The 119,708-nt window shown below is 41.7% G+C and overlaps 6 protein-coding genes across 8 annotated transcripts; 5 read left to right on the top strand and 1 right to left on the bottom strand.

Annotated features, from left to right (window-relative positions):
- Positions 1 to 9,523: 9,523 nt before the first annotated feature.
- Positions 9,524 to 35,094, top strand: TMPRSS7 (transmembrane serine protease 7). The gene is made up of 18 exons (XM_081908604.1): positions 9,524 to 9,693; positions 11,196 to 11,397; positions 12,658 to 12,788; positions 15,198 to 15,265; positions 15,564 to 15,757; positions 17,795 to 17,833; positions 20,769 to 20,997; positions 21,550 to 21,680; positions 23,540 to 23,652; positions 25,400 to 25,506; positions 27,095 to 27,231; positions 28,595 to 28,702; positions 28,796 to 28,906; positions 29,789 to 29,905; positions 31,647 to 31,824; positions 32,602 to 32,870; positions 33,922 to 34,058; positions 34,922 to 35,094. Exons 1-18 carry the CDS (start codon positions 9,643 to 9,645, stop codon positions 35,090 to 35,092), a joined length of 2,493 nt encoding a protein of 830 aa, XP_081764730.1. The 5' UTR covers positions 9,524 to 9,642; the 3' UTR covers positions 35,093 to 35,094.
- LOC309368472 (uncharacterized protein) lies at positions 18,499 to 86,147 on the bottom strand. Its single transcript, XM_081908602.1, has 6 exons — positions 85,212 to 86,147; positions 84,752 to 84,848; positions 83,533 to 83,582; positions 82,761 to 82,795; positions 79,695 to 81,076; positions 18,499 to 18,810 (listed from the first exon to the last, which is right to left on the bottom strand). The coding sequence occupies exons 2-5, from the start codon at positions 84,775 to 84,777 to the stop codon at positions 80,876 to 80,878; spliced, it is 312 nt and encodes a 103-aa protein (XP_081764728.1). The 5' UTR covers positions 84,778 to 84,848; positions 85,212 to 86,147; the 3' UTR covers positions 18,499 to 18,810; positions 79,695 to 80,875.
- On the top strand, positions 40,358 to 62,192 carry LOC309368407 (suppressor of tumorigenicity 14 protein-like). Its single transcript, XM_081908422.1, has 18 exons — positions 40,358 to 40,558; positions 40,704 to 40,872; positions 41,790 to 41,914; positions 42,966 to 43,033; positions 44,102 to 44,298; positions 44,388 to 44,426; positions 46,736 to 46,952; positions 48,096 to 48,238; positions 49,142 to 49,239; positions 50,933 to 51,045; positions 52,238 to 52,371; positions 53,791 to 53,895; positions 54,491 to 54,604; positions 55,981 to 56,100; positions 57,884 to 58,067; positions 59,153 to 59,427; positions 59,926 to 60,062; positions 60,988 to 62,192. The coding sequence occupies exons 1-18, from the start codon at positions 40,478 to 40,480 to the stop codon at positions 61,144 to 61,146; spliced, it is 2,478 nt and encodes an 825-aa protein (XP_081764548.1). The 5' UTR covers positions 40,358 to 40,477; the 3' UTR covers positions 61,147 to 62,192.
- LOC309368455 (TPA-induced transmembrane protein) lies at positions 64,248 to 75,918 on the top strand. Of its 3 annotated transcripts, XM_081908571.1 has the most exons (7): positions 64,248 to 64,451; positions 67,302 to 67,567; positions 69,143 to 69,266; positions 70,904 to 71,061; positions 72,980 to 73,050; positions 74,449 to 74,648; positions 75,714 to 75,918. In XM_081908571.1, the coding sequence occupies exons 2-7, from the start codon at positions 67,481 to 67,483 to the stop codon at positions 75,731 to 75,733; spliced, it is 660 nt and encodes a 219-aa protein (XP_081764697.1). In that variant the 5' UTR covers positions 64,248 to 64,451; positions 67,302 to 67,480; the 3' UTR covers positions 75,734 to 75,918. The 3 variants fall into 3 exon arrangements, with proteins under 3 accessions (XP_081764697.1, XP_081764698.1, XP_081764696.1); XM_081908572.1 differs by lacking the exon at positions 64,248 to 64,451 and having other exon boundaries at positions 66,514 to 67,567; positions 70,907 to 71,061; XM_081908570.1 differs by lacking the exon at positions 64,248 to 64,451 and having other exon boundaries at positions 66,520 to 67,567.
- Positions 86,148 to 87,230: 1,083 nt separating the features above from the next.
- Positions 87,231 to 92,635, top strand: LOC309368441 (OX-2 membrane glycoprotein-like). The gene is made up of 5 exons (XM_081908548.1): positions 87,231 to 87,331; positions 88,300 to 88,635; positions 88,971 to 89,288; positions 90,680 to 90,831; positions 91,800 to 92,635. The coding sequence occupies exons 1-5, from the start codon at positions 87,280 to 87,282 to the stop codon at positions 91,902 to 91,904; spliced, it is 963 nt and encodes a 320-aa protein (XP_081764674.1). The 5' UTR covers positions 87,231 to 87,279; the 3' UTR covers positions 91,905 to 92,635.
- Positions 92,636 to 100,353: 7,718 nt separating this feature from the next.
- CD200 (CD200 molecule) lies at positions 100,354 to 115,846 on the top strand. The gene is made up of 6 exons (XM_081908568.1): positions 100,354 to 100,480; positions 106,396 to 106,477; positions 107,464 to 107,790; positions 109,264 to 109,527; positions 110,358 to 110,459; positions 115,719 to 115,846. The coding sequence occupies exons 1-5, from the start codon at positions 100,469 to 100,471 to the stop codon at positions 110,450 to 110,452; spliced, it is 780 nt and encodes a 259-aa protein (XP_081764694.1). The 5' UTR covers positions 100,354 to 100,468; the 3' UTR covers positions 110,453 to 110,459; positions 115,719 to 115,846.
- The last annotated feature ends 3,862 nt before the right edge of the window (positions 115,847 to 119,708 follow it).

Below are 119,708 nucleotides of genomic sequence, written 5' to 3'. Positions count from 1 at the left end.
CCAATCTACCTCAAGAAGAGTCTCCATGAGTCAGCTCTGTGTCTGTAAGGGAGATCTTTCAGAACCTGTAAGAACAGCCATTCCACTGGCCAGTTTTGAATGGAAAAGTGACCCTCCCATCCTTCCAGGTGACTGGAAAATTAACATTTCCAGCTTCGTGTGTATTTCACCCACACCCAGACGATAGTTGTCCAGGGCTGCAACCTCAGGTCTCTGTCAATGCATCATCTGTGACCTTAAATAATGTTATTAAATAGAGACTTACTGCTGTGTTGGAGCAGCAGGAATAAATATGGCTAGAGTTGTGATGAATTTAGTACTGCATACTGTGCTGTGACCTTTAGTTTTAATGAGATTTCTCTGGAATGGCCCCCATGATAGAAATTTTCTCTTGCTGCCCTGATAATGGATCAATCCTAGCAGAAAATGATTCATGGCAGCAGATAGACAATGCTTTGGAGTTGCGGCCTGTAACTGTATAGTCTGGAGCACAGGCAGATCTTCTGCTCAGAAGAAGAATCAACAAAATATAATCCTTTAATTGTCTAGTGCCTTAATATTTGCTGATATGGTCAACAACCAAAGGGAAGTCAGGAAAAAGAAAGGAAAATATATACAGTATTTGCTTTGGGACATCTTCATTCTCTTCTGTTTTGTCTTATTTAGTAAGCATGTAAACAATAACCCATTTAAAATGTGTACCATTCAAAATCTCAGATACAACGTAATCTGTGGACCTATTGCAGCCAACCTTTTAATAGCTGTGCATGCAGTGAATTCTTATACTTTGGTTTGTATAAACAAGCACTGCTGAATCAGGATAGGCTGAATGAGAGCTTGCTCATACAAATCAACGTTTAGTGATTTATGATTTAGTTGATTATATAAATGACTCTGAGATTTTCCCAGATATTTGCCTTGTCGCTGCGTGTGCAGTTGAGACAGCTAGACAAAGACATTTTTTGCTATTGATAATGTTCATTCAATAAATCATGCATATCATAGGAGGATTGGATTGTAAGTAGGGGGAAATATACAAGTCACACGGCTTCACACATGATAGGGAAATGGCAATATATTTATAATCTTTGGGGCTTATTATGTCTATGGAACTGTAAGCTATTAACTGGTTAACATTTCCCATTTGGAGGACAGTTTCTAAAAGCCACATGTCCATGTCCCTAAGCTATCTCTTGCTAAAGTGCTTGTTCAATAATGTGTGAAATGCAATGAAGTGTGATGGGTTTGCACATGACTGCTTGGTTTCTGTTGATGGGTAAAGGAAAATATAAAGGTGCAAACAGAGGCCTGAAATGCTAATTTAGTTTGGTTATCAGTCCGGTGCTTTTAGAAGTGACTAAACTATTGCTTTAGGTAGAATTCTTATAATTCCTAAGCTATACTATAGGTCTTGGCTAGTGAGCAATCCACTAGGATTTCATTTTTTGAAGACCATTTCTCAGTCTTGAGCAGCAGCAATCTGAAGGAGCCAACCTGAATCTTAGTAGTTTCTGGGTGCACCAATCTATTCAATATTATTATTGCCTAGCTTTTAAGACTGGCGGTATGAAGGATGGGATGTGCTGTGGAGAGAGGCGATTCCTTCCCATTTATTCTTCCTCCCATTGCTGCAGTCCTGTTCCTTCACCATCCAACTTGTCTTGTCTCCTGCCAGGGATGCCACATAATCTCCCTGTGCTTTGGTTCCTTCCCTTTCAGTTCCTTAGGTTGTATAGTGTGGTTTGTTGTCTGCTGCAGTACTGACGCTGGTGTGTAGGTCAGCCAAAGATTAGAAGGAAAGAGATGTTAGTCAACACAGTTCAGGTGACCTAAACTGTCCATCACAGCATCATCTCCACAACAGGGGCACTCTGGTCTGTGGTGGCTACTGTTTTTTATGCAAGGGCCACGTTTGCCCTTAATGAACCTTCTGGGGGCCACTCCACACAATAGTGTGCACATACCAGTGATGGCTGGTGTCCACTGAGACTGGTAGGGTGAAAGGTTGGGAGACTGACAGCAGATGGAGTCAGAACCAATGACAGGAGGAGACAACAAATTCTAATTTTGCCCCCATCCTCCTCCCTGCTGGCTTCTACGTGAGCAACAATGCAGGACTAAGGAGGAGGAAGCCATGTGACTCCTGCAGTGTGGGTCTGGCTGAAGCTGGTGGGGCAGAGCCCCATTTGCTCCTATGAAACACTGCTTGTCATGATAAATATAGTTTAGTATGAAAGGATTAGCATAATGTGTAAACTGATGGCATCCCATTCCTTGCAGATGCGAGAATTATAAGGTATGGGTTAAACAACAAAGGGGCAAAAATGCAGTTTTGTCTGCTGCTGCTGCTAATTGTGATAACGGTGATGGTTTTAAGAATTAGAGTGAAAGAGTAAAATGTTGCGAGGTTCCAGATGGTTTGTGAAAAGGCTGAATAATTGCTAGTATAATCACTCATTCATGTAAGTGGGATTCTCAAAAGATGGCAAGAATCTGGAGTGGCTGCCATGATAGTTGGAACAGAAGTCGCTTTCTAAACTGCAACATTCAACCAGAATGCTTTTTGAGCTATAGCGGGAAGACTGCCCTAAATGTTTGATGGACAGTGAATCTGATCCCTGTGAAATGCTGAGCTGTCCAATTTCTCACAAGGAATGGGTCGAGAATTCGGTTAAGCATCTGCATGCCTGGAAAAGAATCAGCTGCTCAATTTCTGCTCGTCATGCAGCTGTTGAAAGGCACAGGAGCCTTGCCAGAATAAAAAGGATGGAAATGTTCCCTAACTCTATAGAGCAAGAGAACAGCATCCCAGCAAAAGAAGAAATTTCCAGTGTGAAGATTACATATCTTGAATTAGAGCCTTTAAATATCGCACAAGGCAGTTACCAGTGGAGGTTTAGAATCAGAGTTTTCCTTCTGTTAGATGGACTACCTTCCCAGGTTCATGAGCCCCATCTGCCCCTCACTTCCCTCTGCAGCACATGCAGAAACTGGCTTCTTGACCATTGAACCCACTATTGGTGTCATCTCCTCCATTTACCAGAATCTGTCTTTACATGCAGGGGAAGTCCCTAAGTCATTAAGGTTTTGAGACCCATTGACTACCCTCACTTAGTTTCGCCGGCCTGTTGAAGATGTTTCCACGGTGTGGCCACTGCTGCTGCTGCTACTGTTGTTATAATAATAATAATAATAATAATAATAATAATAATAATAATATGCCATGCAGGGGGAGGAGAGGAAATTTGAGTCCTGTTGCATGACTCTGTTGGTACATCATTGGATACACAGCCCCTTTTAAATTGCTTTTGTAGTCAATTTCATAGCACAATTTCCCCCTGCCCTACAAGACAATGCTGTAAATCAATAAACTAACATATTCCGAACTATTTACAGTATACTGTTTGTTTTTGCTGCTCCCCCTTTTTACGCACAGGGTCCCTTTTGCAGACAACCATTCAACAGTTTACCTTGGCACACAACTACAAGAGCAATGTCTTAAAGGGATTCTTGTTCACATGATATGTGTATTATGTGCTAAGCATGAATTCTGACAGAGAGCTCAGAAGAAAGAATGCTGTCTGGCTGCCATTGTCAGTATTGCAAGGCCACTGCTATAAGTGCCACATGTGCCTCTCACTCACAATAGGCTGTGCTTTGAGAGCAGCAACTGGGTAATGTGAGCAGTCCCTTAAGAATTTGAATCTACGATTTTCTGTACCTTGAATTCCTGCCGGAATAGGGTTGATGCAGGCAAACTGGATCCACAGACATAGATAAAGGTAGCATTTCACAAAGCAATGAGAGATTGCTGGCTTCAGTTGAATAAAAGCAGCTTTAGGGATTCATATGGCAAAGAATTGTGATACTCCCTGATGCCTGACCTTCTGCAACTGTGTCTAGAGAGATGGACCTAGTTTACAAATTTGGCAAATCACTTACACGACTTTAAGTTGATTTTACGCTTATGACATATATCTAGATGAACTTGCCATTCAATAATGGAATTGACACAAGATAATATCACCAAGGCAACTATCGGTAAACAAACAATAAACGTCCATAAAAAATGGCAGAAGTAGTTTCTGTCCCAAATAGGTTTTATCTTAAACAATAGCAAGCACTGTAAATAAAGAGTTCACTTTTAATATACCAGTGGTTCAGTGCTCATTCTGGTAAACTGATGTTTCATTGCTAAAGAGCTTAGTCATCAATAGTAGTACATAATAAACAAGAGAAGACAGTATGTAAACGACTTAAAGCAGGGGTATATCTGACCCCATCTGCCTGTTTTCCATCAGGAGGAACACAGAAAAAGGACAATGTTCTTCAGTTTTTTGAGCTTTACAAATGACATGATGGGTCACCACCACACACTTGACCTCCAGTCAGTCATGTTGCTGTTGCTTGCCAGGAGGCAGGGGGCACTGGGGAGGTTGTTGTGATGCAAATACGCCAGCAGAAGTGTTGGATAGGCTCTGCCAGTGCATTTGCACTGCACTGAAGTTGCTGCCACCTCCCCCTCTACTTCCCAGTATGCATAGGAGCCGCCTCCTAGGGTTTGAGGAGTCTTCAGCCCCCAAAAGAATATTTGAGGAGGCTGAGGGCCCAAAAGTTGATGGGAATTGCCATTCAAGTGGTGTGCTTGCACCACATCATGTGATCGATTATGCAGGGTGGGGCTTACCTGTTCCCCTGCCCCCGATATTTTATTTAAGTTGGCACCCCTGCCAGTAAGTAGTAGGAAAACGCCCAACTGGAGGTCACATGTCTACCACTGGTATGGCACATTACACAGAGGCCATTTTAAAGTAGCATCTGATACCACATGGCCAGATTGTTTGCATGATTGTGGCTCATCCTGCTGACTGGATGATAGTCACCCTGCCATCTCAGACCTTTCATGCTGGGCGTTTGCAATCCAGTTTTGTTAGATGACTCTGGGTTTTAGAATTATGAGAGAGGGAAAGAAATATCTCTGCATCTCCTTTCTCCAAGCCAAGCATAATTTTTGCACCACCATACAGCCCCTGGGAATTACAGGTGACTTTTGGGCCATTATTCCAAGGAAGTGAACCCAACATTTTAAGCCCAATTTCAGATCTATGTCGCTTTAGAGTCCACTAATTCCAAGCACAAGGATCTTTTTACTATTTAAAGTTTTATCCCTAGCCCTAGTTACTTGTGGGGAAAGCCCCATTGAATTCAGTAGGACTTCAATCTGTATCTGTATCTCTTTCCTGCAGAATGGGACTGTCACAAGTGGTACAAAATAATCAAACCCATTTTCTGTAGAGTGTACAAGAACCTCCAGGGGAAAAGACCACCCCTTTTTATGGCAAAAAAAATTTTTTAGACAAATAAAGTGCTTGTCAGAGACAATGATGTCAATATATATTTTTAGCACAATTAAATTTAATATTATACTCCCTTTCCATCTTCTTGATTTCATTTTTTTAAATCTTTCTCGCTGAAGGGAAAAGCAGGATATTCCTTAAGTAAATCTCAATATATATGGAATACCTGTTTCCAGCAAAGTATAAGAGTGGTTTTTGATTTGTTTTGTTTTCTATGCTGGCAAAAAGGTGCTTTTCAAGATGTCATAGGCTACATAATTTTAATGGAAGTGAAATGTTTGGGCTTACTTCTACATCTAAAAATAAGCTATTGAGCTGATGACTAAGCTTCCTTCCTCATTTAAGAGCTCTCTTTAAATACAATAATGGTTCAGTCACCTGGGATACATATTCCTAATTTTGGAGGAAATTATTGATTGAATGAAACTGAAGGCAGTGTCCTTGTCTGTCTTCTTTGCAATACGAACTATGGAGAACAAAAAGTCATCTGGCACCTCAAAGACTAACAAACCTGTTATGGGGCAAGCTTTCATGGACTGCAGCCCACTTCACCAGATGCATGATGTCATCCTAAATTGGCAAGCACCTATCCATAGGGGGTGGAAATGCAGAGGAGTGAGGTCAGGGGGCATGAAGGGCAAAAACATAATAATAATAATAATAATAATAATAATAATAATAATAATAATAATTTATTATTTGTACCCCGCCCATCTGGCTGGGTCTCCCCAGCCACTCTGGGCGGCTTCCAACAAAGATGAAAGATACACTAAAATGCCACATATTAAAAACTTCCCTGAACTTCAGATGTCTTCTGAATGTCAGGTAGATGTTTATCGCTTTGACATCTGATGGGAGAGCGTTCCACAGGGCGCCACTACTGAGAAGGCCCTCTGCCTTGGTTCCCTGTAACTTGGCCTCTCGCAGTGAGGGAACCGCCAGAAGGCCCTCAGAGCTGGACCTCAGTGTCAGGGCAGAACGATGGGGGAGGAGACGCTCCTTCAGATATACTGGACCGAGAAGAGTACAGCAGTTAGCAGGAAACAGACTAGTGACAGTGGAAAATACAGCATTGGTAATAACACAAACATTTTGGCACTGGTAAGCCAATTAGCACCAGTTGATGAAAAAATACATTCACACTTCCACCGCTAACAGTTTCAAAGTTGACAGGAACAGCATCTTCCAACCATCAACTGCCTGTTCTCAGCATCTGTTACTCCAAGATAAACCGTTCAAGAGACTGTTGATATATCACATCAATGGAAAGAGAAGCTGATGAGACTTTCTTTTGGTCACTTGGATAAAAGGGTAATGAAGCAAAAATGTTAGCCAATAGGAATTGATGCCTCTTCTGTGTCCTTAAAATGTCACAGGGAGCTGAATGGATGATTAGCTATAATATGTGCTCTGTTACCCTTTCAATATCCATGGCCTATCATAGAGAAGAAATATGCTAACTTCATCTACATAAATTCATTTCAATTTGCTGGATTACACTTGTTACAACTGCGTTATAAGCCAGACATTTTATTCTCTGTTGATGACAGTTATAGATTGGGTCTGGAAACACTATGAAACTTTTTTTTTAAGAAACCACCCCACCTGTCTTTAATTTTCACAAGTCAAATGTTGAAATTCAGCAGAAATCGATGGATTTCAATTACAAGCTGGATATTAATCAACAAAAGAATCTACTGCCAGCCATAAGAGTCAAAGATCTGAGCTGCCCATGTGTTTGACTGTGAGGAATGTCCCTCAAGAAAAGAACTGAAATCTAGTTGTATGTGGTAGTGGTAAGGGACCATTTCCCCATGATGTTGGATTTCTTTAATATTGTGCTGGTCCTTCTACAATGCAGGATGGTCTTGTTGGATATGAAGGCAGTACAAAGAAACAGCTGGGCTGAATTATCTTTGCAGCTGGTGTGACAGACAAGAGCCACAGTGTCCTCTAGTGGTTGTGAGTTCCAATTAACACAGGAGACTGACTTCTACCAGGCCAGCCCATTGGTCAGCCACATATTAGCTACTCTGACCAGCTGCAAGGCTGCCTGGGAGAGGTCATTCTACCTGCAGAACATGTACTCTACTGCTGAGCTCTCTGCTACCTTTCCCAGCATCTCACAGGAGAGTTTACAAAGATGGTTGAACATTCAGGAATAGTTCCTTATCTGTTTTTGGAAAGGGCTAGGGGTAATGACAAGAGTTTTCTTGGGTTTGCTTTAACTGTACAACACTGAATTTGTGCTGTTTGTGAGCAGCAGTTCACTCTGTGTGACATATTAGGGCATGCCATTTTAGGGGGTGAAACGTAGTTTTTGCCATTTACTTCAGTGAGGAGTTTTTAAAACATGTTTTTTGGTGTGAGGAATTCAAATATGCTATAAGTTTTGTGGTCAGATAACACTCAGCTTGGTCAAGGTTTGATGAAGGAGCACATAAACTGCTTTCAGAAACCCAAGAAATTTAATTTCATCTTCTGAAAATGTCAGGGAATGCTAAATAATAGTAATAAGAAATAAGAAATAATATTGACATATACAGTGGTACCTCGCAAGACGAATGCCTCGCAAGACGAAAAACGCACAAGACGAAAGGGTTTTTCGTTTTTTGCGTTGCTTCGCAAGACGATTTTCCCTATGGGCTTGCTTCGCAAGACGAAAACGTCTTGCGAGTTTGCTTCCTTTTTCTTAAAGCCGTTAATACCCAGCGAATCCGCGCTCCGCAAGACGAAAAAATCGCAAGACGACACAACTCGCGGAACGAATTAATTTCGTCTTGCGAGGCACCACTGTAATATAACTGCAAGTGCTAGGCAATCATTTTTAATGATTTCTATGAAATTTTACGTATGCTTTACTTACCAAGCAAAGCTAAATTATATTAATTTAACCAGAATAACTTTTGAATTCCCAAGTCACGTTACAACTTTTTAGCACCGCTCATTTTTTAAATTTGAAGGTCGAAAAATTCAGTCAAAATGCCCTAATGTTATATGCAGGAGATGTGGTAGGGCTGAGTCTCAGCTTCATGCATGCCTCTGACCTGGGTTGTATACCACACAACCAGCTCATCTGTTATCATTTATTTTCTTTATACAAGTTACATACCAGTTATTATAAAAAAGCTCCCTCTGCTATCCTCATGTGACCCCCTGCACCTCAACCCCATCTGCCTTAGAGAAATAGATTTGAATGGTGACATAGGCTCACACCTGATTATATTGCAATGTTCTACCACGGTTTACTGTTATATTCAAACAGGACTGCTAAACTACTTAACGTCTGCAGCATAGTTATACTCTTAGATTAATTTGCAAACCTGAATGTTCTGTTTAATTGAAAGAAGCAAGGGATAAATCACTAAGAGGAGGCAAAGGGTATCAAAAGGCCACATCCATCTAGGTTCAGAATTAGGTTAGTGCAAAAAAGATCTTATGCAACCGAAATGCAGAACTCTGCTGTTCTAGTGATGCCCAGCTGCAATGCCAGCATCGCCATGTGCAGTGCATGGGAACCAACTCCCTGGACCCCACAAAGTTGATGGGCATTCCCATTCAAAGGATGTGTGTGCACTGTGTCATGTGATCAGTTATGTGGGGCAGGGCTTTCCTGGGCCCCCACAATACTTTATTCAAGTTGGCATGCTTGGCGCAGTACTGGATTTCCCAGTAAGCAGACGAAGCACTTCCTTAGGGCACCTACAAAGTGGGGGCACCAAAAAAGGAGATTTTTAAAAATAGAATTTAACATCTGATATTTCAAAAACAACAACATTGAAGTAGTCATCAAAAACAGAACTTTGTGAGACTTCGTTACACCCCATTCCTTCTTCTTTCCCTGCTGTTCTGTTTTAATTACTTTTAATTACTTATCCTTACCTAAACCAGCAGGCACCCTGAGAGGCGCTGCCATTGAAAGGTGTCTAAGCCTTGCTGCTAACAATGTTAAAGTATACATAATGTACAAATACAATATTTTTTAATGTACTATAGTAGTAGGAAGATAATTTGAGCAGCCAAATTTGGAGTCCAGTGCTGCTTGATAATGTTTTGTTTCTTTTGAAATGTTCACAGCAGCGGCAGAAAAGGGCAGATGAAATTACCAATGGAAATTCTTCGATGTAAATTGATGCCACCCCAGGAAAGTCTGCTTTGACGGTGTTACCAGTTCTTCTTCAAGCATAGTTTCTAACAGTCCTTGGCAGTAGATACCTGCAGCTCTCAGTGTGCGAGTTCAGTTTATTTGCTTGCTTGCTTGCTTGCAAAGAATCAGCCTTCTGCAATGGATGAGCAAGGCAGTGACAGACCTGCTAATCCTGAAGATGAATTAAGTGTAAGTAAGTAAACTTTAAATGCACTGCAATGTTGTGCCTGGTTGAAATAACAATGTGTTCTGTTTATCATATACTTGCTGAGCCCATGAATTATGAAAGTGATATCTGGGAACTAACTGGCGCTGTCAATGCTGTAGCTGATTTTAACTGGGTTTTTTGGTGAAATATGATGTGCATTTATTTACATGCAGTTGATAGGGCACGAGATCAGCCCTTGAGAGCTGATGGCAAGAGATTTGCATCAGGAGGCGGAGTGAAGTTCTGTTAAAACGTATTTCATTCCTGGGTGCAATTTTTGAAAAACAAATCAATTAATTATACAGCATATCTAAATATAGTTCGCATTCAGCTAGTTGGCATAGTAACTGTTATCCTGGACTGCTGACAGGTGGTTAAAAGAAAGAGGAGGACTTAAATAATTCAGTGTTCTGTGATACTTAAATTGCTTTATTAATGGGAATGAATTCTACAATGCATAATCAGAGCTGGCACAAGCGAGGAGGCGGGGAGACACATTGTTCTTTAACCGATTAAAGGAATAATTTGAGATACTTAAATTGTAGCAGTCAACTATGAAATTTGCTGCTCTGGATGAAGTAACAGTGCTGAAAATGCACTGTTCTGCTGTTGGTGTCTGACCAAATAGTATGATGGAAGGAAAAGCAAGAAGTTCAAAAGCGTTCATAGTCCCTGTGAAATATTTAAAGGGAGAAAGGGTTGACCAGGAAAAATGTGAAACCCTGTTAATATGATTTGATTTATATCCTGCCCTTCTCCACAAAGAAGCACAGGGCACTTTGGATATGGGAGATGGCCCTTTTTGAACTGAGTGTTTCAATAGCAAAAGGTACTTCTTTGACGGCTACTGATAGCTGGAAAATTAAACAGCAATGACAATTTTCTGGTGGCTGCTATGTACTGACTCCACCTCACCTGCTTGGGCTGGAGAGAAACGTTTTGTGCTGTAACCAGAAAAGTAAAGGGAGGGGGAAGCAGATGTGGCATTATTTGCACGGATTTATAAAATTATTATTATTAGTAGTAGTATTTACAAATTGTAAGTAGCAACCTTAGTGCCGCATATGTAGGGTGCTTCAAGCCTATCACTTCACCAGATTCCAGATTGTCACCTCTGCTGATCGTGTTGAAATTCTTTGCTGCTGGTATGTTATTTTATATAGTGCATCAAGGACACTAGTAAAATAATAAACAGACCATGAGAAACAGTTTTAGGAGTGTATGGTGGTCCTAACTGAAAATAAGACTCATTGAGATTTACATTTGTGTAAGCATACCAGGATTGTGTGGGATATCACAACTGCAGTGGCATTTTGATGAAGCAATAGAGCACTGAAGAGTCACTCATGACCACACCAACAGCAGAAATGGCAGGCAAGGCATGCCGTTCAAGTGTGAAATGAATATGTTTGCCTTTGGGAAATGCTGAATTGAGAGATACTGGACATTTATCTATGTGATTCTTTCCCCCTCTTTGATTAAGGTATCAAATGTATCAGTACAAATGGCAGATTCAGAAGAAAAGTGGGAAAGAATTGCAAGGAAACTCAATAGGTCAGCAAAATCAAAGAGAAAAGCCAAAATAAACAAGTCTCTCTGGAATTTTCAAAATAAAATCATCCTGTTTACAGTGGCCCTCTTCATTGTAGGTGTTATAACTTGGACGTTATTGTGGCTCTTTATTGGTGAGTTTCTGTATCTCCATTGTAGGCAATGCTTTATGAGGCCTTTCCCCCTATTTACATTTAAAGAACACTCATAGAGGTATAAACAGTGCTCTAGAAAATCGTTTTCTATTATGTTGCTTTTTATTGGCTCTAGAAAAAGTTTTTCTATTTACAATGGAGGCTGTTTTTCTACTTCAGAAGATTTGTATGTTGGAATGTCAGTTAAAAGAGAATCCTAGCAGCATTTTGGAAAACCTGTTCCTCAGAGCCCAAAATTTAACTAGATACAGTGGTACCTCGGGTTAAGTACTTAATTCGTTCTGGAGGTCCGTACTTAACCTGAAACTGTTCTTAACCTGAAGCACCACTTTAGCTAATGGGGCCTCCTGCTGCCGCCACGCCGCTGCTGCACAATTTCTGTTCTCATCCTGAAGCAAGGTTCTTAACCCGAGGTAATATTTCTGAGTTAGCTGAGTCTGTAACCTGAAGTGTATGTAACCTGAAGCGTATGTAACCCGAGGTACCACTGTATAGGAGAGTAGTCTGGATGAGAATTTGTTTCTATAGGGTGTGCACCCACAGCTCAAAAGTGAGAGGAAGGTCTCCATTAGCTATTCTTCTTCTTAATGAATTGTCCTCCACCATAACCAACCAAAACCCAAGTTTGTGTGTGTGCTTTATGTGATTTTCTATAAATGCATTTCTTCCTTGTTTTGCTTCATGATTGAGACTGGGCTATTGCATTATTCTTCTGTCTCTATAGTGAAAAACTTTTTAAAGGGCAAAATGCTAATATATTATTATGTAGTGAAATTCCAACATACTAAGGAAAACCTGGTTATCATGTGGGGGTCTATTGGCTAGTGTCTGTGACCTTGACAAGATACTTTTCCCAAAGCAGTTTACTCGTTTTTAAAATAAGTCTTCATTATATGTAAGGATGGACAGACACATGAATAGATATATGCTGCTTTAATATTTTTAAAGTAGTACTTTCTCCACTGTGTGCTATCTGGTTGGTGTTGACCCATATCAGAACCTTCTTGGTAGCAGTTCTCCATTTGTGAGATGCCTTCCCTGGTGAGGTGTATCTGTCTCCCTCATTATTAACATTAAGGAAAGTTTGAAAAACATTCATCCAAATATTTGATGGCTGAAAGATACTATTCCTGGCAACCTTGACATTATTATTATTAGCTATTAGGATACGTTACTATTTTAAACTTTTAAAAATGCATTGTTTTGATATTTTATTGTGTTCTTTTTATTGTTTTACAGTTCAGGCAGAAAACAAAGATGCACTGTATTTTGTTGGATTATTTCGTGTTGCCAACATTGAGTTTCTCCCAGAGTATCGGCAGAAGGAATCCAGGGAGTTTCTCTCTGTTGCACAGAATGTGCAGCATGTGGTAAGGAAAAAACGCCAACCCTTGCGTTCCACATTATCACCAAAGCATATGCAATAATCAGCTGGTTGTGTGGACCCAGCAAGCCTTGCCTTTTGTAGTGTGTCAATAAAGGGAGGTAACACATTCTGGAATTTTCTCTCCGTGTCGTATTTGTAGTACCATAGAAAGATTACTGCTGGATCAGGATGAAGGCTCATCTAGTCCAGCAACCTCTTCTTACAGTGGCCTGCAACAGAACTCTCCCGGCTGGCGTTTCCTAGCAACTGGTATTCAGAGTAATACTGTCTCTGGCTGTGGAGGTAGAACATAGTCATCATGGCTTGTAGACACTGTTTGCCTTATCCTCCATGGATTTGTCTAATCCTCTTTTATAGCCAAGTTGATGGCCATCACTACAATGCCACAATGTCATGTAGTCTTCCCAGGGAAAACAGAGAGAGAGGGGGGGAGGGAGGGAATAATAGAATCATAGAAGTGAAGAGTGGACCCCGAGGGTCACCAATCCAACCCCTTGCTATGCAGGAAGCTCAACTAAAGAATCCAGGACAGATGGCCCTCCAACCTCTGCTTTAAAACCTCCGTGGAAGGAGACTCTAAAAAGTTTCGAGTGAATCCATTCCACTGTCAAACAGATCTTACCACCAGAAAGATCTTCCTCATGTTGAGTCAGAATCTCCTTTCTTGTAACTTGAATCCATTGGTTTGGATCTTCATCTCCAGAGCAGGAGATAACAAGCTTCTTCCATCCTCCATGTGACAGTCCTTTAGATATTTGAAGACGGCTATCCTCTCTCCTCTCAGTCTCTTAGCCAGGCTAAACGTACCCAGCTCCCTCAACCATTCCTCATAAGGCTTGGTTTCCAAACCTTTGATTGTCTTAGTCACCCTCCTCTGTGCATGTCAAGGATTGTCAATAGCCTTCTTAAACTGTGGTACTCTGAACTGGACACTACTCCAGGTGTGGTTGACCAACACACACATGCAGAGAATGAATCCCCCTTATACTGAGTCAGTCCATTGGTCCATCCAGCTCAGTATTGTCTACACAGATTAGTGGCAGCTGTCCAGGATTTCAGGCAGGAGTCTCTGCTAACCCTCCCTGGAGATGCCAAGGATTGAACTTCGGACCTTCTGCATGCAAAGCAGATGCCCAACCACTGAGCTGCAGTCCTAATGTGGCTTCTTGAAGGAGTACACAGCTTTCAAAAAACTAAATTCAATAGAAAGAGGGAAGTGGAAGGGCACTGCTGATGGGTGGGGGTTCAATAATGAGTGCTTGAAATGGTGCAAAGGAGAGCAAAGGCATGAGTCTCAGTCTTTAATGAATATCCTTAAAATATAAGATGTGTCTGTGTGCATGAGTTATGCTGCACAGTCACTATCCAGTAGGTCCCATGCAACTTATACAGCCACATCCCCAAAATAAATGGGTCTTGGTGGGCTGGATGGCTCAAAATTAACTGACCAAACTTTCAGCACTGTTTGCTGGTCTTCATTGTATTTCCCCTTTCTCTTAACTCACTGTCTCTGTTATTTACTGATTATTCACTGTGCACTGGAAAACCAGCCAAGAGCTGGAAGAAAAACATGATTCCCAGGGAAGCACCAATTCCCAAGGATTCCTTATGCTTTATATTGAAAATGCACCTGTTTACATAGGCATTCCCTCAATCCCTCAATCTGAGTCTTCTGATTTACTGTAATCATGGTGCTTTCTTGATAGAATTGTTTTACTGCATATTTTATAGATGTGCATATTTTAATTTTTAATGAGATTGATTTATTGCATAGTTTAAATATGGATGCTTATATTTTAATGTTTGCATGACTGGGTGGGATTTTTGTGTGCAATCTTGCTTAGAAGTCTATATTGGCATTAATATGAGTAATTCAGTCAACAACTTAAATAACTTGTCATAAAGGTACCATAAATCTCCAGTACTCCCTCCTTCAAAGCTGAGAATGATATCCTTGTTATAAACAAACAGGGCTGCTGAATCTGCTGTACTGCATATCAGGCAACTCTCAGGGTGCTTCCAGACTTTTGCTATTTTGGGGCAGGATTCAATCACATACAGACAAATTCAAGTTGCACAATTAAAGTTGATTTGAAGGGCTTGCATGACCTATTTCCTTCACCTAAAGATCAACTCTTTTGTGATAAGAAAAGGAATGGGGGAATGTACCAGAAACTGTGGGGGTAACACCTCCTTGACACAGCATTGTCTAACCTCCCCACAAAGAAATCAGAATAAATGCTCATTAAACAGTCAACATTGTCTAATTGCCCTGCAAAGAAATCAGGATGAATACTCAATAAACCAGTGATCTGGAAGTGCCCTCAGCAAGATTAATTTTAATTTAGTCTGTGTGGGATTGCCCAACCATTCTGTGCATCTTCTCTTTCAGATGAACTTGGTATATACCAAATCTGCTTTCTCCAAATTCTATAAGCAATCCATTGTCTCAGATGTCAGGTGGGACATATTTTCCATTTCATTTGTGGCTGGGGGTCTTAGCGAGAAATAATGTCGTGTTGCAGCATTTACTATCCATGTACTGTCTCTTGTTGCAAACCAAAAGCCTCATCATATGTGACCAAATCCAAACACAGAAAGCACTCCCATGTCCCATAAAATATCTTACATTTTAAAAATGTTGGTATATTAAAAAACAACAACAGCAACAACAACAATGATGAGAAAAGCTATAGATTTTCAAGCACCTGAGTCTCAGAAACACTGTGATGTAATTTGCTTTTTCATTTGATTTCAGTAACAACAACAATGGGGGTCTTCTTGTCCATTTCTGGATTGTGTTTGTGGTGCCACAGGCTAAAGGCCAAGTGTTTTGTGAAGATTGTGTAGCTGCTATTTTAAAGGACTCAATTCAGACAAGCATCATCAATCGAACCTCAGTAGGGAGTCTTCAAGGCCTTGCTGTCGATATGGACTCCATTGTGCTTAGCGGTTGGTATCCCTTGGCAGTTGCTATTTTTCCTCTGAAGAAAGTGAACCTTCTGACACAATTAATAGCTTGCTGTACTGAAAAAAACTAGAATCCATAACTTTTGCCTCTGAAATAATCACCTCATGGAACTGGAAAAGCAGAATTGCTATGTGGAGATCTGAACTGGGCCTAATGGTGCTAATCCAATTTTCGCTCAACAGGGTGATGGTGATAATTGGATTTATGTCCCTTTGTGTTTATCATCAGTTGATGCCATGTGTCATTGGAACGTCTTCCCTCTTGATAACTTTCTTATAGAATTCAATCCATTCATATAGGAATATGCTCACTTGTCTGCTTTGATACCTTATATATGGTGTCAGAGCTAGCCCTACATTAAGTAGAGTGAGGTGTCTACTTCAGACAGCTAGTTTTTGATAGGGTTGTGCACAGCACCCCTGCCTGGCCTAATTTGGGCCTCCAGGATCAACCCAAACCAGGGAAACCTGCCCTGCCCTGGATTCAGCCCCAAATAAATTAAAATACCCTCATTAAACATACAGCCAGGAGAAGCACTGGGGAAGGAGATGCTGTATTTCCACCTACAAGAGCATGGGGGTTCCCAACTGCAGGGTGCTGCTTTGCAAGTGGCTCTGCTAAGGGGAAGGAGCTTGTGAAGAAGCACCCTGAACCCCACAGGCTGGAATCCTCCACTCAACAGACTGGAGAATTAATGTATTATTTTTATCACCATGGAGAGGTGAGAGACACTCCTGGAATTTTCAAGCTCAGGTGGTTGGCCTTGGGACTGTTACCTTACCTTGCGATGTGGGGGTGGGTGAGTGCTTTAAGCCAGTGTTTTTCAACCACTGTTCCATGGCACATTGTGTGCCGCGAGATGTTGCCTGGTGTGCCGTGGGAAAAATTGAAAAATTCAAAAGATTTAAAAATAAAGTATTTTATAATTTTTCATATTTCTGTTTACTGACTATTTCATAATAAAGTAATTATAAAATACTTTCTTTGTGTTTATTTGATTCCTATTCAAGAGGATTACTTTATATATAGTCAATATAGGCAGAGTTAAATTTTTTAACATTTTCTAATGGTGGTGTGCCTCGTGATTTTTTTTCATGAAACAAGTGTGCCTTTGCCCAAAAAAGTTGAAAAACACTGCTTTAAGCAATAAGAAATGTTTTCGGCCAACCCTATATGGAGTTCCAGAGTGAAACCAGCTGTCAGGATCCCATATCCCTCTTCCTGCAAGTTCATTGCAATGCATGTTAAGTCTTTTAGTCTGAATAAAATCCTGGGAAACATCCTTTCGTGTTGGCTTCACAAATTCACACAAATTATTGTCATATCAATAGGTCACTATTCTCAATTTCCAAATTAACACTGCAATGCAGTGCAGTCTCATATTGTGTGGTGGTTACATTCCAGAGATGGCACTTAGATGCAAAAATGAGTATACTTCAACAAGCCCTTTGGAGCTACTCAGTGTGAGCATCCTTACCTTTCCAGAGCTGTACACCATGTGGGCCTTGCCTGTCCCCCCAAGCAAGGCAGAGAGCTTTTACCAGGCTCTGGGATGCTCTCACAATATCTCGTGGGACTGTTCAAGCTCCAGCAAGATATCACAAGTGCATCCCAGAGCACAGTAAGTCTGAGAGCTTAAATGCTCTGAGGAATAGTTCAGTCAGTAGAGCATGGGACTCTAAACCCATGAGGCTTGTGGATTGAAGCCTCATATTGAGTGAAAGATTCCTGCGTTGCAGGGATTTGGACTCGATGATCCTTCTGATCCCCTCCAACAATGCTTCTATGATTCTTTCTGCACTGAGAAAACCCTGCACAGAAAGAACATTTAAGCTTTCTGCCTTCTCTGCATGTCATTTGTGTGATTACTACTGGCCAGACTCCAGCCACTTCATGTTGAAATCGCACATGTTAAATGCATATCTGTTGTGATCATACTGTATTACATTCATATGTTGCCTGCTGGTCTGTTTGTTTAAATATGTGCAGAATCATTTGTATTTTCTCCTCCCATGCAGTTGGGCTTCGATCAGATTACTCTTCAACAACAGGAACAGGTACATGACTGAGTTTTTTTAAAACACATTTTTTCCATTTAACACATTTCAAAATGGCAAACGTATATTATGTGGTGAAAATTGAATCCTGCCCGTATCTGTATCACCTTCTACAATGTAAGCTTTGTACAAGGCTAAACATTGGATCTGTTGGGTAATTTAGCATTTAGATCATGCTTTTGAGTGTTCAAAGATGTCATTCTTACAACAACCAGGGAGGGAAATTAGTATTGGGAAATGCTCCCTGTTTCTCTGGGAGATAATGAGTTTCAGAAGGAGACACTACCACGGTTTGGGCTTCTTTAGAGGAGGAGTTGGCGATATTTCAAAAATATTTTGCTTGCAACTGTAGAAGTAGAGAATCAGTAGGGACAATCAGTGTGTACACTGATACCAGACAGCAGAAGTGCAGCCCTCACATCAGATCTCCCAAGACCCCAAGATGCTCCTGATTTCATAGCTAGAGATCAGGGGGAAATTCACCTTCAAACCATTATGCAAACCTAAGCACAATTATTATTCAAAATTCACATTGCACATCTTTGATGTGGTTCTTCAAGCAAATAATGTTTACAGAAATGTGTTTATTAACAGGAAGTATAGATAAAAATGCATATATTCATGAGAATATACCGTATTTTTCACCCCATAGGGCGCACCGGCCCATAGGGCGCACCTAGTTTTTTTGGGGGGAGAGATAAAGAAAAAAAATTATCCCCCCCCAGGCATGGGGCTGGGGTGGGGGAAGCCCGAGCTTCCCCCGACCCCAGCCCCCAGAACAGGCTGCTATCTGCAAGCCTAGGGAGCCCGGCGGGAAGTCGCGCCGGGCTCCCAAGGCTTGCGGAGAGCTGCCCAAAGCCCGGGGTGCGCTCCGCTGTGCTCCCCAGGTTTCGGGCTGCAGGCTGCTGTCTGCAAGCCTTGGGAGCCGGGCGGGAACTCCCGTGGGCTCCCAAGGCTTGTGGCTAGCTTCCTGAAGCCTGGAGAGCGAGAGGGGTCAGTGAGCACCGACCCTTCTCGCTCTCCAGGCTTCAGCGAAAGCCTGCACTTGCCCCACAGGACGCACACACATTTCCCGTTCATTTTTGGAGGGGGAAAAGTGCGTCCTATAGGGCGAAAAATACAGTAGATAATATGCATTATATCAGGACAATTGCTTGCAAAAAGGGAGACATCTGCACTAAAATGCTGCCACATTTTAATGAGAGGTGTGTTTTTTTAAAAAAAAGTAAATTGATGCCGAAATATGGAGAATTAAACTTAAGACTGGAAAAATGAGAAACTGAAATCGATAGATTTGGCCATTCCTGCTAGCAACTGCTTCTTCTAGGTCTGCATCTTTCAATCTGATAATGGCTTTTATTCCTCTTCTCACCCACTCTCCCACACATACATTCATACCACATATCTCTCTTTCTGTCTTTCCCTCTCCTCCTGTCTCATTATTTCCAGATGACCTGTTTACTGAATATTCATTCTGATTGTCTGCACAACTTTGTGGGAATGCCAGCTCTTTACTGAGTGCTCGTTCTGGTTTGTCGGGAGCACAGCAGACCCACATGTGAGGCAAGGTGAAGCAACTGCTTTGGGTGGCAGGATCCTCAGGTGACAAATTTTTTTGGTCTGGCCCTATCTAATACTCTCTCACACACACCAGTGTGATATAGTGGTTAAGAGTGGTAGACTTGTAATCTGGTGAACTGGGTTTGCGTCTCTGCTCCTCCATATGCAGCTGCTGGGTGACCTTGGGCCAGTCACACTTCTTTGAAGTCTCTCAGCCTCACTCACCTCACAGAGTGTTGGTTGTGGGGGAGGAAGGGAAAGAAGAATGTTAGCCGCTTTGAGAGTCCTTCGGATAGTGATAAAGCAGGATATCAAATCCAAACTAATCCTCCTCTTCCTCCTCCTCCTCCTCCTCCTCCTCCTCCTCCTCCTCCTCCTCCTCCTCCTCCTCTTCTTCTTCTTCTCCTTCTCCTTCTCTCTCTCTCTCTCTCTCTCTCTCTCTCTCTCTCTCTCTCTCTCTCTCTCTCTCTCTCTCTCTCTCTTTCACACAAACACACACACAGCTCCTTTGGTGTCTTCCCCTCCAATGTATCTCCTAACTATTGAAGTAAGAGGCAGCTGCCAACCTGGTTTGCTTTTTGGAATGGGGAGATAGGGAATATATTATCCTTTGCCTCAGGCAGCAAAATGTCTGTGGGAAGGTTATATGATGTCACATCAAGCAATTATTATCTTACACTTTTCAGCACATTTTTTCCTGTCACTTTTCAAAAGTCCATTTTTTAGAAAAGTGGCTGCAGCAGCATTAGGTGGGGTGAAGCCATTGCCTCAGGTGACTGACACCTCACCTGCCCTGCAACCTCTGCCACCAATGTCTGGCGATATCTCTCTGAAATCACATGAAACTTGGTTTTAACATCTGCTTTTATTGGCATTTTTAATCTATATGATGTATTGTTTTTTGCAAACTGCTTAGATTCAGCGGCATTTTAATCCAGTTAATGTTTGTTTGTTTTTTAATACAGTGGTACCTTGGTTCCTGAATGGCCTAGTTAACAAACAAATTGGCTCCTGAATGCTGCAAACCCAGTTTTGCAAACATTTTTTGGAAGCGAATGTCTGTTTCTGCTGTCGGCATTGTTTCCTGAGCCAATCAGCCAATCAGAAGCCATGCCTTGGTTTTTGAACGTTTTGGAAGTCGAACAGACTTCCAGAATGGATTGAGTTCGAGAACCAAGTACCACTGTACATAAATACATTGGGGGGGGGGTTAATAGAAAATTAAATGGGCAAATCTGATTGTAAATGTCAGTTGGATCAATTGATATTTTATCAGTGACATGTGAAAAATATTATCTTGTCTCTCTGTAAAGCTTATGCATTGTCTTTTACCAAACATTGTAATCTCCATGATACTAATCAACATTTACTGTAGGTTCAAGTTGCATATATGATCTGCATGCAGACCGGCTGCACCAGCACTTTCCATTGGACATTTCAACAGCATCTGGAAGGATGATCTGCTATTTCAAACTGATTGCATTGGTCGGCTACTTAATCCGCCTCTCCGTAGCATCCATTCAGATTGAAGCAGACAATTGCATCACTGATTCGCTGACCATTTATGACTCCCTGATGCCAATCAAAAGTAAGATACTGTATCGGTAGGTATGCCTTTTCAGTACAATTTCTTTGGTTTCTGCAAGCAGAAAAGAAGTTCATTTTTAAAAAAACAAAACAAAACAAAAAACGTGTATATTAAATTTGTCCATTGGCAGCCACTGTAGATTCCTTAACAAGGTATTGCTTGCTAGCTGTATGTTGCTCTTAACAGCAGTTTGCAGACCAAACTTTATGGGAAGACCCACAAAAGGGTGTATTGCAATAATCCCCCCTCAATGTTATTAGTCCACCTGTGAGTCATTTGGAAGGAAGGGCAGGATAGATTGGGGCAGGAGTCCCAAAGGCATGTGGTTGGCAAACATCTTGTCCATATTATTGAATTGCATTAACTGATTGAAGCAGATGTGGCTTTGAACACCCCTATAGGATCTGCTGTGACAACAGTATCAAAGTCTAACATGAGTTTACCATCACAGTTATTGTGGCGTCCTTAAACTATTGGCTAGCCTAAGGGCCAAATCTAGTAATGAGGCTAATGATGCATTGTAATTCCCATACTTTCTACACATGAAGAAAAATCAATTTATTTTCAGAATTTGTGAACCAACCAGTTCATTCCTGTCTTTCGTTTCTACAAATAATTTGATGCTGGTTACTCTGAAGTCCACGCAAGTGAAGAAAGTGAAGGAATTTCATGGGTACTTTGAGGTCATCCCACAAGAAAGTAAGTGTTCTCATTTGTCAAATGTGGACACTCCAGTTGTAGACTCCTCATTAGTTAAGTTTTCCCCCTTACCATCCAAAACAGTATACATCCTACATCAGATATGTGAGACATACCTGTCTGAATTTATGTTTTCTGTCACCTTTATAGCATTTCTCTCTTTCATCTTTTCCATGACCTGCCTAACTTCAGCTCTTTTTACAACCAGTTGTTTGTTTGCTTGCTTCTCAATGCTTTCAGTCTCCAGGGCTGACCCAGCTGTATAAGTAATTCAAGTAATTGCATGGAAGGGCAGTTTATTCAGGTGCCATTGCAACAGCATGTAATCTAAGAACTGCACCTCAGCATCTTCTGTGACCCTGCAAGGGATTCTGGGGTCTCAAATCATGCAGTGCACCTCTGCAGCATGGAAAATGCCTTGCTGCCCCAACCATTTGCAGATACCACAACGTGAAACATCAGTTGCATTTTCATTATAGAAATAACCAGTATCCCTTTTACTCCATTATGCCAGCAGATGGAGTAGTTGTCAAATACATATATGGCATGAGATTGTTGTTAGTTTCTCTGTAACAAAGGAATATAGGAGGCTGCCTTGAATGAAGTCAAACCTCTGATTCATCTAGTTCAGTATTGTCTTCACTGACTGACAGTGGCTCTCCAGGGTTTCAGACAGGGGACCTTCCTAGCCCTACCACAAACTGAATCTGGGATCTTCTGCATGTGAAGCAGGGGCTCTGAGTGATGGCCCTTCCCAAACAATTAGGGGCATTTCAAAATAACAAAGGTCATTATGTCACTGGAACCAGGTATATGCTTCCCCATTATGGGTCCTTGTGGTCCATTTCACCCTTTTTTCTTTATCTGTCACATCTTTTCCAATAGGGACAGTTGTTGGGTCAGTGGGAAAAACACTGTGAGACTTAGTTAACCACCCACCCAGTTGCCCAATGACCACCTTAACCAAGCTGTTGGAGGTGGTCTCCATGATTATACTTCTGCATGACTTCAATATTCATGCCAAGGCTGCTATCTTTAGTTCAGCTTGGGACTTCATAGCTTCTATGACAATCAGGGGGCAGAACAACACACAAGGCAGGGCATGCACTAGACTTAGTCTTCACTTCAGGGCAAGTGCTGGAGTAGATGTTGGAGGGATGGAATTGATCTTTTTGTCATGATTAGATCACTAGTAAAGTTTGGGCTTGCAGCATCAGTATGGCCCCATAGGGGTGAAGGACCAATTCAGATGGTCTCAGAGACTTACAGAATCTGATCTGGGGGATTTTCCAGTAGCCATATCTGGTTATTCTTTTGAGGGCCTAACTTCGCTGTGGAATACTGAGATGGGGAAGGACAATTAACACTAAATCCACAGAGTGCCCCGTCTGACACTGCAAAGCTTGCTGTGTTCCTTGGTTTCCCCCAGAACTACAAGCAATGAAGCAGGCAGATGATGGCCAGAGCAGAAGTGGTGCAACTTCTGGTGTGAAGCCAACCACACAGCGGTTAGGAAGCACAACCACATGCACCATGAAGCGAAGCGACAATGGTAGCAAAAAAGACCTACGTCTCCATCATGTCCTCAAGTAGTCCTCCATGTGATGAAAAAGCTGATGTTGCTTGCCCTGGTTAATTTTTATGCACCTTGTTTTGTGTCTGCTGTTTACTATGTTTTGCCTTGTCTTCATTGTTCACCACCCTGAAACATATATAAAAAGGCAGGACAGAAATCCTAAAACAAACAAAGTATTACTTAAAAAGAAGAAAGCCGTACTGGAAGGAATGACTTCTTCTTTTGGCTGATTCTTGGTTTCCAGATTGTGCAATAATATGGAAATGCATCTTTCTTTTCTCAGAATGCGGCAAAGCTATACTGGCTTTGGGTAGTCCTCGATTTGAAGGGAGAATCATGAGTCCTTATTACCCAAGTTACTACCCTCCAAAATGCATTTGTACATGGAGTTTCCAGGTAATTTTGAAACCCCATTGTGCAGGTGTTTCACAACTGCCCTTTGGTGTGTTTCGTGTCAGTTGGAAACAGGGCTCTCTGTCTGTCAGTCTCTCTTTGCAAGATTCTGAGCCCTTTGATCTCAGCACAAAGCTTGGATCTCTCTCTCTCTCTTTGTGGGTCAAGTAGCTGTAGTGGGAGATGAAAGGTTCCCTTGTGAGGGGATGGAAAGCTGCACTTCCTCTTGGCCACTGCCAGTCTGACCTCTTTCCCAAGGCTCTGAGGAGCTGGCATCCGAGCTGTGGCAAGTGCTGTTGCTCCCTGTAGCCTGGCACAGGGAAAACAAAAAGTGCTACTGCTGTGATGAGGACCCTGTGGTCAGTTTTGAACCAGCCGCATGTTAGTGCTTAAACTTGGGTGTCACTGCTCAGATCTGGAAGCCCTTTTTCACAGCTGTATCAGACCTTGATGTGGCTACTCAGTGGGGGGAATGAAGTTACAGGGAACCAGGCAGAGGGCCTTCTCGGTAGTGGTGCCCACCCTGTGGAACGCCCTCCCATCAGATGTCAAAGAAATAAACAACTATCTGATGTTTAGAAGGCATCTGAAGGCAGCCCTGTTTAAGGAAGTTCAACGAAAAAAGTAGAAGACCCAGTGGATCAGTTCATTCTCTAATCAATTTATGCATAAGGTCCATATATGTGAAAGTGTCTATTCCACCTGTCTGTTCATAAAGTCCAACAGTCCACACAAAAGCTTGTTACAGTTCCACAGAATCCTTTCACAGAGTCTAAGACAAGGATTTCCAGAATATTAGCCAGGACAGTGTATCTCATAGCATAGTAGTACTGATATCATATATGAGTTTGTACTACTGATGAAGCCCAGGACAGCAAAACAAGGCATAAATTGATTAGAGAATGAACTGATCCACTGGGTCTTCCACTTTTTTCATTGAACTTTATGAGCTACTTCTGTTGAAATCTACAATTCAATACAATGAATAGTATATCTTATTTTTTCAAACGTACAGCCGGTTACGTCTTGTGTGTTTATTGTACGTGTGATGTCATGATGTCAGAGGAGCTGGGGTGAAGCCTAGCACAGCAGCAGTGCATTAGCAGCACAGCTTCAATGGTCATGGTTTCTCCTGCTCCTGCTGTCACCATCAGCCTGGAGCTGCTTCCAAACTCCTTCCCATCCACGGCAGCAGAAGCAGGAGGAGGAGCCAGAGCATTGAGGCTGCCCCATGCGCGGCTCTGTGCTCAGCCTCATTGGGAGGCCTTTTGGAGGGCTCGGTCCCCTCCCCCAAAACATTTCAGGGCCCAAAAGGGCTCAGCCCCCAGGAGACAGTTCCCCCTGTGGAGGTAGAACATTATTCCCCATGAACTTGTTTAATTTTATTTTAAAGCCATCCAAGTTGGGAGCCGATCATACATATTGAGGGAGAAAATTCCTTAGTAGACATTCGGTGCCTAGTTTGTCAGAGCCTCCACCCAAAGCATACTGCAGTAATAGCCGGGTGATTTTTGTCGAGGTAGCAAACGTTAGCTCACATTTAACCTACTGCAGAATGTGGCTCTCATCAGATGTGTTTCCATTTTATATTGTAACTGGTATCTGCATGAATCTTGATGAGCTCTGGGACAAGTGAAACCCTTGCATGTATCTTATAGTAGGAGTAGGAGTAGTAGGAGTAATATCAAGCTGAATTGTCCACAGTTGTTAAAAATATTTTTAAAATGTATCCCTTATTTCCTTAAAACAGACTCCCCTGAAAAATCTTGGCATAGCTCTGAAATTTCATAATTATACTATCAGTGAAAAAAGCATTAAAGGCTGTGAGCACGGATGGTGGAAAATTAACGAACACATGTAAGTATATGAATATGGGCTATATATTCTCGAGGAGGTAGGCAGCAGATTGAGGAAGTTGTCATAGCAAGTAGTCATGTGATCATTACATCATCCTGATGGCCTTTATTTTAATGTGCATGGCAAGATACAAACTGTTCTCATTTGCTTCATGTTCATTCTTCAGCATCGTTTGGATACGAGGTATCCTGTCTGGCTGGTGACAATTGTAGAATGGGGAAGGCTTTCGAGGCGAAGGCAGTAGCTGATGGTATAGTGAGACAGCAGTGCTTACCTGACCTGACCTCCCAGCAGTGGAGTCGTTGCTGCTTACTGGGAGGGAGAGTGGGAGAATTAAATGGTGGAGAGGCTGGAGCTAAGCGAATACACCAGCAGGAGCTCTGTATTGACTTAGCTGATGTGTTTGCTCAGCTTGGGCCTCCCCAACACCTTGCCCCTCCTACTCTCTCTTGGCTTCCGGTAAGTTGAAGCTACTCTACTGCCATGAGGTAACATAGATGATGACGCCCTGCCACACTGCCTGCTACTGGCCCAAGGGCCACATTTCTTTCTGGGTAACATTCTGAGGGCCACATGCCACAGAGGCAAAAGTTGGAAGGATATCATTCTCCATTCCAGTTGACATTAAGCCCAGATATTTATAGGGACAAATACAAAACATGCTGGGGTGTGTGTGACTGCATAGAAATGTATAGCAGCACCCTAAATTGTTCGACCTCAGAAACTTGTGAACATAGGAAACATCCCTAATGATGTTATTTGTCCATTGGCCCAGTACTGTCTACTCTGAGTGATAGCAACTTTCCAGGCCAGGTGTGTGGAGAGAGATGCTTTCCATTATCTACTGCCTGGCTTAACTGTGGAGACAATTAGAAATTTAACCTGCAACTTTTTGAATGCAAAGCATATCCGTCACTGTCACTGAGCCAATTCCCTACCCTAAGCATACAACAAACATACAACTTCATATTAAAATATTGAGATCACATAAGAAAGCTTTACAGAGAAGGCAGCAACCTATGAACCACTTTGTTTTGTCGTGTAAAAAATGGTATCGTCTGAACAAATAGATTGATTAGGATGGAAGGGTTATGTTTCACAAACAATGGCCCAAACGATATTCTCCAAATGCCAATTTTAGTTGTGTCATTGCCACGATGTCCACTGAAAGAGGCTATCAGATACACCAGTGGAAAGGCAATGGGCAGAACAATTATTTCCACATGTACAAATTTCCTTTGGGTGAAATTCAATGTAGTACTCAACCAGCACAAGCATTTTTGCTACATTGACAGAACAGCCTCTCCTCTCCTTCCTCTATGTGCTGTTCTGGCAGTTCTCTTGACCCACCAGAGTGGATTTGGGGGAAGTCATAGGGGTGCACATAGAGGGAGGAGAGGGTGGGAAAGCCCAGTTGTGCTAGCAGGAGTTGAACCCTACTCTTATTCATTTGTACCAGGTGATGATTTTAGAATGCAGTTGTTAAAAACGTTGAGGAATTCAAATATACTACAACTAGGACTGTTCTTGTCTTTTAGTGATGAAAGATGTTCCATGCCCCATAAGTTAACATACATTCATCCCACAGGTATTGCGGTTATTACATTGATCATCAAACAATATTCCGAGTTGCAAGCTTTGCAGTTAATGTTGAGTTTCAATGTAGTTCCAAAATTTCAGAGCAGCCACTGCTTGTAGAATATGGAAGCTACAATATCAGCCAACGTAAGACTGATTTTAACTTTCCTTTATAGCTTTTGGAACACCACCTGATTGCATCTTTACTAAAAATACTGGAAGCCATCTTTGGCATGCAGGATAATGCTCAGTTTTTGCATGTGAAGGTTTCCCCCCCGTTTTCTACTTTCTATCCAACAGTTATAATCCACATTTCAGCTATATAAGCTTGATGTGACATGGTTTTAAGAACATGTGCATAAGATGGCAGCCGCTCCTATTATTTTTTTTAAAAGCATGACTTGCTAATGCATGCTAAGCAACATGACTTGCTAAATATGCTGAAATATGCAATTGTAATAGATCAGACTTCCCAAACCTGGTGCCTTCCAGATGTTTTGGACCACAACTTCAATCATCCCCAATCTACAGAGTTCACCTGGCTGGGATTGATGAAAGTTGCAGTCCAAAATATATGCAGATCACCAGATTAGGGAAAGCTGAAATACGTAGATCACACCTATAAATGATTTGGCATCTCAGCTATTGAGTTAACCCTTCCTAGTAGAGCATGGCATGAGACTGAGATGTGTCCTTGTATGCTATCTTTCTTGGACTATATGTCTCAGCTTTGACCAGTATCTTCTTTTCCTGATAAATTGGTAGTTTTAAATTTTATCTCAGGTTTATGAGTAACTCACGAATTAACATTTCATTGAGTTTTATTAAAAAAGCAGTACCTGCCAAGTAGCATTCCTGCCCCTTTGTAATAAATAAGAGTGATGCAAAAGCACCTATGAAGCACATTTCATTTTGGGAGAACCAACTGTGTCATTAACTGGTGTTTTGCCATTCATTTCTCCAACTTTTCTTCTTCTTTTTACAATTTCCCATCATTATAAGAAAAGGCATTGCATTTGAAAAATATCAGATAGTGAAATATTTAATGAAATATTCATGACTGCAGTGCAGAATTTGTGTTGCTCTTACCTTACTTTGGAGGTGTCCAATCACTCAACAGATCATCTCACCAGAGGTCTGCACTCTGTGGCCTTCCCAGGTCCCCGTGGTTTGGTTAAAGCCCAGGGGAAGACATCATAAAGTAATTCATTCCAAGAGATTTTAAAGATCGTGAAGTTCAGGCAGCCAGGAATGCAGCAGAGTTACTGGGCAAATGTTTAGGGGAAAGAGACATGCACACATACCACACTTGGACACCTCACAATGCTCAGGTAGGCTCAAAGCCACCACACCTACAAACATTCCACAGAAATTCTCAAGTGCCCTGAGCATATGGCAGGAAAAGAAAACTTTTGAGATAGTTGAGTGGAGGCTTCAGCACAGTATGAGTGTAAGAACCAAAATTACTTTGAAAGCTAGAGGTCCTAACTGTTTCCCCTCTTGCCTTCAGCTTGTCCACTTGGAACTTTTGAATGCCATACAGGCTTATGTGTTCAACAAACTCGGCGCTGTGATGGGATCAATGACTGCTTTGATGAAAGCGATGAGCTCTTTTGTGGTTAAGTATCCGTAGCAGATGAGCCCTGAAATATTATGACCACTCTTTAAAGTTACCTTTCTTAGTGACTTGCTGCCTTTCTTCTCATTTTAGGTGTTCCCAAACAAAACTGTAACACCAGTTTCCTAACACAGCACCATTCCCTTTTCTGTGATGGAATAAATGACTGTGAAGATGGTCAAGACGAACGACACTGCACTGAAAGTGAGTCCCACCCCATAAAAGTTGTTAAGTGCAACAGTTTCACCTCACAAATTGCTCATTCTAGTTATTGAAGTGATCCACAATACTTTGGGCTTGATACCAATTCAAGACCATTATTTTTAGCTCTGATTTTTTCTAATCAGGAGTGGAGAAAGATCTGTTGAACGGACTGCTTTCCGTTCATGCAACCATTGGATACAGCCCTTTGCCTCTGGCTTAAAAAGACACACCAAGTACTGGTGTCAAAAGTGAGCTGGTAGCACCTCGTCTGGATGTGAGCCTTTTGTGAAACCGAACGTCGGAAGATTCAGGGCAGATGAAAAGAAGTCCTTCTTCACAGAGCACAATTAAAATCAAGAATTCACTACCACAAAATGAAGTAATGGCCATCGGCATGGATGGCTTTAAAAAAAGGATTGAACAAATTTATGAATGATAAGGCTATCAAAGTCTACTAGCCTTGAGGGCTATGTTCTACCTCCACAGCTGAAGGCAATAGGCCTCTGCATATCAGTTTCTGGGGAACACAAGAGAACACAAGGAGAAGGCTATTGAGCATCAATAATGCCCTACTAGTGAGATTCTGATATGCATCTGTGACAATTCCCCTCACATACCTACAATTCTCAGAGTTCCCAGTTTGTGCTCCAGGCCCAACCATCCCTGGGACATGTCTCTTGGAAGTTTGCTCAGGCAGGTGTGCTCAGGCAGAACAGGGATTGACCATTAAACATTTTTGAGAATTGTAGCTCAGTGAGGGGAATTGGGGTCTCATAACAACTCTCAACACACTTAACAAACTACAGTTCCAAATTTTCAGTGTCTGAGCCAGCGCTGAATCATACTGCTGAAGCATGTATTTTGTCACTGGTTCTTTTTCAGGCATTCCATGTACCAACAATACATTTAAGTGCAGCAATAATATTTGCTTCAGGAAGCAGAATGCAAGATGTGACGGGATTGTAGACTGCCTCGATCGAAGTGATGAAAACAATTGCAGTAAGTCTGTTCAAGGCTGAAATCCTTAAAAAATGCTTACTAGGACAGCCCTTCCTAATCTGGCATCCTCCAGATGCTGTAGGACTACAGATCCCAACAGTCTATAGCATAGTCAGTGATGATGGGAGTTACAGTCCAAAATAACTGTAGACGACCTGTTTGTAGAAAGCTGTGCTGCAGTATTATGGTGCATCAAGTACTTCATTGCATTCAATGGTCTTCTGCTGCACTCCACCTCCAATCTGTTTCAGATTTTGAGGGTGGATGGGACAGGAGAGGGAGAGGAGGTTCCATTGCATGCATGGAAGTCCCTTGCACAGGGGTGTAATGTGGGTTGCCTGTGCCCGGGGTGGGGCACGTGTTGTGCCATCCTGTTGGACTGGGCAGCGTTCAGTCCCTTCACCAGCCAGAGCCTAATCAAGGGAGTCTCTCCTTGCAAACTAGCCCCAGCCTGGGAGCAGAGATAAGGCAGAGAATCTCGAAACATTGTTTCATTGATTCAGGTTGACTAGCTATCAGTTGCTGGGTAATATTCTGAGAATATTTTAAAAGGATCACAGGTGGCTTCAATAACAATGTGGGCAGAAATTCTAGTCAAAGCTGATGGGAACATGACTCATAAGAAACACTCAGCTGGGATGTTCACATCTGAATGAGGAAGTCACATCTCCATTTAAAAACAGAAACAAAAACAGCTTTCCGGTTCACGTGAATTATTGGCTTCATTTTTCAAAGCTGCACATGCTTCTCCCAGCCCATGCACACTGCTCTGTACAACACAGTAGGTATTCATTAGCATATTTTAGTCCATAGATACTGAAAGATACTTTATGCCAGGTCAAACTGCTCATTTAGCTCATGATAGTCAACTCTGCCAGTGGTTTTCGAGGGTCTGAGGCAGAGGTCTTTCACATCCTTTGCTTCCAGATGCTTTTATTTAGAGATGTCAGGGACTGAACCTAGGAAGCAAACTGAAGATATGGGCACTCTTCTTCCAGCTGAATGTAAATAGTTTATGGTGCTTGATCCACCACAGAAAATTCCTAGGCCTAATTTACAGCTGCATGAATTGATCTGCAAATCCTCAATCCCTATAGAAGATCTTAACTCAGCATAGAATCAAAGATAACGACATCTACCATTTGCATTAATTACCAGTGGTCTCTGTAAGGCAATCAAAGTGTCACGGGGTCTCTGCCCATCTAAGCCATGAAGCTTCTCTTGCAGGAAACAGGACTTTGCTTATCTCAGTTCTTCCCCATCCCCCACAATGTGATAAAGGCCAATGAATGGTGTGCTACATGGATTCCCATCCCTAACTAGGTTCTCATTGCACCAGCCACAGGTTTGCATAACAAATTCAGAGGATATTGTGTTGGTCTCTATACAGACAGTGGGACTTCCAACTTTTTTCCTAATGGCAATTGTACACAGTGTTTGAAACTTGGGGAGAGTTTTTTAAAAGTTGTGTGCCCCCATGCAAAGGCCTTATGTAAAACAAAAACATAAGTCAGAAACCTTCCTGTGCATAAATAAACCCTTAATTTGCACCTGAATCAAGACCACTGTCATGTATTTCCTGGCACTCCAAATAGGCAGACCTCAGTTTGCACATGAACTAGTTATATTTAGAGTGCTCAAGTTCAAAAAGACTAGTTAACAGATCATCCAGTTGGAAAACAGTATTCCGCCATGGTTGCTACTGCAAGGGAAATGTTCAACTGTTAACCCTCTTCCAAAGGCTGTGGCAGCACTAAATACCGCAACATGCCCCACCGGATTGTGGGAGGGCTGGATGCCCACGAAGGTGAATGGCCGTGGCAAGTCAGCCTCCATTTTGCTGGAGTTGCTTACTGTGGAGCCTCTGTGATATCAAAGGAGTGGCTTCTCTCTGCTGCCCATTGTTTTCAAGGGAACAGGTGAGTAATTAGAAATCCCTTCATCCATAGCTTCTCCTTTCTCATAACTCCAAAGTAGTGGCATGTATGGGATAGACATGGAGCACAATGCGCTCCTTCTTCTCCTGTTAATTTGTAACAGTCAACCATGCACTGCAATTATGAAATTTCCAATATGCAGCTTGAAAAATAGCCTGGTGTCCCTTTGCATAGGCGAAGGGTCAGTGCACAAGGCTGGCTAGTGCTTGGCTTTTCCAATATTCACCCATTTCCATCTGTCCATGGCAGATCCCTGCTCAGAGCCCACTTTGTGCTCAAGGCCCAACTACCCCGGTACGTGTCTCAGGCAGGTGTGGTCCTTGGCTGAACAAAATTCCCCACTCCCATCTTAGTCCCACATTCTTATTTTAGATTCCTCAGTTGCACACCCTCCAGCATTCCCCTGAAGAAAATGGGGGCACAAGGGCGTGGTACCAAAAGACGCACATCTTTTGGTGCTGTGCCCTTGCCTAAGTCAGGTGACTCACACAACAGTGTGGCACCACTGTCAGTTCATCCCTGGGACATTCTGGGCAGCAGTGACCAGTCAGTAGACATGGGGGACTAGTCTAGTCCCTAAATTTTCCCCTGGCATCTCCTTACCAAAGCCCAGAGCTTCTGTCTGGCTTAGGGAAAGAGACGTGATGCTCTAATGGTTCACAATTGTGTGTGTGTGTGTGTGTGTGTACTCCAGAGTTTTCATACCTTGTTCTAGAAGTCTGGTTACTGATGCTTGCATGATGATCTGCTTTCCTTAAGGTTATCTGATCCTAGAATCTGGACAGCTCATTTGGGAATGCACACTCAAGGAAAAGCCAAATTTGTCTCTACTGTGAGAAGGATTATTGTGCACGAGTACTACAACAGCAGGAATTATGACTACGACATTGCCCTGCTCCAATTAAGCACACCGTGGCTGGACACAATGAGGTGGCTAATTCAGCCAATCTGCCTGCCTCCCATCACACACAGAGTTCACACTGGGGAGAAGTGCTGGGTAACAGGATGGGGGCAAAAGCAAGAAACAGGTGAGCTTCCTGCTCCTTTTTGCCAACATGCCGGGAATTGCAATGAGAGATTAGCACAGATTAGCAATGTTTAGCACAGAGTTTGTATCTGTAACACCAATGTAACACAGAGTTTGTATCTGTAACACCAATGCATAATCATATTTTCTCGAAACAGATAATGGATTAGGTGACAAAGCAGAAGCAAAGGGAGTCCATGTGGTGTCGTGGTTACAAGTGCCAGACTCGGACCTTGGAGACCAGGGTTCAAATCCACACTCAGTCATGAAACTCACGGGGCAGCCAGTGCCTAGAGCCACAGCCACAGGGTTTTTGTGGGGATTAAATGAGGAGGGGTGAGAACCATATATGCCACCTTGAGCATCTTGGAGAGAAAAATGGGACATAAATGCAAAAAAATAAATAAAAAGTGAGTTGTTTTGCTCATTTTAAGCAGCATCTGAACTCTGACAACCAAGGTAGAACTTTTTGAAGGAAGCATCAGCATTGTGCCATCCATGCCAGGGATGAGGAGGAGCCTATAACCCTTGGACTCCAACTCCCATCAGTCCCAGCCAGCATGGGCAAGGGTCAGGGATGATGGGAGTTGTAGTCTAGCAATACCTGGAAAGCCACACATTCCCTGTCACTGACATGCTTTCTGTAATGTTTCTACTGGTGATGGTGGATCATGAGGGCACCAACGTAAAAGGAAGCCCTTTTTGTCAACCTGCAATATGAGGACAGTAATATTCACTTACCTCACAGGATTATTGTAAAGATCATTGAAACAACAAGTGCTGATTTGATCCCTCTAAACTCATAAATAATAACAGTAACAACAATAAGAGCTAGGACAGAAGCCAACATCTCCTTTCCTTGGAAGAGAACCCCATTTCAGTATAACTTACTTTCTATACATAGGATATATAAATAAAGACGTTGCTGGTTTTCTTAGATTTGATAAGAGCCAGGTTTAGTGTAGTTGCTATAAGGGTTGCTATCTGGATCTGGAGTGAGAGATCAGGTTCTTGAGAATTATCATCTTGCCTAAATTATTAAACTTTTCCAGATGATGAAACCTCGGCAGTTTTGCAAAAAGCAGAGGTAGAGATTGTTGATCAAACACTGTGTCATTCAACGTATGGGCTTATTACAGCCCGCATGCTGTGTGCTGGGATGCTGTCTGGGAAAAGGGATAGCTGCAAAGTAAGTGCCTTGCTCCCTCACATACTTGCCCCACTTATACTTGCTCACCACCGCTGTTTACTATTCCTCATCCTGACTTTTGACTGCATTCCAGTTCAGGTCTGTGCTAGGAAACCTAATGACACTGGTCTCAACTGGATCTTATATACCAGAGGTCAGCAAACTTTTTCAGCAGGGGGCTGGTCCACTGTCCCTCAGACCTTGTGGGGGGCCAGACTATATATACGGTATTTTTTTGGGGGGGGGGGAATGAACAAATTCCTATGCCCCACAAATAACCCAGAGATGCATTTTAATTAAAAGCACACATTCTACTCATGTAAAAACACGCTGATTCCCAGATCATCCACGGGCCAGATTTAAAAGGTGATTGGGCTGGATCCGGCCCTCGTGCCTTAGTTTGTTTACCCATGTTATATACCCTCCCCTGACAGGTTGCGCTCCTGCAACCTGAGACTTCTCCTGCATGGAAGGCGCCACTGCTCTTCCCAATTCATACATCTCCTGGTTCTGGTAGACAGGGGGGTAGGGTGGGAGAAGGTAGTGTCTCTACTGACCCATCTATTGGTTGAACAGCCTTTTCCTCTTCTGCCACATCTGGTGCACCTTCCTCTATCTCAGACTGTCTTGACTCTCCCCGCCACCTTGGCTCCTACCTTGTGGGTGGCGTTAATCCCCATCAATCACTGGCCTCCACCCCTGGGTCATTGCCCATGCCTTCGCCACATACTCTTCAGAGCCCTGGCTGTCCCTGACACCTGGGAACAGCTTTTATCCACATTGGTAGATAATTGATGCTATCAACAGAAATGATCTAAAACGGCAAAATGTGTTGACTTTTGAAAACAATGTCTTTTTTTTAGGGAGATTCTGGAGGACCCCTATCATGTCGAAGCAAAAGTGATGGAAAGTGGTTCTTGATGGGAATCGTTAGCTGGGGCTATGGCTGTGGAAGACCCAATTTCCCCGGAGTATACACAAGGGTGTCAAATTTTGCTACATGGATACACAAATATGTGCCTTCAGTTTTTTAATTTAGCGGCAATTACACTTGAAACAGAGTCAGCTCTGAAATGTCCTCATTAAAACCACATTTACTAAATGATTAGTGGTGTTTTCAGTTTGTCATTGTGTCTGCTACACCCATGGCCTCGGAATGAATGGCATGACCACATGCTCAGTAAGTAGAATTGTACAGAGGTCTTGAAAAGTCTAGGTTCCTACCTTTCTCACTCTCAAGTGATGCCACAAAAACTTATTTTTTTGTATATTTTTAATGATTATTTGCATCAAATGTAGGGGGAAAGATATTTTATAAGACTACAACACTAGGCATGTGTCAAGATATTGTCAGCGGCTCCCGGCTGGCTGCCCAAGAAAGTATAAAGACAAGGAAAAATTTCTTACCATCCTTTTTATTTCAATATTTACAGAGAGAGGCTTTAGAACCCAGCCTCTTGGATAATGGCATTGTCCTGAGCAGTGGCGTAGCGTGGGGGGTGCCAGGGGTGCCGGCCGCACCGGGAGCAACATCTGGGGGGGCGCGAGTCCAGAGGGAAGGGACAAGTTCCTTCCTCCGCCGGGCTCCCCGCCGCCGCCGCTGCTGCGCTCCACTCACTGCTCGCAGGAGGAGCAGCCGCTGCAGCAGCGCCTCCGCCGCCTGGCCGGGCACGGGCAGCCTCCGCACCCCGCCGCCGCCGCCATCCCCTTGGCCCAGCCACAGGCGGCGGCTGCTTCTGCCGACTGGGAGGGAGGAGAGCTCCGAGGGGCCTCGCCGTGCCCTGCGCTCCCCAAAACCCTCCGAGAGGAAGCCGGCGGGCGGGCGAGGGTCTCCCGGCGGAAGGGGGCGCCGCTGGCTCCGGCTCTCAGCGCAGGTCTCAGCCGCGGGGGGGGGGGCGAGGACGGAGCGCGGCTGGAAGCCCCCGGACCCGGCCGGGAGGAGGAGAGGCGCTCGCCAAGCCCGGATCTGGAGCGCCTCGGAGCGCGGACTCCACCTACAGCCCAAGGAGAGGAGGGGGCGGGGAGGCGCCCGAGGGGAGGGGGCTTCGGCTGCCTCGGCTCGCGGGGGCTCCGCAAATAATAAATTTAATAAATTCCTGCTGAGCCTTAAGGGGGGGTCCTTGGCTCCTTCACTCGCCCCCAGCCCCAGTGGCGTAGCGTGGGGGGGTGCAGGAGGGCCGGCTGCAACATCTGGGGGGGGGCGCGCTCGCACTCGAGTGCTAAAATCCACGGGTTAGGGGGCGCAAATTACTTGCCTTGCCCCGGGTGCTGACAACCCACGCTACGCCACTGGTCCTGAGTGAATCTCCACCCCCGTCTCTTCCACTCCCTCATTTGTCACTTCTACGGGTGCTGCTACATGCCCTCTGTCTCTGAGCTCTTTGCTCTCCTACTTTTAAGGCTTGCTGGGTTCTGGGAGATGGAGGGATGCTTTCTAATGACGCCGTGTCAGCCAGCTGCTGCTCTGGCTCTGCCTGCTTCTCCTCTCCTATTATTTCTCAACTTTTCCCCTCATCTGCCTCTGAGCTGTGACCTCCCGCAAACCACTGTTGTAAATCTATACTGTCTTCCTCTTCCTCCTCTCTGGAAGGGTCAGGATGGGGAGGCGGTCTCCACCATTCCTCCTCTGCCCAGTCCCTGGCAGCATGACACAGTTTGCCTGCGACTATTATATTTCCAGCATTCAACCACAGGGGCTGTAAAATATGGGGAGGGAGATATCATCTTTGAATATTGCTTGAGGAAGGCAATGCTGATGGGGGGGGGGAATACTCTATGGGGGGAAATTTAGGTATCCCTTTCCCCTAAACCACCTCCTCTTCACACTGCCATCTGGTTTCATTTCAGCTAGGAGATAAATCACTGGGTTCTCAAATTGCATGTAGCTGGGTTATTCCCCCAGACAAAACTTGAAAGTGGAACCTTATTCAGGGATGCAACATGGAAAAGGACATAACTCATTTCAAAGCGCCTTAGGACAAACCAGTTGTGTTTCTTATAGCTTATACTTCTTGTTGACATCCATCTGTCTCAGGAGACAATGAAGGAGTGCCTTCAGAGATGAAGTCAAACTGCTGGAGAGTTACAGTGCCTGCTGTGGCTGAAGAAACATACAGGAGAGACATGTTTTATTGCAGATGAAGGTGTCCAGTTTTGCTGCTACAGGTGTACCATGGTGTTTCATCTTTAAGAGCTCCACCCATCAGTCATTTCTCCTCTGGCCACTGCTGCAGATACAAGACCTGACTGCCTATTTCCAGTTTTTACTAGGGGTGGGAAACTTCAAGCCCATGGAAATAATTCAGCTCTCCAAGCTTCTCCATCTGGCTCTCAGGACTTGCTCCAGGCCACACTTCTCCCCAGCGACACACCTCACCTGACCTGCTTCACAACCTCCCCAGGTGTTTTTACCAGGCTGGAATTTGTCCTTGAACTCTGATCATGCTTCTGGTTTGCCTGGACAGAGGATAGAGATGGTTATGTGTAGAAACTAGCTTACTATACAAAGTTTGTTGTTTAGTCGTTTAGTCGTGTCCGACTCTTCGTGACCCCATGGACCAGAGCACACCAGGCACTCCTGTCTTCCACTGCCTCCTGCAGTTTAGTCAAACTCATGCTGGTAGCTTCAAGAACACTGTCCAACCATCTCGTCCTCTGTCGCCCCCTTCTCCTTGTGCCATCAATCTTTCCCAACGTCAGGGTCTTTTCCAGGGAGTCTTCTCTTCTCATGAGGTGGCCAAAGTATTGGATCAGCTTCAGGATCTGTCCTTCCAGTGAGCACTCAGGGCTGATTTCCTTCAGAATGGATAGGTTTGATCTTCTTACAAAGTTAGAATTTTCAATTCTTGCTTCCCTCCCTGGTTTATACACCCGCATGAATGCAACTTCAATGGATGACTTGCAGATGTGAAAGATTACTCACAAGTTGAAACACATCGTCTGATCTCACCTCAAGTGCAATACTCTTCAGTGGAAAGGTCTGCCAGATTCAGGTGCCAGTGTCATAGTGCTGAGAAAGCAAATAATAGTTCATACATAAGTGCAAGTCTAAAATACCGTAATGAATGCTCTGCAAGGGCTAGACGTCAGTGGCAATTTAGAACATGCTCATCTCATGATATGATTGGAGGCCAGATATGTTCTCTAGGACTTCTTTCCCCCTCATGTCACTATTCTGAGGGTTTATCCACACCTCTACTTGCCCAGACCACATTCCCCATGGAAAACCTGCTGTTTATCTCTTAATTGGAGCGAACATCAATCAGGTTTTCTCTGGACTGATGTTCAGTATGATTTAGCACTGAAGAGTGGATTTTCTGAGGGAAAGTGTTGAGGCAAAGGCAAAACAGCCCAGATCCGTGCCTAGAAAGCATGGGGCAAGTGGGAAACAGTACGGACATGTGCTTTCTAGGCATAGGACAAGCAGAAGTGTGGATGAGCTGCAGTTCGGGATAAATGAAGTATCACTTCTGCAGAAAGTGACCTCAGCTCAGAGGGCTGCCAGGATTTGCAGACAACAAAGAGCTGCTGGGAAAGAAGAAAATAGAAGCATGCTTGGGGGAATACCAAGTTCTACAGAAATACACAAAAAAGGAAAAAAAAACATAAAACATCAGCCAGCAAAAATCAAACAAATGGCCCAGCAATAACGGAGCATATTCAATAGCCACATAATGTAGATTGTTAGTTGGAAAAGAAAGTGGGGAGATGGGAAGTAGAGTACTCTGCTTGAAAAGAATTACTGGCTGGAGAAGGCACCGACATTTTGTTGCAGGTCCCACTTGCTGGCGTTTCATTTATGCCATTTTTTGGACTAGTTACAGTCTTGTGTTAATAGAATCTGAGCCATCCTGAGTCTCTAAAATAGGGCAGAGAAGAAGTATGACCACATGGATCCTAATACAGTGGTACCTCGGGTTACATACGCTTCAGGTTACATACTCCGGTAACCCAGAAATAGTACCTCGGGTTAAGAACTTTGCTTCAGGATGAGAACAGAAATTGTGCTCTGGCGGCGCGGCGGCAGCATGAGGCCCCATCAGCTAAAATGGTGCTTCAGATTAAGAACAGTTTCAGGTTAAGAACGGACCTCTGGAATGAATTGTTCTTAACCCAAGGTACCACTTTATGTGGTTGTTTTACACATTTATGAACCACATTCCCGCTACAGCAGGACACAAGACAAAGTACACCTATTACTCTGGTGTAAAGTAAAATGAGTTAACTTGGGCTGCGCACATACATCATATATTTACAGCACATGACTTCCCCCAAAGAATCTTGGGAGCTGTAGTTTGCGATGGTTGCTGGGAACTGTAGCTGTGTGAGGGGTAGACTACAAATCCCAAGAGAAGCAATATGCTTTAAACATGTTTCAAATTTATGGTGTGTATTATTACCCTTCACTACCTTCAGGGGGAATGCCCTACTATTAAACCGTCAAGAGAGGAACCGCTTTACTACCTCTCCTGCTTGAAAGTCCACAACACAGCACAGTGAAGAATACCAACAAATGCCAGTAAAATGTTGCGATTCTGATCTCATCATACCATCAAAGCATGCTAGCATGCCAAAGATGCACAGGGCAACTATGCTATAGATTAGATAACCTTGGGTTTTAGTATGTTCATAATAGGCTTTTATTTTAACTAAATTGTTGATAGATTTTCTTTTTCTATTTGGGGTGGGGCGAGGTTAAGAATAGCATCATTCCAGAAGCAGATTTTTTTATTTTTTTAAAAAAACCCTATATCATTTAAATACCCCTCCCCCCAGTGTCCTGTAAACAAAGAAGCCAAGAAGTTCTACTCAAAAGGGTAAAGTGTGTGCAAGGTTTTCAGACTTTTAAATACGTCCCTCAACCGTAACCATGCTGTAACAAAATACCCTCTGTGTTCTTAATTACTGTTCTCGGTTCACTTGGTTTTGTTGCAAGGATGTAAGCATTTTAAAAGGGTCAGTAAGTTCCTTTGATTTCACTCAGGCTATTTCAGTCATTGTCCGAGTTGCTCATTACAGCTGATATTCTTTCCCCTCCCTTTGTTTTAAGAAATGTTGGTGCGCATGCTGTAAAGCGCTGCTATCAAAGTTTTTGCATGAATAGCATTGGGGTTTGTCTCATTTGTCCATTTTCAAAGGAGATGCTATCTCACCCGAGATTCCTTTTGTGTAAACCTGATCTCATCTGCCCCGTTTGGAAAAGAAAGAGTTACAGTCAGGGTGGCTTATTTTCCTTCCCACCTACTACCTGAACCACAGGTGCTTAGCCGGGAGGCTGTTTAGTCATATAGCAAAGGAGAACCAAGGACAACAATAAGAGGGAAAGGCATTGTTTCCCCTGAGGTTCAAAATACAAAAGCCCTAGTTGCTTCTAGGATTTTGATATGTAGAACGGCAGAACAAACCAGGGAAGCATCATCATGAGGTCTTTCCCATCCAGGCGCCTCTCTGTTATATACAGCATACCTACTCCTTGCAACTCACAGTTTCTCTCTGGACTGGTAAGAAATTGCAATTCGGTTTCCTAACACGCTTGCAAATTGCTCATGAATAATGCAACGATTAATTCGCTTGTCAGCTGAGCAAAGGCAGAATCATTTTCCTCGATTTGCTTTCCGATTTCTTCCTTCCTTCCTTCTTGAACAGGGTCTGCCTTTTCATCACAGCCAGGCTTCACAAGAAGATATTGCGAGTCGAAAGCATTCTTTTGGCCAAAAAGTGCATTTTCATTTCTGGAAAAAATGTCTTTTACAAACGTTACCTGTGATTTCCTTGACTGTCACTGTGATTCTGCTGGTGCTGTACTATATGTTATGTAAGTGTCAATATTGCAAGCTTTTAATTTCTATAAGCATGTAAAGGTTGACTTCATTGCTTTTCAAGCAGGTTAATGTCAAAACTATTTTTAATGGGTTTTTATTTAGTTCCAGGTTGCCAATGATGTATCGTGTTTATGACAAATATTCATAACCAACTAGTTTTGGCACACTATGAGAATCTTGTGTTTTTTGTCTTTTTGTCCTAAACTCATTAGATAGTGGTCCCAATACAACAAAAAGGAATCTATGAGTTGAAATTATTATTATTATTATTATTATTATTATTATTATTATTATTATTATTATTATTTGTAGCCCCCTCCATCTGACTGGATTGTCCCAGCCACTCTGGGTGGCTTTTCTTTAACAAATCTGCTTTCCACTAATGCAAAAAGTTGATGCATTGGAGGAACACTCTGTACTCAGGATCTATGGTTTGCAAATATTGCTAATTCTACACTATCTGCAAAGCCAAATCATTTAAAAGTGTTGCCCCTTGGGTATAAATTTAGCTTGAACCTTTTAAAAAAATGGTTAGAAAACATACAGATAAAAATCAATAACATTTCAAAGTTAAGCATTTGCATAGTGTGTGTAAGAAAGTCCTACATACACCTTCTTGATCATTTGAGAATATTATGAGCAGGCACTGACAAAAGTCAGAGTCATCCAATAGTTGTGTCTTCAATTGAATCCAGTGAAAGTGGATTTCCATTTGAATACGGAAGATCATCAGATAGTATTTTTTGAATAAAATTTTGTAGTTGACTTTGATTTGATGTTGTGTATTAAAAGGAAGGGTCTTACTATTAATACAGAAGTTATGCCTTTTTAAGCAACCTCCCACCCCCCCACCCGCAGCACGAACTAACCTGTTTTTGTTTTGTTAATATTTCCCCTCCCTTCTTTTCAGCTCCTGCATTCTCTTTCATCTACATTGGTGGAAGTCTAGAAATTCCTAACTTGACCTACACAAGTGACCTAATGCACCCCAAATCGCATACGTTTATATTGCAAGCTGAAGCTGTCCAGAATTGTGTGAGTTTGCTTATGGAAAATATAAAGGACTACATTTTGGTTCAAATTTCATTTGATAGGTTTTGTACTTGGGATATGCTGCTGATGAAACTAGACCTGCTGAGGCACGGTTAAGGGACATGCACCTATCTTTTTTTGAGTTGCCTTAAAGAGAGGATTGTGGTGGCTTGATCAAAATTGAAGACCATTACCAATGTCAGTCTTCCCACTGAGCATGCCGAGACAACCTGGTACGGGCAGCACTTTTCACACCCACCCAAAAAGTGGTCAATTTGTATTTTTGCTGTTGAACAAGGGTGCCACTTTGACGTTATGCTTCAGGAACTGAACTATCTTAAGCTTTCTAGAATTAGAAAAACACACTCTCTGGTCCATTTCCTGTAAGCAGAGTTGTGTCTTCTTTGGCTTTGCACAGTAGATATTTCATATATATCCTCTGCCTACTCAGAAATAGTCCCCACTGAGTTAAATACAACTTAGCCCCTAGTAAGCTTGTATATGATTGCCACCTTAGTGCATTTCTTTGTGGAGATTTTTGGACAATTAGTTTATATTTAAAGCAAACCCCTTTTCAAATTCCCTCTTCCAGCACAACAATACTTGCTTTCTTGCACTTCTCTCCCAAGTTTACTCTATTTGCGAGATCAATACACTTTTCTAGCTCCGTGCTAACAGAAGGCTTGAAAATACAAAGCATCTCTCTGTTAGCCTGCATTTCCCAACTGAATTCACCAGGTACCTCAAAGCTGCTTTGTGCATGGGTTGCATGAGTGGCCCATGACCTGATTAGAAGCCAGAAATGACAGAGATCTTAAATAGTCTAAATCAATACTGATTGTTGTCATTCAATAACTACTATTTCATGAAGAATCAGTATCATGCTGCCTTGTAAAAAATGAATCGACCAGTGCTGTCTACCTACTTATTTGTGCTAGACATAAAACAATGGCAAGAAAATGTTTTTGTTACTTGGAACACTTTTTAAAAACTGTATATTTTACAGACTTTTTCTTGTTCTTTATATGTAGTTTTCTAATCATTTAACTCTCAGTTTCCAGAATTGTATGGATCTTCCGCCTTAGGGAATTATTATTTGACATCTGTTATTACTGCTTTTAGGTAAGTACCAGAATTTCAAAAACCCCTTTTCAGACTGTAGGCATTTGTTGTCTTTTCTATTCATGTTTTCAAGAATCAGAAGATAATAATATTAAGTAGAGGATCTCATTAGCCATTTAGTCTTATTCCAGTTCAGATTAGAGTTTGGCTGGAATTCTAAATAAACTTCCCATTCCATCTCAGATGAATCATGAGCCTTTTTGAACTAGTCTAAGCAGGGGAAGTGAATGTGAAGGTCAGTGGATGGTTAGCACTGGTCTAAGACTATTTGCTGCCCAAGTCAAAGAACATATACAAAAGCAATGAAACTTAGTTCATTGCAGCTCATTTCTGCCATTGCTGCATACACAATATACCTTTTAAACACATTCAAAAGACATTTCCCACCTCAATATGAGCATTATGCCTCATGAGATGAATGAGGCTGAGAGACAGTGACTTGGGCTGGGTACACATTACCAGCTTAAAGTGAAGCTAGGTTGCTCTTTTTCTCTGTTTGGATCAAAGCTGATTTTGTTTGTTTGTTTGTTTGTTTGAGGTGGAAGATGGATATCAGAGAATAGTATTTCATAGGAAATTGCAGGATACCGAAGGATTGTGGCTAAAATGGTGTTTATACAGCTTCCCAAACCAATGGTGGGAGCACACTAGATGCAGAATAGACAGGAACTGGTCTACAGTCATGTATAATGCCACATAAATATTGTGCAACTGAGGTTAAATGTGAACCAAGGACTTCCCAGTTCACCAGCTCCTTGCAGATGTGCATAGCCACATTGTTAGTGGTTGCATTTCACCCTTAGTTTATGGTGAAGTGCAGGATCTGAATAGTAAACAACCATCTTCACGTGAGCAGGAATCTCCCTAGGGAGGGAAAAAAAAAGACGTCTCTGTGAGCACGGATTGATTGGTGCTTGTAGTTTGAATGTGTGACCCCATTTAACTCACAAACATTTCCCTATGTGCTGCAAATCTGCCCTGATACCCTTGAGCACAGGCAGAGAGGAACAAGACACCCCTCTCCAAGCCGATGCTCTTCTTCAATCTTATTTTGTCATCTTCCCCCAGTGAAGGAAAGAGTGGCCTTCGAGCTTATTACTGGAGTACATTTTGGGCCCCTCAAGATATGGTTCTTTCTATTCAAAATCTGTCTTCGACGAAGCAAAAGCAAATACTCAGTAAACGGGCGCCTGCAACTGAAAACAGCACGGCTGAAGTATATTCTTTGGAGGAGGATTTTGATGTTATTACCATGGAGCTCTTTGGTAACATTATTTTTTATATTCTTTAGAAGTTCCAATAATTCATAGGAATGCATATGTCACGAATTTTGAGGATTCTTCATCATTTTTAGTTTCAGATTCTATGGACTATGATGTGACATGGAAAGCAGGTAAGAGCTATGTTTGTCCCCATGTTGCTCTAGCACAACTTTCTTTTGTTTCATCAGTGCTTGCTCTTAAGTTGAACCTAAAGGATTCAGTGAATAAGAGGAACATCTCCAGCTGAAGAGTCATGGAAATGAACAGGGTTGCTCAAGGCCACCTTTGCACTCCTATGCAACTCATTTTCATTCCAAGGCTGCTTCTGCAGAAAAAAAGTATTGCACTCTGAGTCAGTTGCAACTATTGTCTGCAAAGATGGACAGACCTATTCGTTTCAGCTCTCCACATTTCTGCAGCAATCTGCCACTTTAAAAAATCTTTGCGAAATCTTCATGAAAATTCACCAGCCCTTTAGCATGACATGAATTTATCCTAATAAACACATTTTTGCATCCAGTGTTGACTAATATACATATTTATGCAAGCAATTTTCCCTTACAAAACCCTTTTTTGTATGTTATGTTCACTAATAAAGATATTTTGCATAGATGCTCCCCTAACAGATGCCAGAGAGAGAGAGAGAGAGTTCAGATGGAAAACTGGACTGCAAAATTTTGAAAAGTGAGAATGTTGAAGGATAGTTGTGTTTTGGTTCACCCTGAGGTTTGAGAAATGCAAATTATGTAGTTCCTTGTTAAAATGCAAACAAAATCAAATTTCTTCTGCATCCCTATTTTCAGCTTATAAAAATGAATCCAGACTATTTAAGCATTTCCAAAGGGCCTTCTCCTAATCTTCTAAATCTGGGACTGTAATCCATTCAAAGTTTCTCAGTAGATGGTGTTATAACATTGGCAAACTGAAGTCTGTGTATGGATCCCTATGTTGCCAAAATAGCACTATCCATGCATAAGAGGGAGGGATAATAATCATACAACAGGCGGAGAAGGGACATAAGGAGAACTGAACCCCAAAATGAGCACTGAGCTGATTGACAGTTATGTGTACTTGTGACTGAAAACTGAGGAAAAGGGGGAATGGAATGGACTATCTTAGAAGAGGACATGGCTGGCTGGAGAGCTCCACACCGCAGCATTTTTCTTACAGGCCCCACTTATGCATAATTGGCCAATTTAAATCAATGTTGCACTCTCAAAATGTGAGGTATGTGGAGTTATTTGCTTATTTTATAAAGGCTGTATAAGAACTTGCTAGAGACATGTGGAAGAGAGTGGTGGTGGCGGCAGCAGCTGGCCAGCTCCTGTATCTTGAAGTAGTAAACAGAGCACACACAGGCTTTGTCCACAGCTTTAGGTGAACAAGCAGATGGGGAAAATGAGGGCAGCAAGACCAGTACTGTTCCCTCCCTCCATGTATTGCTACGCCCACAGATGTCATCTGAGTAGGATCTCTGGAAGGGGCCAGAAGCCTTGATCTCTGCTCCAGCCCTTCACCAAAAATAAGAACAAAAATCTCCCTCTCTTTGGGGAATTGCTTCTGTGCCTTGAAGCATGCTGCTCAAAGATTATGGCATGATAACAGCAGATCAGTTCTGAGCTGTTTTGTCCCTACAATATGACTGTAATTAATGGGATGATATGTGAGAAGAACCGTAATTGTTTAGTCCTGCTGGCTGGGCCACAATATGGTCTTAACCTCTGGATAAAGTAAAAAGAAGAAGACCGATATGCTGACATGGTTTATGGATCTGAGAAATTTTGAGCTGGCTTGACTTAGTGGACTAACAATTAAACTGTTCGCCTCAACAGCTGTGGACAAGTCAGTCATGATTCCTCATCCGCACAATGGGTATGGTGAAGCTCACAATGATCTTTTTAATGCCGGAAGAGTTAGATATTATACAAATGATGTTTGCTGCATTTACCTTAAGGATACAGCTGTAGTCGAGAGTAAGCCCCATAGACCTCAGTAAGATTTCTAAACAATTGTGCTTAAGATAGTGCTGTAAGAAAGAGGAATTGTCTTCAACTGTGTGCTCTACTTAAGCTGATGTGTTTCCCCTGCTTTTTCCAATAGTTGATGCACTTAGAGCTGCTTTGCATTCAATTATCTGGTGAAAGGTGCTGGCTTGGTACAGAGAAATTCAAGTCTTCTAGCCACTAATCAGGTGCCCAGTGTAGATCCTTTTTCATCTCCTTTGTGCCTCCGCCTTGTCCCAAAGGAGGACAACTTCATGGGGTGAGAGCATAGCACAGAGTTGTCTCATAATGTATTCAGTTCTTGTCTGATGTGATGGACAAGCCTGCCTTTTGTGGCGTAGACAACTGGTTCCTGGGATCTGGGCCGACAGGGTCTGGATTCATTTCTCTGCTTTTCTGCTTTTCAGCCACTGATCTATTTTGGTTTTGTCTACCAGTGGCCTTTGACCTCTATGCAAAGCCTGGTAATAATAGGACCTTAACACTGATGAATCCTAAGAGACCTTTTTATCAGTGGAGGCTGCGAGTTCCATCGGACCACGTTGTGAGACTAGTGGTTGTTCCCTTGCATAGTGTGACTCCTGGGAGCTGTGCATCTCACAGGCTATCCGCATATGACTTCCTTCTCCCTCTGCAAAACAAGATCATTACAAGGTAAGAGCATTTTAAAAGTTTGCTCCATGCTGGAGATCTAATGAGGTTGAGGGTACGTTTTATCATATGTGGTGGACTTGTAAAAGAGTATTGGGAAATGATATATAATGAACTGGGGGGAAATGTTTAAAAGCACCTTTCAAAAAACAAAAACAAAACAGAGTCCTTTTTGTTGGGGATAAATTCCCAGGTGTCAAAAAAGACTATTTATGTATGCTAGCCTCAAAATGGAAAATGAGTGAGGTCCCAACCAAAGAAGAATGCCAATTTAAACTGATGGAATACGCATAGCTTGCAGTTTTAACATATAGAGAACAAGAAGAATGTATGTTTAAAGAAGACTGGAAAATGTTTACAGTATACATGGATGAAAACTGTGTTCATTTAAAAATGCTGGTGGCTTTAAGATAAATCCAACAGTGTAAATAAGTTTTGATGGATGTAGCAATGGATTACAGAATGGTTTAGTTTATGTAAAATATGCAGGGATGTAAGCTATGTGAAGAGACACGGGTGGCGCTGTGGGTTAAACCACAGAGCCTAGGAGTTGCTGATCAGAAGGTCGCAGTTCGAATCCCCGCAATGGGGTGAGCTCCTGTTGCTCGGTCCCTTCTCCTGCCAACCTAGCAGTTCGAAAGCACGTCAACGTGCAAGTAGATAAATAGGTACCGCTCCGGTGGGAAGGTAAACGGCGTTTCTGTGTGCTGCTCTGGTTCGCCAGAAGCGGCTTAGTCATGCGGGCCACATGACCCAAAAGCTGTACGCCGGCTCCCTCAGCCAATAAAGCGAGATGAGCACCGCAACCCCAGAGTCGGCCCCTTTACCTTAGAGGTATGCGAAATGAACCGTGGAAAAAGAAGGGAAGTCATTGGTTTAAGGTTGTTTAAATGAATATTTTGAAATGTAAATTAGAAAATGTAATAAAAATTATATAAATAAAAATTAAAAGTTTGCTCCATAGACACAAAGCAGTGCTCTCTCTCTCTCTCTCTCTCTCTCTCTCTCTCTCTCTCTCTCTCTCTCTCTCTCATTACATGGGATAGAGCACCCTGTGTCCCAAGGCCCCTTGGGTGGTACGTATAGTAGTGGAAGAGACTTTCTGCTCTCCAAATCAGCTTTGTAATCTGCCTGGATGTATTTCAGATGGTGTGGGTCGTCCGGGGCCTGGACGTCCCCAGTTATACGTTTAACTTCATCGAGTAATGTCATGTTGGTCACATTCTCATTGGACCGAAGAAAAGAGAGCAATATATTGAATGCATATTTTCAAGCAGTTCCTAAAATTGGTATGTAGTTGCCAGACGCCAAGCATTGTTTGTGAACAACCTTTGATGGCTCACATGTAGTTGTGTTATATTTGAAATATTTATGTGGCTTTAAAATGGGGAATAAGACATGGATTCAAGGATTATTTTGACCTGACTCTATAATAATATTAGGGTTCTCTAAGACTGACATGGGTTGCATGAAACAATCCACTTTTTGGCTGTATTGAATGACTCGTGATTCAAGTGACTTGGGACAGTAGCTCTCTCAAGTTCACAATGGCATTTAGAAGAGTGAGCCAAGTGATGAAAGATGCTTTGGGGGGAATACTAATTCTGTCACCCTTCTTATTACAAAGGTATACAAATCTGTTGCAAATTTTTCTCAAAGTGGATGGTGGCAAACTGAGTTCCCTCCGCATATCATCACTGTGAAAGCATATTCTCTGAGCAGCAAAACAACCAGCTTCTGAAAGTCAGTGAAGGGGGTTCCAAATGTCACTTGTTGTATGATGCATAGGGGGAAATAAGTGAATCATCGTACTTTGTATGTGTTTTCCCTTGCACAATGAGAAAGGAAGAACCCCTTTGGCCCAGCAGAGTAGAGAGAGTTATTTCTATGCCATTCTTTCTTTCCTGAGGGAAAAGCCAGATGATCTATTAGCTCCACAACTGTGCACTTAGATGCAGGTTTTTAAAATCAGGTTGCCCACGCAGAACACCTGATCTATATTTGGTGGTGGTGGTGAATTTAATACTACCCACCTATAGTAATTCTTTTTTGCTCCACCACCTCGTACCAGCTACTTGCATATGAAAAAAACAACCTCCCATTCACTTGAAGAAGAGCTTTTCCCATGCTTTCCATAACAAGAGATGAGCAGTTCTTCAGAATAATAATGTTTTGTTTTATTTTCTCCTTAGTATGTGGTGGTCGATACATCTCTTGGAATGGGACTGTAATTTCTCCATACTACCCAAGTTACTATCCACCGAATATTGACTGCCACTGGATTATTAGAGTATGTACTCTTAGAAGTAACAGGGAACTTTTTAATGAAAATCTTTTAAAAACTTTATTCCCCCCCCCCAAAAATAAGCTCTTCTAAAACAAGGAGACCAGAAAAACAGAAGGAAATAATTTTAAATGAAATGACAGATCTTACATACATGTGATTATCGTTTGTGTGGTGAGGAGAAATAGGCATTATATCAGCCTAATATGGATTTTGGATTGTTATAACATTGTGTCCTAATCTTCCTTGAAGAGACTAGGGTAGCATTCACGATCCTACTGCACTCTCTATTGTAGTCAACTCACATCTTGCACACGTGTAACGTATGCGATCACAGCTTTACGCTCTTGGAAGCTGGCCAGCTGCAACTGGACAAATGAAACACACGCAAGGTGGAGAGCTTAAAAGTTCTCAGAGTTTCTTACCAGGCTCAGGGAAGGTCTCACACAGGCTCTGGAGGCCCTTGTGGGATCTCTCTGGGCCATCTGAGATATCACTACATTTTGCGAAGCCCCACAGAGCCCATGTAAGATTTCCCCAGAGCCTGGTAAGCAAGGCAGAGTGCTTAAAAGTACCATATTGGCCTGAATATAAGCCTCACTTTTCCCTTCCCCCAAATTCCGACCATGAAAAATTAAAGTGTGGCTTATATTCGTGATCTTACAGTATGCAGTCAGGAGCGCGGCAAAGCGGCGCCCACCCCACATGTAGTCCCCCATCCTCTCCCCCAAGGCCGGGAAGGGAGAGAACGAGGGAGGGGAAAGGCCGCCAGCAATACAGTGCAGTTCTCACCTCCCTGCCCAGTATGCCCAGGAGCAGCGAGGAATGGAGCAGCTTATATTCGGGTATTTTTTCTTTCCCCCCTCCAATTTTAAAGGTGTGGCTTATATTTGGGTGCGGCTTATATTCAGGCCAATATGGTACTTTTTACAGTGGGAAAACTGGGGCACATAAACACCTTGCAATCTCATGCTCATTGGAAGAAGGGGGTTTGTTTCCCTTATCATCCAGCCTATGTTCAGTTGGGGGGGAGGATGTCGGAATCTCTGCTACGACCAAGCTACTCCTCTGGTTGAGCCCTCTGGAATCTCCTCCGATGATGATTAATGACCTGAGCCTTTGATAAGGCTCCAGGCACGTTCCCCATTCACCAGAGTATCCAAAACAGCAGAAGGGATGAGAAATATGAGCTACATTGCTAGGCTTTATTTCTCACTACGCAGACAGAAAAGAAATATACATGCTCTCTCTGTGAAAGCAGAGAGCAACTGAAGAACAAAGGAACAAGAAACCGGTAACATCACATCCGTCTCCCAACAGAAACCAACAGGGGAGAGGGTATGTTCCAGGTATGTGTGTAATGGATCCCATTCTATAATCTACGGTAGAGAACCTGTGGTCCCCTGGATGTTGGTAGACTCCAATTTCCATCAGTCCCAGCCAACTTGAGCAGTGCTTAGGAATTATGGGAACTGTAGTCCAACAATATCTGGATGGCCACACAAGTTTCCCATACCTTCTATGCCCACTTCCCTGGGTGTACCACTGAACTTGGTAGGACTTACATCTCAGTAGACCAGACAGGATCGCACTGTTCATGTGTTTAGGACCAAGAGGCAGGTTGTTTTTAAGTATTAAAAGTACAATAAATGTTCTTCCCCGTGCTTTTTATTTTTTTAAATGCTTTTTTATATCTTAGGCACCACTGCCTGGCTATAGATTGCTGCTAAAAATTCTTGTAATACAAGTTCAGGAACCATCCCTTGGATCCAATAGATGTGATAAAGATTGGTTGGAAATTGATGGAATTAGGTGAGCTACAACCTTTTCTGCTACTTTTCTTGAAACAACTCTGTTGACATCCATAGGTGAAGAGTCGTTTCTGGTTATAGATAATTAAAAAAGGAAAGGGTCGTAAGTAAAATTAGAATAATAAAATTTGAAAAACTGACCACATTTTGCCACAATGTAGGGTTGCCATATTTTTAAGAGCAAAAAAGAGGACGCTATGATGACTAAATACCCCTACTATATGTAGGTTATAGAAGCTGTGATATATTGCTGAGGGGGGCAGGAGAAGAGAAGACCATTCATTATGTCTATGTCACATCCAGCAAGTATAGCCGGAGACATTTTGGCAAATTAAAAAAATCTACCCAGACAGAAATTATGCCCCTGAAAAAGAGGATGTGTATTGGAAAATGAGGACACATGGCAACCCTACCACAATAGGACCAAATTTCAACTGACTCTGAGTGGTTTAACAGACACCCCCTCTTACTTCTGAAAAATGGAGCTCTGTGAGGAGAACAGGGGTCCCCTAACAACTCTCAGCACCCTTAACAAAGTACAGTTCCTAAAATACTTTGGGGGAAGCCATGAATGATAAAAGTGGCATGATACTGCTTTAAATGTATAGCACAGATGAGTCCTTAATCTGGACTGGAATTCTGAAAAATGAGAACTGTCACACAATCTTGAGTCATGAGAAGTTGTCAAAACGACAAGTTATGATGAATGCAATTAAAGAGGAGCAGTCCTGTGCTGCCTGTGATGGAAGCTGAGAGACCATAGGATGCTATGGACATCCCTTTCCACAGAAAGCTCCACTGCTATTACTCTTCCACTGTCAGTGAGCTGAAGGCAGCAGGAAGAAAAAGGGACGCCTTGGGTCCAAAGACCTCCTGGTTTCTCCATCACCTTCTCACTGCCTCGCCAATCCAAGGAAAGAACTGTGCCAGCCTTGGAGATGGGGTATTTATTTTCCCTTCCATTGACCCTACTTCTACACCGTCCACTATAGAATCTCTCCACCACCATCTTATGGTTGCTCCGCTTGGTTGCAATCCTATACTTACTGACCTGGGAGTCCCATCGAATTCCATGAGGCTTACATCTGAGTAAGCATGCACTGTAGAATCGCACTGTAAATACACTCTTTGATTAGTTCTATTATAGTGATGTATTATATATCTGTAATTTTGTTGTGTTTTATTCATATCAGATATTGTAAACCTATTGGGGAAGGCAGCAGGGTCAAGGAATATGGCTATTCAGTGGCCATCCATTTCCATTCAGATGAACTGGTCACACACAGGGGTTTTTATATTGAATTCAGAGCTTTCAGCCACACAGACCGTAAGTGGACACAGATGTACGAAGTATTAATAGCATTATCATGGTCATTTACTGATTGAGTATGAACACATTTCTTCTAGCTTGTCCCAAATGTGCCTCCTTCACACCTATGTCTATCCCTATTATGAAGCAGGAGGAGTCAGCAGATCTGAGGCTACAATTGAAAGTTCAACAAATGTTTGATTTTTTGGTTTGCTAGAAAAATGCTTACCCCTAATGATTGGTATACATGTGGGTTGAGGGCTTGTGAATAAACAAATAGTCAAGGTCATCCAATGAGCTTCATGGCTGCATGAGGGTTTGAACTCCGGTCACCCAGGTCCTACAGGTCCAACACCCTAACCACTATACCACACTGGATCTCAATGGGTTGGTATCTCTGTGGGTAATGGAGGACTGTTTGGTTGCCTGTAGAAAGACATGGGCAGTGTGATGAATGACTTAAAAATGGCTGTTATCAACAAGATACTATTCCATTCCCAACCATTCCCTCTCTCCTAGTGGCAGACCAAAAGTCTGTATTGGGTTACTAACCTGTTTGAAAATATAGTGTAGTCATTAGTCATCCATCCCATATAAGAAATTGCACTGAAACTGTCTCCAATGACTGTTATGTTCCTTGTGCTGACTCATACCCTTCAGGGAAGGATAAATAATAAATGCTTGGCCAGCCATACCAATAAGTTCAGTGGAGTGCTCCTCATTCACCAACAAAGGTGTCTAAACTAGGGACCTCACCAGCATTCATAACCTTTCTGTGACTCCATGTCAGTGGTCATGCCACCAAACATTGTCTAGCTGGTACATATTTTAGGTGCAGAGACAAAGGTGGGACACTCTGTAGCTAAAATCATTGCTGTCTTCTGCTTTGGTTAAGAGATGGATGGTGTCAGAGTAGTCTCACTTGGAGATATGGGATTCCTACCTGGATCTATCAATGTGTATGCCCTGTATCTAGTTGCAGCAGTGGAAATGGGATTCATGAAATCTGTCACCATCCCTGACCATTGGTGATGTTAGCTGGGCTTATGGGAACTGTAGTTCAGCAACAGGCACCACACGATCCCTTGTCTCAGGTTCTGAGATACTGTAAGATCACAGTTACCTTGTTAGTGCTTATATGCTTCTGGTAGAGTGCTGCTATTGGCTGCAAAATTAGCCAGAACCTCTAGCCTCTGCTGAGTCTATAGGAGCATGCTGGGAAGAGATGGGGAAAGTCTAAGGGGTATGTCCATTGCCATTTGACTTTGGTCCTCTGGTACAAGGTTAAAGCTATTCTAATATGTTTTCCCCTGTCACCAAAGCGGGTTTGGGACAAATCTTATCCTACTCAGCTGTCATAACAGTACAGAATTTTACTCTGTGACTCAGTGTCATTATGCTTATCTATGGTAGTCTGATATTTTTCAATTCTTTCAGCTTGTCCTAGGCAATTTAAATGTTCCGACAAAACATGTGTCTCTTTAAACAGTAGATGTGATGGGTGGAAAGACTGCGCCGATGGAAGTGATGAGGTAAACTGTGGTGAGTTCATCGTGAGCTAATTAGAATATTGTAAATATAGCTTGGTAAGGTATTGGCTGGAAAGAAAATAGCTTGCAGGGTTGATTGGTTGGTTGGTTTTAAACAATCAAACAGTTTAAAAATTTTATTACATAAATAAAAAAAATCAGAGCCATTAAGCATATAGAGCTTCAATATCATTACAGGTCATCAGACCCTTCCCTAACCCATTCGTTTATTAAAAATACCTTTCATTTTGTGAAGTGTTTTAACAGCTCAGTCAAGAATTGAGATTCGTTTCATATAAAGAACTTTGAATAGCAAACTAAGCAGTGGTGATGCTAAAGAAAGTAAATTTTCCTGGTCTACTGCATGAGAAGACCATGTTTTATTGGGACATATTCTTATTTCATATTGGTTTAATAGTACTTCCTAGTTCTCAGTCCAGGATTTGGACTTGTTTCAGGTGGGACTAGGTCTCTCTAACTGAATTCTAAGGTTGTCAACAATTCCCAGTGTCTATCTTAAAAGAAGCAACGGCAGTGGATATGTGCTTTCTGGGGACATCTGCTGTTGAATGAAACACCACAGTCTTGATGATAAAATTCTTCCCTAGGTTGCAATCCCGTGAAGTCTAATTGTGGTAATGGGAAGTGTAAACACCATTCCAGGCCTTGTAAAGGAGATGGCAGCTGTGAAAGTGAGAGTGATGAGGAGGAAGACAATTGCGGTAAGAACAACATAAACAAATTTTAGACTGGGAATTACGAAAATGCCAGCAACGTAGGGCGTTCTTGCATCATTTTCTCATGGTTATGTTGATATGCCCCATGCTCTTATTTGTTGCAGGAACAGTTGGCAGGGAGGGATGCTGCCACCCATCTGGTCTACCATCAGTGGTATCACTAGTGTTTATGGGAGAAAGAGGGGGAGGAGCAAAGCAGGGGTGAGGCACACTAGCAGAGCTAATCCAGTGCTCTCACTGGTGCATCTGCACAATGTTGACCTCTCTGCTGCTGCATCCCTCCCTCTCTCAGTAAGCACTAAGAATGCCACTGATGGGATGCCAGGTGCAGTGCACTGCCCCTTCCTGACAGCTCTTTCTGATTTATCTTATGCTTGCTTAATGCAATATGTCTAAAACATACATTATATTTGTTCCCACCACACAGGAAAAAACCCCATTTGTGTGCTTTTTCTGAAGACTAATATTCATACTTTTAAAATTATTAAATGCATGGGTACCCAAAGATGTTGCAAGGATGTTTTTTAACAGTCTGTTTTTTAAATCTCCACAATAAGACATTTTGTCCAGGATAAGCACAAAACATCTTTTAGACATGGCAGTGAAAGCAATGAAATAGTGACTGCCTGAGAGTAGTAGCTCAAGAATACTGAAGAACGTGTTCTGCAAATGGGGAAAAGTTTAAACATTGTGAACTGTTGTTTTACTTAATCAAAAAGTTTACGTAAGGGCAAACAATTGCCAAGCAGAAAATTCTTGCCGAAACCTTTTTTAAAAGAAAACTAGCTCCCCTGTGCACTTTAGCCACACAAACAGACTGTGCGCACACAGAAGTGTGCGTTGTTTACTGGGCACAAGGTTTCAGAATCAGATCTGAATATCTTTACATTAAACAGCTTTTCCAGTGGCAAAATGGAACTTTTGGCATGTGGAAGTCAAGGATAGAAAACAGATGTTCTTAGACTGCAACTTCAGACAACCTCAGACAGCATGGCCAATGCTAATAGATAATGGAAGTTGAAGTTTCAACAACATCTGGAGAGCACCAACATTTGGATAGCCCTGGTCTAGGTTATCGAACATATTGCCAAGACACCTATGAAATTATACATTTAGCTCAGTCAGTAGAGCCTGAGACTCTTAATCTCAGGAATGTGCGTTTCAGTTCCACGTTGGGCAAAAGATTCCAGCATTGCAGGGAGTTGGACTAGATGACTGTCATTGTCCCTTCCAACTCTACAGCTTTGTGATTCTATGTATTTTTAGAAAATGCATTGCTTTAATTATGCTGCATGACCTATGAGGCAGCACCATGAAATGCATCATTGCTATGTTTCTCATCTGTCACTGTATTCTTTCAGCCTATAGAAGCTGCTCACAGCATGCATATAAATGTCTAAATGGAAAGTGTCCAATAAAGCAAAACCCAGAGTGTGATGGAATAAGAGACTGTGCAGATGGATCTGATGAAATGAACTGTGGTAAGTCAATAATGAGTGAACAATGAAGTGAACTGAAATGTGTCTGTGTATTTCAGATCAGGACTATGTACACACTAATGTGCACATGGAGCTCCTAGGTACCCATTATCTAGGAATATGGTACTTTTTCATCAGTGACATAGCTGCTATATTATCTCTTTGCTCTATGCTCTGTCCTGATGGCCCAGGCCTACACTGGAGCTCAAAATCTGTCCAGTACAGTAAGGAGAAGAGGTTCTCATATAGTAATTCCTAAGGGTTGTAGTTTAGGGAGATTGAGAAGAAGAAAGGGTGCCGTTACCATGTCTCACTCCAGTTGCTATCAATCTCTCTTACAGGCCACAAGCTCTACCACGTGTGTACTTCCCTACATCTCCTCCCTGACCATTATACTGAGGTTCTCATCATTCACAGAGGCCTTACATCAGAGATAGCCAACATGGTGTCTTTGAAATGTTCTTGGACTACATTTCCCATCAGCCCCAGCTACCATGACCAAATAACCTTATTTCAAATCAATTGAACAGGAAAACTTTATCTGAAATAAAAAACCAGTGCCTTGCTCCAATGATACATTGAAGGCACAGGAGAAATCCCCTGCATTGATGGGGGAAAGGAGCTCTAGGAGTTGTCATAACATTTCTCATCATTTAATTGGAAGGAGTAGCTCTATGTGTTCAAAGGGATATGTTGACATGTGTGATTTCTCTGCTGAAGTAAGAATCGGTGAAGTGTGAGAGCGTTGCATCCACTGCAAGTCACACATAGCTCTGAATTAGGGTTTATCCTTAAAGACCTACATTGGCCCCCATTATGTTTCCGAGCACAATTCAAAGTGTTGGTGCTAACCATTAAAGCCCTAAACGGCCTCGGTCCAGTATACCTGAAGGAGCATCTCCACCCCCATCATTCTGCCCGGACGCTGAGGTCCAGTGCCGAGGGCCTTCTGGCGGTTCCCTCATTGCAAGAAGTGAGGTTACAGGGAGCCAGGCACAGGGCCTTCTCAGTAGTGGTGCCCGCCCTGTGGAACGCCCTCCCAGCAGATGTCAAGGCAATAAACAACTATCAGACTTTTCTAAGACATTTGAAAGCAGCCCTGTTTATGGAAGTTTTTAATGTTTAAAGTTTTATTCTGTTTTTAGTCCTCTGTTGGGAGCCACCCAGGGTGGCTGAGGAAACCCAGCCAGATGGGCAGGGTATAAATAAAAAATAACAATTTATAAAGCTAGTTCCTCAATAAGGAGTGGATAACTTCTGGGTTTCCAGATGTTGCTGAACAACCACTCCCATTACAGGAGCAGACTTCAAGCGGTGCCCTGTGTGTGGTGAATATTTAGTTCTCCCTGCCTCTCATCTTCCATTCTGCTCAATTCACTACATCCTACTTGTGCTGCCCTGTGACACCCCCTAGGCTCTGGGCGTAGTGTGTCAAAACCAGTCATGCTGCCCTCAATGCCCTCTGCCCATCATCCTTGACCATTGACCATGCTGGCTGGAAGTGACAGGAGTAAGAAGTCAACATCTGGAAGGCTTCAGGAACCTAACCCTGTCACAAACCCTTTACATGAAAGATAGATGTCCCAATATATTTAGTAGGTCTTTTGTCCATGTATGTGCAATTGCACTTCTAGGGTGCAAATCTAAGCAGATTTACCAAAGAAAATCTAGTTAAACTAAATGGGACTTGTGCACTAGAAAGTCTGTTCAGGATTGCAGTGCATGACTGGTAGAGTATTTTGTTTTTACATACATAACCTCCATATGTATTTCATTTTTTTATTAGCATGTGGAAGGAGTCAGGTAAAAAGACCCAGAATTGTTGGTGGTGAAGATGCAAAGTATGGAAAGTGGCCTTGGCAAGCCAGCTTGCAGCTAAAAACATATGGCCATATATGTGGTGCATCTATTATTTCAAATAGTTGGCTGGTATCTGCTGCCCATTGCTTTCAGGACTCCGATTCGATAAGGTACGCATTATATAATGTGAAGCATTCATTACTGATAAATAATCACTAGGGGCGTACAGTAGCCACAAGATTTGCCTTCTATGTCTGTAGCACTTGGAGGCAGCCCAGTGTGTTTCAGATCCTCTCTGTGTTGTTCTGATTAGAATCTTTATTTCCAGATTTAATTTTTGCAATGTGCTCTAAGTGGGGCTACCCTTGAAGACGGTTTGAAAACTGTGACCTGGTCCAGAATGCAGCAGAGCACAGTTGCTGGTGGTTGTTCATGGCTCGACACCATACAACTTAACCATCTTGATTTAAGGAGGAATTGCAGAAATCACAGAAACCAGCTTCTTATTGGATCCTGGAGTGTCCCCTTTTTTGGTCCGGTGCTCTGGCACTTGTCAGCTGGCTCTTGCAAGAGCTCGGGACCAACCCCCCCCCCAGCATTACAATTTGGATCACCTGGATGTTGGAGGCTATGCAAAACCCATTTCATCAGTCTTGAAAGTGCCAGTGCAGTATGGAGCCTAATTAAAGGTGGTAACACCGACATATACACAACTTGGGTCCCAAATATTTGAATGAGTGCCTTTTCTTGCGTCAAGCTGCCTGGTGTTAAAATCAACAGGAGAGGCCATGTTGACAGTATCGCTGCTTTCCCTGGACCGAGAGATGAAGATACAGAAGAGGGCCTTCTCTGTGGTGACCTAGGTTGTGGAATGACCCCTCCCCAAAAGTGTATTTTGTGATAGCTTGAGGGTTGTTTTTTTTAAAAAAAAATGATTGATCAAGATCTAGGCCTTGGGCTGAATGGAGCCTTCCTTCCTGCTGGATTGGTGAACTGTGCTGTTGCCCGCTTTGGTTATTTTCTTAGTTTTGTTGTTTTATTTTATGATTTTATTAGAACTTGTATGTGTTTTATGTGGAGTTTTTGGGGGGTGGTTTGTTTTGTTTTTTTTAGTAACCTGCCTTCTGAGCAATTTGGTGAAGGCTGAGCTATAAATACAAATAATAAAATGAATAAATTATGCAATTCCCATTCAAATGAATGAGACCCGTATAAGAAGAGCACATGGAAAACTGCACGTTTTGTTGTTTTTCAGATACTCTATAGCATCTGGCTGGACAGCATATATGGGTATAAAGGTCATTAACAGAAATAATGATAATCACATAGCGATGAGATCGATCAAAAGGATCATTGTTCACCCACATTATGACCAATATATCTCAGACTATGACATTGCCCTGTTGGAAATGGAGTCACCAGTATTCTTCAATGAGCTGGTACAGCCCATATGTTTACCAAGCAGTCGTAGACTATTAATTTATGGAACTGTCTGCTATGTAACTGGCTGGGGAGCCGTAAAAGAAAATAGTATGTTCATTTCTGGATATGTTTATTGCAAATGCCAAGCATCCTAATATATTGTACCTTTTTGTGGATTGTAAATGTGAGCCACTTTGGGATCCATCCTTGGCTAAAAAGTGGAGTATAATGAATGTAATAAATAAATAACATTAATAGTACTTAAGGTATATGGCTTAGCTCAATTGGATATCACTTGTGGCAATTCTAAATACATATCCTCAGTGACTAATGATGGAACTCTTTGATTTTAGTTTATTCTTAGAGGATAGTAAACTTAAGAAGCCACTAGGAAGGTAATATGCTTAGATTTGGAAATGTTCAATTAGATTAACCTTTATTCAGTTTAATTCACCATGTGCTGTGCCAATCGTTTTTTATTCTGGGAACATATAGGCAAGGAAAAGTTAAAAGATCTAAGGCAGATCTTGATTATTATTTTTTTCACCTCTCACTTTGCAATCAGAACCATCATACTCAACCCATACAATGTTTCTGTTGTTGTAGGTGAACTTGCAAAAACACTGCAAGAAGCAAAGGTGAAAATAATTGATCAGAGTGTTTGCAACAAGCTTTATGACGATCTGATTACTTCTCGGATGCTGTGTGCTGGGAACCTTAATGGTGGCATTGACGCATGTCAGGTAAAGTGGAAAATGATTGTGAAAAGTGACACTGATTTGTACATCAGTCCTTTCAAAATTATTTTTTCCAGGAATGTTTTCTTATTCCCATAGAAAAAAAGACATTAGACATCTCTGGGTTGGATCCAGACTTAGTCAGAGTAGACCCACTGAGTTTATTTTGAAAATTAGGTAGGATAGAAGTTTTTTAAATAAACGTAACCACAATGATATCAATGGGAGTAAGTTAGTAGCAACTAACTTAAGTCCCATTGATTTCAATGGGCCTACTCCAAGCATTAGAAAATTATCTGAGGTGTCCATTAAAGATTCTTTAAATATTATGTTCTTAACTTTTAATTTCAAGAATACTTGCATTTGAATCCTAAATGAGTACCAATTTGTACTGGCATATGCCTTCTTGAGCCATATCAACCTCAACCTCATTCCTTTCTGCCTTTGATGTTGGAGTAAAATAAAATAATATCTGAGGCACATGCAACATACACCTACATATTAACCTAATCTCCCGGATCTCTGAGGCTATGTTGAAGCAGGCTTCCTCATGGTGACTCTCTTCCCAATCCTGGCTCAAGTCGTGTACCTGTAAAAGCATATTGTCTAGACTGCAGTAGTATGTTAGTTGGGAATCAGACACATTGTGCCAAACAGTGTTAACAACAACACTAATCACAGGAGTTCAAGCATTCATTTAACCAGTCACACCCATCAGGGAACAAGTATCATCTAACACCATGTGAACCTGATAGACAATATATCGTCAGACCACAATTACACATGGTGACTTGCGGGTTTTGGGAATGACTGTATAAGAATTGATAAAACAGCACAAATGTGAAAGTGTGTATCATATCACAATCCTAACTGCAAATATGCATTAGTTATGCAATGAAGCAAAAAGTGAGGCTTCTGTCCTTCCTTTTAGGGTGACTCTGGGGGTCCGTTAGCCTGTTTAGGAAGAGGGAACAGATGGTACCTTACAGGCATTGTCAGCTGGGGTGAAGGATGTGCTCGACGGAATCGCCCTGGCGTTTACACCAAGATCACACCACTTTATGACTGGATTCGTCAATACACAAAATGACAGATGAGTTCTGGAGAAAGCCAAAAGTATGCGCACATTCTTATTGATGAACCAAACAGGATTTATACTATGATAAAGGAGAGACATTACAGATATATTTTGTATGGGCATATGGAATGTATATAAAATTTTAGCAGGCAAAAATCAGTGAATGTTTCCCACTGCAAAGGGCAATATGAACGCAACCACAAGGTTTATTTCACTGTCTTTGTTGATTTTCTTGGTGTTCCATCAACAGGGATGGATAAATGGAGTAGCACATTTGATCACTATCTGCCTGCAAGTATTTTGATGCACCTTCTGCTTTGCATTAGCTTTGATCTTGCTTTTGATGATTTGCTGTTAAGAGGCATGCAGGCTTTCTTTTTCCCTGACAACAAAAATTGTCTGTTTCTGAGATGTATGAAGACCTTTGGAAGATACCAAATATGCTGAAAATAAAGGATGCTTTAATTTTTGGGATGGGTGTTAGAGACTGATGAAGCTTCAATTTCCCTTCTCTGTCAGTTTCCAGAAGGTGGTTGTGTTGGTTGGCTGCAGCAAAAACATCAAAAACCCTTGCAGCGTTTTAAAGGTTAACAAGTATAAAGTTTCACAGATAATATCCCACTTCATCAGATACATGAAGTGTTATCCTGAGTTACAAGTCTATAGATACTAATTGTTGGAAGAAGAAGGGGATTATAAACAGTGAGGCCAAAGGTAAATGAAATGCAGAAATGCAATGGTGAGTTATTTTAATAAGTTACCACTGTCTGTTCTTCCTACATTTCATTTTCTTCTGAAGCCACTGTGGATTTACACCTGTTACCTAGGCTAACATTTTGATACAGTGAAGAAGTGGGCTGTTAGCCTACAAATGTTTATACCATAGTAAAATGGTTGGTCTTCAAGGTGCCACAAGATTCTTCACTCTTTCAGAATTCCTGGTATTATTTTGCTCTTCTCAGTGGACTTTTTAACCATCTATTCACCCACCCATCATCAACTCCTGGTAATATGAGTGTTAGGTTAGACAATGAATTGTATAGGACCTTTAGCTAACTGTGTAACAAGACAAAAAAAAATCCTTCCAGTAGCACCTTAAAGACCAACTAAGTTAGTTCTGGGTATGAGCTTTCGTGTGCATGCACACTTCTTCAGATACTGAAGAAGTGTGCATGCACACGAAAGCTCATACCTAGAACTAACTTAGTTGGTCTTTAAGGTGCTACTGGAAGGAATTTTTTTTGTTTTGACTATGGCAGACCAACACGGCTACCTATCTGTATGTGTAACAAGCTAAGCCAAAGAGATTGTTCCATCAGTTTGAATGAAAAGTCTGTTCAGCATCCTTGTTTTGTCAAGTTCCTTTTGTACAATCAAACTATGTCCTTCCTGCTAGCATTTAGAATCACTTTCATTTCACTGAGACTATTCACATGACACCTTGTATTTAAGTTCCCTCTTTTTAATTTTGTATGTAAAGCACAGCTTCTGGCCTGGCAAATGTAATCTAAATCACCAGTAGCTCTTAGAATGCCAGTGTGATATGTTCCATGATTTGAAGGCATAGGAGGCAGCAAGCTTGTTGAAGATAAGTAGGTCTGAATGTGGTCAGTTCCTGGAGAGGAAACGACCTGGGAGCCTTATACACAAAAGCAAGGGAGATTGAGAAGCAAAGCAAGAGAAAATAAAAGCAAAAGGACTTCACCAGAGGACTGTGGCTGTAAATGTTTATTTATAACCTGCCTTTCTTTCACCACAGAATGCAAAGCAATGTACACACACTTCAGAACATAAGAGCCTTGCTGGAGCGGGACAAAGGCCCATCTAGTTCAGCATATGGTTCTCACAGTGACCAACTGAAGGACTGCGGGAAACCTTGAAGCAGGATCTGAGTACAAGAGCACTCTCCTGCCTGGTGGTTTCCAGCAACTTATATTTAGAAGTATACTGTCTCTGATGGTGGAGGCAGAGAATAGTCATCATGGCTAGTAGTCCTGTCCTTTCCTTTAAGGGTGGGTAGTTCTTCAGGTTGTGTGTGCTTTGAATGATACTGAATATGCCAAGAGGCAACTGCCCACTCTTACACCTCAGTAACTTTGCAAGTAGAGGTGGATTTAAGACATGGAGCCTAGGGGGGCACCGTAACTATGTTGGAGAGTGGAAGGTGAGAGGTGGGGTGGTCTTTGCTGGTCTTTTGGGTAACCCAAATTTTTAAAGTGGTTTGGTTTTAATAGGCAGCCAGTGGAGATCCTTCAGCAATGGTGTGTGACATGCACCACCTGGGCTTCATTATTCTGCACCAGCCACAGTCTGCCCCAGGCAAAAGGGAAGCCCCACATAGAACACATTGCAATAGACTAAACCTAAAGAAACCAACACATGTGCTACAGTAACTACATTATTCCTGACTGGGAAATGACACAGTTGACACACCAGCCAAAGCTGGGGGTAGGTGCTCTTCACCATGGAGGCCACCGGAACTCCCATGGACAGCAGTGATTTCAAAAGCACCTCTAAAGAGTTGAACAGTCAATGTTTCCAAATGAACGCATGCCCTACCTATCTTCCAAGGTTGGTGTTGGAAAAAACAGTTTTTCATTTGGTGATGGGGCTAATGAAAGAGAAACAGTCTGATTTTTTTTGAGATGGAAGTAACTTTAGGGAATTCAAAGGGCTTATACAATAAGTACCTATACAATAAGTATGGCTAATCTGTGGTCTTCCATATTCTGTTGGATTCACATCCATTCTAGCTTTTGGAGGGTCAAAGGTTACTTGACCATGTTATACAGGCTGCCTAAGAATCTGCTTGTTCCTCTACATTCAACTTGTTAAAATAAAATAAAATAACCAACATCAAGCATTACAGGAGCACTACATGACTTGTCAACATTAACCTTGTAAACACCTGCCACTGCGACTTCCTTCTGCTCAGGAAGTGGTGAGTACGAAAAATGTAGAGCCGTAACATAGCAATAAACAGATAAACAAATAACAGAGCGATATACCAAGTTATACTGAAGCTAAAGAACTGTGAATGAACTCTGGACATCCGGGTTATGTGGAAAAGTGAAGCAACCCACTAGCACAGTTAATGATTCATCTGCAGTTTCACCTCCTGAGCGATAACACATAATATTCCCACATTCTCCCTTGTCTGGTTAAGAAAGAACCAATGGAGAGTGAAAGGGACTAAACATTAAAAGAAAACAAGAGAAAATTCCGTTGAAAAGATAATAGGTTCCAGGCACACATTAAAAGATTGCAGCTTCAAAGTGAATTCAGAATTTCAGGCTGCTGGACTGCATAAACTTAAGGTATGCATTTAGATTCTTCCTTTACACGTATACTCAAATAAATGTGATGACAAATGCTTTTTTATTTTTTAAAATATCCTTGTGTTTTGTCAATTTTCCTTTTTGCTTAACTTGACCTATTTTGTCTAATTCAATATAGTACAGCTTTGATGCCCTAGGTAGTGTTACATCTGCACAGCTCATTACTATAAACTCACATGTACGCTCACACAGTGTTCTGGCCAAAGTCAGTGGTACTCAGAGTGGGCCCACTGAAAGAAACAAGAATTTCAATGAACCTACTCTGAATAGAACTTAGTTGAACACAACCCACCGACACAATATTGTGTGTTGTGAACTTGGGTAATTAACCTGAGTCATGGAAGGTGCTTTCCATGTGAAAATACCACTGTATCAGAATCTAGATTTGTCTGACAAAGCCTGAGAATCTTCTGGGAAGAGATGCAAGACTTTTCTTGTTTAGATGAAAGCCAAGGATGCAGAAAAGTGACTTAAGTATATTATGCAAAAAAGGACCAACAATGTAATCCTACTCACATTTGCTCAGAAGTAAATCCCATTGAGTTCTCTTGGATAAATGTGTATAGGGCTACAGCTTAAACTGTGTGCATTTTTAGCTAATATACACATTTCTACGAAGCATATTTCCCCGTAACAATGCCTTTTTGTATTTGTGTGTGTGTGTGTTTTAGTTCAATCCATTCTGCAAATGCCCAGAGTTGGTAACAGTTTCTGGAGGAAATAGCATGAACATCCACATCAACAGCAACTATGTCATAGTTCTATTTGTTTTCTATACACACCATGTTTCATTCCTTCTGAGTCTGAACCTCAGAGAATAGCATCAGTCAGGAATCTAAAAGAAATAAATTATGTAATGAATAAAATGTTATCCAGCTCTTTCAAATTCCAAAGTCTGCATTTGCTCCACAGGTGGTAGTGGTTGCTGTTGTTTTGAAACTACAGATGTGTTCCCAAAGATCCCCACAGGGCTTTTAAAGCTGTAAAACTTTAAGCCCTTTGGAGGAATTGGAATTAAAACTAATTCTGGTAAAAAGCAAAAACAAAACAGAAACCTGTTGTATATGACATTTCTTACTGGGTTTATTTTAAATGGCTATGACAGAATTTAAACTCTGTGTTTCCTATTCAGCTTAAAGAGTAGTGTTGTCATTTTCAAACTGGGGCTTTTGTGGGAGCAGGAAACTATTTACTGTGAGTTGTGTAAATAAAATGTGCTCATTTGGATTGCAATATAACATGAATTGAGCAAAAAGTGACTCATATTCATTACATGAAAGGACTGGTTAACATCACTGTTCATTTTTTTTGGGGGGGTCCACCAAGTGCATGGTGAGAACAAACACAAATGCACTTAGGTCAATGCTACACCTGCCATGGGATGTCTAATGTTTCTCAGAAAGCTGGTTGCAAATTCACCAGTAATCCGAGTGAGCGGTGATCGTATTCATTCTCACAGGACTCCTGGAAAAGACCACCTGAAACGATCAAGATAACAGGAAGGGTATAGTGCAATCACATACATATTTCTGATTGCACTATTGTGATTACAGTGGTACCTCAGGTTACATATGCTTCAGGTTACAGACTCCGCTAACCCAGAAATATTGCCTCGGGTTAAGAACTTTGCTTCAGGATGAGACCAGAAATCATGCCGTGGCCTCCCGCTACTGCCGTGCCACCGGAGCACGATTATAATATTAAGGCTGAACTCCTATGCAGACTTATTTGAGTCACATAAAATATGATGGCACTTACAGACATCAGGGAAGTTTTTAATATGTGACATTTTAATGTATTTTTAATCTTTGTTGGAAGCCGCCCAGAGTGGCTGGGGAAGCCCAGCCAGATGGGCGGGGTACAAATTATTATTATTATTATTTTATTTTATTTTATTTTATTTTATTTTATTTTATTTTATTTTATTTTATTTTATTTATTTACTGCTGGGTGGACATGCTTTAAGTTTAGCTTGAACTAGTCATTGTGAAGTTAAAGATGCATAACTATAGTCTCAGATGACATACCTTTACAGCCATGGAAACCAAGTGTGATATCTCAATAGTAAGAAACAGACACTAAAGTTGCAATAATAAACTCACTTACCCAGGAATAAATCCCACTGAAGTCAATGGGGCTTACTTCTAAGTAGACATGCAGAATATTGTGCTATGAACCCTTGCAACAGTACTCTAATGTTACAATTCTGTATTTGTTTATTCAGAGGTACTGTAAGTGCTATCATGTTTGATGTGACTCAAATAAGTCTGCATAGGAGTTCAGTCTTAATATTATATTTCATTCTTTCCCAGTTGGCTTAGTAGGTCCAAGTCTATATTTACAAAATTCCTTCAAGGAATTAATGATCAAATGTTCTTTGAAAATGCCAGGGTTCTCCTGGGGTCCTTTAGGCAAGATTATTATCTAGATATATGTAGTTATTAGTCTAGCAATTAGCCACTGTCAGACAAAAGAAGCTTTGTATATAATTTGAATTTTTCCAGCTCTCACCTACAATCATGGTTTTTTGTGCTAGCGTTCTTTGATATCTAATAAGGCCATCCCTGTCAAGGATCTAGTTTCATTCTTGTACAAGCATGAGCTTTTATTTGTCACTCCAGCAAGGGCTGGGCTGCCTCAGGTTATATTACCTGCTTGTGTCTGCAGAAGGCAGGCTTACCAAACTGGAAAATCCAGCCTTTCTTTGCACAACCCTCAAACGAGACTTTGCATTTCCCGAACGCTGATAAAACCGGGACTTCTCAACTTTTACGTATTGATTTTTCCAAGCGCTCACTTGAAATCTATTTTTTTGTTTTTGTTTTGAAGCATTCCAGTCTATTGTCCTGTTTCAGGGGCACAGGATATGGGACACGGGAACAATAGAAAATTTTCGGCTCTGGCATGTTATCATCAGAAACATACCCAGGGCTGAAAATGCAGAGGAAGTTAGTTTTTCCTGCTCACATGTCCTGTGTTGAAAAGTTCTTCACGGGGAATAAGAAGAAATGAATGGCCATGAGACCATTGATTTACCAGCATTAAGCAATGAAGAACGGGAGCATGAGCCTCTTAATCCTGAAGCCCATAATGAGGTAAGACACTGAATTATTCACTTTCTGTTTGGTAAAAGTGTGTTACTACAATTAATCTGCATTGTTTCAGAATAATAAAGAATTCTCTTGGGACAAGCTTTGACTTTAACAGTTTTAAAGGTGTGTGTGTGTGTGTGTGTGTGTGTGTGTGTGTGTTTCACACAGAGAAATTGGAAAATTCAGTGTGAAACACCCCCATTTAACAGATACAACACCTGTTTCTCACTAAGATTACCAACATATCAGTTTCAGGGGCGCAGCGATGTATGAATCAGCCAGTTTTAGTTTCTCTCACTTCCTCATTTTTCTAATCTTAATCTTGCCACATTTCCACATCAGTTTGCAACTTTTAAAAAAGTTGTCGTGACAATTCACCAGTATTTTCGTGTGTGAATTTTGTGTGTGAAAAGTCTTACATTTATGTATGTTATGTATACATGGTTTTCGACTAGTAAAACCAAGGTGGGTTGCGATTAGTTTACAATTAAGCCCTATGTATGTCTGCTCAGAAGCAAGAGCCATCAAGTTCAATGGGACAGGTAAATGTCTCTGAGGTGGCTGCCTTAAAAGAGTTATCACTCTCCCCCATTCATTAACAGTTCTTAGAGTGGGGGGGAGAATCTGCACATAAATAAAAGATATACCCTATACTTTTACAAGTTCAGATATTAAAATTCAACATGCTAACAACAATCTCAGTTCTCAAAGTGTTGCTTCTTATAAAGCAAACAATAACACACAAACAAGATGTTGCTATCAGTAGGTTGAGGTGATCCCCAAGGCTTGCTGAAGTACAAACAAATCTGGGGGGGGGACCTAACATGTTGGGAAGGTGGGAATCTGGTGAGAAGAGGGATGGAATGGAGTATTGTGGGGGAAGCAAACAATACGGTCAACAGTACAATGTGTGAACAGTGCACTCAGGCACTCAACACTGCAACATTTCATTGCAGGTCTCAGTTGTTAAAATAAAATGTTTAAATTTGAATGTGATTTATTCCTAGGTAGTCACACACATGTTGCAACTCTATTTTTTTTGTAATGTGATGTGCTCACTATCATATTTATGGCGCAAGAACATGGATTTCAAAGGCTACAGCTATTCACACCTGAAACTGTTGTAACCCTATCGCTCTTTATTCTCAACAAAGAAGGTGCTGGTTTAAGCAAGTATGCATGTGATAGCAAACATCCTGCTTAGCAAACACAGATGTTTACTAAAGGTGTAACAGTTAGCTCTTCAAGCTAGGAACTTAGTATGACAGCTTCTACTTGCTGAGTTCCAAGCTCCAACATCTCTTTTGGGGGTTCCAATATTGTTACAGATTTGGGAATAGGAAGAATGATGCTCCTGAGATGTTGTTGGACTCCAACTCTTGTCAGTCCCATCCAGCATGAGCAATGGCCAGGGATCATGGAAGCCGTAGTTCAACAACATCTAGAGGCATTGGTTACCTTGATCTACAAGGTCAAATCTAATACATGTGTGTTGGAATAATTCAATTAGAGATTGCTTTTAGTCTTTCACATAACTTATTAACATATTTCCCCCCTTTTACTCTTTTTTTGTGACAGACGCCAGCCTACTTCAAGTCATGTTTTGAAACTGTTTTTTGGAAATGCAAGCTGTGGATGATTTTAACTTTTGCTTTTCTGGTGTTGATTCTTGTGACTATTCTAAGTTTAGTTTTCTATTCAGGTATGTACCCTTCTTCCGATATGAAATGACATCAAAGATATGTGGAGAGAACTACTCCCCACCATGGTCTTAATCCATCTCAAGTTACTTGTGACTTACAGGGCAGTCCTTATATGATGTCCACACCAAAGTAAGTCCTACTGAGTTCATTGGGCCTTACTTCCAGGTAAGTGGGTATAGGATTGAATCTGAATTCCCACTGGAAAGCAATGGGACTTAATGTAGACATCTAGATTGGGACTTCTATGGCAGCGTACACACCATACATTTTAAGGACACACATACCCAAGAATCCTGGGAATTATACTTTATTGCCACAGAGCTACAATTTCCAGAACCCTTCACAAACTACAGTTCTCAGGATTATTGGGGGGGGGGGTGCTTTAAACGTAGAGTGTGTATACAGACAGTGTTTCTATGATAGTTCTGTGTGAGGAGGGGTACTCCTGTGGATTAGAAATGGCACAGAATTTAAAACCAGCATTTATCTGAAGACTTGGAATCAAGGCTCACCTCTGCCTTGAACTTCTTATGTGATCTTGGGCAATGGGACTACAGATGTTTCGACCCTCCAGATGTTTGGGGACTACACTGGTCCTGTTAGCTAGGGATGATGGGAGTAATAGTCCCAAAACATCTGGAGGGCCGAGTTTGCCTATGCCTGTGTTTTGACTATGAGGCAAAACTGACAGAACATTCAAAATTTAACATGTTATAGTTGGTTTAGAAATGGTTTTCAGACTTATTCAGTTTTCAACACACTTTTATTTCTTTGGGGGTTATAGATCAACACTGAGAGTGAAACATGTTTATTACACACAAAACGGATAAGTGTTAAATTCCCCTCCTGAGCATTGTGATCCCAATCTGAACTTTCACCACAGCCGCTTTATTTATACAGAGCACATGATACTATTCATCCTATGCACTGTGTCTAGTTAGGTCCCAAGAGATAGCTGTGTCTGTATGCTTTGAAAGAGAGGCACAACCAGTGTCTGGGTATGCTAGCATTACTTCTGCTTTGAATTTGGCCCTGGGAGTAAATGTAAGCATGTCATCTGCACGTGTATTGAACATTCACTGAACTTTCAATTAAAAATGTAAAAGGGGGAGAGCGTGAAAGAGCCTAAATGTGTATAGACTGTACATATACTTAGAAAACTTTTCAAAGACAAGGTCACTGGTTTATTTAGTTGCTTCACAGTTTTTCCATGCCTCTTTTTCAAGAATCTTGATCATGTGAATTGAATTTTCCATGTCCAGTTTGTATGCACATAGACTCATCTGTGCTTGAATGCAGGTATATGGCTGGGCATAAAGCCATCATTCTACTCTCTGCCCACCCACTGCTGTCCACAGGTACATGGGACAGAATGGACTGTATTTCCAAGGTTCCTGCACTGAGCAGGAAGTTTGTCTAGATGTCCTCCAACTCTAATCTCCTATGATTTTGCAACAGCCCAAAACACAAACCACTGATCTTGGTTTAATGAAATTGAAATATAGACATGGGTTTCATCTCATTGAGAGGAAGGTGTTGTTGTTGTTGTTGTTGTTTAGAATCACTATATGATGAAAAATATATTGGCTAGCTTGTGAGAGTTACTACAAATACTTTTTTTTAAATTCTATTCTAGCAGTTTACATAGATGAAGATGACTACTGGGACCCTGAATCAATAGCAAATGGCAGTCTTCATAATTTCACAGGGATATTAAAAATTCACTGTAATAATCCTGACCTGGAGCTCTCAGAATCAGCATTTAAGTTGATTTTTGAAAATCTTAGTAAGAGGGTAAGTTTTCCAGCTAAAGTCCCATGGTGGTACCCAGTGACATCATTGCACAAACTGAACAGTTTCTGGTGGTGCAACAGAACTCCCTTTACGTCTCTTCCTGTATTTATTCATTCTGCCACTTCATGCTGCATTGAGCAGTATATTGGACTGGATGACCTTCAAGGTCCTTTCTAACTCAAATGATCACATGATCTCACACATGAACATATTTTCTGTCCCATTCTTATAAGGCACAAGAGCCTCATCCTTAGGAGATGGGTCATAGGTCAGTAACAGAGCATCTGTCATGCATGTGGAGAGTCCCAGGTTCAATCCCAGGCATCTCCAGATAGGGAAGAGAATTTCCCTCTGTCTGAAAGCCTGGTGAGTTACTGCCAGTCAATATAAGGAGGGAACGATGGGACAGTCATCTCCTCCACCCCATACAATCTCCAGGTAGGAAATTATCATGTGCAGTCATTTCTTGGAAGTTTGTTTACACACACACACACACACACACACACACACACACTGTGCAGCCACAAAGCTGCTCTAAACAAACCAAAATATTTAAAAGGTTGAAGAAATAAGGAGGCAGCCCTAGGACCAGTCCCTAAGCACCTCCCTCCCTCTTTGTAAAAGTGGGTGGATTTGTCCACCCGTCAACAAGCAAACATGGGGCCAGTTTTGGGGGCAATGAAATCTGTTCAGAATGGCTCTGTTGTGAGCCATCCATCCTTACTGTTGCTTGAGGTGGCAACAATGAGCCAAACAAGGTCTCCATTTTGAATAGAATATTCCAATGAGATCATTCTTATGTCATGATGCGTTGTCCAGGAGCACCAGCTCTATGGGGCCAAAGTGTTTTTGCCCCCCCCCAATATCTGCTAGGAGCCCCTCAGTGTTGAGGGGATGGAGGAGGCCCAGTGCTGAGCTGAGCATGGCACAGCTTCAGTGGCTGGCTCCTGAGTGCAAGAGAGGAGGAGCCACCAGCCATTGAAGCTGTGTCATGCTGGGACCCACACTCAGCCTCCTCCCAACGATGCTTGTTGTGCACATGAGCGCCGTGCACTAGGACCCCTCAATCTTGGGTGCAAGTCAGTGCCTCTGGTGTTGTCATTCCCAGGATCATTCTTGGGGTCAGAAAATGACTCCTCTCATTGCCCAAACAGGTCAGCTGCATCCCTTCCAGGAATGTCCCTGAGAATAATATGATGCAGTGACAATTGCACTAGGGCCTTCTAAGCTACACGAAGCCTGGTCTAACTGATGGTGGTATTTGCATTGTGCATATCGGTAATCCCTTGGGTAACCTAGTCAGAATGTTAAGACAACATTTCCCCCCTTAGAAAGGCAGGAAGGATCACTACTTGGGAACTAGTTGGGAAACAAAAGTGATAGGAAGGTGTACTTTTGCCTTCAAGGAAGGAAGGCAGGGTTTAATTTAGGCAAGCAAAATGTCAGAAGGAGACTTACTATTTATCTAAAGTAATTTGTAACTCGGTAGCTGCCATTTCTGAAATGTTATAGCCCATAATGTCACGGAGTGTCATGGAGAATAGCTAAACAATATCAATGCAATGTGCAATATCAGGAGCCAGTGTGGTGCAGTGGTTAGTGTGTTGGTCTAGGACCTGGAAGAGACCTGGGTTCATAGCCTTTGTTTGTTTGTTAAATTTGCATACCACCCTTCATCCAAAGATCACAGGACAGTTCACATCATAAAAATACAAAATGAAAAAACATGAAACCCAATGGTTGACCTTGGGCCAGTCACTGTCTCCCAACCTAACTTACTTTACAAGGTTGATGTGGTGAATAAACTAAGAGGATAAGAACCATGTACACCACACGGAGCTCCTTAGAAAGACATGAAATAAATAAATAAATAAATAAATAAATAAGTGTGTCAGTAATTAATGTCTTCTCTCTCAAGCTTACAGATGTATACAGTCATTCACCTGCACTTGGACGGTATTTCGTCATGGCTGAAGTTGTTTCCTTCAGGTAGGAAAAGGGAGTCAGCTTCAAGGATTCAATTATGTGATTTAGAACACCTGAAACTGAATGGGGGGAAAGTGTGTTGAGAAAATTTTAACACAGTCCATATTCGATTTCTTAAAATGTTCAGTCCACTTTTTTAAAAAATTGTTTCTTGGTGGCCCTGTTTTGGCTCTACTTCGTTCAGCACTGACCACCTGTTGTAGGGTTACCATTTCCCCCAAAGTGAAAATTCGGACGGAGGCTTTTTAAAACTTTTTTGTTGAAGTTGTTGAGCTTTTTTGGGGAACACCCCCTCATTTTTTTTGTTAGCCCAACTTTCCAGTTCAGAAAAAAATCTGCCAGGACGCCATTTTTCTCAGTGATTCCTGTACGTGTCTGAGAAAATCCGGATGTATGAAAGCCCTAACCTGTTGCTATTAAAGTACAGTGGTACCTCGGGTTACATACGCTTCGCGTAATGTACACTTCAGGTTACAGACTCCTGAAAATAGTACCTCAGAAATAGTACCTCAGGTTAAGAACTTTGCTTCAGGATGAGAACAGAAATCATGCTCCGGCAGCGCAGCAGCAGCAGGAGGCCCCATTAGCTAAAGTAGTGCTTCAGGTTAAGAACAGTTTCAGGTTAAGAACAGACCTCCAGAACGAATTAAGTATGGTACTTAGCCCGAGGTACCACTGTATTAAGGATGGCCGATGCGATATCAGTCTGCGCAGCAAGCTACATTCATTCCTCTCCACAATGATTAAGGGTGCAGGAGCCCTACAATATAGCTTTGGGGCTTTAAGAAGTTGTTGGTACACACTCCCAGTGAGTTTTTTTTTAAAAAAAGCCACTCCAACATGAAACAGCCTTGGCCCAGTATACCTGAAGGAGTGTCTCTACCTCCATCATTCAGCCCAGACACTGAGGTCCAGTGCTGAGGACCTTCTGGTGGTTCCTTCACTGTGAGCAGCGAGGTTACAGAGAACCAGGCAGAGGGCCTTTTCGGTGGTGGCACCCGCCCTGTGGAACACGTTCCCATCAGATGTCAAGGAAATAAACAACTATCTGACTTTTAAAAGACACCTGAATGAACCCTGTTCAGTGAAGCTTTTAATGTTTGATGTTTTATCACGTTTTTAATATTCTGTTGGGAGTTGCCCAGAGTGGCTGGGGAAACCCAGCCAGATGGGCAGGGTAATAATAATAATAATAATAATAATAATAATAATAATAATAATAATAATACTGCCAGCTTACATTCCTTTGATGCAAAGGAGAGCACCCCAGTCTTTCTTTGTTTTTTGCTCCCAAATGTGCATTTATCACATTACCTCATGAAGTGTATCAAAAGTAGAGGGAAGAATAGCTGTATTACCCAATGACTTCTCATCCCCACAATGTTTCTTTCCTTCTTACAGTAAAGAAAACAACTCAGCATCCTACCTTTTATGGTTCACAGTGCCACCTGAGACTGAAGAGTTTATGAAGTCTAGAATGAGTGAAGGGTTTGTAATGAATATTTTAAGGCAAAATATTTATGACAAGGAAGAAATGGATGGGCTGAATATACCTAATTGCACAAACATGACGCTTGATCCAACCTCCCTTTCAGTAACGCGTAAGTACCTCATGCAGTGAAGAACTGTACTCTTTATTTTTAAAAGTGTGAATTTTCTAGAAAGGGTATTTAGTGAATGAACCCCTCTGTAATATTTCACTCCCGTAGCATATACCCAGGGAAGTTATCTAATTAGCACAATAACTTACACCTGCACAATGGGACTCCCTTTCTTCATGTGCCTCCTCCAACCCTAATCTGTTCTGGGGTGTCTTCCAAGCTTCTGGAGAAAATTTGAAGGTGGGGATGCAGGGAAAGGAAGACCTGTTGTGCAGGCATGCATTCTTGTGCCAATGGAACAACTTTGCTCTATGCAACCTTATATGCAGATTCTGTGAATATTCTGATTCCCTTACTGTTGTATAATTCCCAGAGTATAAAACAACAGTACAGTCACACCTTGGTTTTTGAATAGCTTAGTTCTCAAACGTTTTGGCTCCTGAACACCGCAAACCCGGAAGTGACTGTTCCGGTTTGCAAACTATTTTTGGAAGCCGAATGCCCAATGGGGCTTCCACGGCTTATGATTGGCTGCAGGAGTTTCCTGCAGCCAATCAGAAGCTGCACTTTGGTTTCCGAACATTTTGGAAGTCGAACGGACTTCCGGAACGGATTCCATTTGACTTCCAAGGTACAACTGTATTGTCATTGGTTCTACATAGTGGAGTTAATAACCACTTGCTTAACCTGCTCAAACAAGTGCAGGCCCTAAGATTCTTTTGAGGGAAGGCATGGCTGTTTAAGTGGTATAATAGTGCTTTAAATGTACAGTGTGGATGTGGCCTTTATGTCTGATCAAATATTGCATAGATAATAACTTTATGATCCAGAAATAGGCTGTGTGTGTATGTGTTGGGTTATGTGTGGTGTGTGTGTGTGTGTGTGTGTGTTTGTTTGTGTGTTTGTATGTATGGCACATATATAACAGTTGGTTATATGTTTGTATATTTGTGGATGAGTGAAAATTAGAGAAGATAAATTAGGGGAGATGTGCCAATCAGTTATTAGTTTTAGCAATGGCTTTCTTTCTTCTTTTTAAAAGTAATAATATTCTTGTTTCTAAAGAAATACAGACTGGTGAATAGTACGAGGAAGCGTGAATAGTAAGCAGACTGGTGGAGCTCCAAAATGTCATCAGAGGAAGGGTCATATATGGAAACAATGGCATCTTGTTCAAAGAACTATGGATCATTTCCAGCATGTCTTCAGTCCTCTTACTGAAATCAAGAACTTCAGGAGAATATGACTGCATCAGTCAAGTGGATAAGATGGTGGCTCTGCTATCTGACCACAACCAAATCTGGTTGTTTGAAGCTTGATGAAAGGAGAGTTCCAGAACATAAACACATAAGGCTTCATTCAAGCTTGAGCTTCTCCTTAGTATCATGAACCCAAAGTTAGTAAGGGATCATTCTGAAAGCCATTTTGGTTTCTCAGTTATGAAAGTCTTTCCAAGTTTCTCATCAGACTGCTGGACTGTGTGTATTAAGATGTCCAGACTCATGTTTTATTGTGGGTGTGTTATGACACTATAAGAGTGTTTTAGTGGTGGATATATTCTGATTTGTTAGTTGTTCTGTTATTCTTGCATCCACATTACTGCTGCCTGGAGGGGTCTATAATGTGACAAAATCTGGACAAAAAACCCCAGACATTTGTGTGGTATGAAAAGTTACAGGATAAACTCTGGTTGGCAATGAAGTAGTATGACCACCCTAAAACATGTGCAGGCATAAATAGTATGGTAAGCAGGATCATGTGTGATCCAATAGCATCAGAGGCATAAATCATCATGAATGTGCAATGAAAGGGACATCTAGAGGGACACAAATAGAAACAAAAGCTCAGTTGTTGTATAATGATTGTGCTAAAATGCTTTAAATGTTAAGCAACAAAGTTCTATTTTTTAAATTAACCCATTTTTTTTTATGTCGGTTGCTTCATTTTCCTCTTATGGTGGATGAAATGTGCCATCAGTACAGTATGCTTGTTTCAAAACCCTGGAGTGAGAATCTGTGTGTTTAGTGAAGGGACAAAGCAAACCATATTGGCCCTACAAGGATAGTTTTGTTTTCTGAAATCTGAATTCTCCTCAGTTGCATCTAACGGCAAGAGGTTGCAAACCCTGGGAGCTGACGCTGAGAAGGTCCACTCAAATTCCCACCAAACATGCTTGAGAAGTTGAAATGTATAATATCTTTAAGATATTAAGATGCAAGGAAACTCATATCGGGGAATAGTTAGTCAGATATCTTAATTTTGATAGCTCATAATCAGCACTTTGAATTGTGCCTGTAAACAGGTTGGTGGTCACTGAAGCTGCTACAACATGACATGAGAGGTATATGCTTCCTATCACTGGCCTTGGTCAATAGTCTGAGTGTAATATTCTGATACAGCTGGAGTTCCTGAACACTCTTGAATGGCAAGCCCAGAGATGTAACTAAGGCAGGTCTCACTGAATCCAGATCTGACATTTTGAGGAACAGAAGCAGTGGCAGATACCTGTATAAAATCACTCCAGGCACTGGAGGAGGAACAGGGGTGGGGTGGGGGCAGTGCACCATCCCTGGCACCATCAGGGAGGGGGTTACCATCGCGGCCGCCCTCCAGACATGCACCATGCACCCCCACTGCACCGGGTACCACGCCCCCACAGGTGACGTACCATGCCCCCAGGACGCACGTCACGCTCCTCACAGGCGACGTGCTATGCCACCGTGCCATGTGCCCCTCCCCACAGGGTGGTGTGCCACGCCCCCAGGATGCGCATCACACCCCCGGGATATGCATCAGCCATTCCCTTGCCTGCTCTCCGCCTCCGGTGCTGGAGCATACAGCTTTGCCACTGACTCCAGGCAACTTCTGATATCTGGGTAGCCAGTTTCAGGGCTGAATCCAGGAGTGCGACCAAACTACAAACCTGAGTCTTCAGATGAAGTGCAACCCTATTCAAGATAGGCTGAGCCCCTCTTCTCTGATCTGCCTTATTACTGACCAGAAGCACCTCTAACTCTCCTAGATAAAGCTTCAGTTTGTTCATTCAAATCCATAAGATCAGACACTGAGGACTTCACATGACACTAAATGCATGTTTGTATTTACTGTGCTGGCTTTTTCAAAATGCAAATTATATCAGTGGTGTTGATAATTAATGGTATCAGAGCTTTCATGTGGGGAAGGATTTAACTCTTTCCTCCTGAGGAAAACCCCTCTTTTGGTGTCAGTAATGCTTTAGTAGGAAAAGCCCCATTAGCTCCAATGGGGGATTTCCTACCAATACAAATGTTTGCTTCAGTGGAGGGTTTTTCCTCAGAACTGCAACAGGTGGCTAAGGAGTTAAATCACTCTTCTCTACCTGCTGTATGGCGATAATTATGCTATTTGCATTTTTTTTAAAGAAACCCCTACATTTTCAATGCAAAGCCATATTTAATGTCATGCATAGCTGGAGTTTGATTCAGAACTTGAACAGCTCCCTTGGATTTAGATGGAAAGAGAAGGAGATGGTCCTGGGCTGTATCCAACATAGTGTGTTTGGTGTTCTACCCATGGAACAGGGCTTACCCTTCCTCTCCTTTCCTCCCTCCCCCCAATCTGCTCCCTCTGGGGCAGATTATGAGGGTGTATAAGGAACTGTCGGGATAGAGAGCAGAATGAACCTTCATTGCGCAAGTGGGATGGCTGTGTTGGAGCCAACCCAATGAACTTCAAACCTCCAATGACCTCACCCAGAAATTTCATGTATGTGTTAAATATCATGAGGGACAAGATGGATCATAGGCAACAGGAGTTTCCCCAGTATTCCTTTCTGAAACCACCCTTCTGAGAATGACTAGAGCCACCTTAACAGGGATATGTTCATAATTAACAAATCACAGTATTAAAGAAAACCAACAAGGAATTCTTATGAAGGGATCCCAAGAGAGGAATCAGTAGGTGTTAGTTTCTTTATTCAATAGATTTGTAGCTCATTGTTCAATGTGAATAATTTCCAGGGTGGTTTACAGTGACAGCTCAAGGCCCATCACAATCATCAGTCACCACACTGTGACATTTAAAGAGAGAAAACACCTTTTTTTTATTTCTTCAAAGTTTATTTCAGATGAGGAAGTACCCCAAATTAGGAGAAGCCTAGGAGACAGACCCTCAAGGGCAAGCAAACTCTTAGATAGGTTTCCATGATTCTGTGGAACTTCCTCCCAGTTAAGATTAAGCAGGGGCCCTCACCATTCAACTTCAGGAGCCTGAAAAATACCTTTCTTTTTCAGCAGGCATTTTTCAGGGAGCTTTCTGCTTTTATGATTTCGATTGCTTTCATCCAGTGTATAAATTTTAATAATTTTGGTGTACACTACTAGATACTTAGGCAATTAAGCAACAGATAAATATGTCAAATAAAGTAAAACATGGCTACTTCTCTCCCATGCATTAAAACTCTGCTGTGTCCACTGAAGCCAACCAAATCCCAGACTGACCTAAATCAGCCCAATTCCATTTGGGATCTGGGATGTGATCAGATCCAGCCTTTGACTGACAGACCGTGGCAGTGGACACCAGCCACGCTGACCAAAGCTTTCTTTCCTTTCCACTCATCACCTTGAGCTTTATTGCTGCTGCTGCTGTGGTTATTGTTGATGACCTACATTCACCATAACTGCCAGATAACAATATAAAAATGCAACAAGAAAACCAGGTAAAACAATTTACAATCAAAAGAGCAGGAAAAATCCTAACCCAATATATATACCGTATTTTTCGCCCCATAGTTTTTTTTGGGGGGGGGAATAAATGAATTTCCCCCCTTTATTTCCCCCCCAAAACCAGGTCGGGGAATCCAAACCAGGTCGGGGAGCAGCAGGATGGCAGTGCTCTGCCTCCCCACTGTCCCCCAAGCTTGTGGGGCTGCTCAATATCTGCATGAAGCCCGGGGCATGCTGTGCAGCGCGCCCCAGGCTTCGGGATGCAGGCTGCTATCCGCAAGCCTTGGGAGCCCAACGGGATCTCCCGCAGAGTTCCCAAGGCTTGCGGAGAGCTTCCTGAAACCTGCATTCGCCCCATAGGACGCACACACATTTCCTCTTCATTTTTGGAGGGGGGAAAGTGCGTCCTATAGGGCGAAAAATATGGTATATATCTTTTGAAGGCATTGATTTAGATTCTCTCCCTATTCCCTATGAACCTTTCTCTGATGCCTCTGGATCTGTGTGGATGTCATTATACAATGGTACCTCAGTTTATGAACTTAATCCATTCCGGACATCCGTTCTTAAACCAAAGCCATTCTTAAACCGAGGCACACTTTCCCTAATGGGGCCTCCCACCGCCGGTGCCCTTCCACCGTTCAGCTTCCATTCGTAGACCAAGGTAAAGTTTGCTAAGCAGAACACTACTTCTGGTTTTGCGGAGTTTGTAAACCAAATAGTTCATAAACAGGGCTGTTCTTAAACCGAGGTACCACTGTACTGCACTATGAAGGTCTTATGGTCCTAATGACTACAACAGCCATGCCTGGATGAGAGGGATGTTTACTGTTATCTATTTTGTAAAATTTATACACCACTTTATTATTATTTTTAAAAAACCTCAATTATCACTAACTACAATAATAATTAGTGATAAATAAATTGCTAAAATAAAATTATCACTAACACAGTAAACAGTAAATTTATCACAATAAAACTAACAACAATCATTTAAGATACTGGAAAAGTTAAAATAACAATAGACCAAAATTCGATTAAAACCCTCCCCAGCTTTCTAAACATCTGGGTAGGCTGGTCTGAACAAAAAATGCTCTTAGCAGGTGCAAAAAGGAATACAATGAAGGGGTCCTTCTTGATATCAACAGACAGAGAGTTCCAAAGTGGAGGTGCTGCCACATGAAAAGATCGAGTTCTTACAAATGCAGAACAAGTATCATTTGACACCTGCAGCCATGTCAGTTCCACTGCAGTTGAGTGGTCATATATGAGGGGAGGAAATCTCATAGGTAAACTGAAGTTGTTAAGGGCTTTATATACTAATAGCAACACCTTGAACTTGGTCCAGTAGCAAATTGGCAACCAGTGCAGATCTCTGAGCTCAGGTGCTTACGCAATGCATGTGTCACCACCACCCAAAATAACTTGAGGCACTATAGCTGATGTAGTGGGAAATATTTATGGCAATGAAATTTTCGTCATTATGCTACGAAATGTAATGTTTTCTTATCCCAAAGAGGAGAACTAATCTTTCACAACATCATCATAGTCACTGTTGTACTGGAAGCTGGAAGAGCTCACTCTTTTTGGAATAATGATGACATCTTCATAGATGGTGGTAGTGCTTGTTTTGTGTCCCTTAATGTCATTTCCTCTAATAATATGGCCAAGGGTAGCGTAGCATATTTCAGAGGGCTCTGCAGAGACTTTGTCATCAGTGTTCTCCTGGGAAGAAAGAAATCAACTTTTACACAAAAAATGCAGCTTTCAATTGTGTGTGGAGTCTGTAAATGAAATTCTTCTACCTAATACTGTTACCAATCATTGGTAGTGCAGCTAGGAACTGGATAATCTGTCAGTTTTGCCCCCCCCCCCAGTTTATCATTTTATCTATCTTAACTTCAGTTTTCCAAGTTTCCACACTTAGTCATGTTTGTTTGTTTCTAATGCAAAATAATTTGGCTTGGTCCTCCCTTGAAGAGTCTACTGCCCCTACCCCAGTCACAAAATTGTTTGATGGGGGGGTGCCATCAATTATTTCTTCATTTAGCCACTCTTTTTGAGGTATTATTGGACTCCCAGCAACTGTATACATGACCAGTAGCCAGGGGTGACTGAAGTTGGAGTCCTGTAACATCTGGAGTCCCTGTAAGTATTTAACTCCACACTTCAGTATCATGAATTTCAGCAGGGCTCTGTCACAAATATATTTTGTTGGTTTCTGCTTGGTATTCACCTGAGCATAATGAGATATTAGTCTCCCAGAAAAACTCAGCCATTCCTATAACAACAAAAAATTCTCTCAGTGGTTACCTCTGCCGAACATTGTAAATTTTCCCAGTTCGTATGAGGCCATCAAGTTCACACAGAATTTATGACTCATCCTTATGCAAACCCCAAACTTCTCTTTACACTCCTTTGCCTCAGAGCATGATACCAGAATAGGAACCAAATGGGACAAGAGAGTTCAGAACGCAAGTAAATAAATAATCCCTTGTTAAAGGTAAAGGTAAAGGTACCCCTGCCCGTACGGGCCAGTCTTGACAGACTCTGGGGTTGTGCGCCCATCTCACTCAAGAGGCCAGGGGCCAGCGTTGTCCGGAGACACTTCCGGGTCACGTGGCCAGCATGACAAAGCTGCATCTGGCGAGCCAGAGCCGCACACGGAAACGCCATTTACCTTCCCGCTGGTAAGTGGTCCCGATTTATCTACTTGCACCCGGAGGTGCTTTCGAACTGCTAGGTTGGCAGGCGCTGGGACCGAGCAGCGGGAGCGCACCCCGCCACAGGGATTCGAACCGCCGACCTTTCGATCGGCAAGTCCTATGCGCTGAGGCTTTAACCCACAGCGCCACCTGCGTCCCGTAAATCCCTTGTTAGTGTAACACAATTATGCTCTAGCAGGGCCTCTTTTTCATTTATCAGCTTGACCTTAGCTATTACAAATATCTGCCATTTTCATATATGACTGAAAAGATATTGAAGCAACATTTTGTAAACCTAAAGAATTTGTTGTCTTTTTAAAAATATGATTTTTAATTATTTAACTCATGCATTTATATCTTGCCTTCTATAGTAAACAGCAAAAGAGGCAGCTTTTACCAATTAATAAATACAATGCAGCCTTGACCTGTGCTCTGTTTAAAGCAGCACTGCTCCACTTTAAACAATCATGGCTTCCCCCAAGGCATCCTGTAGTTCATTAAGGGTAATGAGAGTTGCTAGGAGATCCCATTCCCTTTACAAAGCTACAATACTCAGGTTTCCTGCGAAGAGGGGTTTGCTTACTAGGAACGTAAAATGGGAAGGGAAATAACTATTGCCACTTTGAGCTCCTCAGAGGAAAAACAGGATATAAATATAAATAATAAACACAATCTTGAAGAGGACAGGAAAAATCTTTCAGTACCTCATCATGAACTGATGAAACGTCCTCAGCTTGTACTGGAAGAAGAAGCAGAAATAAGATTTGAGTGTAAAAATAACAACAACGACATTGAGGTAGGCATGAGAAACTACAAATATCATAGATCCTGCTCTGCTCAGCTGCATGGAAACATCAAGCATCTTCAAACTATTCACTTGATCAAATCCCTACTGCAGGAGTGTGCAGAAGGTAGATCAGGATCCAGTGGGCAAGGCTTCCTGACTTTCAATAGCAACAACAAAATTACCTTTCCCCACCTAAATTAGGCAGCAGAAATAAGAAAAGCTTATGGTAACTAGGAGTGGGCTTTTTTGTGAAAGATCACCTCATTTCTAATACTGAAAAAACCCCAAAGCCCTTTGCTCAGAGGCACCCTGTCCTTTAATTTGATCAGTTATGGTAGGCTCTAGTTTGTAGATCTTGGGGTTCTGGTAGATCTGAAAAGCCCGAAGTTCTGCTGCGGTGCTGTCATTTTCTGGAGACGGAGGTCACTTCTACACAGCCTGTTTATCAGTATTTCATTCTGGTTTCCTTCGTTGTGTCAAGCGAGTTGTGATCCACACTTTCCTGTGCAATTTCCCATCATGTGGGCCAGTCTTTGGGGGGGGGGAATGGGTTTGTTGTGCAAGACCTCCAAACCAAATTTAATTGCACAACCTGCCTTTGCCAGTGTGCGATTGAATGCCGCCCCAAACTAGCGATGCTCCAGAAGCCAGGCTCTGCAATAGGCTTAGAGACGTAACTACTCACTCACTTCTGATGTGAAAGCATTTCTTTCTCCTCAGGCAGGGCAAAGGGTTTCTGCTGCAACATAAAAACCAGAGAAGCTGTTTGAGAATGGAGTTCAGCCACAGTGTACAAGTACTGTAAATGCTTTCCCCTTCTGAATATCTGTTCCCTACCTGAGATGGGAAGACCTCTCCCAGATCAGGGCAATAGCTGAGTGGTAGAGCATCTGCTTTGCATGCAGAAGGTTTCAGGTTCAATCCCAAACATCTCCAATAAGGGCTGGGAGAGTACTCTGCCTAAAACTCTTGGAAGGCCGCTGCTATTCATTGTAGGTAATTCTGAGCTAGATGGTCCGGCTCAGTCCAAGGCAGCTTCCTATTTCCCTTAGCACCCATTTCTCCAACTCCTTGTTTCATCTGGGTGTCTTACTAAGGCAGAGGCATGTCAAAGAGAGATAAACTGATCCTACATACAGAAACTCTTACATGAATGGGTGTGTGAAGTGATTCGCGGCACAGTAGCAAACACAAGACATTGGAATTGTCTTTCTTTCTTTGCATTGGTGTCCATTTTTATATGAGATAATGCTCACACCCCATCTGCATATGAAATGGTCCTGCTAATAGGGGAAAGGGAAAGTTTCAGTATAGTGAGGAGAGCCCACGACTTAACATAGGAAGCTACCGTATAATAATGAATTAATAGAAATAACTAATTAATAGAAAAATGCATAGAGTTCATGAAAGCCAAATTGGACGGCATCGTCTAGTGGATGGAGGGCTTATCCCCAACACCTCAGCCTCATCCCAAGGAAGTCCAACCTTAAGATGGTAGAACATCACAATCCTTCAGGTTTAGGATCCCTCTTCTGTACATCTAGGTTTGAGATCCTCAAGCATTATTTAACCCAGCCTTTTTCCCTGGCAGGGACTCAAGGTGGCTTACAGATAAAATAAGAACAGTTAAAACATAGAAAAAGAATAATTGAAAAAACAATTAAACATTAATAGAAATAAAACGATATCTACATATCTATAGCTATATATTATAGATTAAAAGCATGCAGACATAGGATGCCAAGTATACAAAGAGCCTTGTCTCCCGACATCATTTTCTAAGTACAGCTTTTATTAAACCATTGAAGAAGTTTGGTCCATTATCTGCTTGAACTGGGAAAGTCCAAGGTTAAATCTGGAGCTGGGATAACCTGACTCCCCTCCCATTTGAAGTAACACTAAACATACCTTTCTTTGGTTCCTTTATTCCCCATCTCTTCTGTGAGAGTTTTCAACTTCTCCTTCCTTCCTTCCTTCCTTTTTTGAGTGTGTTACAGTAATTGCTCTGCCAATAAACTTAGAAGAGTGAAATCCCATCAGAAGGTATAAACGTTCTTTCACATGGTTTCCGTAACCAAAATCAATAGAGTAAAATGACACAGCAAAGAAATTCCCCTTTTACATCACAGGTAGGTGTGTAGCTACCAAAGAAATAAATGATGTCACTTCTTCAAAGTGATATGTCAGAACGGGCTAATTGTGGCTTTCTAGTAACGAGAGAGGAAAGACCCAGGTGATATGGCTGGGATTCTTTTTGGGGTTTGTCATGATTCATCATCTGACTTTCAATGTGCATCACCTTATCTCCGGCTAAACATTTTGCCCACGTGATAAAATAGCATAAGAGAAGTTTGCTCATAAAACGTACCACACAATGTTGTTCCTCTTTCGTTTGCAAAGCAGCCTGATGTCCACCTCCTCATTTTTCATCCAGTGTCCCCAAGCACAAAAATAGAAATAAATCCTGGAAGAAGGTTTAAACAATCATCTTACAAAAACTGTGTTTTAAGGAAACAAATAAGAAGAAATTGGTTTCTTGATGATAAAGAACTGTGTGTACGGTAAACTGATACTTTTCGCTATCTAGTGGTTTCTGGGTGTTTTCCTTTTATAGCACATATCGTAAACTGACAACATGTGGTTTTGAAGCATGATGAATTATGCAGCCAAAGTGATTAGTAAAATGTTTCTTCTTTAGAATGCTGTGTCATGGATGTAACACTATTGACAGGGTTGTCATACGTTTAGGAATTCCAGGACATGTCTTCTTTTTGGGGTCCTACATGCCCACCTGGAGAGAATTTTACATTTTAAAGCAAATGTTCAGGATTTTTGGTTTTTAATTTTTTGGGTGTGTGTGCAAGGGCAGCTCTGGTTCAGGTTCTGGCTCTGGCTTGGCTCTAAAAAAGCTCAACAACTTTTTGTGTCCGGATTTTTACCCCTTGAAATATGGCAACCCTACCATTGACCTTGTCTGCTGTGTATGATACATCTTGGGTCTGTAGAACCAGCTGAGCATTGGAATCCATAGAAGCTCAGGGTAAAACATGATTAAATTCAGTGCAATAAACAGTATTTGGTCTTACTAGTCTTTTGGTGTCTGGCCTACGAGGAGCTTATGCTGTTGTAGGAACATAGGAAGCTCCCTTATACAGAGTCAGAACATTAGTCTATATAGCTCAGTACTGTCTACACTGGAAGCTGCTCTTCAGGCAAGGTTTTCTTCCAGCCCTACCTGGAAATGTTGGAGTTGAACCTGAGACCTTCTGCATACAAAGCAGGTGCTCTACCTGAGATATGGCCCTTCCCTGGTAGAATCTCACACTAACTTGGGTATATAAAGGCTAAGAAAGTGCAAGGCTAATTGGCTGGGCATCTGTCCCCACAATTAAATATGTGAGCACTCATGGTGAAAGGGGCCAAGCAGGGGTAGCCAACATGGTGCCCTCCAGATGCTGCTGAACTACAGTTCCCATCACCCCTAGCCATTGGCCATGCAAGCTGCGGTTGATGGGTGCTGGAGTCCAAGAACATCGAGAGAACATCACCTGGCTATCCTTGGGCTAAGGTCTTGAGCCAATGCATTGCCCGAGGATAGCATTAAAAGATTTTAGTTGGTATTTTAAAAAATGATTTTTAGATGTCCTTTATTCTTTTTGAAGGTTTTAAATAGGTTTTTTATTTTTAATTATCCTGTTTCTACTACTTTGTTGTTTGCTGCCTTGTGCTCTTTTGGGAAGATAAACAGACTAGAAATTTGACTCCTTTACCATTTCACCCCTCCGTCTCTCCTTCTTGGTTACAGACAGTGGGGAAGTCAGATAAGCAGCACTGCCCTGCTGCCTATTGGAGAAGAGGTGAAAGAAATAGGTGCATATAGGCACATGTGGCGGCCTTGCCTGAGAGCACAAAATTTGGGGGGAAAGAAGATTTAGAGAAATAAGTGTTGTCATGGGTCAAAGAGTTGTAGTGTGCTCAGTGGTTTTATTTACTGTCTTAAGTGTGAGGAATCTCAGACCCAAAGGCCGATTATGGCACTCCAGGCCTCTCTATTTGGTACTTAAGACTCTTTCTCTAGGCCATGCCCTTTTTGAGTACTTTTGCCTGGCTAGAATGTGTCCCACATTCCAAACAGGGACAATAACATTCAGGAATGCAAAGCTTCCTTTAGCTTTAATATGGAAATGTTTCTCTTCTCACTATCCAAAGTCCTGAGATATAAAAATATCAGAGACTCTTTTGAAATGGAAAAAGATAAGACCAATTAATTTAATTTGTTTATAGTTAAAATGGGCCGGTGTGTGTGTGTTCAATTACCATCAAAGTGTAGCTGTTATGAAAGCCAGTTCCCCTTGGGAGTATCCAAAGCAGAAGTAGCTATATTTCTGAATACACAGTGCAGAACTGATCAGTGGACAGTGGACTACAGAGGCAAGATGTACTCTGCGTTTCGGCTCACCTTCGTTTTCTGCATGATGGTGCTATCTGGTAAGTACTGCACCATGGCAAGCTAGTTTAATTCAGGCCCTGGGATGTCAGTGCCTGGGGTGGCAGGGCAACTGTTGGTCCCACTAGGTCTGATGCTACCACCCCCTTTTACATTTTTTGGTCAGGACTCCAAGTGAAAACTTGTGGTTTTGCTGCTATACGGCAGCTGTCCATTACTCCAGGAGGTATTTTAAGGTAATATAGCGGTTGCTGTAACAGCAGCTGTTTTCAAAGTGCAGCTAGCCCTTCTCCACTGCTGTTCATTAGCTTATGCAGGGAGTGGTTGCAGGAATGGGTGGTGGTGCTCAGCCCAGAAACATCAGCTGAAGTGCCTGCAGCAGCCACTGCTGTCTTTGTTTATCGAGAGCAGAGCAGTGCAGTGCGGCGGAAGGTAGCTCAGACCTGCTTTTACCCTTACTGGAGATGGAAGAGTTCACATTTAAGTTCTAGTTCACATTAAAAGTTGGACCTACTATATTCGCCCTTACCAAAACAGGACATAAACAGCAATGGAAATCAGTTTAATTTTGCAGTGCAGTTTTGCAGCCAAGTAGTGTGCACAAAAATGCATATACTAGGGTAAAGTGTGTGTACATATGCATATATTAGTGAAAAGAAAATATAAAAATGGATTTGGGGAAATTATTTCGCAAAAAATTGTGTATTAGGCAAAATCTGCATGGAAACAGATACATTATGTGAACTTCGCACGGAAATGTAGATGCTATTCTTGAGGACTATAAAAAAACAGCGGTGGAAATTTGAAGAACTGAGCTTAAGATAGGAGAAATGAGAATCCGAGATTGCCAAATTTGACCATCCCTATTTATGAAAATACCATAGGCGTCTGGTTGGCCATTGTGAGAACAGGATGTTGTGAGAACAGATGCACATTGCAGAATTTTTCTTATGTTCTTAAGCATTTGTTGAGCTCCCAAGGATTTAAGCAGTCTTGGCTTCTTTTGCAGGTGCAACACAGGTGATTCACGAGCGATTTCAGAACATCACAGCAGGAGAAAATGTCACTTTGCAATGTCGTCTGGCCAAAAAGCACGACGTTGTTCAGATCACCTGGCAGCAGGAGCAGGGGGAACAAGAGACCAACATGGCTACTTACAGTGAGGCTGGTGGCACTACAATACTGAGTAAATTCAAAAGAAATGTCCACATGTCCCAAAGTGGACTGATGGTTTCTGCTATCACCTTCCATGCTGTTACACTCAAGGATGAAGGCTGTTACAAGTGCATCTTCAATGTATTTCCCATAGGACCCATCACAGGCAGGACATGTCTCAAGGTCTATGGTAAGAGTCGTATGATCTTAGAGGAAGGCCAACAATGCCATATTATTTCTTTTCAGCAAGCACATTTGTACTTGAAAGGGCAACGTTTCCTACATCAACCCTTCCCATGCTCTCAGATCAGCAAAGGGGGCTCTCTCTTTTTTACAACTAATGGCAATGACAGATACAGCCTTCCCTTAGTGGTGCCTTGTTTGGGGGCAAAACCTCCACTTATGGGTACACCAAGACCTCTTGCCAGTTCAGCACCAAGTGAAAGATGTACCTGCTTTCTCAGGCTTCTTAGTTTTTAATTAGCAGCTACAAAGATATTTTAACTAGCTTCTTTTGTTTTAAAGCTCTAACACAACCCCAAGTGACGGTGAGGAGTGTATTGGATCCAGGCAATTTTGAAGAAGAAGTGGTGGAGATAAGCTGCTCAGCAACAGGGAGACCAGCTCCAGAGATCACCTGGAAGGTCACCAAACCTCTTCTGGTGGAGCCAAAGCAGTATGTCACCCAGCACCTAAACCAGACAGTGACTGTTGTCAGCAATTTTTCTTATGTCTTTCTCAAAGATGTCTGGGACAACACAATAAGCTGTGTTGTTCATCATCCATCTTTAAACACTGAACAAGAGGTGACTTTACCTGGAATTATACCTGGGATTATACATGGTGAGTTTGAATTTAGATGACTCTGGGTTTAATTTACTTACTCTTTTTTTAAAAAGCTGATTGCATAGAATAGAACATTAAAAAGGAAGAAGACAACTTGATTGCAGGGTGTGCCCATCACCTCTAGTCTTTTAGCCACTTTTCTTCAGGGTGCTTGAAATTTTGTGGCTCATTGTGATCCGCATTGTTGGGCACAGGTTTCCCCATGAGTGGAGGGTCCTGCTTTTGGCCAAATCAGTAGTTCTATAACATTACTTTTACTTGGCACTCCCAATATTTTTTAGCACTCTGTAGATGCCACAATCTGAACAAAACATGGATTTTTTTGGAGGTGGGGTATACGAAAGAGATTTTGAAGACCATACTACACTTTTGGAATAGCTAAAAATGAGACATTGTTTTCTGGTCGGTTGAAAGAAAGGCAGCTTCACAAATCATTATCTTACATGTGTTAAAATCCAGGACAGAAGATGGGGAGTGAAAATAAAACGATGGCCTTGGCTGTTGGCTGTGTTGTTTATATAATGTGATGAATCTTTCCATGATAAAATACATACAGTGATACCTTGGGTTACATACGCTTCAGGTTACAGACTCTGCTAACCCAGAAATAGTGCTTCAGGTTAAGAACAGTTTCAGGTTAAGAACAGACCTCCAGAATGAATTAAGTACTTAACCCGAGGTACCACTGTACGTTTATAAAGAAATGACATGTTAGGAAACAAGATGGTACTTATGCCATGGCACTTCCTCAGATACTGTGCATATGCCAGTGGCAACAACAACAACAACAACTTGTATTACCAGCATCCACACCTGCCTACAGCACAGATGTTATAGTGCTGCCAAAATGCACACTTTTCATGACACACAGTGTAGATCTTGGGGATCAGTTAAAGAAATGGAGGGACAAATCTATCAGTTTCTCTCAGTTTCTCATTTTCCCAGTCTGAGATACATTTTTCTACATCAGTTTTTAAGTCCTCGTGACATTTCAACAGCATTTTAGTGCTAATGTATCATAATGTACACATGTCTGTATGCACATTTGCATGATATACACATTTTACAAGGCAGGTTTCCCTAAAATAATGTGTTTTAGTATGCTATTTTCACTTATATATGCATTTTTATGCACACATTTCCCCAACATATGCACCTTTGCACAGGCTACTTGGCTGGAGTACGACATTGCAAAATTCAGTTAAGTGTAATTTTTGAAGGATGGCTGTGTTTGGGTTCATGTATTGTTTTTAAACTACTAAGTGAATTGAAATTCCTCCCTATTGGTATACATCTGCTGAGCTTATTATGTATAGACATCAAGCCATTTTTCCACTACTTTTTCTGGTGCTGTTTCAGTAGCAATTCTTATTTATTTATTTTTGCAGTTCAAAATGAAGATCTGCTGCCAGGAACTTCTGCCACTATTGCAATTTGTATTTTGGTGGCCATCTTTTCCCTTGGTCTATTGCTCTTTTTTATCTGGTACCGCTGGAGGAGGCTACACCCAGCCAATGAGAAGCAAGACCTTCTATGCATGGTAAATATATTGATTGATTGATTGATTGGTTGGTTGGTTGATTCAGAAAGAGAGAAAGAAAGAAAGAAAGAAAGAAAGAAAGAAAGAAAGAAAGAAAGAAAGAAAGAAAGAAAGAATTTGACAAAGTTGTACAAAAAAGTTTTTTTAAAAAAATTATCCACAAGACTTAAGATTTCAGGCTTCTAGACAGCCAGAAAACTGAATTTCAAAAACAAGATTCAAAAGTTGAATTTGAATTCTAAAATATTGCTGCATTTTGATTTTTGTTTGTTTTGTTTAAAAAACCTCCAAACTTCTTAATGCCTTCTTAAGCAGCAAAAGTTTACCATCCAGCCTCTTTTATGTTCTAGATATGGAGGCAATTGATTTTGCTGTCCTACAGAGCATCCTTAGGTGGCAACCATCATAAAGTTCACTAGTAACTTGGCACCTCAGAATATTTGTAATGCTTCAACATTCTGTAGATGTGACATGGAAGGAAGAGAAAAATTGGTACAAGCTTTACAGCAGGAATGGTTCATAAACTTTCCAGCCCAAGCTGCAATACTAGAAGGTGCCCTTTCTCCATTCTGTGTACAGAAGTCTACTGGACTAGCAGTTGAATCTGATTTCAAAACTGGTGATGGAACAGCAGACTAGCTTAGGGGATGATGGGTAGACCATATAGGACATGCAACTCCAATAAAGGGGACCATTGAAGCAGGCCACCAGTTCTTACCAGCACCTGCTCTCTGAGGTCCTCTGCGTAATAGTAGGGATGGCCCTGCTGCAAAAACTAAACTCCTTTGCATCTTTAGATGTCATCATACTTGCCAATGGTTTGAAGCCAATATATATGGTCAATGTGAGAAGATATTTATTTCCCTGCTGCAGTTTCTGAAGAGAACACATTTACATGCAAAAGTCAGCGTTCTTGAACTGCCCATCTAGTTCACCATCTTTAAAGTAAAATCTGTCTCTGTTGATAGGTTCTTTCTGTATGTCCTGGATGCATGACGGGTGCAAGCTATTCCTATACTCAGGAACAAGTTGTAGTGGAACCATTTCCTGAAGAAAGCCCTCTGAACAGATGAAATATATTTTGGACAAACAACACCAGACTTTTTAGAATGTGAACTCAGAATGTTTCTGTGTGAACAGAGAATTGCCTGCTGGATTCTATATTACGTTCATATAAAATCTTCAGTAGGATCTTCAGGAATTAAGCTACGTTGCCCAATATTATGATTATTTATTTGAAAAATCTGTTTATATAGACTAGAATAATAAAAACAGAACATATTTATTTGCTACATATTTTATGCATTGTGGCCACTGGAATTCTGAAACTGTGAACTCCGAGGGCCAGTTTGCTGTTGTGACACTTAAAAATGCAGTGGAAATTCAAATGAAAAATGACTCAGTCCATCTGATAAAAGTGAGACAGAAATGACTGGCTTGAAGATAAAGTTCTGATTCTGTTGCTGGGTTAAGGGAGGTGACATGTATGGAAAACACATATCAAAATACTTCAAGACCATTAAGGGAAAAAGGAAACTCGTTGAACCTTTTTACATCATGAGTATATATGTGAGGCAGTCACAATAAAACAGCTCACTAAATTTTGAGAAAGCTTGGGTGTATATGTTATATTGGTGAATCATAATAAGAAAAGAAAAAATAGATGACTCTCATTCACTCCCACCTTTGCTAGTGACCAGGGCTGCTCCCTATTTTCTGGTATCTAAACCTGATAGAAAGCTTCTGATTTGCCTTTTGGAAAGATGTTAGGATGCTTTAAAAAATACACCAAAGGGTGGTTCTAAGGTGGTAAGGGAAAGGTAAAGGGACCCCTGACCATTAGGTCCAGTTGTGACCAACTCTGGAGTTGCGGCACTCATCTCGCTTTATTGGCCGAGGGAGCTGGCGTACAGCTTCCGGGTCATGTGGCCAGCATGACTAAGCCGCTTCTGGCTAACCAGTGCCGCACACGGAAACGCCGTTTACCTTCCCGCCGGAGCGGTACCTATTTATCTACTTGCACTTTGACGTGCTTTCAAACTGCTAGGTTGGCAGGAGCTGGGACCGAGCAACGGGAGCTCACCCCGTCGCGGGGATTCAAACCGCCAACCTTCTGATTGGCAAGTCCTAGGCTCTGTGGTTTTGACCTTAAAAGCTCTAAACCATTTGAGACCAGCCACTTTCTCCCATGTATACCTACCTGAGTCTTGACATCCTCTTCAGAGGTGCTTCTTCAGATGCTTCTGGCAAGTGAAATGAGGCAGGTGACTACCGGGAAGAAGATGCTCTTGGTGGTAGCAGCCGGTTGTGGAATATTGTAGAATTGTAGAGTTGGAAGAGATGTAGGGTCATCTAGTCCAACCCCCTGTGATGTAGGAATTTCAACTGGCTGTTATAATTAAACAACATGAGGAATCACAGTTCTCATAAAGGTGTCTCAGAGGGTGGCCTCCGAATGAGATTGTTATAATGGTTGCTGTTTTATTTAATTTATTTATCGGTGGTTTATATGAGAAAAAGTCTCAAAGCAGCTTTCTAAAAACTTTTAGAATCCGTAGTTTTAATGGTGTTAGCAATGTCCCAGTAAGCCAGAGGAGTGAGAGTTAATCATAAAAGGAAAAGGAGACAAAATCATTATTAGCCTAAGCTTCCCCGCGACGGGGTGAGCTCCCGTTGCTCGGTCCCTGCTCCTGCCAACCTAGCAGTTCAAAAGCACGTCAAAGTGCAAGTAGATAAATAGGTACCGCTCCGGCGGGAAGGTAAACGGCGTTTCCGTGCGCTGCTCTGGTTCGCCAGAAGCAGCTTAGTCATGCCGGCCACATGACCCGGAAGCTGTAGGCGGACAAATGCTGGCTTCCTAATGGTCAGGGGTCCCTTTACCTTTACCTTAATATCTCCAGGTGGGAGCAACAGCTTATTCATAAAAGAAAAGGGAAAATGCCATTGGGGAAAAGTGGTGTCATCATTCAACATACCTTTTCACAGGATAGTCTTGTGAGGGGACTTCAAACTCCCAATTCTTGCAATGTTCTTTTTTGTTAGACCCAAATTTAACTGAAATCATTGGCTATATAATATTTTATTATGCAGTCACATCATATTCCATTCTACACAAATAATACCAAGAAGAGGGTTGTATTTTCTTGGGCTTGAGTTTAGTTGTCATTTTCAGCTAAGTGACTCATCGTTGGATGGGAAGCGTGTCTGATGCCATCTGGTGGCGCTTCTGCGATCAACGGCAATGCAAGCTGAAGTCACTTCTGAGCTTCTTAGAGAAACACCACAGACTTCACCTCTTGCATTTTTGGTCTTCCTCCCTCCTCTACTATTTACATTCCCCCCCCCCCATACTTATAAATGTGTGTGAACTGAGCATGCCTTATGCCTCTGGAGAAGGTGGCGGTGGTGTGGTTTTGTCAGTGAAAATTCATGCAGCAATATTCATGCACCACCACCTTCTCCAGAGGCATAAGTCATCTGCCTTTAAGGTGCTATACTTTGTGTGCTTGCTGAAGCATATACAATGCAGAGTCCTTTCTACAGACATATCTGCCAATGTGCAAGGGCACAGTGTAGGGGGGGCAGTGGAGCAGTGGTCCAGGGTGCATATTTTTGAGGAGGTGCAATGCAGGCGCCGCTGGTGCAGTGTACCTCTCCCAGTGTCAGTGGAACCAATAGAGAGGTTACCAATGGACTATATTGTCTAAATTTGTTCATGCAATAGTGATAGACTTTTATTTTCTGCAAATCTATTACATATTCTCTGTTCAAGAATTGCTACGCTTATTGATTTATTTTATTATTTGTATCTCCATCATATAGTCTCTGTTTAAGAATTGTGAAATATTACAGGTTATATATATATTGTTAGATCATTATTAGCCTCAATATATATAATGAGTTTTAAAAAATGTTCAGATACACCTTTCCAAAGAGACCTGAAGCATTTCTATTAGGAATGATTGGAGTGGAAATACCAAAAATAGATCAAAAACTGTTTATGTATGCTACAACGGCAGCAAGAATTTTACGAGCCCAAAAATGGAAACAGCAGGAGCTACCAACAATAGAAGAATGGCAGGCGAAAGTAATGGAGTATGCGGAAATGGCAAAGTTGACCGGACACATCTGGAACCAGAGTGAGCAAGCGTTCCAGAATGAATGGACTAAATTTATATTATACTTAGAGACTCACTCTACACATAAAAGACACCAGCAGGACTGAGATAGGGCTCACTTCATGAGAAGAATCAACATTCTATTTCAGACAAGTAACGTTAAATATAGGATGGAGATGTTATAAATGTGCAAAATAAAATGTAACAAAAGGAAACCAGAAAAAGGATGGAGGGAAGTCGAAAGCTCGGCAGAGCAAATGATATAATGGTTGTTATGTTATGGTATTACATAATTGTTAAAAGTTGAAAATTAATAAAAATTATATACACAAGAACATTATGTTCGTGTTGCCTGTTATTGCTTAAATAACAATATTGCTTAGGAGAGGCAAAACTGAGATGTGGAGATATGCTTCAGAGGTCCAGACTATAGGGAGCTCCAAAAAATTAATAATTATAATTTGGATTATAATTTGGTCTTCTTTATTTTAGTTTTTTATTTTAATTGGATTATGATTGGATATATTAATTGGATGGTTTTTTATTGGAAAATTAATAAAAGTGATTTTAAAACAAAAAACAAAAAAAAATACAGTGGTACCTCTGGATACGAACAGGATCCATTCCAGAACACTGTTCGCATCCTGAAGCGACCGCAACCTGCATCCGTGCTCGATTCGCCGCTTCCGTGCATGACATCATTTTGAACGTCTGCGCATGCGCGAGCGGCGAAACCTGGAAGTAACATGTTCCGTTACTTCCGGGTCGCTGCGGAGTGCAACCCGAAAGCGCTCAACCTGAAGCAACTTCAACCCGAGGTATGACTGTATTGCTTAATATTGTCTGTTTTTGCAACACAGGGGATTTCCTCTGTTACATACCTCTCCCAGAGTCAGCGGAACCAACAGAGAGGAGCACCGTGTCAGGCCATGCTGGGAGCACTGCTGTGGGTGTGCCTCATTCATGCCTGCCAAGTACTATGTTGAGTGGCCAGGCTCCTCCTGTGTGGGTGGGCAGGCAACACAGTGTGGTTCTTCTTGTGTGGGGATCGCTCTGGCAGTGTCAGCGGTGAGGGCTGGGGGGCTGGGGTGAGATCCTCCACCCTTTGTGACCCATTCCCTGGCACACACACACATGCTCCCCCCAGCATGCATGCCCGCCCCGGGTGCTGGGAGCTCATGGTATGTGTGAACACCAGGATGGGGTTCCATGATGGAATGGAAAGGGAAATAAGTGTAGACCCACTCTTGACCTTCACATGGTTACAATGGCTTGGAAGACAGGACCTCAAGAGGGCCAAAGAAACAGCCTGCACACGAAAACATATTTGGGTTAAGGATATTGTCTGTTTCTTCAGGACACAGCAGTTTCAATAATCTATGTAAGAGCCTAAAATGTTTTAAAAGAAATTGAACAAAGTTGGTGCTAGAAGACCAGTATATTATATCGCCTATTAAGGCCTTCAGACAATGCCGCTACTCTTCCAAAGTCACTAGAGTGGCACTATCTGTTTAATGAGAACTAATTCAGTGCAATTGTGTTTTGTTTACTGCTGTTTCTGCCAATTTCGTCCGAGGCCTTATCTGATCTCAGAACTGGGTGTCCCTTTTAAGATCTATGAATTGAATACCTCTTAAAATAGTCTGTTACCTCTTGACTTTTTCATTGTTAAACAGGCAGGCAGAAAACAATGCTCTATACAAGAGTGTCCTTTTCAAAAACCTGCTTTCCCCTTTATATCAGTTTCATGAATCTGTGACAATAAAGAAGATGGCTCTTGTACAAATTCAGCAGGAATGCTTAAAAAGCTGACGGGTTTGACTGCTAAGCTTTTCCCTTAACACTGGAACAAAATTATAGATTCATTTCATTGCTTAAGGAAACAGATGTGCTTAATTTTTGTTTATTTTCAAAATGGGGTAGTGCAAATTCATCCAGTAATTTAGAAAGAAAGAAAGAAAGAAAGAAAGAAAGAAAGAAAGAAAGAAAGAAAGAAAGAAAGAAAGAAAGACTATATATATTCCTCTGGAGCTGTTAAAGAGAAGACACCATCATTTTGATGACGTAATTATGGCTGCTGATAACAATAACAGTAATTTGGAACTGTTAAAGAAGAGGCCATATTATTATAATAATTAATTGCGGGGGGGGGGGGGATTCAAGGCAACTTAGAATCATAGAATCATAGAGTTGGAAGAGACCACAAGGGCCATCGAGTCCAACCCCCTGCCAAGCAGGAAACTTACAGTAATATATATTTTTTAAAAACCAAAAGAAGTAGTAATTAACATATAAAAAGTAATCAGGACCCTTCCCAAAGGGCACCTGGTGGTAGAGGAGAGAGTTCAGTTGTAGAATTAAAGAGTTGGAAGGGACCACAAGAATCATCTAGTCCAACCACCTTCAATGCAAGACTATTTTGCCCAAATCTTTGCCCAAAGATTAAGAGTCTCATGCTCTACCAACTGAGCTACAGTCTTTACAGAATCTTTTTAATTTGTCAACTTCTCAACCCAAGCCTTTCAAAGCTGAACAGATTTATTGGGGAAGTGAGATCCCAGAAATGTCTTTCTTTTTCTTTTTTTGTTAAACATGATAGCGTCCTATTCCTCATTTGGCATCTCTTGAGATTTGCTATACACAAGAGCCCAAAAAATGAGCAGTTGAGAGATTCTGAAGCAAAAATAATACTATGATAATAGCTGGAATAATTTTTTGCATTTTTTTTTTTACGTTTTTCTTAATTTTTGACATTAACATAACAATAACAAAGAAATAAACAAGGGAAGAGACCAAGGCTGGGCAATACATTTTTGCACCTGAGTCGAACCAGAAAATGGCTGAGTTTGGTTTGTGCCAGGGGTCAATTTCTCTTGCAAAACCTATTTCCAAACTGTGAAAAGTGTGGAATGAATGGATGAGAGAAATATCTTGGGAACAATTCAGAAATGAAGATGGGATCAGCACCCGATTTAGGGTATCATAGGATGATTTCACCGCAAGGGGCACCAAGCCGAGGGCACACAAAATTATAATAAATAAAAAAGGAATTATTGTGTAAATAATAAATATTTAAGTGGAGGACACCAAATTTTGTCCTTGCCATAGGAAATGTCCAGGGGTTTGGGGGGGGGTATTTATTGGGGGGGTTGGCTCAGGTGTGGGCAGCTTGGGTGCAGGCTGCTCTGCATGCCATGGCTGCTGCCAGCCTGAGCCAACAAAAGAGGCCTGCATGAGAGCCAGTGTGGTGTAGTGGTTAAGAGCGATAGACTCACAATCTGGGGAACCGGGTTCGCGACTCCACTCCTCCACATGCAGCTGCTGGGTGACCTTGGGCTAGTCGCGCTTCTTTGAAGTCTCTCAGCCCCACTCACCTCACAGAGTGTTTGTTGTGGGGGAGGAAGGGAAACAAGAATGTTAGCTGCTTTGAGACGCCTTCGGGTAGTGATAAAGTGGGATATCAAATCCAAACTCTTCTTCTTCCTCTTCTTCTTCTTCTCTTTCTCCCATTCGGTCTGTTAGCTTCTCAGGCTGTCCTCTTTTTGTTCTTCAAGATATGGCAACTATATATATCCTGTATGTAAACTTCGTGCAAGGAAATCAGGAAGAAAACTCGATAAACCAGTCATCTAGGAGCTCTAAGAGCAGCAATCAAATTTGTGTTCCTTAGGAAGTGGCAGCTGGATGACTCAAAGAGCTATTATGACTCAAAGAGCTATTATGCAAGAATGCAACCCAGACCATTCTTCCAGACTGCCTTGCTCACTCACTGGCTGCACACATGAGAGGAGGAGGCTGAGGTTGGTTAGAAGTTGGGTTGCCATATTTCAAAAAGTAAAATTCCTGACGCCCGCAAAATTGTGATTTCCCCATTTTTACACCCCAAAACCAGGACATGTCAGGAATTACCATGACTTATGGCAATCCTAGTGACAAATTTTCAGTTCCTTTTTTCCCATGAATATTCAAAACAGAATCTAAAATGTAGTTCCTTATTAGGGATGCTCATTCAGCATTGTATAAAAGGTGGGACGAACAAATTGGGAATGAGTAACCAACTCCAGTCAGGTCCTAAAAGGCATCTGTTAAGACAAGAATGCAGAAACACAGAAAGCTGCCTTAAATTGAGTCAGATCATTGGCCTATCTACCTGGAGATGACAGGATTTGAAAGCTGAGGTGTTCCGCATGCAACACAGAAGCTCTACCAGTAGCTGAGGCTCCTGAACAGCTGAGGCTGTTGTTGGTGTTTTATTTTAGATCTTGTTGTGATTTATGTGGAAATTGTTGTTTGACTGTGTATTTTTTAATGTTTTGTTTATTGTTTATGACTACTTTTGCTATGTTGTAGTTAATGTATTTAACTGTTGTATTTTTTTCCCATGGTGTAGGCCATCATGGTTTAAATGGTATGGATGTATGGATGTATGTATATATGTCTGTATGTCTGTATGTACCACTGAGTTAATGCCCTCCCCCCGATGAAAGCTGCTATGGAGATTTTCTCCTTCATAATACTAGACTAGAGCTCCAAGCATCAGCCAATCAAGATGCAGGGAACTGAGGAGCACAGGAAGCTTCCTTATCCCAAGTTGGACAATTGGTCCACCTAGCTCAATAGTATCAACACCGGGGATGGGGTGCATAAAGGCCACGGCCACTTCTGGGCAAACCTCTAAGGTCCAAATGCCTGCGGTGATGGAGGCAGAGGCAAACATGGGCACAGCATTGAGTATACATTTCTTCTTTGCGTAGTAGGGACATCTCCTCATTGCTTGTAGTTTCTCTTACTCCTACTATGTGTGCCAGCTATGCCTCTGTGTACCAACTGCCTTGCATTTACAATATTAAGAAACAATATTTAATACTCCGGCTCTGTAGAATATATAGGGTGGTATTCAAACATGTTTTACTCTTAGCAGATCCACTGAAATGAATGAATGTGCCTAAGCTAGAGCCATTACAGTAATTTCAATAGGGCTACTCCTGAGTAAAACTTACTTGACTACAACCCATAGGTCATTTCTTACTTTAGAATATTCTATGGTCTCAGGACTTTGGGATTTGTTTAAAGCACAGTCATAAAATAGAACAGGAACAGTAGTAAAGACCTTGGATTTTTATTTAAAGCATCTCCCTAGTAAAGGGCATCATTAGTTAGGGCCCCTGATAATCCCACAAACATTTTATACAAATATCCTTTCCTTTCTTTAACTATATGCTCCCCACCATATTCACACATCTAGCAGAAGCATCATTTTTCAAAACAGACGCTAATAAGATAATGACCAATTTGTGCTCTCAGTTACTGCTCTATAATCTCTGTTTAGCTCTAAGAGCATGCTTTAGACTTCTGTCTCTCAGAGTTCACTGCCCACCCCCCAACCATTAGGGAGGGAGGAGACGGGAGATTAGACATTCCCAACGCATTTTCCTGCTTTCCTTTTCCACACTGTGGCTTTTCCAGCCTTCACTGGAGGCAGCAACTGCCCTCGTGTGCACTCTTCTTCACACCGGAGCATGCGTCCCAAGGTAAGATGCTTGCTGTGATGCAAGTCCAAGGCACAAGCTTGGGGATTTGTCTCCGAACATAGGGAGAAAGTAAAGAGAAAGTGCCTGCATGTTCTCAACTGAGGCTGAAATTGGTGTTTGCTTAAATCGGTCCAAAGCCGTACTGCCTGAATTCAATTTGCCTCCGGCATTCAATTAGCTCAAGAGTAGTGGTGCAATTAGTTTTAGCCTCTGGATTCAAATAGGCTTACGAGGGGCACATCTCACTTTAGATAGTCATGCGTGGTGTGCTCACTTCAAAATGTGATAATCCAAGATTGCTGCATTTGGAAGCCCTTCTGCTCAGCTGCCTGGAGTGGGGCCCAGCCCTGCCCTGGTGATGCCATTGCTCAGGAGCAGGGCCAGATTAAGGTTTGATGAGGCCCTAAGCTACTGAAGGTAATGGGGCCCTTTATATGTCCAGCTGTCCTTTGTCAACAATAAATTGCCGCTGGTTTTTTGTGTTGAATATATGCTATATGGTAATTGATGGACCTAATAGATATCTAAAGCCATTTGCACATAACGAAATAGGTATTTTATCAAAGTAATTGTTGAACTAAAATACAATTAAGAAGTATATTAATAGTGAAATAATTACTAAGCTCTAACTTGAAATGATTTTTTTATTCATAACAAACTTAACAATGCAAACACATTGTCATTTGGCAATAACAAAAGTTCCTTTAAAAACACAATTTACACATTTTTTTTCCCTTTAAATTTTTTTGGTGGAGGCTCAAGCTATAGTTTGCTTAGCTTATACATAAATTTGGCACTGCTCAGGAGAAGCACAAAGGTGCTTTTATGACAGCAATGTTCCACATGCTTAACTGAAAGGGAAATCTTACTGAACTGCGTGAGATTCAGGGTGCTTCTGGGTTGGGGACCTAGTAATGCAAACAGGTATTTGACTACTGGGTTTCCCACCCCCACCCCCCAAAAAAGACTGAATATGGATTAAAACTGAGGGGCAGATATGGGGAGGGGAATATGATGAAGATGTTGTGTGGTTGCAGCAAAAACAATGGCACACATGAGAATCGCCAATCCCACACTCTTGCTTATAAGTAAGATCATGTTTATGTATAGGATTATTTTCACACTTTGGCAAGAAAAAAAAGAAAAGAACAGCCATCACCCTTGTCTTCTAGTGAATGTAATAGGAATATTTGAAGCATGAACATGAGAAATGCAGAACAGGATTTGAGTTCCATGGAGCCTGATCCTATTCTTTCCTATGCAGAAGCAAATCCTACTGTTTTCAATGGGGCTAGGTCACAGATAAATGGGCAACAGAGTTGCAACCTTTTTGTTTTTGAATCCTTTTGGTGTGATCTGTGTGTATGTGTGAATACTGTTAATGTGGGGTAGAAACTAATGAAGACCACAAATTTTAGACAGGTTATACCCTTGGGGATGATGTTGTAATATTAGTAAGTCTGTGTGACTCATGTAGTGGTTTCCTATGTTGAACAGGCTCTGTGCAGTTTAGATTTCAAGCATGACTGTTTATGGTACTAAAATCCATCAACCCCAACTTCTCATCATTTCCAAGGGTTATATCATTACTGTATTATTCTGGGTGCTATTTCCATAACGTCACTAACCTAGTTACTGGCAGGAGTTTTCAAATATAAATCTCCTGGGTCTGCACTCAAAATCACTGCTGTGGTCTGAAATTCTTATCCCATTCATTAATATGCACTGCATGGTTTTAATTCTGATCTATTATTGTGGTTTCAATTGCTTTTTATATAAATTCTTGACTTTATGACTAGGTTTGGAGTGAGATGGTTCTATATTTTTTATTGTTGTGACATTTCAATTTGTTAGTCACATTGGGTTTCTTTGAAAATTAAGCAGCACATACATTTTATTTTAAAAATACATGAACTGCAAGCTGTGTAAATAAATTGCTGTTTTTATCTACTATTTAACTGGCCCAATTATGACCAAAAAAAATGTGATTAAAGTGTGTTATCTGCATGCAGGTATGGTTTCAAATGTGTACCTACAGAGGAAAGTTTTAAAAGCTTAGAGGACTCACAGAAACAGACTCTCTCCAAATCTAGGTTCAAAAGCTGATGTTGGGAAGTCAGATGAAACTATCTTTAAGTGAGGAAATGGCTGGACATTTATAATATAAACACAAAAGTGTCTTGTAGCACCTAAAAGATACATCCATTTATCCCCGGTACACTTCCAAACAGCAGGAACCACTTCATAGGATGCATTTGCATCTATTTGTGGACTCTGATCCACAAAAGCTCATGCCATAATAAATTTGGCAGTCTTTAAGATGTCACAAGGGTATTTTGTTTTGCTTTTTGTTTTGTTTTGTTTCTTTGCTGCAGCATACCTACTTAGAGATTGGATTGGTGTGCAATAATGCTCTCCTAAATTATTTGCATTGCACATTTGACCGTAATGTGTATGGTTCACTTTCTTACAATGTCTAAAAAGATTTGGAAAACATGGGCAAAAGGAAATAATGGTATTATTTGGTTTTCATTTTTTCCTTGCCAAGGCATTTTAAATACTGTATGTAAGTTAATTTTATTTAAATCAGTGTAGGTTGTTTGCTTGCAGCTTGTTCAGTATGAGAAGGTGGGCTTCGTTCCTAGAAGGCGGTGTAGAGGGTTCGAGTTTACAACACTTTCGATGTGTTATACTTTAATATATAGTTTTCGACTGGTCCTACCAATAAACATCATTAGAACCATGCTGCAGATGTGCTTTAAGTTCCACTGTCATTAACAAGTCATTGTCTGCAATCACAGGGCAATAAATCCCTCTGGAATCAGTGGTGATTGTAAACGCATTTTAGTGGGACAAGCCAATGAATGGAAAGAAACTGCTTAGCATGATGCAGTTTACAACCCCCTCTCCAAATAAATCTGTTGGAGGGTCAGTTGTGGTGCTTAATCTGTACCTTCATCTATGCTGAAGGGGAAAGGTTGCAGTGCAGTCCCAGATTCAATCTCTGGGATCTCCAAGATGGGCTGACCTGACAAGAGATCCCAGCCTCAAAGCCTGGAGAGCTGACAACACTGGGTCACCACTGCATTAGCAGGCAGCTTCCAGTGTCCTTTGTTCAACCTTAATATGTGTAAATAAGCACAGATGTAAAGATCTAATAATTTTCTTCTGAGGGGAACCTAACCTGGGTGTTGCAGCCAGGAGTTTTGCACTGCTTGTAGAAAGGGATTGATCATGTTTTGACACTGAGCCAATCCAAAAGTTCTATAGGTGGGGATTAATCTATTAGTGCTCATTAACACATGTGCATCACCGCTTGGTGCAAAAGATAGTCAATGTGTCAAGCACTGTGTGTGTGCGTGCGCGCGCACGCATGCTTGTCATATGAAGGAGAACAAAATGTGTTAGGGTTTTGAGATTCTAGAAATACATTTTGCAATAACACAAATCACATTGCTTGCTTTTCTTTCTCACTTCTGACATCCTGTTAATCCCTCTCCCTTTATTGTGCCAGCTCTCTTGAGGGAACATCTTACCACTGAGATACTGACTAGATTTAGTTTCCATTGACCTTAAAGGCATTAACTACCCACTGCTCATTTTGTTTTTCTTTTGAGAAGTAGTTTGCTTGCCCCATTGTTCCTTGTTATTCTTCTCCCAGATGCTTCCTTCCTTGATGCTGTAGCTGAAATGCCTATCTTTAAGTTTCTACCCACAACACATCCTTTTCTTAACAATTATCTCATTTCCTTTTGATAATAAGTCTGTTCCTTAATCATATTTAATCCTTGTCGGTAGCTGGCATAACAAAATGATTAAGAGACTGAATTACAGATTGAGATACACCAGGTTTCACCACTGCCATGTGCTCACTTGGTGATCTTAAACCAGCCTGTAGTATTGTGGGGGAGTTTTACTACTGGTTTGGCATAGATAGCTGCTGTAAGGACTACAACTAGAACATGAACACGAAGAGCTCAGAATGTATGAAAGCGCTACACATTTTGTGCAGTGTTTTGTGATTTAGAATACAGGGCTTAATTGGAGCCCAGGGGTTTTCTGAGTCTCATCACCAGAACAACTTCTTCCAATGCTAGGGCCTGGAGTTGAACATGAGAAGTAACAATGTGAAAAAATACTTTCCATGAGCTTCTGAGAAACAACAACCAGAGCCCATGCACCAGGGGTTTGTGATAGGCATCTAAGCAATGTGTCTAGTTCCAATAGATTATTGGCAGTGGTGAGAGGTAAGGGACTCCCTGATAAAATTGACAATCTCCAACTGCCGACTCAATCCCAAAATTTACAATCTCAATCTGCTGACTCAGTTCATGTGATGGTTCAGCTTGCATCTCCTGCTCCAGCTGCTGGCCGGCCAAGGGGTGATGATTTTGGCTCCCATTGACTTGCTTCCCAGAGCCCTTCGACCAAGAACCATCCCCTTATTTGTCTGGACCACGTAGCCCAGAGATCGATTTCCCCAGAGTTCATATATCTACCAACTCCATCTTCTGACTTAGGCTGAATAAACATCATACATTTAAAGCACATTATTATTATTATTTATTAAATTTGTATGCCACCTTCATCCAAAGATAAACCCTTAGAATGCTAATCAGCCAAAGGCCTAGTTCTGGAGAAACGTTTCCGCCTGGTGCCTAAAGATATGTAATGAAGGCACCAGACAAGATTCCCTAGGGAGAGCATTCTACAAACAGGGAGCCCTGCAGAAAGGCTTGTACTTGTGTTGCCACCCTCTGGACCAATCATGAAGGAGGTCCTCAGATGATTATTGCAGAGTCCAAGTTGATTCATATGGAGAGAGGCTGTCCTTGAGGCACATGACTTCAAAGCACATGACTTTCCCCAAAGAACCATGGGAACTGTAGTTTACACCAGAGAGCTATAACTCCCAGCACCCTGAACATGCTACAATTCCCGGGATTCTTTGTGGAAATTGATATGCTTCCGATGCATATTAAATGCATGGTATGTATGCAGCATAGTCCCAATCACTTAGCTAAATCATGGCTCTCTGTGGTGTGTTCTAAAAACAGTGGTTTAGAAAGCTGCCACACAAGGTTAGCAGGCTGGACTGCCACTGGCCCTCCTGAAATTTAAGAATCAAAACCCACTACATTAGGGATAACCAATGTTGTGCCCTACAGATGTTGTAGGACTGCAACTTCCTTCATCCCTGACCACTGACCGTGCTTACTGAGGCTGATGGGAGTTGGAAGTCCAACAACATTTGGGTAGCACCACATTGCCAGCTCCTGCATTGCATGATAAGCTCCTCTACCAAATTACTACTCTATGCAAGGAGAAGAAGTTTAAAAAAAAACAACAACAACATGGCCCTGTTTCCTCTTTATCTGTTGATGGGGCATTCTCAGATTTTACAGTCTTCATTTCATAAAGAGAAAACACTTCTGCTAGGAAATCCCATGAAACCAATGAGGATCACATGTAATCATTTTGAATGTTTGTACATCACGGCACAGAAATATACATGCACTGGGAAACTAAAGCCTGTCATAGCTTCCCAGGTTGTACATGCTGCAAAACACCGATGAGGTCAAGTCTCATTAGTGACAGTCCATAGGTGGATTTCAACTTCCCCACTATTTAAAGAAATGGGTAAAGTATGGTATGTACAATGTGAAGTAGCCTTCAGGCTAATGACCTGCCATTTGTTAGTTCTTAGCTAGACATGGAAAAGATTCACTGCTTGTCTTGGGGAGTTTTGTCTGCTATGGCAACATTTTGAAAATCCCCTGATATGCTTGCAGTGGAACAACAGCCTCTATCTTCATTATGCACCTGGGCTATACCCAAAATCCAAATAGTAGAGCATTGTAGTGGCAAAAAAGGCTATTGTGTATCTGTAACACATCTCTTTTTTCTATTCCTAGTTAAATGAAGGTCTCTGTTCTCCATGGACTTTCCAGGGCCTGACTCTGTGCATCATATGTATTGTTCTCTGTAGGATAAAGGGTAAGTCTAACATGATTAGTGCATTGGGGAAAGTGTAATGACTAGGCAAGGGTGGCTCAAAACATTTTGCCACCTGAGGCAATGGACAACATGGTACACACACACACTCTTGCTATCAAGTAGCCAGCTGGACTGACTGCTGAATCGTAATTCAGTACTAGCAATGGGGCACTGCACTGTCCTGGAGGGAGGTCAGCACCATAGTTGTAAGGCTGGAGCCCCACAGTTCTCAGCTCCAACAGTATGGACAGGGATATCAGGAGGAAGAGCTAAGGGCTGCCACCACCTCTCATCTTATTGCCCCTGCACCAGTCACCTCATTCTACCTAATGGTAGAGCCAGACCTGTGACTATGAGCCAGTAGACCAGCAAGTGTGGCTGGCAGAGGGCTATGGAGAGTCTTGTGCTGCTGTGAGCAGGATGGGCTTCTATTTTGAGTCAAAGAAATGTATTTTTTTGGCATCTGTCTGTCTCAGGAGACAATGGAGGAGCACGCTTTGAGGGATGAAGTCAAACTGTTGGAAGGTTGCAGCACCTGCTGTGGCTGTAGAGACCAATGCAGGAGAGATATGTTTTGTTGCAGGTCAGGCTGATGAAGGCATCTGGTTGTGCTGCTACAAATGAACCATAGTGCTTCTTTTCTCTGTGCTCCTCCCAGTGGCCTTTCATCTTCTGGTCACTGCACAGACACACACAGAGCTGCCTTGTGAGGTTAAGTAAGGTATGCAGCAACCCTCTTCCCCAAATTGTTCCTACCATGAATTTCAGAAAGGCTTCCTTTTCCCTCCACCTATCCAGTGAAAGGTTTTTAAAAAATGAAAGAAAAATATTTTGGAATTAGCAGCCCAGTTCTAATCTGTTTCATGGTTGCTAGAAGTGCAGAACAGGAATTTTTGCATAAATAAATATTTTCCTTGGATCTAGACCAAGGGATTTGTAAGCATAAGATACAAGAGGTGATTATTAATTATTTTGTCTTGCCGCAGGTGCCATATTGACAAGTGACAGAGACGTGGAGCTGGGCGGCAACGCTACTTTGAGATGTACCCTAACAAAATCTCTTCCAACTGTTCAAGTTACATGGCAGCAAGAGGTTAATGAAAACGTTGTAAATTTGGCAGCATATGACAGCAAACAAATTCCAAATATTAATGACCGATACAAAGGTCGAGTCAATTTAACAATTTTAGAACCCAATGACACTGCCATCAGCTTCTGGAATGTTAGCACCCAAGAAAATGGTTGTTACCGATGCATATTTAACATCTTTCCTCCAGGATCCACTAGCAAAAAAACTTGTCTTTCTGTTTACGGTGAGTCATTTCATATTAAAATAGCTAGAGCAGGGCATTTCTTCAAATATGCTCCTTTGATAATGAAGCAATACAACACACACCATTATCTCACCCCTGTTCCAGGGGTGCAGGACTTGCCCAAGTTTGGTTTCCTTAGGAAGGGTGTTACAAGAGCCCTACAGCATTTCCTAATACTTGGTTTCATCCAACAATATAACTACCGATTGCGTATAATTGGAACTACAGCTTAAACCACAGGTGGTGAACCTGTGGTCCTTCAGTTGATGTTGGACTACAACTCCTAAGATCCATGAGCATGCTAGCTGCAGATTATGAGAGCAAAACCTGATAGTCTAAGATTACAATATCCACAGCAGATCGGAGGCAGTATATTTCCAGTTCCCCAGGTCCTGCCTGTGGACTTCCTGTGGGCATCTGATTGGCTACTGTGAGAGCAGAATGCTGAACTTGATAGGTCATTGATCCATTAGGTTCTTATATTCTTCTATGCTGATATGGGGAGTGGAACAGAATACTAAGAAGCTCCGGGGACCAAAAGCTCAGCTTGGTGTCTGATCTCCATCTGCCTCAAAACTGCAGGCTTCTCCTTTCGTTTCCCTGTATATACAGAGACCTGGATCACAACATTTGTTAACTGTGCAGGAGGATCTGTCCCCTTCTCTCATAATTCTTCCGATTCAGGACATTCCCAAATCTTTCGTTAGCAATGGGCTAAGCAATTTGTTGCTATGGCAACATATTCCTGAACAATTAACAAGTCCAAGGTTCTGGCCTGTTATGCCACAGAGAAACTCACACTAACGAAAACCCCTTTGTAAAACTGATTAGAAATCAGCCCACTGTGTAATAATGTTACAACATATGTTTTGGTTTTCAGTCAGAATATTGCAGTGTGGGACATTGGGCTTTTCCACATGTATGGTGTGTTGAATAACACACTATAGCACACTACAGTTGAAGGATGATTGGTCAAAGTTAACATAAGTTTCCTACCATATAGTAGGAAAGTAGTAGTTAAGGGACCCCTGACCATTAGGTCCGGTCATGGCTGACTCTGGGGTTGCGGCGCTCATCTCTCTTTATTGGCTAAGGGAGCCAGCGCACAACTTCCGGGTCATGTGGCCAGCATGACTAAGCCACTTCTGGGAAACCAGAGCAGTGCACGGAAACACTGCCGTGTGGTACCTATTTATCTACTTGCACTTTGACGTGCTTTCAAACTGCTAGGTTGGGGAGTTCACCCCATTGCGGGGATTCGAACCGCCAACCTTCTGATCGGCAAGTCCTAGGCTCTGTGGTTTAACCCACAGCACCACCCGCATTCTTACCATATAGTCTGCCTCTAATTCAACAGTTTGCAGTTTGCCCTGCTGAGTCCCTCACTGATACAGTAGCATCTTTTCATCTTCCTTTTATTGCCCACCTGCGGTCCTTATGGTGAAGCATTTTGTGCCGTCATTTATGTCACAGGCCGCCTCAACACATTTTTACACTACAGCATCTCTGATGGGCGCTTGAATGCCACCTGCTCAGCAACGGGCTTCCCACGTCCCAACATCACATGGGTTGCGCCAAGAGGCCTGAAGGAGGAACACGAGATCACAAATCCCAATGGAACAGTATCGGTCATAAGCAATATCCTTGTAAATGCGTCAGATAGCCATTCTGGACAAGAGATGATCTGCAAGGTTACACACAGGGGGAAAGAGATGGATCTCAAGGTACCAAGAAAAGGTAAGTGAGCAAAGCACTCGGTGCCTGTCATCTTCCTAAAAGGTAGCGAAACTTTCATCTTAAAAATCTTGTATTTTCTTTTCTTCCATTCTACAAGGGATGGCGAACCTGCAGCCCCCCGTATGTTACTGACCTACAGTCTTCCACCATCCCTGATCATTGTCCATGATACCTGGGGGTGATGAGAACTGGAGTATAACAAACTCTGGAGGGTCACAAGTTTGCCATGTCTGATGTAAAAGAAAAAAAACAAAATTCAGACTAAAGAGAGGCTTTAGTGCAGGGATGTGGAACAGGTTCCAGGTGGCCAATTTTGGCAGTTGAGTGGGGCTACCCACCTGTCCACCCCTGGATCCTTTAATACTGTATATTTCACACTTCCCCTTATAAAGTAATAATTATCATTTTATTCTATTGTTACATGCATGCATTCTTCCTTATTTTTTCCCTCCTTCAAGATGGATTTGGGCATGTGCTTTTAGTCTCCCTCTGAAATTCTTTACTCTTACCTCTTTCATAAACAGAAACACACTCACTGGTTTTCAGCGAATGCATTTTGAACATATTCTTAGGAGTTATTTCAACCTCTAGTCATCTCACCCACTACAGCAAATTAAGGACCTCACTTTCAATGTAGAATTGTGATTTTATTCTATGTTATATTACATTATTATATCATATTATATTATAATATAAATTATTATATCACATTACATTACATTACATTACATTACATTACATTACATTACATTATATAGCATTGCATTTATATTTATATTACATAGACTCCTCTCCATACTGTCAGCAATTATTTTCTTTCCTCCATATAGGCTATCCATATGCTGTGGTCGTAACTGTACTTGTCCTAATTTCTCTGACTGTGGTTATTATTGCGGTGTGCTGCTGGAAACGACACCAAAAATAATGCAGAAGTAAGTTATTTAAACCAAAAGAAGATAAATATACGTTGTTGCTAGGCAGACTACATGAATGGTAGCTGATGCACATAAAAATGCTGGATATCAACTGAATGATAGGGCTTGTGCTCAAGAATGGAGAGATGTCAATTTTGGTTTGTCCTGAATTCTGTTTTCTGAGAGCTCCCAGGCAGGCTCTGCCCCTTTTTGTGCTTGAAGAGCAGACTGGAGTGAAGACTACTCCTACTTGGTCCGCTCCCCTGGCTCTACCTCCCCAGTCACGATTGGTTCATTTGAACTGAGGTTTGGTGGGAACCTCAAGGTCTGTGACCTGAGGAGGTGGACCAGGAGTGCTCTGCCGGGAGTCACGGAGGATCAGGGGTGCTGCGCATGGGCACGCAAAGGGTGCCCTCCATTTCATGGGGAGAGCGGTTATTTTTGCACAAATTTATTGACTGGAGAACACCATCACAATTTAGAAATTACAAATTTCAAAGGTTGGCTGTGTTCCAGTTTTCATATTGTTTCATAAAGTGTGAATTAGTGATGTTTACCTTTAAATGTGAGCAAAATTGAATTTCTTATTAATCACTACTTACACTCAGTTGAAACAGGTGATTTCTGAGTACTGTGCAAACAAACATGTATGTTTATGTGGGCTATGAGATATGGCTGATTCTTGTTCAAAATAGTTTTTCTGTTATTTTGACTTGAAAATAAGGTTGTGGTGTTTGTTTTTTTCAAAAATGACATGCAAATTGCTGCAGGAACATGGGGAACTGAATTTAAGATTGGAAAAATGAGAAAGTGGCAAAACCCAAAAGTGATATCCCTAGTTGTAAATAGGTGATGGGATAAGGAAGGAATAAGAAACGTTCTCTCTGTGAACTTCTTTTAAGTTAACTTTTCTTAGCATCTAAGTCCATGACAGCAAGTCAAAATCTGCTTCCCAACTTAAAACATGTTATATGTGTCTGAAACAGAGCCCAATAAATGCCACACACAGGATTTAGAGTGAATCCCTTGCCCCTTGTACTGGCAGGGGTGGGGAAGCTCCCACTGCAGTGTATGGTAGCCCGTTCCACATTGGTGCAAACAGCAGGCATGGAGGGAACTGAACTGGGACCACAGTGGGAGGGTCACAGCCATCCCTCCTGCTACATCCTATGTCTACTCAGGATAAGGGGACCTGCAAATACAACATATATTTAAGAGCTTTCACATCTTTTATAATGGTATGGAAGGTGTTGTGTCTCATTTGGTCTTAAACTGATCTCGTGGGCCATCGTTTCCATGTTGTACACCCATGTCTTTTGCCCTGTACTAGAGATGCTTGCACACTACTCCGAACACCTGTACAGTGGCTCCTCAGGTTAAGTACTTAATTCGTTCCAGAGGTCCGTTCTTAACGTGAAACTGTTCTTAACCTGAAGCACCACTTTAGCTAATGGGGTCTCCCGCTGCCGCTGCACCGCCGGAGCACCATTTCTGTTCTCATCCTGAAGAAAGTTCTTAACCCGAAGTACTATTTCTGGGTTAGCGGAGTCTGTAACCTGAAGTGTATGTAACCTGAAGCGTATGTAACCCAAGGTACCACTATACACACGATCTCTACACATGTGCAAGTGTTTGCATGGAAGTATACACTTGTTCTACGTCCAGTCACTGTGTACACAGACTGTACACTCGTTGAACATTACACAGGAATAGCAGCAGGGTTGTGCAGCTCATCTGTTGTGTACACGGGGACCAAGATGGAACACACGATGGACGTATTATGTGCACATCTCAAGTGTTATCTCATAAAGAGGCTTTGCAAAAGTTCTGAAACATTACCAAAACTACCATATCAGTATGCGTCTGCTTTCCCCCACAGGGCAAAAAGCATTTTGTGTGGATGGGAGAAATATTTTGACTGGGAAAATGTCATGGAAGGAAAGGCTTAAATGCCATTCACAGCTCTGTATTCCCAATCTGGTTCAGGGGCTTCCCATGCCCCATCTAGCTTGGCCCAGAGATGTTTATAGACTTGAACTATGCATCATAGGCAACATTGATGATAATATGACTTCCCAGTCATGGGAGATGGAGTTTTCATTGGTCTACAGCCTAAATTCCTTCATGTTTAAAATATGTTCCATGAATTGGCAAGGCTTGTGAACAAAGAAATTACATTCAGCGTTCAACTTTCTCCATGCAGCTTCATTTGAAACAGCTTTATTCCTGCTTAAGTCACTCACAACTTTCAAACAAAGTGAGCTACCATAACATTTTAGCATTGAGGCAGTTAAGCTTAGTGAGAGTTTTGGATTCATGTCGGCCACAAACCCATATGAAGCTGCAGATAGAAGCTTCTAGAACTTTCACTTCCTCTCTCTGGAACTTTCTTTCCTGCATGCATGCAAACAAGCACGCACATACAAGCAGAAACTGGGCCACCAGCTGAAAGAGACTTTTCAGGGGGGAATCGCTTCCCTTACAAATTAAGGCAAATTAACTGTGGTGATTTAAAATTAGACTTTTGTAAAAAGGCATTTTATTCTATTAGGATTTTTAATTCCCCCCCCCCCTGGGTTTAAATGAAAATTCTATGAAAAATGTATATGTATTGGAAATGAATTTATTTTTAAAAAATGAATTTCTAACTGGAAAATTAAATGTTCATCAACATACGAACATCAACTTTAAAAATGTAGGGCAGGAGTAAAAATTTTCAGCTGACCTATCCCAAATCCTATATCTCGACAAGCTCTCTACTTTCAAATTTTCCCCTCAGCTTTCTTATGAGCCAACAATGTTGTGCCCAGTCTCTTGTCTGGAACCATATCCTGCTTGAAATTCCTGGAAACGTCAGATTAAGACAGATAAGGACAATCATAGGGAGTGTCTACCATAACTTGAAGCCAAGTATCATAAGGAGGGATTTTGTTTCCTGTGTTAAACAAAAGAAATGGACACTTATAAATTCTTATCTAATATTCAGAGATGTTTTCATAGGGTAGTTGTCAGGGAACTGCCATCGGAGCCAGAGGCGGAGGGAAGGCTCCAGAGCGATGCCGGAGAGGGTCCCAGCAGGGAGAGAGGCAGCCCATCTGCTGGGGAAGGAAATCAGCGTAGCACCAGTGGAGAAGGGGGGCAGATGAGGGAATCGGAGAGAAGGCTCCAGGACTCTTCACCGGAGACCAGTGGGGAGAGCATGGGTACTCCGTTGCCCACACCCTCCCTGCGCAGAAGACTTCCGCGCAGGGAGAGTAGGAGGAGACTTGGCGTCAAAGAACTTCTTTGCTGGAATAAGTTCAAGAAACACCCACTGACGGATTCTGCCAGTGACTGAGACAGCCACGAAGTGAAAGGCTGTCCAGACAGAAAGGGTTCAACCAGGTAACCTAGCCTGGAGTGGCGGCAACTTACGCACGAGCAACCCCCCTAGAACCATTACAGTAGCCTATCAAGGTTTTTACAGCACTGAGGAAATAGGAATGAAACTACAAATTAAGGGCATGTTGTTCTTGATGTGAGAACATATTCTTCTCTTGTTGGGGTTCAGGCTGTGGCAATTTTTTCAGGAGATCATCATGGCCACCACAGCCCCTGGAGTGTCCAAAAGTGAAGGCAGTTGTGTTGCTCCATTGTGTATGTGTGTAAACATGCAACCACACACGCATGCACACACACAAGTACGCACACAAAAGCATAATATCCAATTTATTAGGGATCAGCCTGGCTGAAACATCTGCATAATTATCTGGACATAAGCTCTACTGAGGGGGATGTGGGTGGCGCTGTGGGTAAAACCTCAGTGCCTAGGACTTGCCGATCAGAAGGTCAGCGGTTCGAATCCCTGCGGTGGGGTGAGCTCCCGTCGTTCGGTCCCAGCTCCTGCCCACCTAGCAGTTCGAAAGCACCCCTAAGTGCAAGTAGATAAATAGGTACCGCTTTATAGCGGAAAGGTAAACGGTGTTTCCGTGTGCTGCGCTGGTGCTGGCTCGCCAGTGCAGCTTCGTCACACTGGCCACGTGACCCGGAAGTCTCTTCAGACGGCGCCGGCTCCCGGCCTCTTGAGCGAGATGAGCGCGCAACCCTAGAGTTGGTCACGACCAGCCCGTACGGGCAGGGGTACCTTTACCTTTAAGCTCTACTGAACTCAGAAGTGCTTCCTGCTGAGGGCATATAAGATGATGTGTGTCAGAGGAGATTCATACAGTAATAAACAATAGTAATGATAATCAATAATAAGTTCAACGTTTGAAACTCAAGAGCAGGGGTAGCTAGCTATATCTTCATAAAGAAATCTGCTCTTGTGTATCTAGTACTTTCTTCTTGTAAGGAAATTGACTTGTCAAAGGATTTCTTGAAACATCTTAACATTCAGACAAGTGCCAAGCAACAGCAACACCCAAACCTGCCCTTTCAGCTCTCAAAAGTCCTGTTTCCTATATAGACTGGATCCCTTCCAAACAGTAGCAGCCAAGCCTCGAACAGGATATATTGCACAAGAACCCTGACCTTTCCCTTCACCTTCATAGTTCCATATTTTCTCTTGCAGCTATGGAGTGGCTTTTTATTCTGAAACAATTTTGATTGTCACACAAGTGAGGGCTGCACACCACACACTTCCTCCTGCAATGTGGGTTTGTGGTTGTGGAGCAGGAGTAGTTCTGAGAAAAAAAGCAACGTTTCTCTCAAGAAATAAGTATTCCTCAAACACTCATGTGCAATCTATTCCTGTATTCCCCCTCCCCCTTTCTTCAGCAACCTGGATCCTATTTAAATAGGGCTTATTATAGAAAATGCAAGTTTAGTACTGTTTCTGCCATGACAATGTAAAGCCCATTGCCATACCCAGTTGGTGTGAAATTTTTGAAACACTTGGAGCAGTCAGCTCATTCTTTCCTCATACACTATATATATGAAGATTTGGGAAGAAAAGTGAGACTATAATCATCATACACAATGGGAAAAAACTGTGAAATGGCTCCCTGACAGTTGAAACACGCCTGACATTGTCATTTTTTAAAATGCAAATAACCTTTTATTTACCCAGGTTTTAGGTGGGTACAGTGATGCTCATCTTTTAGTGGAGCGGGACTTGTTGGATGAGCATTTTAAGAATTTTGTATTGTACATCTTTTTCTAATTTGGCTCATAATTTTAGATTTTACTTCACTGTATATTAAGTTGTTAAGTTACCTTGTATTATGGCAACAAATGTATATAATATTGATAAAATAAAATAATTAAAACTACTCTATCTATCTATCTGTTCTCTTTTAGGAATCTAAGGGAATCAACCAACATTCTGAATTTTGTCCCATGGAATTGAAAAAACATTCTAGCAACTGTGTCTATATAACTAGAAAGCCATGAATGCAGCATCAATTTAAAGGAGAACCTGGACCAAATTTGTGGCAAATACAATATCGGCTGGGATCCAGAGGTTCTCCTGTACAAGCAGAAGGCATCTCTGTGGGTACAACCCTCCTAGATTCTGTCAATTCTCCCCTCTATTTGCAGCCTCTCTTGCTACATCCCATGTTTTTCCCAGTGGTGGGAAAGCACCATTGTCTGAGCAGTGTCCTGCTTGTTTGTCACTGGATCTAACCCAAAGAAAATGAATTATTAATTCTTAAATGAAAATAGAATGTGAAAAGGAGGTGGTAAACACCAGGATTCTAGTCTAGTAAAAGGCTTAGAATTGTTAAAACCAAGAAACACATGTGCAGGGTTTTGGGCTAGTTTCCACCATGAAGTATTCATTTGCTTCAAAAAGAAAAAAGCACAATGCAAAATAAACACAGATCTGCTTCTGTTAATATAACTTTGGCTTTCCTTCTTTAAACACACTATTGTTAGCTGATTTTAAAGGGAAGCTTAAAAGGAAAATGCAAAGGGACAGTGTTTTCCAGCAAACTACTGAAGAGGAAGGGCACAGGTTTGATGAATAAGAGCTATTCAATAATTCTGCAACTATGGGGATTGAACAGGAAACAATTAATTAGGCTTAAAAAAGAATTAAGGAGAAGAGGAAGTTATTGTTTAAAGGGACAGTAGCCCAAAAGACCTTAGCAGTGCTTACCAAACCACACTGAATAGGCTAGTGCTGAAATCGATTTCATTTTAAGAAAGTAATAATTAGAACCTACCAATCAGGTAAAAAAAAATTAGAAACAAGGAAAAAACGGAACGCAGCAGGTAATCATGTCACTGGATTTTGTAAAACCTGAGAGAATAAAGGGATGTCAGTTTCAAATTAAATGGCTCATATAAAAAGAAACCAAGTAAATATTTATGGGCATTAATTAGTTCCTGGTGTTAGTTATCCTAACTGTGCTTTATGGCAATTTCTTGTACATTCAATGTTACCTCTTCTGTGGCTACCTCTCTTAAAATAAATCATTGCACTGAATGTATGGAAAGACCTACTGCATTTTATGTAGAAACCAAATAAAGTAATTTCAAAGAAAAGTGATAATATGCTCCTTATTGTTGATGTCTTTGGCTTTTTTTTTTGTCAAAATGGGACCTCAGATTAAAATAGTGCTACAATTGGATGTAGATTTGATGTGATGATAGTCTAATAGTCCTTCTTTTTACATGTAAAAATCTTTCTGCGCTGATTTCTTTAAAAGCAAAATATGACATTTAAAAAATAGCAATGAAGCTGTATCAGAACTAGTAGACAGTTTCTCTGGCTTCCTGCAGTTTCTTGTGGTTACAAGAAAGCCCACTTGGGAAGGCTGAAGAATGTGGACCACCAGAGAGAGGATTTGTAAAATCAAACCAAAGACGAAAAACTTTGACACCCCTAAAGTAAGAGAAGTGCCCTTCACCCATAAGAATTTCACTGAAAAATTCTCTCTGCTTTGGTAATTTTTAATAATTTGATAATTTTTAATGCAATTTCTTTTCTAGTGCATTGATGGAGAATGGTAAACAAGCAAATAAGTACCGGTACATTTTTCCTGATTACATAATTTCTAATTATGTAAGCCACCTCAAAGTTTTGTAGAGAGGTGGGATATTTATTATATGGATAAATCAAGAAATCTGTGCTAAAGCACTGCAACCTTCCTGTCACATTTGTTTTCAAAACTTTTTTGAGACTGTACGTGCCCCATTGCAGTGTTAGGATGTTCAGCTAGTCAGATTAAGAATGACAAAACTCAGCACAACTACTAAAGCAGTCAGCTGGTAGTCTTTTTCCAACCACTTACTTCAGCTATGCTGCTAAAAGAATCAATATGATGAAGGCAGAAAGATTAGAACTTTGCTGAAATCAACTTTCCATTTCCTTGCCCAGATCTGAAGATAATTGTTTGCAAATTAGATGGGTGACTTTGACAAGGAGCGTAAATGATTCATCACAGACGGATAAATATTTTGCACCTAGATTTGCACGCTTGCAGTTTCAGAGGTCTGGTGATGAACTTTTCAAACACAGGGCAACCTGCCACTCACCCATCTGCTCTAGGCCTAGGAGTCCAGCATGTCGCAGAGGATTCTGGGAGGTGTTGGCTCATCAGGCTGTTGGCACCGTTGACATTCTGCAAGAACTGTCCATATGCACTAAAACATTACTAATGTTTTGATGTGGCTGTCACTCACTGGATAATATCATCACCAGCAGTTGCACAATACCTTTACTAGGAGGACCAACCAAAATGTCACAAAATAGTAGCAAGCTAGGTCTGGTTAACATCCAGCCTTTGTGTTTTCAAAAATAGGACGTGACCACTATCCCAGAATACTAGCTGTGTAACCATATACTGGGAACACCTAGTAGAGACTTACTCAGTTTGAAATATCCATTTTGTAAGAGAATCTTGTCCAATATGACTACAACATCCAGCCAATTTCTGTACTCCCACCCCTTCTTTATTTTTCCTTGTCTCCCTGCCACTTGCTTTGCGTAATTTCTTGCAGAAAGAAGCTCCCAGCCCCCTCTAAATCTTTCAGCAACTTTCCGTTTTGCTAACTATGTCTGGTTTAGCAATAGGGTAGTAGTTTAGGCTTTCCACAGGTGGATGATCACAATCATGGTGAATTCATTATCTGAAACACCACAAACTACTCACAACAAGTGGGTATCAGCAGGCTTAGGGGCACTAAAAATAAATATTCAGGGGTAAATCACTAAGGGGTGGAATGGCCCAGTGAACACTGAGTGTGCTCAGCAAACACACAATGCTAGCTGACTGACACTTGTTGGAGGGGGAGGGAAATGGACTGCTCAGGAAGAGAGCATGGTTGGTTGTTTGGAATCCTGAGCAGTAAAACTCTACACTATTGCAGTTTCCCACTTGTCCTTCCTGGGCCACATTCCCAAACAGAAGTTTCTAATAACAAAACCTTTTGCCAGCAGAACAAGTGTACCACTAAGAGACTTTAACTTGGCTCTACACTGAATGCTATCCAAAGATTCTAGATAACTAGGGAGCCATGTAGATGGTCCTTTGGGCTCATGTAAGCCTTGGATTTATATTATTCATTCATTCATTCATTCATTCTCCTGTCACACAGACAGTTCTGTCATAGCACAAAGAACAACTGCATCGCAGCATTGCTTCTTCCCTATTTATTTACACTCAGTGCTTTTTTTCCTTAAAAAATACATGTGTACTCTCATTTTGACTCAAGAAAATCACCATTTTATAGCTCAAATCAGGAAGAATAAATACAGTAAATGGACATCGGGGGTAGCAGTGGAACTGACGATTCACTAGGCTAGAGAAGAAACTATTTTTAAAAATAAATTTTCAGTTTCTTCTCCTTTTAGATTCACAAAATGTTTAGGGGTATGCATCCCTCTGCATCCCCCCAGAAAAATCACTGTTTACACCTATTAAAAATTGTTCTTAAATGCTACCCTTTTGACATAACTGTTGTGCCTCTTTTGTGAGGTCATCCACTGGTTGCACAAACTTTAACAATGAAACACCAACACTCTTAATAAACCTTTTGTACTTCAAGTTTACACCCTCCAGATTGCTTTCTTCCAACTGAGAATGCAGAGTTTTCCCCAAAGTTTTTCACAGTGACTCCAGCTGTGAAAGTTCATGGGAGATTTGCTCTCCTTTTGGCTCCTTTTCAGAAGTTGCTATGTAGCTCACTCCTTCACATGTTTATTCAAAAGCAATTACCACTAAAGTTGATAAGACTTGCTCCAACTAAATAAGTCTGCATAGGGCATGGATTTGAGAAAAATAACAATGGGCTTATTATTTGGAATTAGGAGATCAAACTATAAATTGGTAACAGAAGAGT

The sequence above is a fragment of the Podarcis melisellensis genome (genome assembly GCF_964234715.1).
Source record: "Podarcis melisellensis genome assembly, chromosome: 4".
Classification (NCBI taxonomy): Eukaryota; Metazoa; Chordata; class Lepidosauria; order Squamata; family Lacertidae; genus Podarcis; species Podarcis melisellensis.
This window is presented reverse-complemented; position numbering and strand designations above follow the sequence as displayed.

What these genes read in the sequence shown, in the direction of transcription:
- TMPRSS7 (XM_081908604.1), top strand. Translation starts at nt 9,643, where the DNA reads ATGGATGAGCAAGGCAGTGACAGACCTGCTAATCCTGAAGATGAATTA. An exon ending in GGACTCCATTGTGCTTAGCG is followed by an intron (nt 15,758 to 17,794) that starts GTTGGTATCCCT and finishes CCTCCCATGCAG; the next exon opens with TTGGGCTTCGATCAGATTAC. An exon ending in GGAAAAGGGATAGCTGCAAA is followed by an intron (nt 34,059 to 34,921) that starts GTAAGTGCCTTG and finishes TCTTTTTTTTAG; the next exon opens with GGAGATTCTGGAGGACCCCT.
- LOC309368407 (XM_081908422.1), top strand. Translation starts at nt 40,478, where the DNA reads ATGAGGTCTTTCCCATCCAGGCGCCTCTCTGTTATATACAGCATACCT. An exon ending in CAAAACAAGATCATTACAAG is followed by an intron (nt 46,953 to 48,095) that starts GTAAGAGCATTT and finishes GATGTATTTCAG; the next exon opens with ATGGTGTGGGTCGTCCGGGG. An exon ending in GGGAGCCGTAAAAGAAAATA is followed by an intron (nt 59,428 to 59,925) that starts GTATGTTCATTT and finishes CTGTTGTTGTAG; the next exon opens with GTGAACTTGCAAAAACACTG.
- LOC309368455 (XM_081908571.1), top strand. Translation starts at nt 67,481, where the DNA reads ATGAATGGCCATGAGACCATTGATTTACCAGCATTAAGCAATGAAGAA. An exon ending in AAGTTTAGTTTTCTATTCAG is followed by an intron (nt 69,267 to 70,903) that starts GTATGTACCCTT and finishes ATTCTATTCTAG; the next exon opens with CAGTTTACATAGATGAAGAT. An exon ending in GCTGAAGTTGTTTCCTTCAG is followed by an intron (nt 73,051 to 74,448) that starts GTAGGAAAAGGG and finishes TCCTTCTTACAG; the next exon opens with TAAAGAAAACAACTCAGCAT.
- LOC309368472 (XM_081908602.1), bottom strand. Translation starts at nt 84,777, where the DNA reads ATGGGGAATAAAGGAACCAAAGAAAG. An exon ending in AATAAAGGAACCAAAGAAAG is followed by an intron (nt 83,583 to 84,751) that starts GTATGTTTAGTG and finishes TTTATGTTGCAG; the next exon opens with CAGAAACCCTTTGCCCTGCC. An exon ending in TTTCATCAGTTCATGATGAG is followed by an intron (nt 81,077 to 82,760) that starts GTACTGAAAGAT and finishes CTTTCTTCCCAG; the next exon opens with GAGAACACTGATGACAAAGT.
- LOC309368441 (XM_081908548.1), top strand. Translation starts at nt 87,280, where the DNA reads ATGTACTCTGCGTTTCGGCTCACCTTCGTTTTCTGCATGATGGTGCTA. An exon ending in CTGCATGATGGTGCTATCTG is followed by an intron (nt 87,332 to 88,299) that starts GTAAGTACTGCA and finishes CTTCTTTTGCAG; the next exon opens with GTGCAACACAGGTGATTCAC. An exon ending in GACATGTCTCAAGGTCTATG is followed by an intron (nt 88,636 to 88,970) that starts GTAAGAGTCGTA and finishes TTTGTTTTAAAG; the next exon opens with CTCTAACACAACCCCAAGTG.
- CD200 (XM_081908568.1), top strand. An exon ending in TGTTCTCTGTAGGATAAAGG is followed by an intron (nt 106,478 to 107,463) that starts GTAAGTCTAACA and finishes GTCTTGCCGCAG; the next exon opens with GTGCCATATTGACAAGTGAC. An exon ending in AACTTGTCTTTCTGTTTACG is followed by an intron (nt 107,791 to 109,263) that starts GTGAGTCATTTC and finishes TTTATGTCACAG; the next exon opens with GCCGCCTCAACACATTTTTA.